The sequence below is a fragment of the Thunnus thynnus genome, chromosome 3 (assembly GCF_963924715.1).
Source record: "Thunnus thynnus chromosome 3, fThuThy2.1, whole genome shotgun sequence".
Classification (NCBI taxonomy): Eukaryota; Metazoa; Chordata; class Actinopteri; order Scombriformes; family Scombridae; genus Thunnus; species Thunnus thynnus.
The window spans coordinates 36,364,223-36,465,162 of record NC_089519.1 but is presented as its reverse complement, the minus strand read 5'-3'; the positions used below and the strand labels follow the sequence as shown (position 1 = coordinate 36,465,162).

General features: G+C 38.6%; 7 protein-coding genes across 10 annotated transcripts; 4 read left to right on the top strand and 3 right to left on the bottom strand.

The window, feature by feature from the left end:
* Positions 1-2,994: 2,994 nt before the first annotated feature.
* On the top strand, positions 2,995-18,296 carry prokr1a (prokineticin receptor 1a). Its single transcript, XM_067585646.1, has 3 exons — positions 2,995-3,419; positions 8,131-8,592; positions 13,023-18,296. The coding sequence occupies exons 2-3, from the start codon at positions 8,165-8,167 to the stop codon at positions 13,720-13,722; spliced, it is 1,128 nt and encodes a 375-aa protein (XP_067441747.1). The 5' UTR covers positions 2,995-3,419; positions 8,131-8,164; the 3' UTR covers positions 13,723-18,296.
* Positions 18,297-20,711: 2,415 nt separating this feature from the next.
* Positions 20,712-46,067, bottom strand: aplf (aprataxin and PNKP like factor). 3 transcript variants are annotated; one of them, XM_067585643.1, is made up of 11 exons: positions 45,909-46,067; positions 45,587-45,733; positions 42,425-42,496; positions 38,515-38,657; positions 37,773-37,953; positions 35,487-35,607; positions 32,267-32,454; positions 31,195-31,484; positions 28,039-28,167; positions 27,429-27,475; positions 20,712-22,148 (listed from the first exon to the last, which is right to left on the bottom strand). In XM_067585643.1, exons 2-11 carry the CDS (start codon positions 45,677-45,679, stop codon positions 21,949-21,951), a joined length of 1,464 nt encoding a protein of 487 aa, XP_067441744.1. In that variant the 5' UTR covers positions 45,680-45,733; positions 45,909-46,067; the 3' UTR covers positions 20,712-21,948. The 3 variants fall into 3 exon arrangements, with proteins under 3 accessions (XP_067441744.1, XP_067441745.1, XP_067441746.1); XM_067585644.1 differs by having other exon boundaries at positions 31,195-31,469; XM_067585645.1 differs by lacking the exons at positions 42,425-42,496; positions 45,587-45,733; positions 45,909-46,067 and adding an exon at positions 41,926-42,223.
* Positions 46,068-46,929: 862 nt separating this feature from the next.
* LOC137180322 (F-box only protein 48) lies at positions 46,930-49,524 on the top strand. Of its 2 annotated transcripts, XM_067585641.1 has the most exons (4): positions 46,945-47,031; positions 47,755-48,434; positions 48,553-48,877; positions 49,060-49,524. In XM_067585641.1, exons 3-4 carry the CDS (start codon positions 48,578-48,580, stop codon positions 49,219-49,221), a joined length of 462 nt encoding a protein of 153 aa, XP_067441742.1. In that variant the 5' UTR covers positions 46,945-47,031; positions 47,755-48,434; positions 48,553-48,577; the 3' UTR covers positions 49,222-49,524. The 2 variants fall into 2 exon arrangements, with proteins under 2 accessions (XP_067441741.1, XP_067441742.1); XM_067585640.1 differs by lacking the exon at positions 47,755-48,434 and having other exon boundaries at positions 46,930-47,031.
* A 1,888-nt stretch (positions 49,525-51,412) lies between these two features.
* On the top strand, positions 51,413-57,813 carry cnrip1a (cannabinoid receptor interacting protein 1a). Its single transcript, XM_067585639.1, has 3 exons — positions 51,413-51,701; positions 53,284-53,428; positions 54,291-57,813. Exons 1-3 carry the CDS (start codon positions 51,523-51,525, stop codon positions 54,453-54,455), a joined length of 489 nt encoding a protein of 162 aa, XP_067441740.1. The 5' UTR covers positions 51,413-51,522; the 3' UTR covers positions 54,456-57,813.
* A 2,841-nt stretch (positions 57,814-60,654) lies between these two features.
* ppp3r1b (protein phosphatase 3 (formerly 2B), regulatory s1ubunit B, alpha isoform, b) lies at positions 60,655-92,030 on the top strand. The gene is made up of 6 exons (XM_067585665.1): positions 60,655-60,854; positions 66,121-66,160; positions 83,105-83,281; positions 84,928-84,987; positions 86,384-86,568; positions 88,585-92,030. Exons 1-6 carry the CDS (start codon positions 60,852-60,854, stop codon positions 88,630-88,632), a joined length of 513 nt encoding a protein of 170 aa, XP_067441766.1. The 5' UTR covers positions 60,655-60,851; the 3' UTR covers positions 88,633-92,030.
* Positions 66,182-73,197, bottom strand: LOC137180333 (nuclear factor 7, ovary-like). Its single transcript, XM_067585662.1, has one exon. The coding sequence runs from the start codon at positions 72,481-72,483 to the stop codon at positions 71,107-71,109; it is 1,377 nt and encodes a 458-aa protein (XP_067441763.1). The 5' UTR covers positions 72,484-73,197; the 3' UTR covers positions 66,182-71,106.
* Positions 75,392-80,279, bottom strand: LOC137180332 (E3 ubiquitin-protein ligase TRIM39-like). The gene has a single exon (XM_067585661.1). It carries the CDS (start codon positions 78,252-78,254, stop codon positions 76,611-76,613), a length of 1,644 nt encoding a protein of 547 aa, XP_067441762.1. The 5' UTR covers positions 78,255-80,279; the 3' UTR covers positions 75,392-76,610.
* Positions 92,031-100,940: the final 8,910 nt, after the last annotated feature.

The window sequence follows — 100,940 nt, the reverse complement described above, 5'->3', positions numbered from 1 at the left end:
GAGGCGTATATTTTATTGTTTGTTTTCTTTCTTTACTGCTGTTTATGGTCTTTTTAAAAAAAATCATTTTACCCTTGTGAAGCATTTTGTGACTAATATATGTTCAGCAAAAACACTGCAAAGAGAGAAAACACAACCAAAAACAGAAAAAAGCTGCAAATACAGAAGCTTTTCTGTTTTTGCAGCGTTTTCTTCTAAATGTGCTGCACATATATGCTGCTTAGAGACTCACCTGTAGTGAAGCTAAATATAAAAAAAGGTTTATCCTGAGGGTGGCGTTGGAGGGAAGGTCATGGGGTCATTAAAATGAAAGAGGTTCATCCTCTTGGGAGCAGGAATATTCACAGCATGAACTCCTACTGAAAGTAATACGTGTTTTGGTTTTATACATCATAAAACAACTGACATATAACACACTTTCCCACATATTCATCAGGAAAACTAACAAACAAAAAGCACACAGATTAAAAACATAAAACATGGACAAACAAAAAATTGTAAACAGCACATAAAACAAAGTGTAATGCATAAAACTGAAGCATGACACATGTGTTGTGATGTATTTCCATAGTGACATACTCCAAACCAAAGCAATAAACAAATAAAAACATAAAAAGCTGAGGACGTTTCCTTGGATTTTTAAAGATTTATTTGTGCAGAAATCAGAAAAAACATTTGTGCAAATAGTGTTTATGTGGACTTTGACTTGACTTTGACTGTAATGGGACTTTGATCGGCGCCTCCTGTCAGTCTCCGGTTGCAGATAAAGCAGAAGTCGTCCCTGAGACCTCCGTCTATGAAAACACACCCAGCGGGAGCGTTATGTTAAACCACAGCAGGACCTGAGATCTGATCTGAGGTCAGTCTGGGTTTACTCAGCTGTGTCATCTCCCCAGCTGTAAATGACGGTTGTGGTCGGGAGTATTTTTGAACAGATGAATCCATCACAGCAGAGACCCTGGGAACAAATGATGGATGTTTTCCCGACAGTCGACATCTCTTATCAAGCAGGCGACCTGTGTATGAGTGTGAAAAGTGTGTATGTGAGTTATTTTGTGATCTCCTCTGGCTCAATACAAAATGTATTTCCGGGCTGCTGTTAGTGTCTCATCAAGGCTGCAGAGTTCATTACAGCCTCGATATGAAAGACCTGGGACAGAACAAACAGCATACTGATGATTGAGCTGTTCTTAGAGCAGTGGTAACCAGTGATTTTTGGCTTGTGACCCTTTAAAATGAACCAGTTGGTGAACATAGTGGAGCATTTAGCAGCTACATGTTTCTGCTGGAAACTAGTGGAGATAAAACAGACTAAAACTCTCTGTGACTGCTGGTGTTTCTGTTTATGTACGACAGCTGGAGACAGGTTGGAGAGGTTTGAAGTGACCCTGCACAAACTGAAACAATCAACTTTTTTCACAGCAGACATTTTGATTTGTCATAGGAGGAAAAATGCAGGTGTAACAATGACTCAGTTCTATTCAAGTGTCCCGGTGTGACAGTGAGCCAAATCCAGTTTTAATTGGACTTTACTGTCTTAGCCTTCATGACAGAAATACGGTGAGTCACTGAAACTCCTGCAAGGAAGACAAAAAGCAGATGTTCCAAAGTGTTTAGAGCAGTTATACAAGCCTCGAATCTCAGTACAGAAAGAAACACACATAGAGAAACACAAGTACTGATCCCTGATCTCGACAGCTGTCAAGTTGTCATATAAACTTCAGCATTTCATATTTTTTACTCCTGTTTAAACATAATAAAGATAATGATTGATTTTAAGCCTTTTCTATGTTCATTTATCTGTTAAGTTGTCCAGCAGCGTTCTGGCTGTTTAGATTCAGTCCTTGAAACCACATTCATTATTTTGCAGACAAATTAATCAACTATGATGATCAATATTTGTCTAATACATTTTGACATGGATCGATTTAGAAACTTAAGTTGCACTGAATGACATGTTCCTTCATTATGAAGAGTTTGGTCACGTTAGTTTGTTTAGAAACGGCTCCAAAGACTAATAACAGCGATCAGGTTTTCAGTCTGCAGAGAGAAGTTCTGTGTAAGACAGACGCTACTGAGCATGTGCAGAAACCATAGACTGAAAAAAAATATGGACGTGGTCACCGTGACATCACCCGTTGGTTTGTAAACTGCCATTTTGAAGCCTCGAGTGTAGCGATTTGACTGTCACCATCTTGAATTTGGCCGGTGCCAAATCTAGCTAGCTGCTAGCTTGGTTAGCATGGTGACTTTACAATCTATGGTTAAGAGTGATCATGCTAATGCTAATGCTAATTTTCGCTAGCAAAAAACAGGATTAAAACCGTTAAAACAAAATGTACTTACTGGAAAAACTGATCATCCGACACACTGATGGTTGTTTTATTACAACCAAACGTTGATCAAGACTTTTTAGGCGACCAAAATGTTACAAGTAACTTTATTGAACCTAAAACACAGTGTGAAACAGCAGCAGCTACACCTATACGCCATGGTTACATTACGTAAGCAACGTTGTCGCCATGGTATCGCATTGTCAGTCACAACGTAGCCCCGCCCTAAAGCATACGCTGCTTTATCGTCTATTTTACTCTAAATGGGACCATAATTTACTAAATGAACATCATGCTGTATTGAAGAAGACTTGAAACTATCGATTGAGACCATAAACTCATTAGGAAACAGTTTACTGAGGTAATAAATAAAGAGAGAAGTAGAGTCATTTTCTCATAAACTTCCATACAATCGTATGGAAGTTTATTCTGCTTCTTTTTGCAGCCAGTGGAGTCGCCCCCTGCTGGCCGTTAGAGAGAACGCAGGTTTTTGGCACTTCCGCATTGGCTTCATTTTTCAGCCCCGGAGGTTGCCGCTTGGCAGGAACACTGTTCTGTTTACAGCTTTGCTTTTTAGTGCCAAGGTCCCTCTTTTTGTTACTGTTCCTCCACTGCAGCTCAAAAGGAAAACAAAAAGAGGCACTTTGGCACTAAAAAGACTGTAACGTTGAAAGATATCTACTTGATTTGACTCATTTGGACGCTGAAGCTTCATATTAGCTTCAGATTAACTTTTAAATACATTTTTTTTGTACAGAAGGAGGACTGTGGATTTCCATTGTAAGGTCATTATGAAGGGATCTTCTAATGGTCAGTATGAACAGGAGGAATGATTACAGCAAGAAAAACAGCTTTAATGTTCATTTGAGCTCCTGACGTATTGTGAACGTGTCCTTTAAAGCGCGTGGACACCGTTTATTTACTAAATAATAAAGTCTCGTTGAGCTGGATGATCATCAACCTCCTCGTGCCGGTACAGGTGTGCGCGCGCGCGCGTGCGTGTTGGGTCTCTGTGTGTCGTGAACGCGCCTCGCGGTCTTCTTGTCATTCAGTGGAGCAGAGCGCGTGGAGGAGCAGCAGCATCAGGTCTGTACCCAAAAAAAATGATGTTTTACTTAAAATTTGACTTTTGTCTTCTTAATGTTTGCTGGATTTAAACACGAAATGTCATTTTATATGTGAAATTTCGTTATTAAGCGCAAACTTGCGGTTTAATGTCAGCTGGAGGATCCTGAATGTCGGATTTTAGATTTATGAAATTAAATGCAGATTTTTACCTTTAAATTTTAAGCTTATTCAAATTATTTGTTTTTAGGGTTATTTAACCCTCTCAGACCCACTGCACAGTTATATGTTAAAACCTTAAATAACTGGACATAACTACAGTATGTTCTGTCTGTCGGTCTCATATCTTCACTGCTGTCTGTGTTTGTCTTCATTTTACTGAAATAATATCTGATCTGCTGCTCCTGAGGACTTTCTAATCCAGTGGTGGTTCCCAAAGTGTGGTCTGAGGACCCTAGGAGGTCCCAGAGAGCATTTTAACGCGTTAAAAGTAATAAACATCGTTCATATTGCAGATTTATTTTATTATATTAGATGGACACAGTGATGCATCATCTCACCTTCTATATGAACAGTTACATTAAACTCAGTGAAGTCAAATTGATGATAAAAATCATGACAGAAAAAGATCATAAAACCGGCTTTTGGACAAATTTATAGCTCTACTGTCTAACTGATCAATACATCTGTGTAAATCAGGTTTTAATGTGTGTATTCTGTTGAATACCATGACTTTAATATCAAAGATGATGGAAACAAGACCGTGTTTGTATGACTGACACACTTTACATTTCAAACACTGTGAGGTGGCTGCTGGTTCATTCATGCCATGAAAATATATAATAAATAAAAGTTGGACAAGTTAAGAAAGATGAAAATAATAATTCTCACAAGTATCTCACATAGAAAATAAATCAATTTTTTAACTTAGTAAATTAAAACTCCCATAAGTCCATCTGTGGAAATTGTCTCTATAATAACTTTGACTTAAAAAGTCAAAGTTATTTTCTGACCTACTGATTCATAATCACAAGAGTCACATACGTTCTTTTCATTTTCAATTATTCATTGATTGGAAATTGATTCATTTCAAATTCCTCATTTAATGAGTTTAAGATGAGACTTTATTGATCCTCATGCAGAGAGGAAATCCACGTTTCAGCGGTACGAGAAGCAGGAAGATTTGTTTATTTGGATCTCTTTTAGCTGACGGATAATCTCAAGAGTCCATCTTAATATCACAATAATACAATGTTCAGAAATACTGTAGTATATTCACACATAGTAAAATACACAGTATGTGTACATACACACTTCATTTACACAAACACGTCTGTATATCTAAACTGATATCGGAAATCTGACAATAATAGAAATATTTTGACAGAAGATAAGTATGAAGATGAAGTAAATGACACTCAAAAGTAGAGCTGCAACTAATGATTACTTTCATGGTCTAAAAATGATCAGAAAACTGGGAAATGACCATCATAACATGCACACGGTGACATCATTAAATGTCTTGTTTGTTCCAACCAACAGCCCAAAATCACTGAAATAATACATTTACCATCATATAAACCACAAATCCTCACATTCAAGAACCTTTAACCTGTTGAAAGACAATTAATCAATCGATCTGACAGATGTTTTGGGGCGAATAACCTGATGTGAAGATTGATGACGTCTCTGTGATTGAGGAAGTATTTAACGACCGTATCCATCAGTGTGAATGATGATTCATTGACCTGTAATCTTAAATGTTATTTCAAACCATTTTCTGACTGAATTAAAGCTCCTGCTGTCTCTTAATTTTAGAGCTGCAACGATTAGTCAATTAATTGATTAGTCAATTGGCAGAAAATTAATCAGAAACTATTTTGATAAGCTAATAATTGTTTTAATCAGTTTTTAAGTAAAAAAGCCAAACATTTGCTGGTTGTAGCTTCTTATTTGTGATGATTTGAAACTTTTCTGTCATACATGACAGTAAACTGAATATCTTTGGATTTTGGGATCTTAGAAACAATAACAGGCATGTTATACTATTTTCTGACATTTATAGACATCTTTTTCATCTTTTTTTCTTTAAGTTTGTGTTTTATGGATTGTCCTCGTTTTTATTTCATTTTCCTTCACTGCACTGGTTTCACCTCTGTATCCACTTCTTACTAAATAAACTTCCTCTTTTGGAAAATAAAGTTACATTTGAATTTGCCATCAGTTCTTTTAATGATATGACAGTCTGATAAAACTCTTGTGTTGGAGCAGTAAACGTGTCACAGTCAGGGTTTTTAACGTCAGCGCTGAGACGCAACATTCCCCAACCTTTGGCCAAATCTAACAGGCAAGCTACAGTAACAGTGTCGCCTAGCGACTCCATCAGCAAAACTATGAAAATGAGGCACCTAAAAACTCAGATCCAACATTTCTGATGTTACACTGACCGGCCAAAGAGCTGTCTGTTTGTCAAACACTAAATCTAATGTCTGCATGTGTGTTAGGCCTGTAGACTGATGACCTGTCCATGGTGTAACACACCTCTCACCCAATGCATGCTGGGATCCAGAGGCTCCGCCACCCTGAACAGGATGTGTGGTAATAGAAAATAGATGGATGTTAAAGCATAATGTTGATAATCTACATTTTTCTTCTTGACATCAAACCGTATAAAGGTTTAAGGACTTCTCACCCATGTTGACTTAACCCTTTCATGCATGGTGTCCACTACAGTGGACAGATATTTGGAAGCCATCTTGAACCATTAAAGTTGTAGTACCATGTCCCAGCTACCAGGTGTTGAACCCCCAAAGTGTTGTCTACAATTCCATCTGAATATCATTTTTGACTCTCTCTGTGATTTTGTGATATTGAATCATAAATTCAGGGTGGAGGAAATGCACCGAGTAGCTCAGGAATATCTGTTAAATACTTTTATTCTCAGAGAAAAAAAACAGGTAAAAAGTATATTTTTCAACTAAATAAGATGTTTGAAATACTTTTATCAATAATATTTTTTTTGCACATTATTTTTTGTGACTGAAAATACATCTGTCCACTCCAGTGGACGTCATGCAAAAAAAGGGTACATTCTGTCTATTGGGCCTCGGTCTTGTTTTTCAAATATCTTCTCTATTGTTGTTGTTATCTAAAGTTCCTATGTGTTTTCATACCATTTGCTCTTAGTAATAAAATAATATATATATATATATATATATATATATATATATATATATATATTGCCTATATTGATTTCCATAAATCACTTTTTACTCCGTTGATGCATGGTGTCCACTACAGTTGACACATTTCAAAATTCAATATATTAAAAAAAAAGTTACTGACATGATTTTTCACTTGTTTAAGAGTAAAAATAAACAATAATTTTTTTTTAACTTTGTGATTTAATAATTCATGCATGAAAGGGTTAAAGTCCAACTAAAAGTAAATTGTATTTGTTTTGTCTACTACAAGAACATATCTGCTCTCTGAAAAGGGCACCGCTAACATCTGTTAGCAGACTTGATAGCAGCACATTAAACAGCATATAAACATACCTGCAAATGTCACTTCAGGCCCATTAGATGCTGGTTTGTTCTTACTCTATATTATCTCTGCTTACAACACGCTGTCTGTCTATAATTTGTAGCCACAGCAGCTTGTTTACTTTGTCTACATTCTGTACAGTGTAACACTGGTAGCCTGCCAGCTGCTGTCAATCAAACACAGACACTGACACGCCTCCCCAGCTGCTGTCAGTCAAATACAGACACTGACACGCCCCCCCAGCTGCTGTCAATCAAACACAGACACTGACACGCCTCCTCAGCTGCTGTCAATCAAACACAGACACTGACACGCCTCCCCAGCTGCTGTCAGTCAAATACAGACACTGACACGCCCCCCTAGCTGCTGTCAATCAAACACAGACACTGACACGCCTCCCCAGCTGCTGTCAGTCAAATACAGACACTGACACGCCCCCCTAGCTGCTGTCAATCAAACACAGACACTGACACGCCCCCCTAGCTGCTGTCAATCAAACACAGACACTGACACACACCCCTAGCTGCTGTCAATCAAACACAGACACTGACACACACCCCTAGCTGCTGTCAATCAAACACAGACACTGACACGCCTCCTCAGCTGCTGTCAATCAAACACAGACACTGACACACCTCCCCAGCTGCTGTCAATCAAAGACAGACACTGACAGGCCCCCGAGCTGCTGTCAATCAAATACAGACACTGACACGCCCCCCCGAGCTGCTGTCAATCAAATACAGAAACTGACACGCCTCCCCAGCTGCTGTCAATCAAACACAGACACCGAACTCACCCCCCACCCTCACTCTAATACATTACATACATGACATTACTTTCGACTGCAAAGAAGGAGGATTAAATGTGGTTTCATTTGGACTTTAAAAGTTGGGATTTAAAGTTAATTCTTGACCTTTAACAAAACTTGACCAAAAGCACCATTTAGTAGTTGCTCCGGGGCCTTTGATTTTATCAAATGATCTTTTCCAGCAAATGTCAACTTCCAAGCCAACGTGGACGAGACATCCTTACTAACCTTAGTTTGTATGCAGAAAAATGGAAATTTGTAAACTATAATACCATGACAACAAACTCCCGCTGCTGCTGAGGATCATGTGATATGATCAAAAGCTGATGAGCAGACAGTGTGTTGAGAATGTTAATTTATTTTCTTCTTTCCCTGCAGAGACTCTCATCTGAGCATGCTGACCTGATCCAAAATGGGTGACCCGACCAACAACAGCTTGGCTCTAGCAGACTACTTACTGGGCAGCGAAAACCTGGACTACGAGATTCCTCTGGATGAGATCCCGGACACCACGCAGGGCCGGGCCTTCTTCGTGGCCACCATCGTCATCGCGGTGGTGTTGGTGGGCATCATGCTGATCTGTGGAATTGGGAACTGTTTGTTCATCGCCAGCCTCGCCCGCTACAAGCAGCTCCGCAACCTGACCAACCTGCTGATCGCCAACTTGGCCGTATCGGACGTGCTGGTGGCGGCGGTGTGCTGCCCCTTCCTGCTGGACTACTATGTGGTGAAGCAGCTGTCGTGGGATCACGGCTTGTTGCTCTGCGCCTCCACAAACTACCTGCGCACCGTCTCGCTCTATGTGTCCACCAACGCTCTGTTGGCCATCGCTGTGGACAGGTGAGTCTCCCTGTAGTCCAGGTTTAGTCAACAGGATTATAATTAGTACATCCACCAAGGAGGTTATTGATTCTGTTTGGTTGTTTTTTGATTGGTTGGTTCACAGAATATCTCATAAATTGCTGGTTTACTGTAAATTAAATCTGGCAGAAAGTATTATATGCTGTTACGATGATAATGGTCAAAGTTTCAAAGACTTGAGGTTAACGTATATAAAACATATATAAAAATGCTTCCTGTAAGACAAAAGTCAACCTGCTCTAAACACTTCATTTGCAAAGTTACCTCTACTTCCTCCTTGTGACGATGTCAGATCTTCCACGCATGTATCTGCTCTGTAGCCTTGTTGCTAAGGTTGTTGCTAAGGTTTTTCCATGTGTTGTTTGCGTTGTCCACTCGCATATTTTGGATCAAATTCAGGCTCCAACATGTACGGATGGATTTGAGAAGTTGACATTTGGAGTAAAGAAGGAGAAAAAGAAGTGAAATCCTGCTACTATAGTTTGTTTACGTAGCCTCCGGAGGCGGAGGAAGCTTCCTGAAGCTGACCAATCAGAACAGAGTGGGCTCATCAGGAGGGCTGGCCTTAAAGAGACAGGAGCTAAAACGGCCTGTTTCAGACAGAGGCTGAACTGCTGCATAAAGGACCAGTAGAAGATAAATAAGGAGTTTTTGACTGGAAATCATGTAAAGATATTCCAGTAGAGCCCCAGAATATAAATATAGAGCTGGAAATGTGAAGTGTTTTTAAATCAAAAGGGTTCATCCTTTGAAAAGCAAGAATGTGATCAGGACAGTTCATGGAAATCTGCCTGTTTCATGTTGATATTTCATTAGGATTTATCTTCTGGGGATGATAAATATCCCAAGTAAACTAACTGATATCTGTTGAGTAGTTGTGCAGATGTTAAGTAGTGTCACAGGAAATTTTTATCTGTATGTTTCTTTTTACTTTTCTTTCCACATTTTCTTCTTTTCTCTCTTTCCCTTCCCCCACATTACTCTTTTCTTAGATAATAAAATTCTCATTACTTTCCTCCACTTTCATCTTTCCTCCTCCACCCTTGTTTCCCCACCTCCATTAACAGCACTCTGCTGTCTCCCTCTTAACCCTCTCTCTCTCTGTTTATGTGTGTTCCACTTAACACCTTCATGCTTATTCCTCCTGCATGTAGATGACTGTCAGCTGTGACCAGATCATGTTTACGGCATGTATATGTGTGTGTGGGAACAGACGAACGCCTCGTTCTGGTTTGTTTGTGATAACCATGGTTTGTGTAAAAGCTGTGCAAGATGTGAAACACGCCTCCTCTGCAGTGCTACAGTAACTGCAGCACTGAGGAACAAACTGTACATAGAAAACATTTCATGAGGGATTTTAGCCACGTAAGCTGTGCTGCTTTAAGGATGAAGATGTTGGTCCGACTGTCTGTTCAACTCTTTGGTCCAGAATGATTTTTTTTTAACATTTTTATTTCACAGTTTCAAGGAACACAGGAACACATAGAGGAATACAGAAAATAAGACAAAAATAAATAGATTAAAAATAAATAAAGATAAATACAGTAGTGGAAGAAGATCCTTTACTGCAGTAAAAGTACCAATAAAAAAATGTAAAAATACTCCATTACAAGTAAAAGTCCTGCATGAAAAATCCTACTTAGGTAAAAGTACATAAGTATTATGAGCTTGATGTAGTTAAAGTATTGCAGTAAAAGTAGTGGTTTGGTCCCTCTGACTGATATATTATTATATATGACATCATTAGATTATTAATAGTGAAGCATCAGTGTTAGAGCAGCATGTTACTGTTGTAGCTGCTGGAGGTGGAGCTAGTTTACACTACTTTATATACAGTTAGCTAGTTTAGTCCAGTGGTTCCCAACCTAGGGGTCGGGCCCCTCCAAAGGGTCAGCAGATAAATCTGAGGGGTGGTGAGATGATTAATGGGAGAGGAAAGAAGAAAAAACAAAGTTCTGATACACAAATCTGTTTTCAGTTTTTGGACTTTTTCTCTAATCTTTGATTTTTGCTGAAATATTGGATCATTTGAACATTTATTGAAATGAAAGCATGTGAGAAGTTTAGAGGGAAAAATCACTATTTGGTGGAGCTGTTAACAACTCATAGACATGTGAAATGTGACCCTGACTACACACTGCTTTTTGTAAGACGTCAAAAGCCAAAAAGGTTGGAAACCACTGGTTTCATCTTTAACAATGTGTTGTATTTTAAAAGCTTGTTATATTATCCATTGTGTCAAATGTATCATTCAGCCGAATGGGAAAAATGTTCACATCAGCCTTCTGGTTGTAGTTCCTCGTCAGAGATATTAGAAATTTCTTCTGCAATATCTCCCAGTTAATGAAAAGAACCACAGAAGTGTTGATAGTTGTGGCAAAACGGCTGCATCTGCTGGCAGTTACATCTAAATAATAACCAATATTGACTCTAATTTAATGAGCTACAGTTCAGCTTTTTAAATCTGGTTTCACTTGATAACAAGCTGCTAAGCTTTAGTGGAGCATCATATAGCTATCCAAATCCATGTTTACCTTCCTGTGTGTTTGTCAGTCACTTTTGAAGCATTTTGAATTGCATTCGACTTGTATGAAAGCTGCTGCTTGGGTTGATTGATTGATAGATCACTATTATTAGCATGCAGCAGGCAGACCTCTGTTCAGCTGAACTTTCTCATTCAGTGTTTAGAGCCTTGTCAGTCAGCTTTGATGACACATTTTTAAACCTCAAAACAAGTATTGAAGCAGGTGATATTGTGCAGGACGTCTGGGTTTCTCCACGTCAAACAGACCTCAGGACTCTGAGGACTGTCTGACCAGAGATGATTTATCTTCTGCTGTGATAAAAGCTGCTTCTGGGCTTCCCTTAAGCTTCTCAATTAAATCCATCGTTGGCTTTCACCAATGATTCATTTATCATTGCTGACATCCCTACCCTGTTTAAATAGCATCTGCAGAGCGGAAAGATGGATAATCTCTATGTATCTGTGTTGTAAGAGTTGTTCCGGTTTCCCAGAGAGTCTCTGAGTGTTCACAGCCAAACATCTGGCAGCGTGTCTGATTGTGTCCTTCTCAGATCTGGATCAAGGGTACGAGACTTCTGCAGCTGATAACAACAGAGAACATCAGATCTGACAATCATGAGCTCATTACAGTGTTCTGGTTTGCTTCCAAAAGGAGACACCAACAGTGTGCAACACTTACATCAAATACAGCTTTCAATGTTGATTATTACGCCTCCTTTAAAAGCGAAAAACAATTCTGAATCAAGTCAAACACCCACATGGTTGTCAGGCAGAAAAAACAACTTCAAACAAGTCGTGTCTGCATGTGATGATGTCTTTAAGAGGCAGAAAAAAGATAAAAGCTCAAACAATTACTCTAATAGTCTGATAGATAGAAAAAAATAATTGAAAAATGTGAATATTTGCTGGTTTTCTCCAGAAACAGTTAATGAATCTCTTTATGTTTTGGACATTAGATTGGATAAAACGCATAATTTAAATATGTCAACTTTTTTCATTATTTCTGACATTTTTTGACTCATTTCATCAGGAAAATCATCAGTAGTTTGTACAATAATGAAAATATTTATTAGTTGCAGCCCCTCAGTTCAGCCTCTGTCTGAAACAGGCCGTTTTAGCTCCTGTCTCTTTAAGGCTCGCCTCCTGATGAGCCCACTCTGTTCTGATTGGTCAGCAAATAAAAGAAAATCACTAAAAGCATTGTCGAATTTTCCCTTAAAGACAAAAAAACCATCTGTTTTGCTTTTATTTACACATACGCTGTATCTACTTGACAGAATATGGGTTTAGCAATCAAAGTTTTGAATGAGGAGAGATGAATTTTGTGATTAATGCAATGATATTTCATTTCTCTTGGAAGTGAAAATCAACATTTGTTGAGGAGAGAAACAGAGAAAGACTTTCGGCAATTATACCCCAATGTGTTTAATTTTCAGTTGGACTCAAGAAAAGCAGTTTTAATTATCTAAAACTTAAGTTTATTTGGAATAGGGCTGCAACCGAAGATTATTTTCATTATCCATTAATCTGCATATTATTTCCTGGATTGGTTGATCACATGTGAGGAACAAATGTTTCACACTTGTTTAAAAAATGATTAATTGATCATCAAAATAATTTCTAATTCAGAAAGCTTTAGCACTGCTTGCTTTGATAGATGTAGTTTTGCCGGAGTCAAGTTTGTCAAATCTCTACAACGGAGGTGGTGAGTGCAAAGTTAGTATGATCCATAGTCCATAGTCAGAATGGACACAATTATGAGAATAATTGGCAAAATTTGAAAAAAATGGAATTTTCCTTTGATGAAAATAAATCAAATGAACCACATCTGTTTGTCATAAAAGATGAGACCACACTCAGCCCACTGCTCTCTGTCTGTCTGCAGGTACATGGCGATCCTCTACCCTCTGAAGCCTCGTATGAAGCACCGGACGGCCTACTGCGTGATCCTGACGGTGTGGATCGTCCCCATCTTCATCTCTATCCCGTCTGCCTACATGGCCTCTGAGACGACCTACCCTCACGTGGAGGGTCAAACCCAGAAGACCTTCTGTGCCCAGATCTGGCCTGTGGACCAGCAGGTTTACTACCGCTCCTACTTCCTCCTCATCTTCGTTCTGGAGTTCATGGGCCCTGTGACCGTCATGTCCGTATGCTACATCCAGATCTCCAGGGACCTGTGGTTTAAGGATGTTCCGGGTTTCCAGACGGAGCAGATCCGGAAGCGGCTACAGAGGCGACGGAGGACGGTGGTGGTGTTGATTCTGGTGCTGGTCGCCTACGTCCTGTGCTGGGCGCCATATTACGGCTTTGCCCTGCTGCGGGACTTTTACCCCACCCTCATCTCCAGGGACAGGAACTCGCTGGTGGCTTTCTATATCATCGAGTGCATCGCCATGAGCAACGGGATCATCAACACGCTCTGCTTTGTGAGTGTCCAAAACAACACCAAGCGCCTGAAGACGGCGGGCAAGTTCCCGCTGAAACTGGTGACCTTTGTGGCTGCCAAGTCAGTGGATGAAGGGGAGGCACGCACCTCATCCCTCCGAGTGACGGAGGATGCGGAAGGAGGTCGGCTGAGGTAGACTTTGAACGTTCAAGCAGCAGCTTAAACATCAGGAATCACATCATAGTGGCGCACAAAAGGAATCATATTACCAGCTGGAGCGCCAGAACATGTGCGTTGAAGGTGGGAGATACCGGCTGAGCTTCACGAAATAACGAATCCAGAAATAAAAAGATGAGGCAGCTGCTCTGCATCCGGAGGTTCCAGCAGCTCCAGGTATCCGGAGAAGCTGTACTGTGTCCGCAGCGTCCAGAGTTCCCATGCTTTTCATGGAGTTATCTTTAAGGATTCATCCGATAAAGTTGCAGGGAATTAATGGACACAACACTTGGATAGACATGAAACTATTCTGAATCATCAGCACATGACAGTGAAACGCTGAGCTAAAAAGTCAAAAGGTACAAGACTGTGTACATAACAACTTTAGGAAAAAGTCAACTACAAATCACAGAGAGCACTGCTGCAAGAAACATCCAATCAGAGAGCTTCTCTGAGATCCTATTTCCAGTCAGCTGATTAATTCATATTTTGGATCAATGGTGACAGTCACAGTGACGAAATACTCTGGAAATGCCACAACTCTGATTTCACAGCACTGGCAGGTGTCTTCAGCTGCTGAGGCTCATGGGTACTGTAGTACTAACAGGAAAGAAGAGGATTTCTCATAAACAAACACAGATGTTTATAACTGACATTATAGAATGGTTCAATGATCCAGGAGACTCCTGAGTGTCTATGCTGAGGAACATTGAGATGCAAATTGAGTGCAAATTTCAGTCGGAAAAATATGCTCATATGTCAGAGTGAATTCCAGGGCGTCATTTTCTTGCACATTACTGGACCACTCATTGCTTTTCAGGATATTTTTGGTGTATTTTGGCATTTTCCAGGACTTTTTCCATTGACAAAAACCTTCAGTGCCATTCTTTACTCTTCTTTCAATGATGAAATACTCTCCAGTTCTGATATAACTGATGCTATAGCAGCATCTACACTGCCATTGTTGTTTTGAACGAACAGTCACTTCTCGCTGTTGTCACACCTAAACCACGCCTGCAGCTGCCAGAAACCTGACAAGATGGATTCTCGTATGATCTCGCAAATCCAGCTGCCTCACAAGGTAACAAGAATCCTGCCAGTTTGACGTCTTAAAGCACGGGGACAAAGGTGTGTTTCAATGACGATGATGCATTACATCACAGCATCAAAGCTTCAGTGGAGACACTGTGGACTGTTTTTGTGTTACATGTGGGAAAACCACCTGGGGGATTTTTGCATGTGTGAGAAAAATTCTTGGATTCTTGTTACTTGTTGTAAAAGTTTTTACTGTGTTTGTACATAAGAGAACTTGCAAATGTTTGCTGTTTAAAGGAAAAGTTTGGTGAAACTCCATATTTTTAGCAATGGTAATCAGTTTTAGCCAGTCATGTTCCCCAGATGATGGATTCTACTATGATGATGCCCTGAATGTTCCTCTAGTGCCACCTTGAGGTTGACACTTTTGTCTTTTACTGAAATATCTCAAGAACTATTGGATGTATTGCCATGAAGTTTGGCACACATTCAGACAAGTGACATATTAAAGGAAAAACCAACATAAAGTGTCCTAGTAAGGTGTTGGACCACCAGAACAGCTTCAGTGTGCCTTGGCATTGATTCTACAGTGTCTGAACTGTTCTGGAGGGATGAACACTGTTCATCCAGAAGATATTCCCTCATTTGGTGTTTTGATGATGGTGGTGGAGAGCGCTGTCTAACACGTCAGTTCAAAATCTCCCAATTGGGTTGAGATTTGGTGACTGTGAAGGTCATAGCATATGATTTACATCATTTTCATACTCATCAAACCATTCAGTGACCCTTTGTGCCCTGTGAATTGGGGCATTGTCATCCTGGAAGAGACCACTCCCATCAGGATAGAAATGTTTCATCACAGGATAAAGCTGATCACTCACAACAACTTTGTATTGATTAGCAGTGACCCTTCCCTCTAAGGGGACAAGTGGACCCAAACCATGCCAGCAAAACGCCTCCCATAGCATAACAGAGCCACTGGATCCCCTCATTGTAGGGGTCTAGAATTGAGACTTACCGGTTTTTCCTTTAATGTGTCACCCGTCTGTAGGTGCCTGGAGGATGAACTGTAGTGACTTTAGTGATCCCCTGAAATTTGGGGTCAAAGTTTTCACTTATCCTGTGAAATATCTCAAAATATACTCAATGGAATGGGACAAAATTTGATACAAACATTCATGTTCCTCAGAGGATGAAGCCTACTGACTTTGGTGAACCTCTGACTTTTCATCCAGCGCCACCATGAGGTTGACATTTGTGGTGTTGAGCGAAATATCTCAACATCTATTGGATGAACTGCCATAAACTTTGGTTCAAAACATTCATGTACCCCTCAGGATGAATTATAATAAATATGGTGATCTCCCGACAAATTACCTGAAAAACTAAAGACAATCTCATCATCTTGTAGCTTGATGCTAATAGACCCTTTTCACCGCACACATTTTCCAGTAAGCCCTGGCAGTGAGTGAGCATACACAATACCGGAGTGCTGGAACCATGCAGTCATCATTAACGATATTAAGTCCACCGGTGCTTCTCCAGATTTGACAAGCCAAAATTTCTGCCATGAAAAGAGTCTGTTAGCAAATGCAGCTCAGATGTGTTAGCATTTAGCTCAAAGCACCAAACAGCCTCACGGAGCTGCTAGCATGACTGTAAACCTTTAGTCGTCTTTTATTGTCAACAAATCCCACAAAAAGACTAAAACAAACAATGAACTGATCTCCTAACAACACACACACACTTTCCTCCTGCCAGAAACACCCACAAGAACACAAAATGTGGATTAATCCGCCACTTAAAATAGTCCCCAACAAATGGAGTATTTCCTCCTGTTTGTTTGTTAAAAACTAGTTTTCCTGATTTCTATTCCTGGTTTTTAGAAAATTAATGAGACTTTTTGAAAATATGAAACTATATATTTGTGAGCTGTTCTGTGAGCTTAAGATTTACATCTTCAGCAGGAACCAATGAGCTCGGAGCTGAGAGACGGAGGAACACATTGTTGATTTTGCTCTGTTTAACGGGATTTGTTGACAATTTGAAAAACATAGAAACATCAGCCTTTATTCTTCTTTAAGTTTTAGATTTCTGGATGCGTTTTCTCTGTTTTAGGCTGTTTATTTTCTATCAATCTCTGTGTGATATAAAAAATCAATTAACAGACTCATGAAACTTGTTTGAGCTGTGCAGTCGATCACAGTGAACAACAAAAGTTGCGTCAATCTTTGTCAATATTACATTATGATACAAAAATGGAATGGTAGAAAAACAACACCTGGATTTAAAAAATCACATGATCTATAAAAAGGTTATCTGTGGGTCACAGTACAAGCCATTTGAAGTAAATGGGTTATTGCCTTTAAGATGCAGTAATGGTCATTGATTTCTAGGCTAAATGATGTCCTGGAGTGTCTGAAATGACAATACAAATAAAAAGCATATTGATTGACTAATGAAGTGCGATTATACTCAGTAAGCAGTGACTGAAAGAGTTTGTCAGACAGCGTTGGACCTCGCTGACGCTCTTGTGGCTGATTGTGATCAAACCCCTGCAGACAAGTTACAACATCTGAAGGAAAACCTGACAAAAAGCAAAAAGACAAAGTTAGAGTCCAGCTGGTGAGGAAAGTGGAACATTTATTTACGTATTTTTCTCTTTGGCTTCAAACTAGTTGTGATGTTACAAATCCTGCTTGTAGGTTCACGTGTTAAACTGAGATTTAAGGTGAAACTTTCCTCCTTCAGCAGATGGATGTGAAAACAAACTGAACACATATCATTCTGCACAGAGAAGAAGAACAACATCCAACTGAAGGAACAAGAAGAAAAACAGGGTTTTTTTTAGGGGAGGGGAACTTTAATTACAACTATTTTATTTGAGTGTCTGAATTCTTTATGCAAGATTTAAAGGACAGGTTCACCATTTTTCAAATGTGTCTTAAAACAACAGTCAGGAGCCCAAATGAACAGTGAAACCATAGACTGTATAAAAATATGGACGTAGTTACCGTGACGTCACTCGTTGGTTTCTGAAGAGCGGTTTTGAAGCTCAAAGTGAGTCGCTCCGGCCATCGCCATCTTGGCAGTGCGTGACGTTGCCTAACTCCCAGCCAATCAAAAATGGGCAAAGAGGCGGGCCGAATGGCTGAAACAAGCCACCTAGCGGCTGGCGGACCTGTCACTCAAAGCAGCCATGTCCTTCATTATGCAGAACTTTATGGCTTAATAAAACTTAAACGGGTGAGTTATAAAAAAAATTCACCCCCCGTACAGTTGTCATGAAAGAGGAAATTAGCTACAGAGACCAAAACCGTTTTTTGTACCAGACTGTAAACATGTTTATTTCTGCTGTAAAGTTGGGCATTTTAACATGGGGGTCTATGGGGATTGACTCGCTTTTGGAGCCTCAAGTGGCCATTCAAGGAACTGCAGTTTTTGGCTTCATTTTACAGCCCCGGAGGTTGCCGTTTGAGTGAAACATGTTTTTCTTGCTGTAATCATTCCTCCTGTTCATACTGACCATTATTAAGATCCCTTCATAATGACCTTACAATGGAAGTGATGGAGGACAAAATCCACAGTCCTCCTTCTGTGCAAAAAATGTATTTAAAAGTTTATCTGAAGCTAATATGAAGCTTCAGCGTCCAACTGAGTCAAATCAAGTAGATATCTTTCAACGTTACAGTCTTTTTAGTGCCAAAGTTCCTCTTTTTGTTACTATACTTCCACCTGCAGCTCAACAGGGAAACACTGTCCGAGGAAACACAAAGAGGGAATTTGATGCTAAAAAGACTGTAAATGTGTCAGATATCCACTTGATATGACTAACTCAGACTGCTGAAGCTGAATATAAGCTTCTTAACCTTGAAAAATAACTTTCTACAGCAGAGTTGATGGATTCATGAATAAAACATCGAATGGAGCATGTTGTTGTGTTGTTGTGTCCAGCCCCTGGTCAGACTGCTGATCTGGAGTCGTGAGCAGAGACGCTTGCAGCTGTTTCCTGTTGAAATTCATGAGGCCGCCTGCCTGTTTATGATCATCAATGAATGCATAACATGGAGGTTGTGTCAGCTGCCAGACAGACTGGCAGTTAGACTTCAGATCTGCTCTCTGTGAGCCTGTTGTCACTGTTTAAACTCCTTCGTCTGTGCTGAATATACTGTCGAACGAAATGTTTATTTAACATTTGCAAACAGGTGGACAGTTGTTACAGCAGTAGATACTGCAGCTCTGACAACAGAAGGTACAATTTACATTGTGGATTTTTTTTTTAAAATGTAAGAAAACACGAGAGGAAAAATATAAAAATGATCATATTCATACTTGTTTGTTCTACTCTGGATGTAAAATTTTAAAGATGTTATTAAGATGCCAAAGCGTTTGTTGAAGACATGGTATTAATATTTATCATTATAATATTCAGTCAGCAGCTGCACTGTTTGTTTAGTGTTGTCAAAGAGGACGTGAGAGGAAGGAGATGGAAAAAATTAAACACATAAAAGAAGAAATCAGTTGCCTTGAAGCTAAATGTACAATCTGCTCTCAACAATCAGCTTTTTAATAAAACAACAGTCTGAAAGGTGAAGAATCAAACTGTGTTCATCCACAAACCAACAGAAATTATGTTCAAACGTTTCCAAGATGAGAAATCTCACTGACTTCAGTGATCCGCTAACAGGAAACAGTCAAATATACAGAAGATTACAATAAAAAACACAACTTCATGAGTCTTTATTTTCTGTATTTGAAAGGAAAAAGCTCAGAGAAAAGAATATACTTACAAAATAATTACAAAAGGAAGAATCAACTTTGACTTACTAGTAATATATTTTGTAAAATCAACTTATTGTTGCTTTGTATTTTGGCATGAAAACCATCATTTTGGATCAATAAAGTATTCTGTATTATTTACACGTAAATGTTTGGTATTTTATGTTTTGTATTATATTATCAGCTGTAGAAATTATTAAGTTATGAAAGCTGATATCATGACCACAGACTGTTAGTTTAGACTAATTTAACTAAAAGGTTTTAAGCAAAAAAATTTAAAAAAATATATTAATAATTCTCCATTAAATTCACAACATGCGAGCTGCAACTTGTAACATCAGATAATTTCCTCTCATATTAATTAATTCTGACAGATTTACTGTAACTAATCAACAGAAACAAACATACATGTGACATTTATTGGTAAACGAGTCTCTGAAAACATCTGAATAAATAAATATTAATAAAAATATTTTGGAATGACGAGCAAACCTTTCTATACAGGACAACGGGTCAAATGTTGACGCTTTATGGCAGTAATAAGTTAAATCAACGGGCAACAATCAGCTTTAGCTTTTTAAAATTAAACTAACTAAACTTAATTAAACTAGTTATCATTTTTGGCAAATTCAACATACATAAATTGACTGTTTCTAAATGACATTGAGCTCTATTACAACTCTAGTTAAGCTGTGTAATAAAAAAAACAATTTTTAATACCTATAAAATTATTGACTGATATTACTTGTTGTTCCTCCTCATATGTATTATTTTATTTTTATTGAACGTGAAAAGCTTCTTGCACAATCCTTTAACCAAATGTTTTTTATTATTATTACGTCATAATTAAATTCCCGACACTTTGTTTCCTCTTTTTACTCTCCATACTTGTTTATATGTTACTGGTTTTTTTTTAAATTTGGCTGTTTTCAGTAAAGTTTTTAGTAAAGGATTAGATATTTGGCACCAAATGTAGAGATTGTAGAGATTAAATATATAGAAACTATAACAGCAGTTGATCAATAAATGAATAAATACTGTGTGAAATTTGGTGTTTTTCTTGTAAAATACTTGTTTGTGGTGATGTGTTTCAGCCCTTTGACCTTTTAAAGTCCGCAGTTTTTGTCGCCACCATTAAATCAAGACAGGAAACAATTCATTTTGAACAAATGTATTTGAACAAAAGTAAAAAACAGTCCAACAAATAAAGTAAAAAATATAAAGATCTATACCTTAAACTACAACATTATACATATTTACAAGGCAAGAATGAATCCCAACAACAACAACAACAGGTGGAGCTTCAACCGAAGTAAAAAGATGTTATAAAAAGACTAATCCTTCTCCAGTCTGCTGTTGGGAGTATTTCCAGTGATTCCCAGTTTAGAAAGCACTCTAAATGATGCGTCCCAGTCCCCCAAAACACGAACCCATCAAAGCCTGTAAACAGTCTGGACTCGCAGCACGCAGGGAACATTTTTACTTCATTTAGATCACACGGAAAAAAAACACACATTTATTTAAAGTCAGTTGTTGTGTTTTTGCGGTTGCCATGGCGACACCAGCGAAGGGTTAACAGATATGAATTTAAGAAATGTTTTCAGGGGGATGTGAGTAAACAGCGGAGGGTCCACAGAGCTCGAACTGCTGCTTCTATGTGTCACGTCTGTCACTTCCTGTGTGGAAGAACAAGGTATCTGTGTTTGTGTATCATTGTGTTATATTGGCCGTTATGTGTATTTCCTGCAATGTGCGCTGTATGTATAAGCATGTATGTATATGACATGTACATATACTTGCTTTTTTATTTCCTGTGCTGTTTTTTTTGGAAGGTTAAAAATGACAAAAAGAAGAAGAAGAAGAAGAAGAAAATCGAGTGCTTTATCCTTGAACACAAACAAGAACTTTGCTGAAATAAAAAATGCATAAAAACGGTAAAAAATTCATGAGATTTTCAACTTTAACTACTTGACACACGCTGACAGGCACCAGGGCTGGGTATCATTAGACGTTTTTTAAATATATATATATATATATCTTACTTTTGATGTTATGGAACAAAAGAAACCAAAGTTCTAACATGTAAAAAGTGTGAACACAGACAGCTGTACAAAACTCTGGTGTCAAATTGGTCAATTTTGATTTAAATCAGGATCTGATCAAAGAATAAGTCAGTAAGATTACAAATCGTAGGTCAGACGTTACTGTTTTATTCAAATAACATCTTCTGTGAGTGTTTGGACTCATTCTCAGCTCAGCTGGTGAGATTTTTTGTGTTTCTCTGCTGCAGCTCCTCCAGGTGATTTAGTCTCATTAAACTGGTGCAGCTTCAAAACAAACAAACAAACAAACAAATAAAACAAGAGAGGAGGGGGAGGGGGGGGGGCTGAGTCTACTTCTTCCTCTTCAGAAAGGTCTTTGCTTCTCTCTGCAGTCTTTTGATGTCCTCCTTACCGCTGTCGTCTGAGTCAGGAGGGGCGTAGTCTGAGTCATCTCCCGCGTCCTCGCTGTCGTCGTTAATGAAGCCGTCGTCGTCGTCGTCGTCCTCGTCATCGGTGGGGGACGACTTGGGAACGGTACGTGTGGTTCGAGCTGCAGAGACATCAGAGGATTTATTAACATAGTGAGTCACAGAAGGAAACCATAAAAACAGGCTTTAACTTCCTGCATCGCAACCGCGGAAGGTTTGTTTCACCTAAAAAATACAGAACTGTTTGTACTTCAAAAGATCTGTGATGAAATGTTTTACTCATTTACTTTGAGTGAGGAGGAAAAGAGACAAAGAGACGACAGAAGATGTAGAAACTGCTGTCACAAAGCAGCTTTGGTCATGTATGTTTTTACCTGTCAACAGATGTCAATGAAACTTGGTGGAAAGTTTTTTAACAAGTGATAATCTGTTGTGGATTTACGGCTGGCGATCCAGAGCCGGACTGAAATATCTCAACAACTATTGGATGAATTCATTGCTGCTCCCTCACAGCTACCCAAGTCCAGTTTCTGACCTCTAGTAGCGCTATGGAGCAATAAAGGATTTAACGTTCCTGCCAATAGTTTCACATTATTCCACTGAACTACAAGCGACTGTAACTCAGCAAGAAACACATCGATGTGCCAACGAAGGCAGAGAAGGAAAAACAATGCAGGACTTTAAATACTTTACTACTATAATAATATGCCAAATGTTTTTATGAGGAAGGAAATGCATTCATCACTACACAGAACTACTCTCCAGAGACTGAAAACCTGATCGCTGTTATTAGTCTTTGGATCCGTTTCTAAACAAACTAACATGACCAAACTCTTCATGATGAAGGAACAAGTCACCCAGTTCATTGTTGGTTTGGATCCAAACATGAGATTTGTTGATGATATGAAAAATATAGAAAATCACCAGACTTATGCGTTAACATCTGGTCGGGACAGCTGTTGATTAATGATATAGTTGTATAATAGTTATACAATTATAGTTATCTGTGATATAACATTTATTTATTAAGTACAGGTTGTTAAAATAATTTCTTCTCAATGAACTTTAAATAATGGAGACTGGATCCGAAGTATCAAAGTTAAAGCTGAATTTATTTTCTTGTACAAGAAGGAGCGTTTCACCGTGCAACACACAAACAGGGTTACAGAGAAAAAGGCTCCTCAGTTGGTTTATACACCTTACAAATTGGCTCCCAATGTGGGGCCCCAATAGCTGTCCTCCTCCGGAAGCAACGGGACTGAAAAAGACCCTGCAGGAACACAACCAAAGACCTTGACCACGGAGTTCTTAAAACCCCGTTTTGGCAAAGAAGGCCAGGACCAGCTGAGAGAGGAGACAGTGACGGGGGGGTCGACCAAAGGAGGAGACGGACCCAGCAAAAAAAAAAGGGTAAATTCTTTTAACACAGGTGTAATGAGGGAACCGCACAAAATTTCAACTACTGGTTTAGTAACTGTCAAAAATGGTGAAATAAATCCTCATCACAACATCTCTGAGCCTGATGTGACGCCTTCAAATGTCTTGTTTTGACACAAAACTGTCCCAAACTCAAAAATATTTAATTTACATTGATATAAAACTGAGAAAAGATGAATATTTGTACACTGGAGAAGCTGGAAGCAGAGACTGTTTTGGCATTTTGGCTTGAAAAAATGACATGGTTTAATTAAAAATCTGTTTTAAAATGAAAAATACTGATTATTAATTTAATTTAAGTAATAACTGAAATACAGCTTGGAGCCGTCAGTGTTTCTACTTTTCATCCATGAATGAATGTACAAGCGGTGTTTTCAGGAGCAACAGCGTGACGCCTCATCGTGTTTGTGTTTTATTTCCTGTCAGTATAATTGCAGGTTGAAGTGAATCACCGTGTCTTTAAATCAACTGACAAACTGCCGAGAGAGCGTCGAGCCGCTGGGCGTAAATTAAATATCAACTAAATGTCAACTGAGACATCAAAATGCAAATGTTGCGACACATAAGCAAAGAGGAGGATCTCATAACCAGGTCACAAGGTCATTTCCACTACAGCAGCGGGGGTTTGATGCCCTGAAGGCTCTGAAATGACATTAAACAACCCAATAACAAAAAGATCAATATGTCCCCTCGATGGGTTTATAGATCCTGATCAGCATGGTGACAGGTGGAGTGTGTGTGTGTGTGTGTGTGAGAGATGCTTCTTCTTCTGGGGTCAAGGCAGATCTGTTGCTAAATGGTTTCAGATGGAAATTCATCTTGTAAATGTGTTTGTTGGCTTTAACCATCTCACTCGGCTTCAGACGCCGGATGTGTATAAACGATTTGTACACATAAAACACCACACATACGCCATTTCCTCACGCACACAAACTGGTATTTATAAAACCAGAATGACCACATGAACACCTCACGCAGACTTCAGACCAGTATACAGATGTTCTTCTGGAGCCAGCTAGTGATTTAAGATGGAGACTGAAAAATAAGGTGATAAAACATCGTCTGTTTATCGTGGCCGGTATTCAGTTAAAAGCTGGGTCTCCAATAATGGCCGGGGGTGTGGTCGACACGAATAAATAAAGGCCCCAAATACAGGCCGGGGAGGGAAAAAACAAGGATGGATTGAGGTCGTATTCAGACCAAATCAGGTGTTGCTGCACACCTCTGTAGGGTTGTGCAGCGGTGTGCGGGGGTGTGTGGGTGTGTTTATTTGTGCTCTAGAAAGTAACCACTGTGAAACAATTAGATATTGTTTTTATTGATCTGATTCACCGCTTTCTTACCGGCCCCAGCTCTTCATTCACTCTCTAGCTCCCTCTCTCTCTTTTTCTCTCATCTTTTTTTAAAATGAGTTGGGAAACCGACAGCAAAGCCTAACTTTACTTCTAATGTTATCAAATGAAAAGAGGTCCGCCCCCCCTCCTCTTGGTGCCTGTTACAATGTGACTGTGGTTTGTAGTAATGTACAAGTGCCACAAGATGACGGTAGCTATAGTTGAAGTAGCATATAGGACCTGTGAAAGTGTCAGTGACTAAATTCTCTACCAATGACACAACACTGTAGAGAGCGAACATGGCACCCACCAGACGGAAGTCAAATGTCAAATTCAAAGAGAGTTTTGCAATTTGCGGAGGAAAATTAGATTACTGCAGAGTGATTCAATGACCTGCAATCTGTGTATCTGCTGATTGGAAAGATATCGAGCTGCAACTACCAATTATTTCATTCATTGATTAATGTGCTGATTATTTTCCTGATTCATTGTTTTGTCTATAAAAAAATAATGAAAAATGCTCGTCATGTAATGTCTCAGAGCCCAACGTGATGTCTAAATATATTCAGTTATTATCATGTTTGACACATCAAAGCTTCATATCCTCACAGATCAGAGAACCTCGCTGCTGCAACACCGTCAATGAAACTGCATTTCTTCCTTCCTGTGTGTTTCATTGACAGGTGGAGCAGCCAGCAGCTGCTTCAGGACGTCTTCATCCATTTATGGCTGATTGTAGGGGTGAAAAGAGGCTCGTGCACGTGCGCCTGCCTCCACAACGACTGACATTTATAAAACAAAACCATGTGTACGAGGATGCGTCTGCATACTTCTATCCTCATGCGTACACACAGTTTTAGTCTGAATGAACCTACAGAGTTTAATGCATCTGGACTCTGGTGTTTAAATGTGGAAATATACAGTAATACTCAAACATTCTGGCCTGCATTTGGATTTTGTGTGGATTTTTAAATAAATATTGTAAAAATTGGAACATATTCCCATTAAATCAAATGGATTTATCCTTCATCTGCTGAAATCTGGACTACGTTCCCTTCGTCCTGAGCTTTGAACTTTTCCATTCTGACTCCTCCACCGTCGCATTCGTCAAAGAGTAAACACACCGGTTAACTTTAGGAAGCCTTCATCGGAACCAAAATACAACGTAACCTCTAATTCTGCAACATCTGCACGACAATATCAAATATGTGTCTGAGTTAGGGTAACTTATCACTCATCCCTATGAAATAACCACACAGAACTCACATTTATAGATATGTGTTTACGCCAGTTGGTTTGGAATAACATGCAAACGTCCAAACGGAGTGGGAGGGGAGGGTCATGTGACCTGGACAGAGATATTTCTGTGGATAGTAACGTCTAATTTTAATATCAGGCTGAATTTCTCCCAGATTTTTGACGTGCAGTTTGAGGTCACGATGTTTGATTAATTGCCTGAACAATCAACCGTCTGCCTGTCAGACGATCGGTTGGATTTGTGTTGAGGAATTTTGGTCGACGTGCCTTCAGCGTCAACAGGTTTTAACAAACTGGCCGCCAGTCCATTTTAGAATTTATTTTAAAATTTTACTAATCACTTTTACAGCTGTTTGTGGGCTGCTGACTCCTCAGATCCTCGTCAGAACGTCAGTAAACACTTTTAAATCTCTTCTAAAAATGTATTTTTATAGATGAGCTTTTATATGATGTTGTCTTTTATCTGTTAGTTATGGTTTAAACCTTCCTGTTGTGAGCATCACTGTATTTTGTTTTTAACACTAATTTAAAAGTGTATTGATTATTCATATATGTGCTTTTGTTTCTAAATGTGCAGATAATATAAAGAACGTTGCAGTTTCAGCAGCTTCACGCTCCGATGTCCCAACATGGCTGCTGTCAAAAGATCCGTTATGACTGTGATGAGCTTCTTTTATCATTACTGGAGTAGATTTGACATGTTTTGACTGAAACTGTTCTTGAATTAAACTGTTTTGATTTAAAACTGATCAAACTGTCTGTTTCAGTTTTCTTCTTACTTTCTATTCATAGCAGAATTGCACAAAGTAACGTTTCCTTTCTCTCTTTCTGTCATCTTCGTTGAGGATGTTTTTGTCTTGTTTGAATAAATTTAATTGAAATTGTTACTGGACAAACTCGACCAGGACTGAATTCAACGTTTTCTTTCTGAACACAAGCAGTTTGAGAAAAAGACGACAGGAAATTAAAGATTTAGTGACATGAAGTAAAATAAAAACCTTCATCACAGATGTGAGGCAGTTTCCTAATTTCATCTTCTTTCATTATAATAACAGAATGTGAATAAAAAAAGAGAATGAGCCTGTTGTTAAATCATGAGAAAATGATACGTTCAATAACTGATTCATTCTGAGACTTAATTAAATCTGGATGAAAGACCCTCGTTAATTACTTTCTCCTGATTTTCTATTAAAAATGTGTTTCTGTTCGTCAAATTCAGACTCATTTCTTTGAATAAATTCTCAACACAGTTTAAGGAACCAACCCTGAATGCTGATTATGTTTACTGTGATGCACTGATTGTTAATTAATTAGCACCAATACGAAAATATCATCAAGAGGGAAGGAGGAGTAAACAAAGTAAAGCAGCGTTACCTGGTCTCTTTGTGTGTTTGTATTCTTTCCTGTGAAGAGGATTCTTCCTGCCGGAGACACAAAGTCAAAGTCAAGATTTAGTTTGAGAGATGAAACCGGAAAAACCGGAGCTTCCTGGTTCTGATCCAGGAGGAAGAAACTACGCTAATAACTAAAGATACAGAACAGAACCTTGTTGTGTTGTTTACTCTGTATGTTTGCTGTATGTTTTCTTTCCTAACGGACACCATTTCTCATTAACCTCACACTGTTTCTACACAGGCGACGCAGCGGGAGCAGCAACAGAGGCTTCAGTCGTCCATCAGTGTCACACAGGATGCGTTCAGGTACTGTATTAAGTGTAGGATATCAGTGTTGTGCATGGGCATTCAGAACCCAACACACAACCAGTGTAGTTATGCAGAATCCACACGATATTTCATTTTAGAGCTTTTATCGGCCGATACCGATGACGTGCTGATAATATCGTGCATCCTTAATTGATCAATCGACCAATCGTTGCAGCTCTAGTTAAACGAATCAACCAATGAACATCTCTGCCGTTACTGTGACTCTTTTCAATCTCTTCCTTTCATCTGGCAGCGATAACGACTGTGCTGTGATGTCTGACCTGTAGCAGTCGGTGCCGTAGGGGCACTCGGGTCGGTCTGCCTCCTCCTCCTCTTCCTCCTTCTCTTCCTCCTCCTCGTAATCAGTGTCACCGGGGTGACTGCACTCTTGAAAATGGACCGGGTTCTTCCTGGAAAAACAAACAGCGGAGGAGATGAGAGGTCTTCAATCTGCTGAAGGAGGAACATGTCAGACACTCTACACACTTCCCTGCTCTCTCGTTATGTTCAGCATCTCAGAACGGACCTTTATTCTTCCACTCCACGACATTTCAGAGGGAAATATTGTACTTTCTACTCCACTACATTTATTTGACAGCTTTAGTTACTTTTCAGATGAAGATTTGACACAATGGATAATATAACAAGCTTTTAAAATACAACACATTGTTAAAGATGAAACCAGTGGTTTCCAACCTTTTTGTCTTTTGACGTCTTACAAAAAGCAGTGTGTAGTCAGGGTCACATTTCACATGTCTATGAGTTGTTAACAGCTCCACCAAATAGTGATTTTTCCCTCTAAACTTCTCACATGCTTTCATTTCAATAAATCTTCAAATGATCCAATATTTCAGCAAAAATCAAAGATTAGAGAAAAAGTCCAAAAACTGAAAACAGATTTGTGTATCAGAACTTTGTTTTTTCTTCTTTCCTCTCCCATTAATCATCTCACCACCCCTCAGATTTATCTGCTGACCCTTTGGAGGGGCCCGACCCCTAGGTTGGGAACCACTGGACTAAACCAGTGAATCTTGCTGTGTGCATCACCGAGGCTAAAACCTTCTAAACTGTCTCCTGCTTGCTGAACCTCAAACGTCTCGTTTTATATTTCTACATGTGTTTAATACTAAAGAGAGTGTGTGAGTTTTTGTGTGTGCGCACGCGCGTTTGTGCTTGTGTGTGTGTGTGCATGTATGTGTGATGTGTGTGTATGTGTGATGTGTGTGTGTGTGTGTGTGCATGTATGTGTGATGTGTGTGTGTGTGTGATGTGTGTGTGATGTGTGTGCATGTATGTGTGATGTGTGTGTGTGTGTGTGTGCATGTATGTGTGATGTGTGTGTGTGTGTGCATGTATGTGTGATGTGTGTGTGTGTGTGTGTGTGCATGTATGTGTGATGTGTGTGTGTGTGTGCATGTATGTGTGATGTGTGATGTGTGTGTGTGTGCATGTATGTGTGATGTGTGATGTGTGTGTGCATGTATGTGTGATGTGTGATGTGTGTGTGCATGTATGTGTGATGTGTGTGTATGTGTGATGTGTGTGTGTGCATGTATGTGTGATGTGTGATGTGTGTGTGTGCATGTATGTGTGATGTGTGTGTGCATGTATGTGTGATGTGTGATGTGTGTGTGCATGTATGTGTGATGTGTGATGTGTGTGTGCATGTATGTGTGATGTGTGTGTGTGTGTGATGTGTGTGTGTGTGCATGTATGTGTGATGTGTGTGTGTGTGTGTGTGTGTGCATGTATGTGTGATGTGTGATGTGTGTGTGCATGTATGTGTGATGTGTGATGTGTGTGTGCATGTATGTGTGATGTGTGTGTGTGTGTGATGTGTGTGTGTGTGCATGTATGTGTGATGTGTGTGTGTGTGTGTGTGTGTGCATGTATGTGTGATGTGTGTGTGTGTGTGCATGTATGTGTGATGTGTGTGTGATGTGTGTGTGTGTGCATGTATGTGTGATGTGTGTGTGTGTGCATGTATGTGTGATGTGTGTGTGTGTGTGATGTGTGTGTGTGTGCATGTATGTGTGATGTGTGTGTGTGTGTGTGTGTGTGCATGTATGTGTGATGTGTGTGTGTGTGTGTGTGTGTGCATGTATGTGTGATGTGTGATGTGTGTGTGCATGTATGTGTGATGTGTGATGTGTGTGTGATGTGTGTGTGTGCATGTATGTGTGATGTGTGATGTGTGTGCATGTATGTGTGATGTGTGTGTGCATGTATGTGTGATGTGTGTGCATGTATGTGTGATGTGTGTGCATGTATGTGTGATGTGTGTGTGCATGTATGTGTGATGTGTGTGCATGTATGTGTGATGTGTGTGTGCATGTATGTGTGATGTGTGATGTGTGTGTGCATGTATGTGTGATGTGTGATGTGTGTGTGTGTGCATGTATGTGTGATGTGTGATGTGTGTGTGTGCATGTATGTGTGATGTGTGTGCATGTATGTGTGATGTGTGTGTGCATGTATGTGTGATGTGTGATGTGTGTGTGTGTGCATGTATGTGTGATGTGTGATGTGTGTGTGTGTGCATGTATGTGTGATGTGTGATGTGTGTGTGCATGTATGTGTGATGTGTGTGCATGTATGTGTGATGTGTGTGTGCATGTATGTGTGATGTGTGATGTGTGTGTGTGTGCATGTATGTGTGATGTGTGATGTGTGTGTGCATGTATGTGTGATGTGTGTGCATGTATGTGTGATGTGTGTGTGCATGTATGTGTGATGTGTGATGTGTGTGTGCATGTATGTGTGATGTGTGATGTGTGTGTGTGTGCATGTATGTGTGATGTGTGATGTGTGTGTGTGCATGTATGTGTGATGTGTGTGTGCATGTATGTGTGATGTGTGATGTGTGTGTGTGTGCATGTATGTGTGATGTGTGTGTGTGTGTGATGTGTGTGTGTGTGCATGTATGTGTGATGTGTGTGTGTGTGTGTGATGTGTGTGTGTGTGCATGTATGTGTGATGTATGTGTGTGTGTGTGTCGGAGTTGACGGCTCAGTAATGAAAGTAAAGTAACGAGTAACTTTTGCTGCTGAGTGATGTAATGTACTTTTACAACCAGTAACATGTGATCAGTAACTGCGACGCTCCTTCAGAACTGATCAGTTTACTGCAGGAGGATTAAAATGAACTGAAACGGTTTCAGCACATTTTAAATGACATTCTACAGTTTTCAGATCGTTTCTCATCAGTGACGATATTAACAGCAGAATTAGAGGTTCATCAGTGAGGATGTGATGTGCAGTTGATGACACCGGGCAGCTGTTGGACCTGGTTCAGTGTTTGTCTCTCTTCATGTTCAGCAGCTCGAGTGTTCTTGTTCAGAGATCAAGGTTAAAGCTCTCTGGCAGGAGCTGAAATGAATTCCCTTCATCCTTTAACTCTCTCTCTTTCTAACCTCATCTGTCCAAAGGTGAGCGTACCTGTAGCAGTCCTTTCCGTACGGACACGCCGTTCTGAGTCCGAGTTTGGACGCAGAGCCGCCATTTTTTGCTTTTTTGCTCGTCGTTTGTCCGTTTTTTGTTTTGTTGTTCTTCGATCCGCTGGCGTCAGACGTCCGTGTCGTGGAGCTTCTGTCGGCGGCGGACGTCTCGCCTCCCCGTCCTTCCTCTTCCACCTCCATGGCGAAGTTATCGGACTCGTTGTCGCTCTCTTCCTGCGTTTTGTCGGATTCACTCTGCAGCCCGACTGCGGGCTCCTGCGAAGGAACGTCCTGAAAGTCAACAGAAACAGACTCAAAATGATGATGATGATGATGATGATTTAAGGAGGTTTCAGACTCTCCCCTCTGACATTTGAAGGAGAAACGCACAGACAAAAAAAGTCCGGTATAAAAGTTGAACCAAGCACAACTTTCTGGATTATTATAAACTTCTGTGCAGTGTTTTGGCGTCTGATCAGCCTTCATATTAACGGCTCCGCTGCTCAAACTGGACTCACGTCTCATCAGCACCTGAAGCAACATGCTCCCAACGCAGACTATTACTGCCTTGTTCTAACGGTTCAAGACTATTTTTGGTCTGAAAACCTGCTTCAGTGATCATTTTACAGCCCTGATCATCTACAGGTTCCACTGACAGGACGCTGAACCAGAAGACCTTATTTGGGCAAAGAAAATTTAGAGAGATAAACATATTCTGCACATTTCCAGCTCTATATTTATATTCTGGGGCTCTACTGGAAGATCTTTGCTTGATTTCCAGTTAAAAACTCCTTATTTATCTTCTACATATCTATCATAACATTCTGACAATTCTTAGTTCATCATCTTATGTAAATAGAGGGTAGTATCTGACTATAATAATAATAATATTAATAATAATAATAAGAAGAAGAAGAAGAAGAAGAAGAAGAAGAAGAAGAAGAAGAAGAAGAAGAAGAAGAAGAAGAAGAAGAAGAAGAAGAAGAAGAAGAAGAAGAATCTTTTTGTATAAAATGTGCTCTATAAATAAATATCTTTTTAAATTATTATTAGTTTTATAAACTGTACTCAACTGTTTTGGACTTAGCTTCTTCTTCATCGCTCATCTTCCTCCTCCTCCTCTTCTTCTTCGGCATCTCCTCCTCCTCCTCGCTGAGCTCCGCCCCCTCAGGTGAAGAGGTCGTGGTGGGCGTGGCCTGTTTGGCTGCTGCTCGCTTCGTGCTGGTTGACGCCGCTGCAGGTTCTTTTCTTCTCTTTACAGCTGGGAGGAGAATCATCATCATCATCATCATCATCATTATTTTACACAGTATTACACAGAAACTAATTATTCTTTTACAGAAATCCAGAAACATTAATATAGTGCAGTTTTATAGCTACAAAAAATATTATTTTTCACCACATTTGCATCATTTTTATTTTTAAGAAGCAGAAAATCGTTCATATTTCTCAGCAACTGTAAACCCTACATACTGTTTATGACCATAAAAATACTAGTTTATACCAAAATATCTCTTTAATATCTATATTTTTATGATTTTTCCATCGATGTGTTAAAGTATCTTCATTTCTTTCAGATATTTAATTTGCTGCATTTATAATATCGTGTATTTGTCTGATAAATGTTTATTATGACGGTGAAACTCTAAAATAACAACACGTCATCAGACTGTGATCATGAAGCTTTCTGTGCTTTGCATTAATCTTTTACATGTTTCAACATTTACATCCAGTAAAAAAACATGTGAAGGAGATTAGAAGGAAAAACATGGTTTTACAGACTGAAAATCTGACGTTATCAGAGACAGAACTGATAATAAAACATCTGGATGATGTTAATGACTGTAGACGGACGGAGAAAGGTCGTGATTAACAGTATTTAAATATGTTTAAGACATTATTGTAAGAAAGTGGCTGGAATGTGTATCAATGTCACATGATTTCAATTCTAAATGCCAAAAATTCTTCAATTTTTCAACATTTTTCTTTTTCATTTTATCATGAAAAAGCCTCTAATAATCAACAACAGCATGCATGTAATTATAATATTTAATGTTCTGTATTGTAATCCTTCAAACTTCATTTAATAAATTCTTGCCAACGCTGACATCACTCAGTCCTGCACAGAGCTGCAAAACTACTTTGGTAATTGAATAATAATCTTTTTTTTTCAGATGTGAGGATTTCATGCTTTTCTGTGTCACAGCTGCCAGTAAACTGAATATCTTTGTATTTTGAACTCTTGATCAGACAAAACGAGACATTAGAAGACGTCACCGTGAGACATTTTAACGAGCATTTTTTCAATGTTTTCTGCCATTTTAAAGACAAAACGATTAATCTGTAATGACAATAATGACGAGTTTCTGTGTGACTCAGTCTAACTCTGAACTGAAGAGCACAACATCACAAGTTTGTCTTCAGGAAACTGGAACGTTTCCATCCGTTCACTCAGCGCCCAGTTAAGCTCTTAAGTGCAGCAGACGGAGCATGATGGAGGCAGTAATAATAAGTCACTCAGGCTCCATCCAGCAGAGCAGAGCTGCTTTTATCCAGAGTAAATATTAGAGCAGCACACAATCAAACAGCAGCACTCAGGGAGACAGTAGCTGTTCAACACACACACACACACACTATTTACTGTACATATCAAAGAACATCCACAAGGAAAGGCAAACCAGGATGTTACAGTAACGTCAATCCATCAAATATCACTCCAGTTGACCGACGATGTGCCGCTTTACTATTAATATAAGCGACACGTTCAGGCTGCCTGGCGGTCACGCTCGGCTGTCAGCGGACGGTTTCAGGCAGCTCTCTGGATAACATCACCTGCTCACTAGAGGAAAACACACTCTGCCTCTTGACTTTCATTCCTTCCCCCCCCCCAAACACTGACTGACTGTTCTCTGGCTCTGTTATCAAGGTCGGGACGATGAGCAGACCGTTTAGTATTTTTCCTTCCTGACCTTCTGTTTTCTCTTTATCAACACACCATCTTTTACACCTCAGACAAGCAGAAGAAGTTGTTTTGGTTTTTTTTGTGCAATATTTCTTCAAATCTTCTGCGTTTCTTTATGTGCAAATTGAAAATGATGAATTGCGAATAAAAACCTGGAAAGACAACTAGTGTTCAACTTGTATAGGATGGTGGCCCAGTTTCAAACATCGACCACCATCTGAATGATTTTTTTTAAATATAATTATTCTTTATTTTAGACAGTCACGAGGACACGCAGCTGTCGTTTTTGGCACCTGAGCGGCTTTGATCACTTTCTTTCTTGCAGCAGATCTAAAGCTGCAGTTGTTCTTTAATCTGAACGAGTGTCAGGTTTTAAGACTTTATAAAAGCACACATTTCTGTCACTGTATGGGTAACTTTTTGGTTCATTAAAGGACTACTGGAATATCTTTGGATGATTTCCAGTTAAAAACTCCTTATTTATCTTCTACTGGTCCTTTATGCAGCCCCTCAGTTCAGCCTCTGTCTGAAACAGGCCGTTTTAGCTCCTGTCTCTTTAAGGCCCGCCTCCTGATGAGCCCACTCTGCTCTGATTGGTCAGCTTTCAGGAAGCTTCCTCCGGCTCCGGAGGCTACGTAAACAAACTATAGTAGCAGGATTTCACTTCTTTTTCTCCTTCTTTACTCCAAATGTCAACTTCTAAAATCCATCCGTACATGTTGGACAACGTGAACGACACATGGAAACACCTTAGCAACCACCTTAGCAACCAAAGCTACTGAACGGACAGCTGTTTATCTGTTAACGAGCTGACGTTAGCTCGTCAACAAGGTAGACAAAAAACACCCAGGTTGAAGCTCTGGGTGTTTAACATCCGACATTAAAACAGCATATAAATAACAGAAAACCACAAAAAGCCTCATATGTCCCTTTAAACCAACCACAGGAAGACTCACCTGTGACTGAAAAACACTGAAATACCAACTCATGGACTAAAAAGCCTCTCTGGCTGTCTGGCCAATGGAAACAATGACATTCACAATCAGAAAAACACAGAATTTACTGGAAATCTGAGGCCAGTTTATTTAATACCTATACAGTCAGTTAGCATTAAAATTCCTCCTTTCTGATGCAGGTTTAGTTCTTTCTCCATCTTTTACATCTTTGTTGTATTTCATATTTTCTGCTACTGGAAGCAGTCAGGATAGTTCACAAGTCAACTTCAGGAGTCCAAGAAACAAAAAAAATCAGCTCTTGCAGTTTGGCATTAATATCAGTTAATGCCGACCAGTTCTCTCAGTTAACAGAAACAGGAAGTGTGGATGTGGTACCTTTCGGGGGGGAGGAGGAAGAAGACGTGTGTGGCGCCGCAACAGCCGCCATCATCCACGCGGGTAAAACTCTCCTCTTGGGTGCAGGTGGAGCGACGTCACGCTGGTCATTCTCCGCTTCCTGTGTAAAACAACATGTGTGATTGGTTGTCCAAACATTCCTGCTCCCCCAATGTGAGGATTTACATATTTTTTCGTTGTTTCATATCATTCAGAATTTAATATTTGTGAGTTTTGAACTGCTGATCTGACAAAAATAGAAATTTTATAGATGTCACCTTGGAGTCTGGGAACGTTTGATGGATGTTTTTCACACACACACAAACAAAAAACAACCTTTCCAAACACAACTCAGTTAACATGAACATGATGTCAGTTTGATTATCAGGTCATTTTGTTCCATTTAATTATGTGAAGCTACAGTGTTTAAATAACTATCCTGTAGTGATGTGCTGTTATCACATGTTCACGCTATGATTATCATGTATATCAATATCAACGGTATTATCACGATAATCATCAACATTTCCTGAAATCCTGCTATTAAACTATAATTAAATTACTTCTGCATTTTATTGACTGAGCAGCGTCTGTATGTTGCAGCTTTGTTGGACTTCAGAGTTTAAGACGGTTGACTAGAAATGACATTAAACGCAGCTCAGTGTTTCTTAGATTACACATTCATAGTTTTAAAATTACTTAATTTTTCCTGATGACACTAATTAATTGATTTCTGGACTGATTACTGTTGTTGATATTGTTACCTGCTGGGTGTTGACAGCTAAATTCATGTTTAAAATGCAGAGAGAGACGCAGGAGAACGAGAGGTGTGTGAGTTTGTCAGTCAGGTAGACGTTTGTCGCACCTCAGTGGGTTGACAGCTGGTGGTAAAATATAGAAATTCATATCCAGCTGGAGCCTGGTTCTCTCTGCTCTGGTTATTCTGTCTGTGTGACCAGTAGAAAGTTTCATCCTTGTTGCTGAACAAAATCAAACTGTGGCCAAAACACTTCAAAGAGGATAACAGTAATGACTCCTTGTTGAGGGTTTAGAATCAGTAAAGATGTTCATCAGGGGATCGTTGACGCAGACTTTTACGCCTTTTCTACAAATGTAGAATATTATTCATGTATATGGTTACATAATTTAAGTAATTGATTTTTTTTTTTTTTTTTTAAGAAATGTATTAATTTGATGTATGCAGTCTTAATGTTGCTTTGGTCATTTATTTCTCATTTTTGTGCAGGATAGTTCTTGAGTACTTGAAGAGGCGTGCAAGCAGCAACCTCTGGGGCTGTAAAATGAAGCCAAAAACTGCAGTTCCTTGAACAACCACTTGAGGCTCCAAAAGCGAGTCAATCCCCATAGACCCCCATGTTAAAATGCCCAACTTTACAGCAGAAATAAACATGTTTACAGCCTGGTACAAACAACGGTTTTGGTCTCTGTAGCTAATTTCCTCTTTCATGACAACTGTACGGGGGGTGAATTTTTTTATAACTCACCCGTTTAAGTTTTATTAAGCCGTAAAGTTCTGCATAATGAAGGACATGGCTGCTTTGAGTGACAGGTCCGCCAGCCGCTAGGTGGCTTGTTTCAGCCATTCGGCCCCGCCTCTTTGCTCATTTTTGATTGGCTGGGAGTTAGGCAGCGTCACGTAATGCTAAGATGGCGACGGCCGGAGCGGCTCATTTTGAGCTTCAAAACTGCTCTTCAGAAACCAACGGGTGACGTCACGGTAACGACGTCCATATTTTTATACAGTCTGTGGAGGCGTACCATTTTAAATATGGCTTCTCATTGTGATTCATTTGCTGTCAAACACCTGCGTTCATTCAGTAATCAGGTTGTCTGTTCACCTCTGTACCCTGACGAAGACCTTTATGGTCAAAACCAGTCGGTTTTTTTAGTAGCTGTGTTGAATAAAGGCTTTTTAACTTAATCCCAGAGTTTTTCCATTCCTGCTCCACGCATGAGTGCCTGAAGTTTGTTTTTTTCCTTCTATGCGATGACTCTTATCTTCAAGAGTTCTATATGATCAAGACAGTCCTCCAGCACACTGTGTCCTATGAAAACTTCTTATAACGTCACTGTGTTATACAGTTAAAACTGTTTACTGGGACATCTCTTCTGTTCAGTAGTTATTACGTTTTCAAACCAGAATCTATTAAATCCATCAATGCTTTTAAAATGTCTAAATGATGGAACTTTTTCAGCGTGTTTGGTCTTTTCCTTTACAGACATCGACATCTTTTAGTTTCCTGCTCGGTGCAACGCTCAACAAACCTTTAACTTCTTGTTGGGACTGTCGGCTTCTTCTTCTTCTTCTTCTTCTTCATTGGACAGAGCCGCTAGCGTAGCTTCCTCACAGGGTGGAGTCTGTTCTCGGTTTTGTCTAATAGCTGGAGTCGGCTTGACATCTGGCTCGGGTGACACGGGAAGATCTTCCTCTTCTTCAAACGATTGACTGTTTCAACAAAAAGTAAATAAATGACATTCAGACTCAACAATTCAAAGGTTGAAATCCAACTTTTAGAATTTCTTGGGAGACGACGTTACATGAAATGCTGCAGAAACTAAAAACTCGTGAGACCTTAACGCTGCGTCTGCATGCATTTTACATGAGCTTCTGCTGGTTTGAACAGTGGTAACATTTGCTCAAGTGTCCTTTCAGTCCGTTTGATCTAAACTTCAAACACAGACGTGGCATCAGGACAAAGGAGGAGACGATAACTCATAGATAAAACATTATCACAGACCACATTAATCAATATTCTCCCTAATGTTGTCTTTTAATTGAGTCGATGGATAACACTTATAGAACGTTGCATTCAATCCCACGCAGACTGGTCTGCTGAGATAAAAGATAAAGACTTTAATTAAACAGTGGAGAGCAGCCTCCTCCATGTTGATTTAATTATTCACGGAGACGTCTGAGGAAACTGCAGCGAATGAGATTCATCTCTTGATCTTCACACTATTAATATGGAAAGGAGCATTTTTTTTTCTTCCCCTGACATGTAAGTACCTGGGAGCCACCACCTTGTAGACAAACTGGCCCGGCAGCAGAGAGAAGAGGTCTCCGTGATGAAGAGGGTGCCAGGTATCTTTCTGCAGAGGTCGAGGGTCGTCGGTGAGGGACGACCGGACGAAGCACGGGTTCAGGTGGGTCTGGAGGTCAAAACCACAAAAAGATATAAAAAAGACAACCTCCAAACTATGTTCAAATGTGACAAGATTAATTGTAAAAAAAAATCCCCTTGTTTCCCATCATCTCTCAACTTTCATTGTATAATAAAAGGCATAAAAGGCCCCCAAAAATATAAGTTTATTCCAGCAGGCAGCATTTTTAAAACACATCTCATTGCAGTTTGATAGTAAACTCAGCCAAATGAAAACTTACATGTTTTACATACTTAACTGCCTTAAAGCAGCTGTAATCTATATTTTATGACACCACTATATGATCTGTCAGTGTGTAATGTGTTGGTTCGTAGTGATGAACCTACAGAGGATTATCAGCGACTCTGCAGCTCAGAGTTTCCCTTTTAGGACCCAAACGTTCCCAGAAGCCATTGATAACATAGGACTAAGGTGCACATATCGGCTTCCCCGCTAGGTAGCTACAGCTTGGTGAAACCAACAAAGGGGTTGAAAGGAAGAAGAATCTCTACAGGAAGTGTTTCCAGGAATGAGAGAAGCGCTGCGACAAGTGTATTGCATCTCAAGGAAAGAGAACTAATGAAAGATTTATAATGACAGTCTTTTTCAACAGTTCTGAGAATTTTTGGTCCCATCTTGTATATTTCAGCTGACAAGTAACGAGCGACTGCAGACATGTGGAGTCGTGTTTCAGTCCACCTGGTGAATGTAAGTCCAATATTCACAATATTAACGAGCGACTGCAGAGAAGAAAGAAAAGATAAGTGTAATAAAACACTGATCAATCATAGAATGTGAAACTCATTAAGTATTTGATAAGTTTCCTCCACTCAGAGATGTTCTTCTTCTTGATCCTTCAACTGGATGTTGTTCTTCTTCTCTGTGCAGAATGATGTATGTTCAGAGTTTGTACGTGAACCTATGAGCAGGATTTGTGACCAATCGTGGTCCAGTTTTTGGTGCTTTTTTTTGATTTTCTGTTATTTTTATACTTTTATGACGTTGGATGTTAAAGTCAAAGTTCCAGAACTTGAGGTGAACATATGTAAGTCAGGACTTTAACCTGCTCTGAACACAAAGGTTACGTCTACTTCCTCCTCGTGATGACATCAGATTGTTCGGCTTCCAACAGGCTCCAACATGTATGGATGGATTTGAGAAGTTGACATTTGGAGTAAAGAAGGAGAAAAAGAAGTGAAATTCTGCTACTATAGTTTGTTTACGTAGCCTCCGGAGCCGGAGGAAGCTTCCTGAAGCTGACCAATCAGAACAGAGTGGGCTCATCAGGAGGCGGGGTCTTAAAGAGACAGGAGCTAAAACGGCCTGTTTCAGACAGAGGCTGAACTGAGGGGCTGCATAAAGGACCAGTAGAAGATAAATAAGCAGTTTTTAACTGGAAATCATGCAAAGATATTCCAGTCGAGCCCCAGAATATAAATATAGAGCTGGAAATGTGCAGAATACGTCCTCTTTAAGGATTCTAATGAGGTAATTGTATCTTTTTTGCAGGAAAAAAACATATTAGACACAAATAATTATTCAAAGCAGAGTCCTTTTCATATATCTTACAGGTCTGGAGGGGACCTTTAAGACACAGTTGCATTTCCTGTGCAAGGCATGTCCATCTGGCCTAATTAAAACACCTTGCAATTGGCTTAATTTATGTACAAAGTTTTTCCATCTAAAGAAATGTTCACACAGTAAAACACTGACAGCTGATTTAAAGCGTTACCTTGAATCTTTACGTTTCTATTTCCATCGTACAGTATCTCTGTAACTCACCACGCGGTCTGACAAGACTAAAAATTGATATCGTAAAGACCGACACAAAACGAGACCGAGATTTTATCGGACGCTTCTCTCACAGTGTGATAAACAACAAACCTGGAAGACCGCTGTTATCACCGTGTGTGTGTGTGTGTGTGTGTGTGTGTGTGTGTGTGTGTGTGTGTGTGTGTGTGTGTAGAGGCCTCAGTGTTTATCTGCAGCAGCTCCGAACCATCTCCGTTAAATGGGTCACAGTGACTGACCTGGTTTTTTTTTCCTCCTCAAACTCAATCTTCTATTTCCTTTACACTTGACCGGCCCTGCAGCCAAACACTGCCAGCAATCTGGCCTGTTGACAGAAAAATTCTCTCGTTTTATGACGCAGGTATGAAGATTAACGGCTGGTGACGCGTCAGAGCCTCAGGCTGAAGGATATCTGTGGTTGTGGACTTTTTTCCTGTGTATGATCAAGAGGCACGATTAAAACGGACTGACTGTGGTGGTAATTACTTCACTAAAACGGTGATTTGAGGCTTGCTGATGCATTAACAGCCCTTCAAGCCAATTAAACAGAAAGGATAATTAGCTGAGGTCAGTGTGATTTATGTCCATCTCATCTTATCCTTCGTATTCCTAAACTTACTAAAAGAGCTCCATCTGACATCTGCTGCTGGAATGAATCAATTCCCCCTAAAGGTTAATTAAGATCTATGTATTTTTATGTATCAGTTGGAAAAAGTCATTGATTCATATGTGATTACAGAAATCCACTCAAGACTCTTCAGGAATTAAAGAAACACATCAATCATGTTTAGAAGTTAAGTTCAAATTGTGCATTTAAAGTAATAAAGCAGAATTATTTCCACATCCAGCAGTTACGGAGCAACATTATCATTCATGTGGAGTCTTATTTCAGTCCATCTGGTGAATGTAAGTCCAATATTCACTCTCTTTTAGCTCTTGTTTTTACTCTCTACCAACTCCTGAGGGAAATATCTGGCTCTTTAGCTGCTAAATGCTCCACTATGTTCACCAGCTAGTCTACAGCTAACTGTGTCTGTTTGGTGCTGAGCAGGTAGTGTACAGTGGAACCAGAACTGTAAAGTTGCAGCCGGACAGATAAACAATGAGCTGAAACTCACTATAAAGCTCCGTAAAGCCGAGAGGAGCTGCAGAGTCTCTGATAATTCTCTGTAGGTTCATCACTACGAGCCAAACACATTACACACTGACACATCAGACATAATTATGAAAATATAAACTAAAGCTGCTTTAAAGTAGGGCTGTAGTCAACCAAAGAAAATCTTGGGGGGGGGGGGGGGGGGTGGTTTTGTGTCTTCAGGTTATGCTAACCCATTGTTGCTAACCCATTGTTGCTAACTTTGGAGCTAACCTCCTTTACTTTTCCGGCATTTGGGGAGACAACAGACGTGACTTTTTAGCATTTATTAACTGACACACTGTAGTCTGTACTGTTCATTTACTGTCAAACTGACAATTTACTACTAACCTTTTCCTCTGCTCCGCTCATATCCACCGTCATTTCTCTGTCCCTCGCTCTTTCCCGCTCGCTACGCAAACATACTCCTTAACGGAGCCGCGCGACCAGTGGTTTCCCAGGCAACGACAGAGGTTGACTCACGTACCGGAACAGCGCTGCACGGAGACTCCCAAACGCTGTCGATTTCAAATATTATTTCGGATAATATTATATAATATTATTTCAGATTTCGGATATCAAATATTAAAAAATATTTTTTTGGCCTGGCGGGAGTTCTTGTTGTGTTAAGATGGAGAAACACAGATTCAGTAAACGTTCAGTAAACGTTGAGAACAGTTAGACCCCTCCCAACACGGAGATTATTCGACCAATGAGAATTTAGTCGGACGAGAGCATATCGACCAACTAATCGACCAGTCGACCAGCAGACTACAGACCTAGTTTAAAGTATATGTGGATTATATCTAAAGGTCTAAAACATGCCTACAGAGCAGGAGGACAAACGTACTGGTTTGAGACGCAGCCGTCCGTCCAGGTTCTCCAGCAGCCCGTGATGTCTGGAGACTCTCTTATCATTGACCTGAGACAACATGAACACAGACCAACCAGGAGAAGAACGTCAGTACAGAATAAAGCAGATTTATGAGAATATTCATGGTCCTCCAGAGGATGAATCCTAATGATTTTGGGGATCCGAAAACATTTTGTCACCATGACGACAAAAGTTCAACTTGAAAGCAACAATTTTGTCCATCGCTAAATATTTTCAATAGAGAGAGAGAGAACTTTAACATAAATCACAATACAAAAACAATGATGTAGATAAAATAAATAAATACAATGAAGGTACAAATTATATACAATAACTAAATAGACAAACTCAAATATAAAAATAAATAGAATAGATAAAAATACAAAGACTAGACTTATATGACTATATTATAGTGTTTGCTGAGTATATACTGTTCATTGTTATTAATGTGCAATAATACACTGTACATTATATCGATATATTGCAGCCTTATGTAATTATTATGCAAAGTGGTCAAACTACATTGTTTTCATGCTGTAAATTATATATTTATAATCTGATTTTTATCTGGCTTCTTGTATTATTTATCAAATCAAAGTTTCACCCGGTTTTAAATACTATATTCCCCATTTTTTTTAACAGAACATTATGAACCTTATACATATTCTTCTTGCATGTGGTACCAAAACGAGTAAAATCTCTTTTTTCTGGAAGCAAAGATGCTTCACAAACTCAGATATGAAGAGAAAAATAACAACGTTTAGTCGATTAATCCATCAGTTGTCAACTATCAAATTAACTATTTTGATAAACAATTCATCGTTTTGAGTCATTTTTTAAGGAAAAAATGTCCAAATTCTCTGATTCCAGCTTCTTAAATGTGAGTATTTTCTGGTTTCTTTAGTCTCTATGACAGTGAACTGAATATCTTCTTAAAAAATACTGAACGACAGTTTTCACCATTTTATAAACCAAACAGTTAATCAATTAATCAAGAAAATAATCAAGAGATTAAATCGATAATGAGAACAATCATTAGTTGCAGCCGTAGAGAAAAGTAACAATAAACTACAGAACATTTGTAATTTTGGGGATTGTCAAAATAATTCAAGAACCACAAAGATAAACAGTGCAGCTGATCAGAGATTTGCCTCCATGTTGTCAGAGCGACGGCGCCCTCCAGTGGTTCATAAAGACACCTGCAGCTCAGAGGTGACACTCTATTCTTCAGGAAGTCTGTCTTCTATTGATCAGCTTCTCTCTACTGAACAAAAACTGTTTAAAAGTACAAGCACGGGAACAATTAGTTGATTAATCAATCGACAGAAAATTAATCGTCAGCTATTTTGATAATCTATTTTTTTTTTTTTTTTTAATAAAAAAGCCAAACATCTGCTGGTTCCAACTTCTCAAATGTGATTATTTAAAGCTTTTCTTTGTCATATGTGACAGTAAACTGAATATCTTTGAGTTTTTTACTGCTGGTCGGACAAAACAAGAACATGTGAAGACATCCTGTTTGACTCTGGGACATGATAACGGGCACTTTTCAATATTTTCTGACATTTTATTGACAAAACCAATCAAGAAAATAGACAGATTAATCAATAATGAAAATGATTGTTAATAGGAACCGATATTAAAGTTCCACCTCATATATACTGCTGGAATATACTGAGCACATCACTGATAATCTAGTTTGTTAAAATGTGACACGTTTTATTCCATTCGAGGCCTTTTTCTGCTGCTGTGAAAGAAACATTTTTATTCTTTAAGATATTTGATTCATACCTTGATGTCAGGACTGAAACATCACAACATTACAGCCTGATTCTCTCTGTGTATTTCTGCTTTCAGATGAACTTATTTGTTGCCTGATGTAGTCATCAGACTCACTAACTCTTTTATGTTATCTTTAATTTATCATTTTCACTTTAAATGCATCATCATCAGTGTTACTGTCTATTCTTGTATGACGTGTTGCTTTAACACAATACTGGACAACTGAACTGATAAACATCTTATTCTCTGTGTCACTTTGGTTATGAGTTTGCTGTAATTCCCTTTTTTTTTTTTTATAAACACGACATGGCCAGAAATATGTGGACACTGGACAACCAAACATAAGAGCTCTCTGTGATTCCTGAACATCTTCCTGATACTGGAGGATCTTTATCATTGTAAGAGTAGCAGCACTTCATATATAATTTATACTTCATCAATATGTCTTATTTGCTGCATGATATATATTTACGTAAGTGAAGAAAACAACATTAAACCACTATTAAAACATCTCAATACAGCAGCGTAACTTAGGCAACAGACCAGCATTCAGCTTAACAATAAGCAAGCTAGTCTGGTGTAAAATAGTAGCATCAGTGAAAACAGGTGAACTCAAGTAGGTGATTTAGTTCCTTTGTCAGGCAACTGAAACAAATAAATATGCATTATGTGGTTAATAGTCTATGTAATCATATTTGGATATCTGTCCTCTCCTTCTGTTAGCAGCAGCATTCAGGCTCTAATGCTAAATCTTCATGCTCTGCACTTAAATCACACTTTGCCAGCCATCTTTCAGGTGGTACGACTCCCTCTTCCTCCTCTTTCTATCTGTCTCCGTCTACAGTTTCCTCTCTGGTCCAGCTGAAGCAGAACGAGGTGATGATGATGGTTTTATTCTGAAGTGTTTCCACTCTGAGGAAGAGTCTGAATTTACTGAACAACAGCACTCAAAAGGTCATCTTGATAAACTTTTAGTTCCTGAGTGTAAAAGAGTAGATTTAGATCTAGTCCAGGTTGATTTCATTCTTAAAAAACTGCAGGATTTGTTCTGATGAGACGCAGTTTGACTCGTTTGATTGACTCCCCATTGATTGTAAAGTGTGTGTGTGTGCTCATACTGCAGCAGCATCGTCACTGCACTGAATGCTGATCAGGTAATCAACAAGTAACAAGGTCAACAAGGTTCACTCAGGTAAAGTACCTCAAAACTGTACTTGAAGTACAGTGCTTGAGTAAATGTACTTAGTTACTTTCCACCACTGCCCTTATTAATAATCACTGTTAAATAAACCAGTGAGTAAATAAGTGTAATGCTAGTATGAATATAAACTAACTTAAAGCCACAGGAGGACTCACTCTCAGTAAGGGACCCCTGCCCAGCACCGTCTCCCCGGGCGGCAGCGGGATCGGATCCCCGCCGTCCACCGGCAGGAGGCTGAAACCGGACATCTGCTCTGCGGGCGGCGGGAGGCTTCACCCCGGTTCAACAACCTGCTGGAGGCTCTGAGGAAAACACATGGATATATAAGCTTTCAATGTTCAATCTTACAAGCAAGAAAATGGTAAATTAGGAAGTAATTAAGTGGAATTAAGCTTCTGTAACTTAAGTTTAAATGAGTTTCTCTGTTGGTCGCTTTATCTCAGAGAAACAGGAACTAAAGCTCGCAGCTCTTCCTACCTGCTGGCTGGAAACTAGATAATTATTGTGTTTCTCAGCAGGACTCAAGAGTCCAGACGACTGAACCTCAGGTCAGTAAATAAGCCCCAGTCCTCTAAAAACATGAGTGGAGTATCTGATCTGACCCCGCGATGTTTGACTGGCAGACAGAAGTGACGTCAGCTTCCTAGAGGAGGGACTTCCGCCTGACGTAACGTTCTCACGTCACTCTACTGCTTTGTTTGTTTGTTTTTAATTGTATTCCATGTACAAACATACATCATGGCATCATAATCTTCGCATTAGATCAGGTGCATACAAAAAAGACAGACCAAAAAATGAATCAAAACAGACAAGAGATTAAAATAATATTAAAATGTAAAAAAGGAAATTGCATTTTTATTTTCCATGACTTTAAAGGACCAGTGTGTAAGATTTAGTGGCATCTAGTGGTGAGGTTGCAGATTGCAACCAACTGAATACACACATATATATAGACAGTATATATTTATATTTTCAACATTATTGAAAACAGCCCAAAAAATTCAAGAAACAGTAACATATAAATGAATATGAAGAACAAAGAGAGGAAACAAAGTGCCAGGGAGTTCAGTTATGATATAATGTAATTAATTAAAAAAAAAAAAAACATTCAGTGAGGGTATTTTGCAAGGACCTTTTTACATTCAATAAATACAACATAATACATTGGAGGAGGAATAAATAAATAAATGGGTGCAGATTAACAATCAAGTGGCATTAGTCAATAATTTTATGTTTTAAAAATTGTTTGGGGTCTTTGTTTTTTTTATTTTGCAGCTTGACTAAATAATTTTAATAGAACTCAGTATCAACTAGAAATAGGGTTAAAGTTTGGTTTCATATTGGTCCATTTCATTATATATATATAGAGAGAGAGAGAGAGAGAGCGAGAGAGAGAGAGAGAGAGAGAGAGAGAGAGAATTTGACATAAATGATAAATAGTTGGACTAAAAAGCTAAAACGTAAAAAATAATGCGAGACCCTTGTACGCATGCGCGCTCCATCAAAAACACAGTGACGTCATGCGTGTGTGTAAACAGCCGTTGAGACATTTAAACGCCCAGCTGTCAGACAGACCCGCAGCGACCGCAACGCACTGACGGTAAGAACACGTTTATTTACACCGCACATGGTCGTCCTGTACTGGAATAATCCGGCAGACGTTTAATATCATCGTTCTACTGTAAAAAATGGCTTTTTGAGTGTTTTTTCGGTCGCTGTTAGCTGTTTGCTAACCGTGCTTATGCTAGCCGGGGTGAGGTCACAGACTCGTGTAGCTAAACGTGACTCAGAGTCCGAGCTGCAAAAACATGTCCTTTTGTTTAAAATGATGATTATACACCGATGAAGACACGAAAGCTTTGATCCACCGAGAACACACATAATATGGATTTACACACTTAAAGAACCGCCGTTGTTTTGTGGTTCATGGAAATGTTTTTGTAGGCAGGTTTTATCTCAATGTGCTGATATAAACATAGTTTCCAGTTGTGTCGCTTTCCTCGATGTTCCAAAATTCATCTTGTCACACAACTAAATAATGTCTGTTAGTCTGGAAACAAGACTTATATATTTGGTAAAGACATGGGTTTTGTATTTGAAGGCACCACATGAATGTAACTGTTCAGGATAGCAGACATGTCTGTGTCTTACTGACGGAGGAAACACAGCAGACTGCTCCCTCTGCAGGAAGATCAGAGCACTGCAACAACACTTATATGTTTTATTTGTAAAGGACTGCAGATGAAAATTAGCTTTAAAGCTAACTCTGGTGCAGTACGTCAAATGTTAACATTAAAACTGTACATTGTCCCAATAAATACAGTACAACAACTACTCATCAACTGCAGCTGAAACACTGCAGAGACTCTCCAGTCGACCGCTTAGAGAAGCCAACAGAGGGATGAACCTTGTACATGAACATTAGTTTTGGTCCGTGTGGTCTCATCTGAGGAGGAGTATCAGGATCAGTCTGGCCTTCAGCAACATCTTTCAGAGGACCCAGCAGCTGAACTGGGAGCGTCTGACTCAAAGACACCTCATGATAGAGCAGGATAAGCAGCTCAGAACAGTGTTTTATAACTACATTACATGTGATTTTTGTCTTGAAGTCCAGAGACAAACTCAGTTTTCTGTTCCTAGTGATGTAAAGTCACTAAGTACATTTGCTTAAGTACTGTACTTCAGTACATTTCTGAGGTACTTGTGCTTTACTTGAGTATTAGAGAGAAATATTGTACTTTTTTTGTATTTTAGTTACATTTCAGATGAAGATTTGACACAATGGATAATATAACAAGCTTTTAAGATACAACACATTGTTAAAGATGAAACCAGTGGTTTCCAACCTTTTTTGGCTTTTGACTTTTCTTTTTTTTTCCATTTTATGGAAACACAGGAAAGTGCATATCGTTACACATATCAATAAATGGAAGATATATTAAGCATAAAGAGTTAAAGATGAGCACAAAAAAAAGATGTTGAGGAGGATAATAATAAGTGGAAGTAAGTGTTGTTTTTTTTTTTACAGGAGCATGTGTTTCGTGCCACAGTTAACAACTGCAAACTTCCTGTAATATGACTCATTTCTTTGACTTTGCTCTTTATTGTTCTGTGTTTCCAGGCTGTTTCAAACTGTTGAAGCTATTATGCAGCATGACCCCGCGAGGATGTCGTCTGTGTTTTTACTCTGTGATGGAACGCCTTTCCTGATATCCGCCGACGACGCTCACCCTCAAAACTTTGCCGAAACTCTGCCGGCGGAAATGAGCGTGAAGATCTTTGGCGAGCTGGACGCCGAGAGCCTGTGCAGCGCCTCGCGCACCTGCAAGCTGTGGCATCATATCATCGAAGAGAGCGACCAGCTGTGGAGGAGGCAGTGTCAGCTGGTCCGAGCCGTCTGTCAGAGAGAGGTGGACAGCGACAGGAGAGACGGCCTGTCCTGGAAGGTGAGAAAGAGCTCGTGAGATGTAGCTTAGACCATAAAACAGCCGCAGTTTTACGTCTGATGATCTCAGAGACCTTGAAAAGTCTTTACAGGTTAAAAGAACAAAGATATGTAAGACAGGATGTGGTTGAGGCTTCGCTGCCGCCGCCGTTGTCTTGACTACCGCCTGTATCCTCTCTGCAGGTCACTTTAGTGAAGAACTACACTCGCAGCTGTTTGAAGAGAGACTGGCTGAGAGGACGATTCAGCAACGTGACATCAGCGGAGGAGCTGAGCGGCAGGAAGATGGTTCCGCTGGACGCCGAGACCTGGGGCGAGATCCTGCAGGCCGAGCTGGACAGATGACCGACTGCAGCCTTCAGGAGTTTATTTATCACACCTTGAGCACTTCTGAGTGCCTAATTTTTAACTTTAATATATATATTTTATACTTTTTGTCTGTAATTAGAATAAACATATATAATTGTACATATTTTTTAACCTTTTTGTAAGAAAAATAAGATAATGGTAAAAAAAGAACAAATGAAACAGAATCATTACTGGCTGATTTTAGATCATTACAAATAGTGTAAGAAGTCAATGATAAAGCAAAACTGTTTCATTGCTGTGATGTAAATGTGGTGATGCAATAAATCACATTTTTAAGAAGCTTTGAATTTGTTGAAACCATTTCAGAGAGAGTTTCTTAACTCCATGGTTTTATTTCTCTTCATTTCACTTCATTACATTGTTCCTCTTATTGAGTCCAACATGCGGTTTCACAAGTTACAGCAAAGCTACTGAAATGTTGAAATTGAACCATGTTTGAATCTATTTATCAAGACATTTGAGACGTCACCTTATGCTCTGGGAAAACATAAAAGGCTGTTTACATTATATGAGCAAAAATCATTTGTCAATCACTAAAAAATAATCGCAGCTAATATCTGATATAATAAAACACTAAGTCCTGCTGTTTAGCCTTTATAAGCATTACATAAATATTTAGTAAATGGTTTATAAGCAGATATAAAGACATTTTTAAGCGTTTATTAATGTACAATATTTGTCATCAATTATTAATTCTCCTATTCTTTATTCAGCAGCCCTCACATACCAATGATGAGTTCTAGTTGATGACTAATACATTAATAAATACTGATATCTACTACATGACAATGTGTTATAAACCATTTATTATTTATTGACTACTTATAAATACTAATTTGGAGGGTTTTAAAGTCCACTACCACCCAAAAACCTGTTTCTTCTTGTTCCTTCAGTAGGATGTTGTTCTCTGTGCAGTTTGTTTTCACATTCATCTGCTGAAGGAGGAAAGTTTCCTGGTCCAATATTCAACTTACACAAGTGTGATGTGGAAACTTGAAGCCTCCAGAGCACAAACACCAAGACTTTACAGTGAAGGAGGAGACATCTGGTGTCCAGCAGGAAAACTTTTGAAATGTAAAACGTTTGCATATTCACAGATTCAGAACGTTTGGAGAGGATCTTTAAATAAAGTGTTTGGAATTGGTGGAAAGTAACTAAGTACATTTACTCAAGTACAGTTTTGAGGTATTTGTACTTTACTTGAGTATTTCCATGTGATGCTACTTTCTACATTTCAGAGGGAAATATTGTACTTTCTACTCCACTACATTTATTTGACAGCTTTAGTTACTTTTCAGATGAAGATTTGACACAATGGATAATATAACAAGCTTTTAAAATACAACACATTGTTAAAGATGAAACCAGTGGTTTCCAACCTTTTTGTCTTTTGACGTCTTACAAAAAGCAGTGTGTAGTCGGGGTCACATTTCACATGTCTATGAGTTGTTAACAGCTCCACCAAATAGTGATTTTTCCCTCTAAACTTCTCACATGCTTTCATTTCAATAAATGTTCAAATGATCCAATATTTCAGCAAAAATCAAAGATTAGAGAAAAAGTCCAAAAACTGAAAACAGATTTGTGTATCAGAACTTTGTTTTTTCTTCTTTCCTCTCCCATTAATCATCTCACCACCCCTCAGATTTATCTGCTGACCCTTTGGAGGGGCCCGACCCCTAGGTTGGGAACCACTGGACTAAACTAGCTAACTGTATATAAAGTAGTGTAAACTAGCTCCACCTCCAGCAGCTACAACAGTAACATGCTGCTCTAACACTGATGCTTCACTATTAATAATCTAATGATGTCATATATAATAATATATCAGTCAGAGGGACCAAACCACTACTTTTACTGCAATACTTTAACTACATCAAGCTCATAATACTTATGTACTTTTACTGCAATACTTTAACTACATCAAGCTCATAATACTTATGTACTTTTACTGCAATACTTTAACTACATCAAGCTCATAATACTCATGTACTTTTACTGTAGTAGGATTTATCATGCAGGACTTCTACTTGTAATGGAGTATTTTTACATTGCAGTATTAGTACTTTTACTGCATTAAAGGATCTGAATACTTCTTCCACCACTGATAGATAACATTGGCCCTTTAATTGTGACAGCTGTAACCGGTAGTTGTGGTGTTATACGCGGCCCAGCTTGACACTGGTCCTTCCTCAGCATCACCGCATCATCATCCGCTTCCCCCTCCCTCAACACGGGACCCACATTTGCCTCCATAAAGCGTAAAACATCGGGATAATGGACGACGTCCCTCCGATCATCAACATCTCCATCTCCCTGCGGATCCAGCCCAATGAGGGGCCCGTGTTCTTCAAGGTGGACGGGACCCGGTTCGGCCAGAGCAGGACCATCAAACTGCTCACAGGCTCCAAATACAAGATCGAGGTGGTGGTGAAGCCCGGAAAGGTGGAGGCCACGTAAGGAGAAATTGATTTAAAAAGCGTTATTTCCCCTGTTTTCATCGCTATATTGTTAGATATTTGGGTTTATGAGCAGCAGGACTGAACAGAGCATTAGGCCTGTTCTCTTATTTAACCATGAAATACAAAAGACAACGTCTATAGGGATAATATCTTCCTCCATAATTAGACGAAATGACCTTAAATAAATAGAAAACACAGCGATAATCGTGCATGTTGTTATTTGCTCCGTGGCCTCCGTCCTGCAGGCCTGCAGCGTCACATATCAGTCTGAATAAATCATGTGTGGATCATGTGTGATGGTTTTCTTTTTTTTTTTGCATCCCTGGTGGTGACAGGAGGCCTCGTTTGTCTGTCTGATCATCTGTATGCAAACACACAGAGATCATTTCTCTCTGTTGCTGTTGTTGGATTAAAGTGAAGTGTCAGGTGAAGCAGGGTGGGGTCCAGCTGGTCAAACACTGCCTCATTATGACTAATTTCAATCTGAATATAGGTTATATATTTTTATTTAATCCAAAATGTCGCTAAAATGGCATTACTAATAAAATGAATTATAAAAAATTCATTTCAATTAGATAGAAATCTAAAATGAAATGAGTGAAATGTATGATATGTGTGATCCTTGGAGTTCAGTTCTGATACCTATAACATATTTTTAGGGATCATAAAAATATAATATCATCATACTTTGTAATGACACTCCAGAGTACAGTTTTTGGTTACTCTATTCACCTGGTTTATAGAGATGTTGATTGTATGGAAGATTTTAAAATGTCTACATTAAAAACAAATCAAATAAATGGATAAAGTGAAAAACAATACATTGTAATATGTATTATCTTTATATGTATATGCATTTACTGTGTCAAAATTAAATGAAAAACATATGATGCATGCGTCTGCGTTGTGGTTGTCTGCCAGAAACTGTCATAAACTGGCTTTTATTCAGTTTTAAGCCACATTTTTACGATAAATGTTTTGGTTCTTTTTAAGTATATCATTTATCTGGATGAAGGATTTTAGTCATTGGACATCTGGATCTTAAGTTATCAGAGAAACAAGTCGAGCAAACGTTAGCAGCAGCTGGACTATCAGCCCTTCCCGGACGTCCTCTGTCCACAGAACAGCATCGGAGAAACACAGATTTTTTAAATGAAACTGCTTTATTCAGTGTTTTCACCAGTTTTAATCCCTGTGTATGATTGTTTTGGAGAGGATGAGACCTCAGCGGATAATTCAGCTCCCGGTAAAAGCCTCCTGAATAATGAACACTCACATATTGTGCGTTTAACTCAAGGTCAGAGGCTTTTTCAAGAAAATATAAAAATGGGGAACAAACAGTACTGTAGCTTTTCTGTTGAGGATAGTCTCAGGTTTGAAAGTGGCTGACTTTTATTAATACCAAATACCGTATGTTCAAATGAAGTGTGGTCATGAGTGCTTGTCCTTGTCAGCAGTACTGAATGTACCTTCAGTCAGTGCAGGAAGATGATGCTTTGGTGAATCCTCTGTAAGACATCACAGTAGTTGGGTGGTGGTCCACTAACTAAAGGACACATCTTTATCTTCATCACAGCACCATGAACATCGGAGGTATCATCTTCCCTCTGGAGCAGCAGTCCAAGGACGAGGAGTCGGTGGTTTATCACGCTCTGTATGACACCGAGGGCGTCCCGCACACCAAGAGTGGAGACCGGCAGCCAGTCCAGGTCAGCATAGAGGTAAGATGACAACAAGAGGTAAGACGAAGTCACAACAACAGCGAGTCACCTTTAATGAGACATCAGGTAACTGTTGATAAGACAAGTGGCTGCTCCAAGTTTCCACAGGTCTTCTTATACCAGGTTCACACTACATTTATCAGCCTGATAACAGACCAGCGTGTCAGATTTTTTGTTAACCTCTCACTGAGTACAACAACTTTGAAGACGTTAGTTACAAGTTACAAGTTATGATTGGCGGAGTACCAACATATAGTCTGTCATATCTCTCAGCCAAGTCGCAGCAAGAATTTCTGACTCTATAATCGCCTAATTAAACACATCAACATCTTATCAGACAAAAATATTGTGTAGTCTGCACCTGGCATTAGTTTTAACTTGTGCTCCACTGAATTAAATCCAATTTTGTTGTGAAAACCCAATGTGCTGACAAGTCAGCAGGAGGCAGGAAAAAGTTGAATGACGATTAATTTGAATATAACAAAATCATGATGATTGTCATCCACAGTTATATCTAATCAGTAGTACCGTGTTTCTCATTGACATGTTTTAATAGTTTTTGGACAACAACAGAGGTCTAACAGAGGAATAAGACATATCAGACTTTGGATACACACACAATACTTGTTAGTAGATCAGTTCATCGTTGGTTTGGATCCAAACATGAGATTTGTTGACTATAAGAAAAAAAATGCCAGCTATATCCTTCACTTAACCTTCACCCATCACATTAAAACTGCCTTAAGCAACGAGTTATTCTAGCACCAGGAAAACAATACCCAAATAAGCTAACACTATAACTTAACTGTTGTATGAATTTAAATAATATTAGGACATATATAACATGTGTTTCTATGTCTAGTTTAACAAGGCGGGGACCTTTGAGACGGTGTGGCAGGCAAAATACTACAACTACTACAAGAGGGAGCATTGCCAGTTCGGCAACAAATTCAGCAGCATCGAGTACGAATGCAAACCCAACGAGACGCGGACCCTCATGTGGATCAACAAGGAGGCGTTCAACTGAGTCAGCTCATCCTTTCACTAGTCCACACACACACCGAATACCAAGCAGAGGACATCAGTTACCAGGACTACCTTTGAACATCAGCATCAAAATAAAAGGACAGCCTTATCCTAAAGGCGTACGTCAAGTCAGCGAGGTCTGGTATTTGTGTTGTTTTATTAAAGAAGGGGAGAGAAAACGGCTGTTTGCTATGCTGGTCTTTAAGGGGTTTTTGTTTTAAAGCTGCACTCGATAACGTTGCTTTTTTGGCAGCTTCAAAGGCCAGCAAGAGGGAAAACTAAATAAAAAGGCATAAGTTTAAACAAGGATGCAAGTAGACTGCACACAGCATGCACGTATTCAAGAACTCAGTTGGTTTTATATGTTTTATATCAAAGGAAACCAACAGGACAGGAGAGGGAAAAGATCTAAGACCACGTATCTGAATTTTACTCTTGAGATTTAATATGTTGCTTCCTGTGTGTGTGGATTTCTTTGCAGTGATCCAACATCTCGATGTCAGTCACAGTTTATGATTTTGCTGGTACGAGCACCAAGTGGAGTGTAGCTTTAAAGCAGGAGTTTAAAGGGTTAAAGGAACAATCAGACATTTTGAGAAATCAGCTTGTCAGATCAGAAGATTGATATAAATTTTAAGTCTGTGTAACCATTACAGAGATAGATCCAGTATGTGTTTAGCTTAGTTTAGAGCAAAGACTGGACGCAGGGGAAAACTTAGCCCTTTTTCTGACCAGAACACTCAGGATGTTGAGTTGGCTCTGGCCTGCTTTAGCTAACGCAGCAGACTTGAAATACGGCCAGTAAAGACACAAAGCGGACATTTTCAATTTTCCCCTTAGGGTAGCTTAGCTGTGTACCCAAAACACAGAGTTACATATGTTATATACGTTATATAATGTTATAAATGGGGCTAGGTGAAATGGGGCTAACTGATATCAAAAATATACCCAGTAGTTGTTGGACCACAAATAGCTCCAATGCTAACAACAGCTAAAACTGCAATTTTTACATTTCTATTTCTACACCTGCTCAATAAATAAGACACAACATGTAAATCAGGCTGCTTTGGGGATGTTGGAAGGTAGATTTGTGCACTTTTGACTGAGCTAGGCTATCAATTTCCCTCTACTTCCAGTCTTTGTGCTAAGCTAGGCTAACCACAGCCCTTTTCTCTGTACTGGACACAGAGAAAACACACAGAAATCATCTCATGTTACTCTGTGGATTACAAAAAAACAAGCTTCAGCTGTTCCTTTAAGGTGCAGTCATAAGAAGCCTTCAGGTTTTGAGCAATACCCCTCGATAACTAAAGTTCATCGCAGCATATGGCGGGAGGGACTGAGCGCACCAGCTAGCATGGTGTTAGCTGAAGACCAGGATGGAAGACACCTGAGGACAGAGGAAGCATTTTACCTTATTTATTAACTGTGTGAGTGTATTTGTGAGAGAGAAGAATCAGTGTATGAAAGTGTGTTCATCATTGTTCAAGTTCTGGCTATTTTATGTGTTATGTGTTGTGCTATTAAATGGAAAAATCCACCTTAAATAATCAATGCTGTTTGAGAAAATCAGCTAGCAGTCTGGTCTATGCTTATTCTTCAGAGGATATGTTTTAGCAGTGGTGGAAGAAGTACTCAGATTCTTTACTTAAGTAAAAGTATTAATACCACAATGTAAAAATATTACAGTACAAGTAAAAGTCCTGCATTTAAGATCCTACTTAAGTAAAAGTAGAAGCTTTACCAGCTAAATTTACTTAAAGTACTAAAGTAAAAGTACCTGTTTTGCAGAAAATGTGGCTGACTGATATATTAAATAAATTGTACAAATTGTGTTAATACTGATGAGTCAGTGCATAAGCAGCATTTCATTGATGCTGCTTGAGGTGAAGCTTGTTTGAACTACTTTATAAGCGTGACAAGAATCTGAGGGGTCTTGAGATGATAGATCGGGTAGGAAAGAAGAAACAACAAATTTCTGCTACATAAACTTAGATTCATTTTTCAGAATTTTTCTTTAGTCTTTGCATTTTTGTGAAATATTGGAGAGTTTTACCTCTTTGTGCCTCAAACAGTTATTTATTTGAAACCATATGAGGGGAAATGTCTCTTTGTTGGAAGAACTCAGACATCTGAAACATGATAAAGAGACACAAATACGCACTGATTTTGGGCCCACAAACCAGAAAGTTTGGGAACCATTGGTTTAATCTGTAATAATGCATAGTAATTTATGATCTCATCATTATGTTATTTTATGTAACATTTGAATCTGTAAAGTAATTATAGCTGTCAAATAAATGTAGTGGAGTGGAAGTATCGAGTATCAAATATTCGTATACATATACGTACCTCAAAATTGTACTGCAGTACTTGAGTAAATGTACTTAGTTACTCTCCACCACTGGATAGCAGGAAATATTTCAACAATCCAAAATAAATGAGTGAACGTCAAGTTCTAGTGTCAGTCCTACAAAATCAGAGTGCAAGCTGACAGCTGAAGTACAGGCGGAAATACAGGGGGAATTAGCCTAGCTTAGCATAAAGACTGGAAGCAGGGGGAAACAGCTAGCCTGGCTCTGTCCGAAGGTAAAACATTTGACGTACCAACACCTCTACAGTTCACAAAATAACATGTCTCATTTGTTTAATCTGTGCACAAACACATGTTAAAATGACGCTGCACAGAAGTACTGGGTGGTTAAACTGAATAAACTGTTGATCATCAGGAAATATGTACACAATACAACTTCCTATAAAACCACAATTTGTCATTTTTACATTCTTGTTAGTGTATGTATTAAACAACCGAGCAACAACATGTTAATTAGTGATCTTTACAGGTATGTAATAAATGGGTTTTTTTTGTTTATTTTTAAAACTTTGGACAGAGCCAGGCTAGCGGTTTCCCCCTGTTTCCAGTCTTTATGCTAAGCTAGGCTAATCACCTCCGGGTTATAGCCCTGCACTTAACACACAGACATGAGATTGATAATGATCTCCTCATCTCACTCTTGGGAAAAAACAACGCATAAGTGTATTAAAAAAAAAACATTGAACTATTCCTTTAATGTCCTCTGCTGAAAATGGGATGATTTGTTCTGTTTTTTTATTGAGACTTGGTGCTTATCACAGGCTGCAAGTTCTTCACTTTGTGTTACCTTTTATGTCACGACTGCTCTTTATGTTCAGTTTTCACTTGAAGTGCACGACTGGATTCATTTTGCCAAATATGATCTATTTGTTTGTTCTTTTGTTTGTTTCATTACGATGTTAACTTGATGCATAACCCTTGCTGTTTTGTTATGTATTGAACTGAAGAGTATAAAGTGTCTTTTGGAATAAACCAGTATACTGAACCAGTACTTTTGTATCAGTTGCAGTCATTTATAAATGTGTAGTTTTGTGATTGTTCAAGTTTATAACACGACTAGTTACTTTGCTATATTTATCTGTAGCTAATAGTTACTTTCCATGTTAAGATTTTACATGCAAAGCATTAAGCAACCAAACTATAATGTAAGAAAAAGATCATCTGAAAATTTAAAATGCCAATCTTGACAGCACACTTGTTGTTTGTGTACATTGAGTCAATGATGTGAAAGGTTTTTCCCCTGACACCACTAACAGTTTAGGGTTAGGGTTAGGAGAATAATTTGTTTTTGTTTATTTGGTTGTCAGTTAGGGTGCTGAGGGTGGAGATGTGGTCTGTTGTACAAAAATTTGGTAAAAAGACAATTTGGGATCTCAGGACATTGTTTTGTGGAGTTGTAGGAGTCTGTGGTTTATGATTGTACAGAGGATTTTCCTGAGGTAGTTACTGAGGTCAACTTTGTCTCCACTTTTGTGGATCGGCGTTATCAGTCCTTGGTTCCAAATACTGAGGAAGATCCCGGAGATAAGGACGACGTTACAGTGTTTTAGTATAGCCAGTTGAAATTTGAGGTCTGTGAATTTTATCCTTTCATTTAAGATGCCGTCAACACTACAGGCCTTCTTGGTTTTGAGTGATTTCATTTGTCCTGTAGTTCTTTTAGTGTAGTTGGGGAGTCTATGAGGTTCTGATAATCTTTTATGGTTGACTCTAAATTTTGTATTTATCTTGTTTGTGTTTTTGCTGTTTATTCTTCTCTATTGGACCAAAGAAACTGGAGAACTGGTTTACCTACATGTCTATTTTGTCCTCAAGTTTATGTTTGTTGAGAGAGTTCCAGTGTTCCCAGAAGTGGTTTGTTTTTATGGATTCCTCAATAGTGTGTAGCTGGTTTCTAACATGTTGGTCCCTTTTCTCCTCATTGTATTTTCATACCATAGTGAAGACGTATGTTCTGGTTGTCTGGGTCTCTGTGTTTTTGGTTCGATAGGTTCCTTAATTGATTTCTGGGGTTTTTACATTCATTGTCAAACCATTTGTCATTGTTGTTAGTTTTTTAAGCGTTTCTATTTGAGGCCTTCAGGTCTGATAAAAAGGCTGAAAGGTTAAATATATCATTAAGGCTTTCTACTGCCCTGTTTACATCTTCACTGTTGCATTGAAAGGTTTTCTCTAGAAACTGGTCTAAGAGTGATTGGACTTCTTGTTGCCCAGTAGTGTTTTAGAAGTAGTTTTCACACTACCTTCCTTCCATTTGTAGCTTTTTTTGATAGTATGCAGTTTGGTTGGCTTTGATACTTCATGATTGCGTGTTGATCCGTTCAGGTAGACCGTGGTTTTACTGTGGTCTGACAGAGATGTTAGTGGGCTGAACGCTCTGAGAGACACCAGTCCGAGGTCAGTGATGAAGTACTTTACTGTACTGTTAGCCAGAGAAGAGCTGTAGGTGTACCTACCGTAGGAGTCCCCTCCAAGCCTACCGTTGACCAGCGAACGACAGAGCTGTAAGAGCTGTGACCCATGTTTGTTTGTTTGTTGCTTTGTCGTAGATGTGTCTGGGGTGGGGGAGGGGGCATATTGGAGAGGTGGTGTGTCAGGCTCTCGTCCTGTCCTGGCATTGAGATCCCCACAGACTACAAGGTGGCCATGAGACTGGAAATGGTTAATCTCCTCCACCAAGATGGAGACCATATTGTTCTTAAAATATGGGGATTCGATTGGGGGGGGTGTAAGTAGCACACAGGAGGATGTTTTTAGCATGTTAGGATGTTTTAGCATGTTATTTCAGATTTAAAAAGCTCCTGTTTTGATTAGCAAGTGGGTTAGTTCTGATTTGTACCATACTAGCATGCCTCCCCAGTCTCTTCCCTGTTAGCTTAGTGGATGGTGCTACCAGTAGTGATGTGTCGGTAATGAACGAGTTGGCTCCCGTCTGAGAGCAGATTTATTTTTTTCTTTTCTTTTTTTTTGGTAAATTAATACAAGACAGTGTAATAGGATGATCTTTTTGCCGCACAGCTCGGCCACGTGCACTCCATGTACTGACTGGATGTTGTGTTGATGTGTATGTGCGTGCGACCAGTCACGTGTGATGACAGACAGAGATCATACCAACAGGTTTAAAGCAGGCGAGGGGGGTGGTGTACACTTCTGAGGGACTGTAGCTGCCCTGTGTTTATTTATTCATTTCATTTGGCATTTTAAACACTGGCCTGACACTGTTTTGGATGGTTCAATATAAATGAAACGTTTAAATACACGTCTAATAGAGCTCTTATTCCAAACATAAGGTAAAATTATGGTATTCTGGAAATTATAAGGTTTAGTGTAATTACATTGAATAATTTAAGTGATAAATGAACACACATACCAATCATAGGTCAAAACATTGCTACATTTGGCTGAATAATAAAAGCCAGAAGTCGGCTTCTATTGATGAGCTGAGCCAAATGATCTGCCATCACTAACTAGCAGCTCTGTAGTTTACTGGGCAGCGAGTGGGACCATCTCCTCTGTACTGGGTGTCCTGGGTCTCCTGCAGGACAGTGATGTCTGTGTTTGTAATTTATTTGGTGAAGTCTGAGTTTCTGCTCTCAATGCCAAAGGCAGTCGACCTCAGACCTTGTATAGTCCAGGATGAAATAATGAAAGATCTGTATTCTGTGGTTTATGGTATTATTATTCCAGTGGTTATTCCAGTGCCTCCCACCCCCTCAGTACACCGCCTCTCTCTCCACCCCCCACCCCCACCCTCCTCTCCACCAGCTCTCTCTCTCTCTACCGCATCTCTCTCTCTCTCTCTCTCTCTCTCTCTCCACCGCCTCCCCCCTCCCCTCTCGCTCCCTCTCTCTCTCCCTCTCTGCGGGTCTCTCTGCTGCCGCTGCGGTGAATCTCTCCTCCGCTGTCAGAAACACGCAGCTCGGCTCTGTGTCCGTCCAACCGTTGAAAAGTGTAACATCGTCTCAGCGGACCGCAGCTTTTTTAAATCTCTCCCGCAGCAGCTGAAGATCCTCTGGCAGCAACATGGTAAGACACACCTAAGTGTTTAATTTTAAACTAAAAATCTAATTCTGTCAACACAGCTTCTTCTCCCGCGGCTACCCTGTTAGCTTCTTAACTAGCTTAGCGCTCGGCTATCCTGCTAGCTTAGCTACCGTTAGCACGGTGCTAAAATCAAAACATTAGTGTCCGTGATTTTATGACAGTACTGGTTTATCATTGTGTCTTTAATGTGTTTTCCACCCCACGCGTTATCAAACGTCCATGTATAGATTAACTTCGATATATCGCTTCGTAGACGTTAAGCCTCTAAGCTAGCGAATAGCCAAATACTGGTTAGCTGCTTAGCTAGCTGGAGGTGCGTCAAGTTAGCGGCTAAGTAACAGCGGAAGTGTAGTAACGTTGCCGTCGAAATTAGCTTCACATTTCCGTATCATAATATACAAAAATCCAAATTAAGATCTAAAAAAGTGTTGTTCTATTCGACCAAAAGTCCAAAAATATTCAGTTTATTTTCATACATTACAAATAAAAGCATCACATAGTCACATTTAACAGTGAAATTTTGGCATTTTTGCTGGAAAATTGACTAAAACGATCATTCGAATTTTCCGTTATCAAAATTGTTGTAGTTTATGTTAATTTTCCGACTATTGATTAATGGATTAATTGTTATCTCGGCTATCCTGATAGTTTATCTATCCGGTTATTTATATATGACCTGCAGTCAAATCATTATTGTCTGCTCGTTTAGTTATCTGTCAACACAATCAGTGTCAACCAATGTGAAAGGCAACAGCTAAGTGGTGAATGTGACTGTATTAAAACACTGTGGTGATCAGAGAAGAGATGTTTAACCAGCTGAAACCCAGGAGAGGAAACAGACCGTCAGTCCAACAGTTATATTGATTGTAGAGCTGCAACGATCAGTCGACGGCAGACAATTAATCGGCAGCTACTTAGATAATAGAATAATTGTTGTGAGTCACTTTTTAGACAAAAAAAGCTAAAAATTCTTAGATTCCAGCTTCTTAAATGTGAATATTTTCTGATTTCTTTCGTCCTCTATGATAATAAACTGAATATTTGGCTTTTGGACTGTTGGTCGGGCCCAAACAAGGCATTTTAGGTTGCGTTTTGGGCTTTGGGAAACAGTGACGGATATTTTCACTAATCGATTGATTAGTTGCAGCCCTAAATGATTGCTGATGGAGATCTTAAAATATCCTAAACAGCAGACTGGTCCCACATGTGTTTCCATGTGTTTTTGCAGCTTACTTCATATATATTGTAAAATACATAACATGTGATCACAATGTCCCCTGTTCATATTTGGCCTCCTGTTTCCTTTTGACTATAAAATGATTACCACAAAATATAATATTAAAAACCTACACGACAGTCGATGCATCTGCAGGTTCAGTTTTACAGACAGTAAGTCAGCGAGGCTGCTTTACTGACGTGTCCACTGTGAATACACTGTGTGATAATGTCACTCAGATTGATGTCAGAGATTCAAATAAAGTGGCGAGTAAACCGAGCTGATGAGGGCTTCCCCTCCACCGCCCTAAATATACAGGCACACATTTAATTGTAGATCAGATTCATAAATTATTTCTTCATGTTCGGCGTGTAAATGAAGCCGCAGCTGAGTGATCGGCCTGCTGGCTCGCCGGCTGATAGTTATATTTTAAATTCAGTGTATTTAATTGCAGTATATGTGAACAGGTTTCTTTCAACAGCAGCAGCAGTTTCACTGCCGTTACGCTCGCCGCATGATTGACAGGAGCAACTTTATCACAGAATAGAAAACCCCCAATATGTTTCTAACACTGATGAACATTAAAGGCCTTTCGGCGGCACCCTGCACTGTTGCCTGGTTCATATGATTGAGTGAGATTCTAACTTGTCATTAGAAACAGAGGAAATAGCGACAAATAGTAGCCGTTAATACAGATGTGTAATTTAGGGTTTTTTTGTTGTTATTCAAACATGAATTAAACACTGGCTGGTTTGTGATGAACGTTCAGACGGAGATGTGTTCACTGAGCGGGGAGGAGGAGTGTCTGAGTGGTTGGCACAACAATCAATCAGCTTCAATTAAACTCACAAACACAATAATTAAATCTGGAGTGAAACTGATTGGGGGAAACAAACCGCCTTCTTAGTGACTACAGTATGTTGTAGTTCACTGTAATTTTCAGAAAAAAACGCACATGTTTAATATCCAAACCCACCTGTCGCCTTCTGTAATTGAACCACTCCTCTGCATCCTGATGTTGCTCAGCTTTGTTGTATTCACCTGCTGATTTAGAGCTGCTTGATCAATTATTTAGTCTATAAAAAAATAATAATTGTGAAAAACGTCCACTGTAAATTTCCACAGCCCAATGTGACGTCTTCAAATGTCTTGTTTTGTCCGACCAACAGTCCAGAACCTTAAAATATTCAATTTACAGTTACATAAAAACACAGAAAAGCAGCAAATCTTTGCATTGGAACCAGCTCACGTTTGGCATTTTTGCTTAAAAAAATGGCAAATGTTTATTAAATGATGATAGGGCTGCAACTAATGATTATTTTTACTAACAATTAATCTGTTGATTGTTTTTCCGATTAGATGTTTGGTCCATAAAATATCAGAAAACGGTGAAAAATGTCAATCAGTGGTTCCCAAAGCTCGAGATTTCGTCCTCAAATATCTTGTTTTGTTCACAATCCAAAGATATTCAGTTTACTGTCGTAGAGACTAAAGACACCAGAAAATATTCACATTTTAGAAGCTGGAACCAGAGAAGTTTCGTCCTTTTTCTTTAAGAATCAATCAATCAATCTATTATTAAAATAGTTGTCAGTTGACTAATCGTTGCAGCTCTACAATCAATACAAGTGTCTGACTGACGGTCTGTTTCTCTGATACAGTCACATTCACCACTCAGCTGTTGTCTTTCACATTGGTTGACACTGATTATGTTGGCAGATAACTGAACAAGCAGACAATAATGTTATGACTGCAGGTCATCAATAAATAACTGAGCAAACATCATCTCCTGCACTTTTTATGAACATGAATACAAGTTAATGACGACAGCTGTGCCGTGTGTAGAGCTAATCAATAGTCGGGAAAATTGATCAGCAACAATTTTGATGATTGAATGACAATATTTCACTGTCAAATGTGACTTTTTGACGCTTTTGTTTGTAATATATGAAAATAAACAGATTGTTTTGTGTAGATTCTGGGATGTTATGATGGCATTTTATAGACTTATTTATCATCAGATGAATTAATAATGAAAATAATCCTTAATTGCAGCCCTTGCTGTGTGATCAGCTATATTTTATATGTATATTAATAAACTAACTATTACATTTCTAAATGGCGATACAGTTGAAATTCATTAATCGTAAAAAGACTATCCAATAAATAAATTGTGTGTATTTTCTGCTTTTTAAAAAAATCTTATGTGTTGGTAAACTTTGGGTTTTAAACTGTTGGTTGGATGATTGTTGTAGAGCAAACGATTGATTGATTACAAGAGAAAACATTTGGATCTATGAATTATGAACAAGAGATAATAAATTGCAGCTCTTATTGATGACTTAGTTTGTCGTTACTCTTGTTGAACGTCTTTACATCAGAGAAGAAAGCGAGCCAACGAGAGCAGAGATCCAACAGAAACATCTGATGAAGACACAATATATCTGCGTTAAATAATCTAATAACATTTTCAACAATAGATTTTTTTTTTTGCAAGTGGCTTGCGTGGTAGGAGTCGGAAAGTGAGCTTTATTACAGGCCAGAAACGTGTGACTTTGAGAGTCAGTGGTGATGAACAGCAACCTTCAGATTATATCACGGTTGTTATGTGTTGGAGGGCAGTGAAAAAAAAAAAAAAACCTCCTTGTCTCCAGTGGAGGAGAAGAGCTGCAGCCTGTTTCAGTTTCTGTAAATCCCAGAGAGATGAGACGAGGCAAATCAAGGAGGCACGTTGGCCTCATTTCCAGCTCTGGCACAGTCCAGATCATTCTGTCGCTCTCATGCATAATGAAGAACACCAACAATCAGCCAAGAACACAAAACACAAAGAGTTCAATTCATTTTTGTTTACATCTGAGTTGATTATACAGATTTTTTCATAAACATAAAGAGGCACAAGATTTCTACCAGTCAGAGATGTTTTATTTTGAAATATTTTACCGGCCATGAAGCTGCATCATGTAGCCTATTATTTGATTAAAATTAATTACCTCAAGTTTTAAGTATGAAAACTTAACTTAAGCATCACTTTAAAGAAACATTTATGAACAGATAACATTGGATTTACAGTTTTTATTCTGAGCTTTTTCAAGATTTCTGCTTTCCTCCATGTTTTCAAGTTTCATTATTATTTTGCCTTCGACAAATGAATCGTTTCTTTGTTTGTCTCTTGCTTGTTTTGGCAGCAAACGCTCTAAGACAGTGATTCTCAACCGGTGGGTCGCTGACAGCTGGTTAAAAATAAATAAATAATATTTAATGCGCATCTGATGTTGGACTTGTCTTTTATTTTGAAAAACAAAAAAATTTTGACAGGCATGCAGTCAGAGAGGTGCAGCAGTCTTGCACCGTAGCCATGGTAACCATCATTTTGATTGACGTTCACTTTAAGTTTGTGTTGATGTTCGAAAGCAAGATGTATTTAAAATGTGGATTTTTGTACATGATATGACATAAATAAAAAAGATGACACGTGTATTTTAGGATATTTTTGAAAAAATAAATTTGCTCAGTTTGAATGCTGTAAAAGTGGGTCGTGACTTAACGACGATGGGAGAATGTTTTCTTTCTGGTGGTTTAACACCGATAATGTGTCGCCACACAACGTTTAACGCAGATGTTTGTTACGGCAAACGCACAGACATCGTGTAGAAAACGCCAATTAATAGTAAGCTGCTCTGATTGGGCTCGCTTACATTATGTTAGGTACAGTGGACAGCGAGGGTCAGATTAGTCTCAGCCGGTCTAAACAGAGCGACGTGACCCTACGCTGAGATTATTTGTCGGCCGCTGACTTCAATTGATTTTTCCGCCAAACTGAAACTTGGTGCTTGATGGGCGTTAATTTAAGACCCTGCTTCAGTGTCATGTACCGATGGGCTACTGGCCAAAAACCCAGTTACTTGATTCAAACACATATATAATAATATGTATAAAGTATTTTGCCCCTTTTGGTATAAATGACAAAAAATTTTGTTTTTAATCAGATGTCTAAATGTTGAACGTTGGTCTTGATCTTCTCTCTTGTTTCAGGGAAATGAAGCCAGTTATGCCCTGGACATGTGCTCACACTGTAAGTATCAGTAAATATCATTTCACCATCACATGGAACACACACAACATTTGTGTCACTATTTTACATCCTTGTATATTATTACTTTCAGTTTTTATTAAAAGAAATGAAGGAAGGGGCTCCTCAATGTTTGTTCTGAGTATTAAGAAACTGGTGAAAATCAGAAGATTAGATTTCAGATGTTTACAATTTGGAGCCTTTTCTGAGCTGAGCTGCTCCTTTAGTTTGTAACTTTTGGATTCATGGGAGGGTACAATCAGTTTAATGTGGTCTGTGTTTTGGACATTTTTTTCAGAAAAAAGAAACAATGAGTTGACTTTTTTTTTTTTTTTTTGGCCTAAGCGTTGTTCATTAGTAGAGCTGGTTGTCGGTTTTTTAAACAGTACCTCAGTTTTGCTACTGATACAGTACCAGAAATATGCACATATTCTGCACATTTCCAGCTCTATATTTATATTCTGGGGCTCTGCTGGAATATCTTTGCATGATTTCCAGTTAAAAACTCCTTATTTATCTTCTACTGGTCCTTTATGCAGCCCCTCAGTTCAGCCTCTGTCTGAAACAGGCCGTTTTAGCTCCTGTCTCTTTAAGGCCCCGCCCTCCTGATGAGCCCACTCTGTTCTGATTGGTCAGTTTCAGGAAGCTATGTAAACAAACTATAGTAGCAGGATTTCACTTCTTTTTCTCCTTCTTTACTCCAAATGTCTGAAGCTGAATCAGATCTGAAATATGAGAGTGAAGAACGAGAACAAAGAACAAACGACTGGTTATGGATGAAGGATGAACTGAAGTTATCTCATTTGGAAAGTAAAAAAAAAAAAACATTGCAAACAAAGCGTTCAGAGGCTTGTCTTAACAGGGAGCTTTTTTTTTTTTTTTTTTTTTACATGCATTCACCACAAGTTTTGGAACTTTGTCCATGTTTAACATCCGACATTATAACAGAATATGAAGCAGAATATGTCAACTTCAAGTCTTTGCACACTTTCATTTCATACATTGTTTTGATATAAATTATAGCTGTTTTAAGTATAAACACATTTTTCCATTTAACAGAATAGGCTTGTCAAGCATCAAATGCACCAGTGTGTAATATTATTACAGCTATACAAACACTTTGTCAAAAGATTATGAATCTAATTAAGCATTTACTGCAAATTTACAGCACTGGATAGTTTTGGATACTTGTTGCGACACACAAAATACAACCAGAACTCAGAGAGTATTCAGGTTTGATTATGGTATAGTGATCCATCGGGTGAAAAGTCAGACATGTTCACACTGTCTGGGACGCCTAACAGAAGTGAACTGATATGATGGCGGCTGGTGATGAATGCGAACATCACCACATGTTGCGCCACCTCCTGCAGTCTGACCCAGACTCTCGACACTCGGAGGCTAAAAATGCCTCCTCGCTCTGTAAAGGTCAGTTTCAGGGCTGCTGGGAGAGCCTCGTTTATTTTTAGTCACAGCAATATCCCAGTTTTAATTAGTTTGTCGCCTTGCTGTGACCTCAGCTCCAGAGAGGAAAGCTGGCCGCTTAATTAGAAAATAATGACTGTAACGTCCGGACCTACTTTTTGAGTCATTTTTGTCTCAAAATTGCTTCAACCGATGCTGGTGCTGGATAAGTTTGCTGAGTGTGTGTGTGTGTGGGAGGTTTTTGGGTGTTTCTGCGTCCTAACGAGCTGTTAATAAAGGTGTCAAAGACCTGGGAAAGCTTTAGGTTTAGATTTACAAGCTCTGCTCTGCTTTCACACCGACTGTTTTGATTTCCAGAAAAACAGCTCAGCATTTTCATGAACTTTGCAGGTCTTGAAAGCTGATACCAAATCTTTTTGGTTTTCTAATCCCGACCCTGACGCGTGAACTTGGCAGAGGTTCCAACAGATGTCTCAGTTTACCGCAGTTGGCTTTGGGGTCTTAACTCGTTCAAGAAAGTCGCCACCGAACGTCCGCCTCTCATACCGTCGGCTCTCAGGTGTCTCAGCCCTCACCTGCACGGGTCAGTTGGCTGTAGTATGTTTCCCCACTGAACTAATGAACTTCCCCTGCGCAGGGATATTTATGGGAGTTAAAGCCGCTTCAGTCGGATGATGAGCAAAGCAGGACGCTGAGAGTGTTGCTGGTTGTTCAGCAGCTAAAAAGACATTACATTACACATCACAACATTACAGTAAATGATAGTTTATATCATCAATATTTTTGGGTTTTAGACCGTTGTTTAGATGTTGTTTCCTGATGTTTTATAGACCAAATGATTCATGGTTAAAATAATCTGTAGATTAATTGATTATAAAGATGTTTGTTAGTTGCAGCTCTAGTCTCAATAATGATGAGTAACTTGATCTCTGAAGCATGAAAGTGAAGGTACATAAATGCCTAAATTTATGGATAATTTTGATTTCAAACTAGTATTTACAGTCAAAAAAATGAAGATAGTTCATTTAAACACAGCTGTTCAGTCCCTCCAGAGTCACAAACACATCAATGGTGTATATAATCTGTCAGACATGAACCAGTCAGGTTTATTGTAGATTGTAGACCGGGTTGTTCCTCAGCGGGGGCTGCCTGCTCAGAGGGATCAGCACCGTGACTGAGCACCATGTCGTGGAGGTGTTGTGTTTCCCAGGCAGTAAATTAAAGGGAGAAGACACTCCTGTCGAGAGGGCCCTCACTGGATACTTTCACAAAAATGGTAGTGTAATGGACCGGCGTACTCGTAGGCTTGTCTTGATAATTTTGGCTAAAGCTCTGCTGCTTTCCACAGAAGCTTCACATGTTTTCGAACTATCTGTGTGATGGATGCGCAATGAAAAGAAATGAAAGATTGTATTGAGCTTGTCGGACTGGAGTTAAAATGGCAAACCAGAGGAAATATTACCTGAAATATTTTTGAACTTTAGGTTGCCAGCAAAGTTGTGACTCACTATTGAGGCTATTCAAGGTCAAACAGCATGTGGAGTGACTGACTAGCTTGTTTTGTGATGAACTATATTAGAGCTGCTTATTAGAACTTAGTAAATTAATGATTAGTTGCCAACTATTTCATTTGGAGTCCTTTTCTAAGAAGAAAATGTCATTATTCTCTGATTCCAGCTTCTGAAATGTGAATATTTTCAGGTTTCTTTAGTATTTGATGACAATAAACTGAATATCTTTGAGGTGTGGACTGTTAGTTGGGACAAAACAAGACATTTGACGTTGTATTTTGGGCTCGATCGCCAATTTTCTGGCATTTTATAGTCCAAACAAGTAATTGATTCATTGAGTAAATAATCAACAGAATAGCTGATAATCGACCTAAATATAAGACAATGATCTTTTGTGGATGTGTTATGTTTGAAAAGTGGGGGTTGTCGATATTATGTGTTTACAACATTAGATTCTTTTTGAATGCAGAGTATCAGTGCAACACCAGGTCCTACACAGGGTGTTGCATCATAGGTCCATTTATAGCGTGTTTTTAGTCAGTCGGTGCTAAAAGTGTTTGTGTCTCAGCTCAGTTTAACCTGCTGGAGTTTCTCAAGGCTCATGTAACTGTTTTTCCGCCGTGGGAGGGGAAATAAATTAGCAAGGAGTGAAAATACGACATTTTTTTTTACTGCGAAAACGATGAGGCCTAAATCATCAGTGAAGTTGTCCACTGATAGTTGTTTGTACATCCATGAGTATATTGCAAACAGGAACTGATAATGGCTAATTCAACATATGTTCAGTGGTACCAATTTGCCAAAATGTGAACAAATATAAGTTTGAAAAGCCCTGTGTTAAGGGCTGAGGCTGCTCTTGTCTGTCATGTGACCCTCATCGTATTTGTTTCAGTTGTCTCTCACTGTAATGGCAATTTTCATTTTTCAATGTCCTTTCTTTCCCTGTTTTTCCAGTTTGCCTTAATACACAGGTAGGTTAGGTTAGGAGTGATCTTATGCAGATTCAAAAACAGTTGGCTGCCGTTTAGTTTGTTGTTTTATTGAAGTCTTTGTACATGTCATGAACATACCGGGTTTCTGTCCTACCAGCTGTAGTGTGCATCTGTTCCCGATCTGGTAAGAACTGTATGTGCTCCACCTGCCTGTGCCCCCCGTTTCCTGTCACCTATGCCCCTACATATAAAACCTTGTGCATCTAATGACCGCCACCCAGTGTCCAAAATAATACTGCAAGTTATAACTAAACAAATGACATGCCAACAATCAACATAAATGGCTCCTACACTCACAAACACAGTATCTGACCCATGTTGGGCTGCCCAAGTGCATTATGGGAATGATTTAGACCTTGTGTTCATGTAGTGGAGAGCTTAAGAAGTGTAGGGTGACCAAATCAATTCATATCATGTTTTTAGGTGATACAGAACACAGTTGTATTTAATTTTAAATAGTCTACTGCTCTTTAGGTGTAAAGTTTATCAACCTTACTGAACATGTTGCAACAATAAGTAGTGCTATACAGTATAACAGTTGGATATCTTTCAGTGCAAACGAGTAAGAAAGACTTGGACAGCACACCTAGTTTACTTTTTTTAATTGTCACTGCCATTGCAATTTGGCAATTAAAGCCTTTCTTATTCATTTTCACTACTTACAGGATTCAGCACACTGCTTTATTATTGTGAGTCGAGCACGTTGTATCACATTCCTTCAGTGCAAAACAAAAGATCAATTATCAGTAAAAACAGTAATCAGTACAGAGAGGAGACAATGAAATATGATGATACGAAGCTGCATATGTAGACTAATGAGTGTTTGTTAAATAAATGCAGCAAAAACATTTGTGATTGTACATGAACTGTAACACATTTATTACATACATTACATACATTTAATTGAGTACATACTCTCAGAAAAGATGAAATTGTACAGTGCATAGTGTACAACACTGAATATGTATATTTGCTCTCTTCAAAGACAGTGAATAAATATGACATAAATCATGTGATTACTCTACTCAGTTTGATTGACAGGACAGATGATCAGAGGGGCGGAGTTTTTACCACCATAATTAATACAGGGACAGAAGTATGGGTAGAGTTTGTCAGTGAAGGAGCAGCCAGTAAAGGAGTAGATAAGAGCTGCAGCATCTACGTCATAAAAGGAGACCAGACCCTCCTCATAATCCACAAACACCCCCACCTTCTGAAGCTGAGACTGCAGAGAGAGAATGACTGGAGGACCAGCAAGAGCTTTGTACTCATTTCCATTTCTCAAACATATAGTCCAGTAACCATCCTGAGGTGTCAGTGTGATTTGTCCCTTCCTGTTGATCGACTCTCTGGCCACTCCTAAATCCCATTTAGTCTTCCCTTTAACCTGAACCTCAAAGTAAAATCTGCCTGAAGAGAAACTCTGCTTTCCTAAAACATTAACACAATCAGAAAATCTCTCTGGGTTGTCTGGGAGATTCTTCCACACGTCACCATGATTTACTTGTTTCCCATCATCAGACAGGATGAGTTCAGGATGTGCTGTATGAGGATCAAGAGTCACATCCACTGCATACTGCTGGACCCTCTTCAGCTCGACCTCAAAAAGCTTCTTCATCTCTTTACTGAGCGTCTCCTCCAGCTGAGTCACAGCTCTCACCACAGTCCCCTCATATGATGGTGGACGGACGCTGACCACTGTCCAATCTTTGGTGGGTGGAGCAGCTTTCAGGAACGGGAAGTTTTGGAGGAGGTGGAGGTGGTCTTCAGAGCGTGAGAGCTTTTCCACCTCAGAGCTTCTCTTCTTCAGCTCAGAGATTTCCTGTTCCAGCTCTTTGATGAAGTCTTCAGCCTGTTTCTCTGTCGTTCTTTGCTTCTCTTCAATCGTCTCAATGAGCTCATTCAGGCTTCTCTCAACAGACTCCTTCAGAGCGGTGAAGACCTGAACACCTTCTGCTTTCTCTCTGTCTGCAGCTTCCTTACTGAGGTCAACTGAGTGTTTGATCTCTTGAATCTTCAGTCGTCTCTTCTGGATCATCTGCTGAATTTCAGCCTCTGTCTTCCCCAGCTCTGCCTTCTTTCCTCCATATCCTTCTTTCAGAGGAACAAACTCATGTGTCTTGTGGTCAGAATAGGTGCTGCTGGCTTTCTGTTGAGCTTCCTGTCTGAACTGAGAAACCATCTCTGAGATGAAAGTGTTGACGTGAAGCTCAGGTCTTGTGTAGAAAACCTTTTTACACATGGGACACTTGCAAGGGACATTAATATTCCAGTATTTATTGATGCAGTTTTTGCAGAAGTTGTGTCCACATGGTGTGGTGACTGGATCAGTGAACACATCCAGACAGATGGAGCACAGAAACTGATCTTCAGATAGCAGACAGCTGGCAGCAGACATATCTACATATGTAGTGTGAAAGAAAAAAAAAACACATTCTTTATTTTGTTTCAAAAGAAAGATGTATGTTTACTGCTCCATCAAGTATCCCATGTGATATTTCGTAGTTATTTTTGAATTAAATATGCAGTGAGCAACCTTAAGCATTTAAGACGAGCTGGCAAGCCCAAATAATTTTCTCCAGTGTTGCACAGCCAGGTTAAAGGTCTTGTTAACCTTTAATGTCGTATGTGTGCTGGTTTACACAAACACAGTAAGAGACTGTCATCTGCAGCTCTTTATCTAACAGCTCATTGTGGCTGTTTCTTCTTGTACTATTCTTCCATACAATCTTTAAAATGAACCACTGACAACATAACACAGAATATGTCCATATCTTGTTGTGTAGACCAACTGTTATTGAAGAATAGCACTGCTAACAAAGCTCTGCTAACTTGGTGACAAACACCTTTTATTACCTGCAGCTGCTTCACAATAAAAGCTGCTGCTTGTTGGTAGAACGCTTTTAATGTGAAACAGCTACAGGAAATAGAATGCAGTGTGTCTGTAGGAAGTGATCAGTAAATAGTAATAAGACCAGGAAGGTTGGAGTGAAGCTGAACTCCAAACCACAGAGATTCAGTTACAAGTTACAAAAGTCCTGAGAACTGACACAGAGAGACTGTTTAAAAAACAATTAAAGTTGTTTCACTGAATCTGTGTAAAAACATCTTTAGTTATATCGTCACTAATTTCACAAGTGTCAGTATGAAATGAAAAGAGTGGAACTTCCTGTCTGCTGTGTTAAAGCTGGTTGTTGAAACATTAAATATGATCAGTTGTACTCACCAGTGTTTGGCAGAGACTCTGCTGTGTTGTTGAGAAAGACTTGATGAACTCAGTTTAATTTTTATTTGGACAGAAGTGGAGAGACTCGACTGCAGCTCTGCTGTCACTGACAAACCTAGTTTCATTTCCTGAGGGTGACGTTGGAGCTCTCTTTTCTTTCCACTGTTGCCCCTCCTCTCACCACAGCTCTGAGAGATTTTTTCCTCCCTTTGATTTACACGGTTATCGTGAAATACCATGGAACAGAGATGGTAGTGTATGTAACAGGTGGGAGGAGTGAGACATGTGAAATGATGTTGCTCGGCTTAATTATGTGCACTGAAAAATTGAGGTTTTTCTGCAAATCACAGCCACAGTTAGTTATTTCCAAACACACTTTTCACTTATATTTCTACAAACTTTTTCCAATTTCAAGAAGATGAAAAATGGTTGACGACAACTGAAAGATTATTTAATTTAACCTCATGCAGATAGAATTTTTATATTTTGCTTTATGTGCAACCTTATTTGTATCTTTGCTATAATCTACAAACTGTGTCTATAAGTTTGTGCCGTCTTTGTTCAGACTGTTTTGTGGTGAACCATCACAGTCCTGACAGGGATAAATGTAGAATCTATCATCTCTGTACTGAGTGATGCTTCACACTGCCAGCACTGTCCTTTGAGAGTTTGGGAGTTGTAGTGTGAACCCTGTTAGCCACAGAGCTAACGTCATGTCAGCAGCTCTGCTGTCAATCTGAGGTTTGGAACATTTAAAGAATTAAAAAGTGTTTGTTAGCAGGAGTTGGATGGTTTGAATCCTCAACCTGTTTTAGTAAATCTTGATGACTGTAATGATCTTTGACTTTATTGTCAATTAAAGTTACAGCAAGAAAATAGATGAAGTACTATTGTAATGAAATAAATAAGACTGAAATAAGAAATTAAAGAGATTACCTTAAAATGATCTACATATATAAATATACACAATACATATATATTATAATATAGGCTGCATAAGTGAAATTTGCAAACGTTTAAATGAAAAGATACTGTAGTATGTAGGTTTATAGGTATGAAAATGGATACAATATACATAATGATTTAAAGTATATGATGTTAAGTATATGTGCAGCACATGTTATATACACTACAGTAATGCTAATGCTAAATATATAGTGAAATGGAAGAAAATACCATGATATAGCATATTATATAAGACTATAATAACAATATAGTATTAATATACAATTATTATTAGAGCTGCAACAATGTATCATACTATTTGTACTGTTTAAGCAAAAACAGAAAATGTTGGCTGGTTCCAGGTTTTCAAATGTGAGAATTTGCTACTTTTTTTGGTCTCATATTATAGTAAATTGAATATTTTGGGGGTTTTGAACTGTTGGTCGGACAAAACAAGCAGTTTGTGCTCTAGAATATTGTTATCAGCCTTTTTCATTGTTTTTTGATGTTTAATAGACCAAACAACTACTCAAGAAAATAATAAACAGATTAATTGGTAATGAAAGTAATCATTAGTTGCAGCCCTAATTTTTATATAGTGATAAAGGTATTATAATGCAATGTGAAATAAAATACTTATATATATGTTGCTACCTCTTATACTACTGTCTCCACAATAATAATAATTCTATATTTAATTAAAGAGAAGTTGCAGGTGTGTTGCAGTGTTTTCACACTCAGGCTGTAATGATCTTCAACAAAATCCAGACGTGGTATAAATATACATGTTAACATCAGTTAATTTGGTCTAATATTTTACTCTCAACACTTATATTTCTCAAAAGAGGACCAAAAAATATGAGTTAATTCTACTTTTCACCTGAGAAGGCTATTTATTTCAGGGATTTTTAAGGAATCAGCTTCTGTCTAGAAACAAGTTTGCTGCTTGGCAACAGTACAGTAACTTTGGGCTCATTGTTCCTTTGTGTTGTGCTCCATCTAGTGGTCGTTCTGTGTCATAAACAGTCAGTTGCCCACAGAGAAGCTTCTTGTTGTTACTGCAGTGCAACAGGAAGTGATGTAAAGGTGGTCAGACATGCAGAAGGCTGTTAGGTCTCTATGACAGACAGCTTTTCACTCCATTGTACCCCAACTGAACATATAGTTTTCTGTTTTAAATAAGGAGATTGTTATGTTAAGGTATTAGAGATGTGACATGAAGACCTGGAGGGAGGAGCAGCCTGGCGTTTTAGATACTCTTGTCTGTCATGTGACCTTCATCATATTTATCTCACTTGTTTCTCCCAAACACAGTGCCTGACCCATGTTGGGCTGCCCAAGTGCATTATGGGAATGATTTAATCTTTGTGTTTATGGAGAAACATTTTCTGCAGAAGAGCTGAAGAAGTGTAGAGTGACCAAATCAAAATGATGCAAATTAACGATATAGTTTATTTTAACGGTAATTAAACAGGATAAAAATGCAAGAATCATGTTTTTAGTTGATTTAAAGCACTGATGCATGTTTTTAATTGAAATATTGACAACTGCACTGAAGGTGTAATGTTAAGTAACCTTATTGAACATGTAAGTAATGCAAAACCTGTTGAACATTGTAATTCAAAGCAAAACAAACCTTTATAGATTGTATGTCCATTAAGTAAAAACAGTAATCAATGCAGACAGGAATTGTTCAAATATGATGATACAAAGCTGCATATGTAGACTACTAAGTGTTTGTTAAATAAAAGCAACAAAAACATTTGTGATTGTTAATGAACTGTAACAGAAACACAAACACAGCTTCTCTGTAAACCAGGTTTTATTTTTTGTGCTTGGTGTTCAACAAGTCACTGCTTACTCAGGCCATGTTTTTAAAGCTTTACATTAAAACTACAGACAGAGTTTAGTTTACAGATTTTTTACCATCACACATTTACAGATTTCTTTAAATGATAATCAATCTGATCAATATTCAAACAAACAGTCCAACACCCAAAAATATTCAGTTTACTATTATATAGAGCAGAGAGTAGCAGCAAAACCTCACATTGACAAAGATGGAGCCTGAGACTGTTTGTTACACTTGAAACTGAAAATTTAGGGGTTTTTGTAAACTTTTATATTTTTTATAAACTACAATTGAGAATAAAGTTGTTTGGATTTGATCAGAAGTTTTAATAGTTTTAATTTTGAATAGAGATCCCACCTTTCATGTGATACACAAAATACTCTTGTAATAAAGTTCTTGTTTATTCTTAATAAAGAAAGTGTACAGTTTATGATACTGAATGTGTATATTTGCTCCTGTAAAAGACAATGAATCCTCTCATAAAATAGCACAGGTGATTACTCTACTCAGTTTGATTGACAGGACAGATGATCAGAGGGGCGGAGTTTTTACCACCATCATTATTACAGGGACTGAGGAATGTGTAGAGTTTCTTAGTGAAGGAGCAGCCAGTAAAGGAGTAGATAAGAGCTGCAGCATCTACGTCATAAAAGGAGACCAGACCCTCCTCATAATCCACAAACACCCCCACCTTCTGAGGCTGAGACTTCAGAGAGAGACGGACTGGAGAGTCATTACGAGCATTGTACTCATTTCCATTTCTCAACCGTATAGTCCAGTAACCATCCTGAGATCTCAGAGTGATTTGTCCCTTCCTGTTGATCGACTCTCTGGCCACTCCTAAATCCCAGTCAGTCTTCCCTTTGACCTGAACCTCAAAGTAAAATCTGCCTGAAGAGAAACTCTGCTTTCCTAAAACACAACTACAATGAGAAAATCTCTTTGGGTTGTCTGGGAGATTCTTCTTCACATCACCATGATTTACCTGTTTCCCATCATCAGACAGGATGAGTTTAGGATTTGCTGTATGAGGATCAAGAGTCACATCCACTGCATACTGCTGGACCCTCTTCAGCTCAGCCTCAAACAGCTTCTTCATCTCTTTACTGAGTGTTTCCTCCAGCTGAGTCACAGCTCTCACCACAGTCCCCTCATATGATGGTGGATAGACGCTGACCTCTGTCCAGTCTTTGGTGGCTGGAGCAGCTTTCAGGGACAGGAAGTTTTGGAGGAGGTGGAGGTGGTCTTCAGAGCGTGAGAGCTGCTTCACCTCAGACCTTCTCTTCATCAGCTCAGAGATTTCCTGTTCCAGCTCTTTGATGAGGTCTTCAGATTGTTTCTCTGTCATTCTTTGCTTCTCTTCAATCGTCTCAATGAGCTCATTCAGGCTTCTCTCAAGAGACTCATTCAGAGTGGTGAAGACCTGAACACCTTCTGCTTTCTCTCTGTCTGCATCTTTCTTACTGAAGTCAATGGAGTGTTTGATCTCTTGAATCTTCAGTCGTCTCTTCTGGATCATCTGCTGAATTTCAGCCTCTGTCTTCCCCAGCTCTGCTTTCTTTCCTTCATATTCTTCTTTCAGAGGAACAACATCATGTGTCTTGTGGTCCAAAACAGAGCACAGCATGCAGACACATGTCTGGTCGGTCTTACAGAACAGCTCCAGAGGTTTATCGTGCTTCATACACATCCTGTCTTCCAGGTTTGCCACAGGGTCCATCAGCTGATGTCTTTTCAGACCTGACACTGTCAGATGAGGCTCCAGGTGAGTCTCACAGTAGGAGGTCAGACACACCAGACAGGACTTCAGGGCCTTCAGTTTGGTTCCAGTACAGACGTCACAGGGAACTTCTCCTGGTTTGGCAGCTTGTTGCTTTGAGCTGCTGCTGCTGGCTTTCTGTTGAGCTTCCTGTCTGAACCGAGAAACCATCTCAGAGATGAAAGTGTTGATGTGCAGCTCAGGTCTTGTGTAGAAAACCTTTTTACACATCGGACACTTGCAAGGGATATTAACATTCCAGTGTTCAGTGATGCAGTTTTTGCAGAAATTGTGTCCACATGGTGTGGTGACTGGATCAGTGAACACATCCAGACAGATGGAGCACAGAAACTGATCTTCAGATCGCAGACAGCTGCCAGTAGACATATCTACATGTATAGTGTGAAAGAAAAGAAAAACATTTCTTATTTGATTTGTTTAAAAGAAACATGTATGTTTACTGTTCCATTAAGTACAGCATGTGTTGGCATGGGAGGATGAATGGGATTTTGTTGTCATGAGTATAACTGCATGGAAAATCATCAGCGATACCTAGAGATGCGTTGTACAAGAATATGCTGGGGTTTGCTGATAATGGTTTTGGATAATGGAATATGGTTTTGCTTTGCTATGTGAATATTATTGTCCAAATCTTGTGTGATTGCTTTCAGCAATCACACTTTGTTCTTCTCACTCTTTATTCTTATTCCGTCTTCCGTACGTTTTTTGATGCGTTTCAACTGTTGCATACTTTGTGCTGTAAAAACCATTCAATTGTCAATCTGTGCAGCTCATTCAGCAGATGTGTGCTAGTATTTTTCTGAAATGTAACATGTTTCAGCGATTATATGTAATTTTTTAAAACATTAAAATTTATAATGGCAGTCTATGGGATGAACCGTCCAACTGAGTTGGAACCTTGGTCACTTTGACACTCAACTGCTCGGAAGTCCCTTATCGCACAGACACCATTCAAACTGTAAAATGTTCACAAAACTTTGAACTTTCAAAGTTATCAGATTGTTTAGTGATATCTTTTATACTTTTTCAGCAATTTAAGCCCAAAGTCAGGGGTTTTGCAGACTTTTTCATGTCTTGCCAGTGTGTCATGTGATAAGGCACAGTGGAGAGCACAGATATTTTTAGACCAGAAATATTTTTCTAAACTGCTATCACTCCCACAATTTTAATCTCAAGCATATATCTTGCCTCAGTATGTTGCCACAAGCCTCCTCTCTCTCAAAATGTAAATACATTTCACATAGGACTTATATTTTTGAGATCTGAACCTTAATTGATAGAGAGTCCCTGTCATGTTCTCATTGACTGCAATACAATCTGCAGGATGTGTGTCTCCTCTCACTGCAGTTTCTTAAACTTACAGGTTCTCTCTTCCTACAAACACTTTTTGCACATATCATTCATTCTCATGTTAAACTAGTCTTGCTTTCACCAGTGATGTACAAATCTCTGGGCTTCAAGCTCTAGTTAGAGACAAATACATTTTCATCATCAAAATGGAGATTTTTTCCTCCCATTTTTGTGAATGTCTGTTGGCTCAGTGGTTTAGAACACTGTTCTCTGATCAGCTTCACCTTAGATGACAAGGTTGTGTGTTCAATACCTGCTCACTGCAGTGCTCCTCATAATATTTCTGTAATGTACAAAGTTGCTTCCCATCTCTATCATGTACCATAAGTCAATTCCTCTCCAGCTTACTTTAACATTATTACCATCTTGTTAAATACATCTTTTCCAAATATACAGTTCCAGTCTGAGTAGTCCAGTGGTTTAAGTTCTTGCCACCTCTTAACTCCTTTTAGATCCAAAGGTTGTGAGTTCGAGTCCCGCTTAGGGCAGAACTGCTTTTTTATCAATTTCATGCAATTGACAGACTAAACACCGAAATCTGGCCTTGCATTGCTGTGAGACATGTTAGCTCAATGCATAGCATGTCTGTCTTATAAACATGAGGGTGTAGGTTCAATTCCACCCATTGCTAATTTTAATCTTGCTAGATTTTTCAATAGTGTTCAGCTTCCAGTTATGCAATCTGAATCCGCTTTCAGCAATCACACGCAATTTCTAGAGAAATTGCATTTTCTAGTCTAGTTTATTATTATTCTTCCGTACGTTTTTTGCAAGCTTTCAACTTATGCTATTACTTTTTATTTTTCTAACATAATCCAGTGATTTTTTATAATTTTTTTAATATTAAAATTTATAATGGAAAGTCTATGGGAGGAATGTTTGAAAGCTAATATCTCAAAAACTAAAAGTGGTATAATGTAGATTTTCGATGTACAGGTGTCCCATCTGTAAATGTTTAACATATTAAAACATGGTATCAATAGCGCCACCATGTGGTCAGTTATTAAACGTTTTGCGTTTTGGCTAATAAGTCATGAACGATGAGACCCATCAAAAAAAAAAATTTTATTAACTACCAAATCTCTTAAATGTAACATGCCATGGTAATCAAATTGTATTTGTACAGATGGGGATCCTGAACAAGTATTTGGTATTTTCAGCAATGCTTCGTGATTCCTTTCAGTTTCAGCATTCACATGCATTTTCCGCAGGAAATGCATTTCTAGTTATTAAATGCTGTAGTGAAAGAACAAGAAAGTAATGATAGATGCACTGTATGTATTTCAACAAAGAAAAAAGAAACTTTCCCATTTTAAACAACAATTTAAGTAGTGATTTCTGAGTTTACGAGGTGCACTTGAATGCACCATGAAGTCTCACATGCTTTGTGATACAAAGTGTTGGAGATTTCAGAGTTTACGAGGTGCATCTGAATGCACCATGAAGTCCCTTGTTTTTAAAGTATACAGTCAGGTCTTTACAAAGCGATGTAGACGCACAATTGATCTTTAAGCGTTCATGTTTTTAAGTGGAGATGGCATAATGTGACTGCAGGGTAAAAGCTCAAGAGGGTGTTAGTGTGCAGTGGGGGGAGAACGAGTCACGTCTGTCAGTCAGTCAGTCTGTGTCTATTGTGGAGTGTATGAGAGACGGCGAGAGCGGGGTGCGCAGTTTCAACAGAAAATCAATTTGGGGCGGGCAAAGTTTTACTGTAAATAAATAAATAAATGAATGAATGGGAAACACTGAAGGACGTCAATGTGAAACTGAACTCCAAACCACAGAGATTCAGTTAAAAGTTAGAAAAGTGAGCAAAAGCAGCCGTAGTTCTGTTGTAACCAATTTCACAAGCAGCTGCATGAAATGAAAAGAGTTGAACCACCTGTCTGAGTAGAGCTAAAGTGTCATATTAAAGCTGGTTGTTGAAACATTAAATATGATCAGTTGTACTCACCAGTGTTTGGCAGAGACTCTGCTGTGTTGTTGAGAAAGACTTGATGAACTCGGTTTAATTTTTATTTGGACAGAAGCGGAGAGACTCGACTGCAGCTCTGCTGTCGCTCTGACAAACCTTTAGTATAATATCTATAGTATGTCACTGAACCTGTTGGTTATGTCTTTCCAGCGTTCCTCCTCCTCTTACTGTATGTTATTGAGTTTAGTTCCTCCTCCTGATTTACGGGAATTTTGTGAAATACTATGGAGTAAAGGTGGTACTGTACTAACAGGTAAGAGGAGATATGTGAAAAGATGTTCCTTAGCTTGTCCTAAAGCGTTGAATCAACAGCAACTTGACTTTGAGATATTTGAAGATATTTCGCTTCTCATCCAAAAGACTTTTTAACTTGAGTTCTTAACTGAACAGAACACAACAACAAGTCTAGTTGCTGAGATACACCATGACCTGGACGACTGAGAATCTGCACGAACACGTTTCTTACCTTAAAAGTTTAAGCAGCAGCAGGTTATTACCAAACACAATTTAAACTTCTACAAACCTTTTTCCGCTTACTTTAACCAAACACAAAACGAAGTGAAGAACCCAAAGATCATTTTATTCAACCTCTGTGAGTCTGAGGTAAACATCATCAAGCAACTCTGCTGCAAATTCAGACAGTTGGAAAAAGCTTTAAATATAGTTTGTTGAATCCTCAGCCTGTTTTATGACTGCAATGTTCTTCAATGTTTAAGAACCTTTTATTAAGAGATAAAACAGACTCTGATAAGAAAACAGGATAAAACTATTTGAATGAATAAGTAGGACTGAAATAAGAGGTTAAAGAAACTGGACAGATTACCTTAAAATAAATACAAGCTATACATTATAATCCCTTAGATTTAATAAGTGAATTGTGAAAATATTTGTGCCAAAAATCCTGTAGTGCAACTCCAGCAGCCATGATGCTTGAACTATATACTGTATATATACAGTATAACGCAAGTATAATGAATACAATACGCATAATAATGTAAAATATATGTGCAGCATATATAATATACACTACAGTAGTAATACAATACTAAATATATATATAATTGAGATGGAGGAATATTCCATGATATAGAATATAGAATATGCTAATTATTTTTTAGTAGAGCTGCAACGAATAATTGATCAGTTAATAGAAAGTAAATCACTTGTCAGAGATGTTAAAAGTGATTTAAAGTTATTGTTGAAGTAAAAATGTTTCCAAGTTTTAAAATATGAGAATTTGCTTCTTTTCTTTGTCTTTCATTGATATAATTTTGGGTTTTGGACTGTTGGTCGGACAAAACAAGACATAGTGATAAAACTATAATACAATCTAAAGTAAAAAAAGTCTTATATGTTGCTACCTCTTAGTCTACGACTCCAACAATAATAATAATAATACTGGAAACATAATATGGCCCCCCGCCTCCTCTCTGCAGTCGATTCATGGTTATCAGCAGAGTGATTAGTGTTGAAAGAGGTGTCACATGACTCGGTGTTAGGGCTTAGAGGCGAGGCACCGGGGGAGGTCCGGCACCACAAGATTCAGCCTAACTGGTGCAGCGAAGGACCAGCAGCTCTGAGCAGACATGGCCAGTACCAAGAAGAAACCAGGTACGTTTGGTCGAGCTGTAGCTGGAGATCAGGTACAGAGGCAGGAAGGTAGAATAAAGCTGGACAGCAGGTTGTTTTTTAACTACTGTGCAGCCTGAACTTCACAGGAACAAGCGTGGCTCAACGTCAGTGGTGGGCCAACATTTGTCCCGAGTAAACAGCTCTTCCTGATTCGCTGAAACTTGTTTGTTTATCTCTCTCTGACTGTAAATAACGCTCTGTCTCTCTCTCTCTCTCTCTCTATCTCTCTCTCTCTCTCTCTCTCTGTGTTTCATTCCAGTTGATGCTGATGAGATTAAGAGGCTAGGAAAGAGATTTAAGAAACTCGACCTAGATAACTCCGGGTCTCTGAGCGTGGAGGAGTTCATGTCCTTACCAGAGCTCCAGCAGAATCCCCTCGTGCAGCGAGTTATCGATATATTTGACACCGACGGAAATGGGGAAGTCGACTTTAAAGGTAAATACATCATTAAAAAAGCAAGTTTTCCCTCCTTAATCGATTTTTACTGGGATTGTTTTAACCACCAGAAGGTTTTTACTGTTGACGTCAGTCTTTAAAAATGACCTGTTAGTGTTACAAATACTGTATGAAAACATGCTTCTGTCCCTGTACTGTTTATTTATTCATTATTGCTGCTCTGATTGCACGAGGAGTGTAGTGCAGCGTGCAGGCAAATCCATAAACAAGCACACAGTCTGACATTTTATGCCAAGAAAATGGAAGCAGTGATTATAATGACATTTGAATAGCACGATCATCGTCATTTATACCAACTTCTGAGGGAAAACACTGTTGTCTTTGTCTTTTCTCAATGAACTCAACATATAATTTGTGCATGAAATGTTTTTGACACATTAATTTCAGTCATTTAATAAATGCTCCACAGTGTCAAACAAGTCTTTCAGCAAGAAATGATCAACATGCAACATACTAAAGACATTTTAGTTGAATCTCTGGAAACCAATAGCATCACTTTTTGCTGTCGAGATCTTTAAAGGACGGCTTAAAACAAGCCAGATGACCAAATGAACAGTGAAACATGTTTCTCTTTTGGGAAGATCCCCTCTATGAGAACATGTTTAAAAGTTTTCTTGAAGCTTAAACCGTCCAAACTATTCAAACCAAGTCAATATTTTACATATGTTTATATCAAAGTCACAGCTCAACATGGAAACACTGTACGAGGAAACACAGAGAGGGAATTTGATGCTAAAAAGACTGTAAATGTGTCAGATATCCACTTGATATGACTAACTCAGACTGATGAAGCTGAATAGAAGCTTCACAGAGACTTTTAAATGACTGTGTGGAAACACTGTGGATTTTGGCCTCCATCACTTCCATTGAAAACACATTTGAAGGATCTTTTAACATCCAGTATGAACAGGAGGAATGATTACAGCGAGGAAAACCTCTTTCACTGTTCATATGGACACCTGACTGTTGTTTTAAGACACACTTAAAAAAAAAACTGTGAACTTGTCCTTTAAGATGAACTTTGTTCTCTGAACATCAGTCACAGTTGCAGTTCTCTCAACTCAACTCATTAGTTTAATTCAAAAAACCTTTTCACAGCTTTCCATTATAATAAAATGCTGCAAAATAATGTTTGTAGAGTAATCTGTATTATGTCATCACATTGTTCGGTTTTTGGATGTTGTCCATATTGCAGTTTTTAGACTTATTGTGCTAATTTTTCTTTTAGCAAAATACAATCAATTAGTTTCATTGTTTAAGTTAGAAAGCACTTTTACCCATTTCCTAAAAAGTACATCTTTTTATTTCTAATGAAGTCATTTTAAGGACTTCAGTGGTCTTGGGAAGCTTTTATGATACTTTCAGTCTCTTTTTCCATCTGCACCAGTTGTTTTTCTCTCGATGTGCCCTGATCCAAGAAAAAATATCCTTCAAAGATGCAAAGTCATCCTTTGTTTGGATGGTTGATGGTCTTGTAATTACTTACATAACAATAATGTGTAATATATATATATATATATTATTTTCCATCTCTGTGATCTTTGGGAAAATTACATTTATATGTACCAACAGTTTAATTTTAACTGCAGTTTTAGTTAATGATGTTTTTTTTTGTTCTTTGACAGAGTTCATTGAAGGAGTCTCCCAGTTCAGCGTCAAAGGTGACAAGGAGCAGAAGTTACGCTGTAAGTGTCCATCATACTGGTCACCAGTTACCAACACTGGTGTTTCTGTTATGATGATTAAACTCAGAGATAAATATGTAGATGAATCACATCTCATGGTGCTCATGTAAACCTTTCAGAAATACAAACAAACATGGTTTTCTTCTGTTAATGTCTATAAATTCTGCGGTATACTATAATACATACCAACATCACAGTATGAGGCTGCACTGACTTCTGAGTTTAGAAAGAGTGACGTCAGTGTTTTATATATAATAGATCAGTGTTTCCTACAGTGGAGTCACCTGAGGATTAATCATATTGTTCCATCCGTTGTGTATTTTTAATAACCTTTCACCACATTGAAAAAGATCTACGACATTTACATTAATTACAGTTTATGTTTCAAACATATCAAAAAATGAATGAACAAGCGATAAATATCAAAACCACCATATTAAACTCCGTCTATATGCAGGTTGTCACAGCTGACATGACAACTCACTGTTGTCGGTTGTCATAGTAACACAACGCGCTTTCCAGCTCGGGGGGTTTTGCAGGATCTCAGCGGTCAGAAAAAAGTGAACATCAGAGCTGTAAGGTTTAAGGGTCGTAGGTTTGTTAGCGGCTGTTCAACCGTTTAGAAATCGACAGACTTCAGCAGGCGAAGATCTCTGATGGTCTTTGATCACGAGACGATCTGATATTTGATAAACATGAAAGTCAGTCAGACCTGCTGATGGTCTCTCGTCACATCAACACGTGTCCCAATAAAACACCCAAAACCTTTTTTATTTAATTTATTCAATTGTAATGATAGCTTATTTTTAGCAAAATTATGTATCTGTAAATCTGCTTCTGTTTGCTTTTATTCTGAGATTGAGACAATTTTATATAACTTAATATTGATATATAGCCCAATATAATACAATATAGGCATAATATAATATAACATGCAATTGCTATAAACTTCTGTGTACAAATTATTTTGGGGTCGGGTGGCTCGGGGTGCCATGACAAAGATTTCCTTTGAAGGTGCCACAGTTTAAAAAAGTTTGAACCGCTGTAATGAATTATTTAGGTTTGAAAGTTTAATTGCTGAGATTGAAACAAAATGAGGATTTTTCAGAAAACTCACACGTTCATCCTACCAAAAACATGATTAAAATGGACTCTGACATGTATTCATGAAATATGTTTCTACAGGCTGTAGTTTGATTTCTATCTGCTTTTAAATCCTGAGTTTTGTCAGGATTACAGGTGCAAATTAGCTGTAACAAGAAACGCAGTTGTATCACACGTTGCTGCATATTTTGCCAGATTAACATTCATTTTGTTGCCATTTGTAACTTTATTATTGGTGAAACCTGACGAACACTCACATCTTCCTCCTTGTTGCTCTCTTTTTGGACCTCAGTTGCCTTCAGGATCTACGACATGGACAAAGACGGCTACATATCCAACGGGGAACTCTTCCAGGTCCTGAAGATGATGGTGGGAAACAACCTGAAGGATACCCAGCTGCAGCAGATCGTCGACAAAACCATCATCAACGCCGACAAAGACGGCGACGGCAGGATATCCTTCGAGGAGTTCTGTGCGGTAAGCTTCAGCTCCTCCAGTGTCACCTGTTCATCACATCCTCACTGAAAAATGTGTCTCATAGAGGAGCGTCTGCTGAATATGTATGTAATATATGGAAAACACTCAGCAACAATGATGGAGACCAAATGAATAACAAGACGTTAAAGTCCAACCAGCAGCTTTGGGTTTGTTACACAACCAGAAGATGTTGATGCATCTTAGAAACATACTGATGATTGTGTTATTATTACTTCCTGTCTACACCTGCAGTAGGAAAAGCAACAGGTGCATAAAACACGAGCAGAGTGTGAGCAGCTGTTCTGATGACAAGACTCAGGCTCCGTTTAAACCAGGTGTTAACATGTGATCTTTATCTGGATAATGACGTCCGATCCGTGAGCCTTTTATATTTACAGCTGCTACTAATGAGCCCTTTTGTTATGTTGACTCACACACGTCGTGATCAGATCTCAATATCTAAATTAGCCAACTGGGAGCGACGGACTTGTCAACATAGATGGCGAGTTCCAGGTCAAGAGAAGCAACGTCATAAACAGACATCGTTATTCTCTGACGTCGTCACAATACTATAATTTTAAACTTTGATACAATACTAGTATTAATAGTAAAAATATACCCGATACCTCTGTCAATACCACGGAAGGAAAAAGTAGGGATGCACGATATTGGATTTTTTGCCGATATCCAATATGCCGATATTTCCAACTCATTGTGGCCGATTGCCGATACCAATATATGCACATATGTTTAGGGTTAGGGTGTTAGGGTTAGGGTGTTAGGGTTAGGGTGTTAGGGTTAGGGTGTTAGAGTTAGGTTGTTAGGGTTAGGGCGTCAGGGTTAGGGTGTTAGGGTTAGGGTGTTAGAGTTAGGTTGTTAGGGTTAGGTTGTTAGGGTTAGGGCGTCAGGGTTAGGGCGTTAGGGTTAGGGTGTTAGGGTTAGGGTGTTAGAGTTAGGGCGTCAGGGTTAGGGCGTCAGGGTTAGGGTGTCAGGGTTAGGGTGTTAGGGTTAGGGCGTCAGGGTTAGGGTGTTAGAGTTAGGGTGTTAGGGTTAGGGCGTTAGGGTTAGGGCGTCAGGGTTAGGGTGTCAGGGTTAGGGTGTTAGGGTTAGGGCGTCAGGGTTAGGGTGTTAGAGTTAGGGTGTTAGGGTTAGGGCGTTAGGGTTAGGGCGTCAGGGTTAGGGTGTCAGGGTTAGGGTGTCAGGGTTAGGGTGTTAGGGTTAGGGTGTTAGAGTTAGGGTGTTAGGGTTAGGGTGTTAGAGTTAGGGTGTTAGGGTTAGGGCGTCAGGGTTAGGGCGTCAGGGTTAGGGTGTTAGGGTTAGGGCGTCAAGGTTAGGGGGTTAGGGTGTTAGAGTTAGGGTGTTAGGGTTAGGGCGTCAGGGTTAGGGTGTTAGGGTTAGGGCGTCAGGGTTAGGGTGTTAGGGTTAGGGTGTTAGAGTTAGGGTGTTAGGGTTAGGGCGTCAGGGTTAGGGTGTTAGGGTTAGGGTGTTAGAGTTAGGGTGTTAGGGTTAGGGCGTCAGGGTTAGGGTGTTAGGGTTAGGGCGTCAGGGTTAGGGCGTCAGGGTTAGGGCGTCAGGGTTAGGGCGTTAGGGTGTTCCCACATATGTCTGGTGGCACTAGATTAAAAGTCAAATAACAGAGAGATGAATAAAGATAAAAAGCTGTAACGTTGAAAGATATCTACTTGATTTGACTCATTTGGACGCTGAAGCTTCATATTAGCTTCAGATAAACTTTTAAATACGTTTTTGCACAGAAGGAGGACTGTGGATTTTGTCCTCCATCACTTCCATTGTAAGGTCATTATGAAGGGATCTTCTGATGGTCAGTATGAACAGGAGGAATGATTACAGCAAGAAAAACAGCTTTAATGTTCATTTGGGCTCCTGATTGTTGTTTTAAGACATTTAGAAAACATTGATTAGTAGCTTTTAATCTTGTCGTCACTCTCATTAAGATTTAAATGACAGAAATGTGAATAAACGATGTGTGACCTCATTTCCTGTCGTCTCCTGCAGGTCGTCGGTGGATTAGACATTCACAAAAAGATGGTGGTGGACGTGTGACACCCTCGCACTATTTTTTTTTTTTCCCTCCTCCGCCATTTTACTGAAGATCTGCTTGAAGACGTCGTCCAGCAAAACAGCTCAGTGAGAAAAAAAACAAAAAAAAAAACAAAAAAAAAGAAGAAGAAAAAAAAACAAAAAAATCACGCCTCCTCACCCGCCTCCCCGCCTGAAGCCAAACTTTTAACCAAGTATTATTGAACTCTCAGTGACTTGGCGTCGCACTTTAAAAGCTGACGGACGGCTTTTTAACGCAGAGCGAGCGTTTCAGTTTGGTGGAGGAAAGGTGGAGCGTGTGTGTGTGTGTGTTTGTTTGTGCGTGTGTGTGTGTGTGTGTGTGTGTGTGTGCGTGCGCGTGTGTGTACTGTATGTTTTACTGGTTTTTCAAGGTATGTGGGTTTTTTATATTTATTTTTGGTGTTTTTGAGAATCAAAGAATCTTAAAAAGAACGTAAACTTTTAGCGGACGAGTGTAGTTTGATGTGATGTTACAGAGCATGTGCCAACAAGAATATGTTGTCGAATTACAGGTCAAATCTGCGTGAAAAAGCCTCTTTATTTTCAGAGGCGCTTTTGCTGTATTTATAATTGCATTTATTTTACCGGAGTATTGCATCATGTAAACTTAATTAACAGCTTGATTTTTAAAGTAAATTTTAAACAAAAAGGGGGAAGATTGTGCACTACGTGTTTTTACTGCTGCGTTCACGTCATGTGAGGAGAAAGATTTTATGACTTTATGAGAGTTGACAAGTTGTTTTATTGCAATTATGCGTTAAATTTGAATTGAATTACCTTGAATATCATGACTCTGGCTGACGTGAAACATCTGTTTGTTTGCTTCTTAATGCACGGTCGTCTTATTAAGAATACTTGGTGTAAAAAAAGCGATTAAAAGTCAGACGTTGACACTTTTTAAAAGTCGTAAAAAATGTAAATCATCATGACGTGAACGTTGTGTACTGACATACCAACAGTGACGAGCTGCTGCTGCTTGTAAGAGAGAAATTTATTAAATCTGCTTCAGACAAACGTTTGTAGATTAACTCGCAGAGGAAAGTTGTTTTGTTTTGTTTCTTGTGAAAAAGTTTTCTCATATCTCAGCTTTATGGAATTATTTAGATCTGACCTGCCGGCTTTGTAATTCAGCCAAGAAAAACACGCCGGCGGTTTTTACGTTTTTGTTTTTTTTTCTGTATATTTGAAGAAAATTTTAAAGTAGTTAAAACGTCCAGGAATGAGTATTTTACAGGTTTGCTTGAGCCACTGATCTGTCGCGACTGGACTTCTGAACGCAGCTGCAGGCAAACGCGCAAGAGAGACTTTGGTTTAAACGCTTTAGGTTTTGATAGATCTGTAAAAATAAAAATTAAAAAAAAAAAAAAAAAGTACATAATTGCTGTTGTTTTAAGATTTTGTAGAGGTACGTACAGCAGAATTTGCAGAGGCTGACTGTAAACCATTTTTAAACCACACACAGTTTATGTTCTGTAGTGAAGATGCTCTTTTTCTCCTGTTTTCGGACATCTTTTTTTTTGTTTTTGCTCCAGCTTTGCTTTGAGAAGCAGCAGTTTAAACACAGACGAGGAGGTGAAGAAACTTTTAAAATGTTTGTCAGACTTTGCAGGACGACTGCTGGAACCCAACAGTTGTTTTTTCTTTTTTTTTGTTGTTTTTCTTGAACTGGCGCGCTGCAAAAAGACAAAAAGACTTTTTTCCTTGAAGTCTCGTGATGTGTTTGCATGACGTGGAGGCGTCTCTCTCTCTCTCCTCTCTTCCTCTCTCTCTCCTCTCTTTCTTCTGCCTGCTCCTCTTTGCATGTAGATCAGGTTTTCAATCTTAAAGCTGTTCGGGTTTACAAGGCCAGGGCCAGATTTATAAATCTCATGTGTGGTTCTGTTTTATAAATCTCACTCTTTTTTTTTTTTTTTTTTTTTTGGGAAACTGAGTGCATTTAACAGGAGCCTGATTTCCACTGTTAGCTATAAATGCAGATGCAGACACACCTTTTTAATCACCTGTTGGCCAATAAACACCTTCGCTCCTGTGGGTGCAATTCAGCTGCAGCAGCCAGTTACAGCACATATATAGTGTCAATAATTCTTTTAATTCATCACACATGCAGCTGTAAACTCATCCGTCCATCGACTAATATCAGAAAAAAGTGATCGGTAATCGTTCACAGATTATAGCACTCGTAACATAAAAATAAGAAGCACATGAATGGAAAATTATTGAAAAAACCAAAAGTAGAATATTTAACAGGATAAAAAAAATCTTTTGAGTTAAGGTTTCTTTGGGATTTACAGAACTTGAATTTCTTTTAAAAAAAAACAACAAAAAAACGCACTCAGTGAAGAAAATATGCTTAATAAAACTTTTAAAAAAAACCAAAAAAACCAAAACGCATGTTTATGTCTGACGTATATCTGAGGTGCAAAACGTTTCTGTAAATTAAAAAAAAACTTCTGTATGTGTGGGACGTGATTTTTTTTGCATGAATTTTGTATGTACGTAGTGTTTATACATCTGGCCCCTGGTCTCACAAAATTTTATGAAATGAGCAAATGTCTTTTAAATGCAAAAAAAAAAAAAAAAAAAAATTTTGCTCTGCATGAAACATGACGGGAATAATTTCTCCAAGAGTTTGTGATGGTTTCACTGGTTAAGTTTGCACACTGAATATATATTATTCTGTATTCTTAAATATACAACAAGATAAAATGTTTAGTCTACAGTATATAGTGCATGTTTAATAGTTATATTATGGGAAAGTAGCTAATTGCAATAGATTTTATTTAGATATTAGTTGAAATGGTTTCACATTAATACATTATGAACGTGTAAAATGTTGTGTTATTGTCAGATAATGTAGCTCATGATGATAAAAAAAAAAAAAGAATGTACATTGAACATAATTCGTCCTGTATTTAATTTTCATTTTGCATTTCAGAGTTTTTGGCTCATTTCATGAAATTCAGTGAGACCGTGTTGTGTTTACATATGAATAATAATAATAATAATAATGATAATAATAATAATAGTGGTGATAAATATGACACGAACATTTCAAACACATGGATGTTGCCAATAAAAGGATCATGTATAAACTATAATCTATTGGGGTTTTTTTGTTTTTTTTCCAACCACCACATGCTCTGTTTTGGTATAAATTCTTGATTTGTTTTTCCGTCACTCTGTTTGTACAGATATTTGTTTTAATCAGTTGGTGTCGAAGCTTCCTGCTCATTTAATATCAGATCAGAGCTGAAATCTTCTCTGTTGGTTTTAAAGGGACGTCGGTGGATTCAGTCTTAGATATTTTTACTCCTGTTTTCCATCTTTGCTGCATCACTGAAACCTCATACATGAAAAATAAACTGAAAGTTGTTAAAGAAGCAGCGAGTGTTGTTTCTAAATGTTGCAGGATTTGAACTTAAATGTGGTTGATTTTCACCGTTTTTGCAAGTTTACACAAATACAAATACTTTAACGTTACAGCTGAAGATTAAATGAGCTTTAAACATTGAAGGATTTGTATCTTGGCAGCAGTTTATAGATTTTCATGTTTTATGTACTGATTCTTACATGATTGTGATATTATTTCTGCAAACAAATGATTGAGGGGAAAGAAAAACGTTGATGGCTGAAAATTCTTAGTGTTTCCATTTTTGGCTCCAATACAACAAACACCAGCATTACATACAGAGAAGGAAGAAATACTCAGATCCTTTACTGCAGTAAAAGTACTAATACAGCGATGTAGAATTACTCCATTACAAGTAAAAGTCCTGCATGAAAAATCCCACTTAAGTAAAAGTACATAAGTATTATGAGCTTGATGTCGTTAAAGTATTGCAGTAAAAGTACATAAGTATTATGAGCTTGATGTAGTTAAAGTATTGCAGTAAAAGTACATAAGTATTATGAGCTTGATGTAGTTAAAGTATTGCAGTAAAAGTAGTGGTTTGGTCCCTCTGACTGATATATTATTATATATGACATCATTAGATTATTAATAGTGAAGCATCAGTGTTAGAGCAGCATGTTACTGTTGTAGCTGCTGGAGGTGGAGCTAGTTTACACTACTTTATATACAGTTAGCTAGTTTAGTCCAGTGGTTCCCAACCTAGGGGTCGGGCCCCTCCAAAGGGTCAGCAGATAAATCTGAGGGGTGGTGAGATGATTAATGGGAGAGGAAAGAAGAAAAAACAAAGTTCTGATACACAAATCTGTTTTCAGTTTTTGGACTTTTTCTCTAATCTTTGATTTTTGCTGAAATATTGGATCATTTGAACATTTATTGAAATGAAAGCATGTGAGAAGTTTAGAGGGAAAAATCACTATTTGGTGGAGCTGTTAACAACTCATAGACATGTGAAATGTGACCCCGACTACACACTGCTTTTTGTAAGACGTCAAAAGACAAAAAGGTTGGAAACCACTGGTTTCATCTTTAACAATGTGTTGTATTTTAAAAGCTTGTTATATTATCCATTGTGTCAAATCTTCATCTGAAAAGTAACTAAAGCTGTCAAATAAATGTAGTGGAGTAGAAAGTACAATATTTCCCTCTGAAATGTAGAAAGTAGCATCACATGGAAATACTCAAGTAAAGTACAAGTACCTCAAAACTGTACTTAAATACGGTACTTGAGTAAATGTTCCTGCCGCCGATATAATAATCACTCTGCAGTTCTGTTTCCGTCCAGCAGGCGTCAGTGTGACATCATGTTTTAACTCACCAGTTGTTTTCTGTGGTTCCTCGTGTAAAACAGTTCAAAATTTACAAACCTTCGGTGAAAGCCACCAGTATTACACCTCCTAATCCGTACAGTTGAGTGAATCCAGTGGCATTGCATTGTGGGTAATGCAGGTGTAGAAAAATGTGTGGAATAAGAAAGGTGATATCTGCATCAATTTTGATACTGTTTTTAAAAAAAAGTCCATCATGAGTCCACAAATGTTACAAGCGTTCATTGATCAGTCAGTGCAGGATTCTGTTAAATGCTTATTTTGTGTAACCAACTCCCCCAAACACAATCATAATCAGTTTACTTCCACATGTAGGCAGGTAGTTTTTCAATCAATCGTTCTGTCTAAAAAAAAAACGCCAGAAAATAGTGAAAATTGACCAACAGTCAGTTTAACATCACTCAAGACAAAGAAAACCAAAAAAATCAAAATTTGAGAAGCAGATACCGTAAGATTTTTAGTGTATTTATTTAAAAAATGACAGGCGGATACAAAAAAATTACGATTATTTCTGTGGATCAATTAATCGACTAATTGATGCAACATGTGACAAACCCTCACACTTCAGAAACTGTTAGGCATTTATTTTAAAATGATTATCATAACAGACAAATCGATTAATTGACCGATTATTTCATGTGTAGTTGATTAAGATCCATTTCTCAGCTCCGTGATGCATATTGTGACATTTTAACTGTTCTATTCTGGATCTAGTGTTGACGCAGCAGCAGATCACCTGATTTACAGGTCAGGATGTGTCCCCGGTTCCTCCCTCAGATAAAGTGTCAAGTGTTGCCTGAATGCTCCTAATTGAGCTGCAGGAGAACGAGGCCAGTTGTTGCCGTCACTGCCAATTAAAAGTCTCATTCATACTCCCTCGGCTGCACACAGCAAAACCCCCCGAACCCGCTGCTCCTCGCAGAACCCGCTCATCTGTTTGTGATTTGGACTCCAGCGACTCTCCAGATTTATTTTCACACGGGGCCAACATGAAAGCCTGCAGAGCCAACTCCTAAAATGTCTCTCTGGCTCTAAATAACCCAACGCCGTAATGACTAAAACTACATTTAAAAAAAAACACACACACAGTTCCTAGAAATATGGATTTTCACACAGCATCCTGAGCACAAACAGAGAAACTTCATTCTTTGGCCGAGCTGCAGCGTGAAGGAACAAAGAGCGGCTCGTGTATCAGGTTTATAGAAGAGCGACACAGTTTTTTCTTACAAGGTTACAGCTGACTGAACAAAACAAGAAGACACAGATGGAGGAAAAAGAACCGTGAAGACAAAGAGTTTACATCAGTTCTTACAGGAATAATATCATTTCTACTTTTTGTATCAAACAAACTGCGTCTGAAGCACCGAGAATCCAAAACCGTTCAGTATTGAAAGCTGGAATCAAATTTTACGTGTTTTTCACCTGTTTTATGATCAGAAAGTCTGTGATTTAAATCTTTTTTTTTCATTTTAAGACTGTAATTTATTTAGCAAACTTCTTGTACGTCTGCTTTTGGTTAGACATTTAAGGACTTTGGCTTCTTGCTTTATTGTGTCCTTATAGTGCAGTCAAATACAACATATTTGAGCAAACCTTTGGCAAAGAATTCAAAACATATTTCACTGCAAGCAAAACAAAAAAAAAAACAGCTTGAAGAAACTATTTGAGACTAAAACTGTTAACAGAATTTGTTTTGCCAGCAAAAGTTTTAAAGGTCAAATATAAATGGACTGAAATTAGACAAATTTTCTATTTCAATCCAAAAAAAACCTCATGAAACATTTTTTTTCTTTTGCTTGCAGCTGATGATGCGTTCATGACAAATCAGAGTTATGGAAATTATGAGTTTCTGCTTTGTAAATAACGTTCATGCCAACATCCTAAGTTTATCTGACTTGGCACTTTAAAAAGTTATAATATGTAGGATTGTAGGAGTTTTTTCTTCCCCAAATACTCTGACCCTAACCCTAACCCTAACCCTGACCCTAACCCTGACCCTAACCCTAACCCTAACCCTGACCCTGACCCTAACCCTGACCCTAACCCTGACCCTAACCCTGACCATAACCCTAACCCTAACCCTGACCCTGACCCTAACCCTGACCCTAACCCTAACCCTAACCCTGACCCTAACCCTAACCCTGACCCTAACCCTGACCCTAACCCTGACCCTAACCCTGACCATAACCCTGACCATAACCCTAACCCTAACCCTGACCCTGACCCTAACCCTGACCCTAACCCTGACCATAACCCTAACCCTAACCCTGACCCTGACCCTAACCCTGACCCTAACCCTAACCCTAACCCTGACCCTAACCCTAACCCTGACCCTAACCCTGACCCTAACCCTAACCCTAACCCTGACCCTAACCCTGACCCTAAAGTCAAAAAATATTATTTTTATACTATTTTCTGTTTAAAATCTTTTAATTTCTCTCACCCTCATGGTCATAATGTGAAATTAATTAATAACTTCATAAGCAGATGTGTTGACAAGGTTTAATATGTCATTTCTGTATAATAAATGGAATCAATTTGAAATAAAACACACAACAACTTCTCTGAAGTTACAAAATCACAAGGAAAAAAAGAGTTTAAAATCCTGTTTTCAATACACTTAAAAACATATAGAAGTATTTAAATATTGTTCCTCATTGTCCAGTTCTATACTTTTTTAAATTGTTCTTGTTGTGCTTTGAACGGGTCTTAAAGTGAAACCTGTCCTTATCAGACTGGATGTCGTCTGTAAAAGCTTCCACCCAGCCGTCACTACGCTCTCTGATTGGCTGAGGAATAATTAATGGAGCAGGGTGAGGCGGTGGGGTGGGGGGGGGGAGGAGGAGGAGGGAGGAGGGAGGAGGGGGTCATTCAGAGTTCAGAGTAATTCTCAGGTAACTTCATTTCGCCTGCAGGTAAGTGTCGGCTGCAGCGGTGGAAGAGGATCCGCCGTAAACACTTTCAGCCATGTTGTCGAAGGTGTCAGGTGGAGCCACGAAGCTGCTCATGAATACAAAAACCCTGCAGAGAGAAAGAGAGAGACATAGACATAGACAGAGAGAGAGAGAGAGAGAGACATAGACATAGAGAGAGAGAGAGACATAGACATAGAGAGAGAGAGAGAGAGAGAGGGGTATCTGCTGGATCAGTTTGGTTTCTTTTCAGTAACACTTTGAGAGCAGCACTGAATTGATTTTTGGACACTCAGGAGCAGAAGAACTCGCCTTTATACAGTTATTATCACCTCCAAAGGTTGTTTTATTGAACACGTTACCATAAAGTTTCCTACAGAGAGACACTGACTGAACATCTGAGATGTCTTTTTTGGAAATTGATACTAGGGTCTCTCCAACTAAAAGACGATCTAGATTATTTCCAGAAATATTTTCTTTCTTCTAATGTGTCGCCTTGCTTTGGTTGAACTTATCAATAAATTAGAGGGGTGTAAAAAACACAAAGTCATATTGATAATTGGTATGGATTATTTTGTGATACAGTGCTCAATGAAATGAACACAAAAACTGATGTTTCACGTAGGAAAGGGGTATATCAGCAAATGAGTAGGACTAAGCCATACTGGAATGATAAAAGACAAGCAGAGAGAGAATTTCTAAACTATAAAGGACTCACTGGCCAAAAGACAACTTAGGGAACGATACAGGCAAACCCAGTTTATTTTTGATAAGAGTTTACAGAACCATAAAAGGCAATTTAGACGAGGACAAGCATTAGAGTTGGACCACTTACAAAGTAACAACCCACAACAATTTTGGAAATAAATAAATAAACTGGGCCCTAAGAAATTAACAAAAATCCCAATGGAAATTATTCTAGATGATGATGATATTGAAAATAAAAAAGAGGCAGTAAACAGAAAATGGGAGAGAGGTTTTGCCGATTTATTTTCAGGCAACCATATTCCACCTGGTTTTGATGACACATTCTTCAATGATATTTGTGCTACAAAATGTGAGATGGAGATGGCTATGAATACACCAGGATATAGCCCAAATACATTTTTAAATCACCATATTACAATAGAAGAAGCTAAAAGGGCTGTAGATAAAGCAAAATTGAAGAAGGCATCCGGAATTGAAGGTATCCCAAATGAAGCTTTGAAATGTCCACATCTCTTAGAGGTCCTCTTTTATCTTTTGAAGACATGTTTTGAACATGGTATAATCCCGACAGTATGGTACAAGTCCATATTAAGCCTGTTTCAAAGTCATCAAAAAATGACCCCAGGATTATTAATTATAGGGGCATCAGCCTTCTTAGTACGGTTTATGAATTGTATGCCAATATACTGAACAACAGGCTCACTCAACATTTAGAAATGTGACGGTATCTTGTCAATGAGCAGAATGGATCTAGAAAGAAACAAGCCTGTATTGATCATATACATTCAGTATCGACTGTTATTAGAACTAGAATTGCCAAAGGTAAACCTACTTCTGCATGTTTTGTTGACTTCCAAAAGGCGTTTGACTGGATCAACAGAGATCTGCTTGCTTTTAAACTTATGGAAGCAGGCGTGGACGGTAGATTTTATAGAGCAATACAGACCTTGTATAGTTGCCCTGTTGGCTGTGTTGAGATCAATGATATGTTTACTGACTGGTTTGAAACACCTTTTAGTGTAACACAAGGTGATATACTTTCCCCAACTCTTTTTGCATTATTTGTGAATGACTTAGCTCTACAGATTAAGGAATCTAATTTAGGTGTATGTATAGGTGACATTAAATTGGGTATTTTATTATACGCGGATGATATAATTTTATTGGCTGAGTCTGAATCTGATTTACAGAATATGTTAAACATGGTTAGTTTGTGGTGTCCTAAATGGAGATTAGCGATGAACAAGAGTAAAACACAAATAATACATTTCAGAAAGAAAGGTATGGAAAGAAATACACAAATAATTAGTTTTGGTTCAGTGGTCTTAGAGTATGTTAGTGTTTATAAATACTTGGGTTTCTTTTCTGATGAATTTATGACTTATGAGGCTGGAATTTGGTCCCTTGCTGACTCAGCTGGGAGAGCTCTGGGATCAGTTATTAACAAATTGAAAGTATGTAATGATCTTGGTTATTGTACATATACTAAACTCTATGATGCATGTGTCCCCCCCATATTGAATTATACTGCAGAGGTGTGGGGTTTAAAAGAATCTAAATCTATAGACTCTATACAGAATAGAGCTATACAATGTTTTTTGGGGGTTCAGAGATTTGCTCTGATCCCAGCAGTTCAAGGATAAATGGGCCGGGTACCAGGGTCTGTACAACGAAAATGTGAAATGATCCGATTGTGGAACCGTCTAATCAAAATGGCAGAGGACAGAATAAATAAGAAAGTATTTATGTGGAGTAAATTATATAGTTAGAGGAGGTGGATATGCTGTATATCTATAGGAACAACCTGTGCTGTAATGTTAACTTTATTAAAAACAAGCTTCTATTGAAATTTGAAGAAAAATGGTTTGAAAATGTTGTTAAAGCCAAAATTAAGAACATATATGCATATCAAACAGAATTATAACCTGTAAACCTGAATTATATGTAACATCTCATTTATCTAGAACCCAAAGATCTTTGATTGCACAGCTGAGAGCTGGTGTTCTTCCTCTGGCCGTTGAGATCGGTCGATTCAAAAATACTCCGGAAAATAGGTTGTGTGAGAATTGTGATTTGGGTGAAGTGGAAAGTGAGTCTCATTTTCTATTGTACTGTGCAAATTATGATGACTTAGAAGAGTTAATGTTTCATGCTCGACTAAACCCTGAAATATTTTGGTGTTCAGATGAGCAAAACTGGAATGGCTGTTTAATTTTGATGTATTTAAGTTTGCTAACTTTATCTCAAAAGCCTGGAAAAGAAGGCGAGATAGATTGTTTAATTAGTGTTTACTTAGACTCTTCAGTAATATATGGAAAGCTCCCAACTGTAGACTGTACCTTCAGAATGTCTGAACTATTTAATGATGGTCTCTAGATCTGAAGATGAAAGATTGCCTTTTTACAATATACTGTATATATTGTACTCTGGTCCTGGCTTATTGGAATTCATGGTGTCCATGCGGGCTGGGCATACAGTTGTATGCATGACACAATAATAAAAATTTCATTCATTCTGACCTCTCAGACCGCTCAGCTCCACGACAGCGTCTCTGTCAGACATTTAAACTTTTGTTATTTTAATAGTTAAACGATATATTCTTTGTGTACACAGATTAAAAACTACAGCTCCCATTAAAGGAACTACAAGCGCAGCAGCACGAGTACGTTACGTTATTGTAACTTGGTTTCATCCATATCTATAAAACTCCCCGACGCTTCCTCCTAACGTCATTGTTGCTGTTTGTATTGTTTTTTTGTGTGATTTTGTGATCGTAATAATTTATGCAAATTCAAGAAATCTCTCTGCGATATTTGTGAGAATTTTTGCTAAATTACTGCAACTTTTCCACGTGAAATGGTCAAATCAACAGAGCGCTTGTGATTTGGATCAATTCTTGCATTTTGTGTCGTGGTAACTTTCATCATCACAGCACACAGGAAGTGATTACATATGACTCATCATTGGTAGTAGTTTTTTTTTTTTAATGGATTATTTTCCTTTGCTTGCAATTTTTCCCAATTCCTGCAATTTCAGCATAAAAAGAGACATAAACCATCACAAATTGTATCACAATTTTATGAAAAGATGCTGCAAAATCAAACATTTCTGACTCAAACATCTGATCTGCGGTGTAATACAGTGCACAACATGTGTAGGAATACGGAAACTCTAAGGTTGAGAAAATGTAGTGCCAAAGGTAAAGCGATGAAGATATTCTAAATATAGCAACACTTAAACTGATACTAATTTGTTTAGGTGTCTAAAATACAGCAGTACATTGTTTATCTTCCATGTTGATACTCCAAATCTACTGCAGGTAATAAATACACTGACTATGAACACGAACCTCATACAACCCCACTTCACAAAATGTGAACTGTCCCTTTAACCTCGTGGTTATTATTGTAGCCATGGCGATGAAGGTGGCTGTAACTTTAAGGATGTAGTAACTTTAACCCGAACCTTCATCTTTCCTTAAACCTAACCAGACGTTAACCACGTTGCTGTCACATCATAAAACATCATTATTGTTTTATAATGAAGCTCCTGACAGGAGTGTGTGTGTGTGTGTGTGTGTGTGTGTGTGTGTGTGTGTGTGTGTGTGTGTGTGTGTGTGTGCGTGTGTGACTGACAGACAAGATACACAAATGTGGGCTTTATGTTCCACTTTTTATTGGAGGAATTTCATGTTTGTCTTATAATCAGGATGGTCTGATATACGTCTGTCTATGTGATTATTGGATCTGGAACTATGAGCAACACTTTCACATTAATATGGTTATTTGATCCATTGTTAATATAAAAACTATTGATTAATGGAGCTTTAAGTGCTCTGTAAATGACTACTGTTGATAGTGGCACAGTGTTGGAAACACTAATACTAATGAGAGGCTCCTTCATCTCCAGTCTAACAGAACTACACTCAGAAAT

Excerpts from the sequence above, each read along its gene's own strand:
- LOC137180332 (XM_067585661.1), bottom strand. The coding sequence starts at position 78,254 with ATGTCTACTGGCAGCTGTCTGCGATCTGAAGATCAGTTTCTGTGCTCC.
- cnrip1a (XM_067585639.1), top strand. The coding sequence starts at position 51,523 with ATGGACGACGTCCCTCCGATCATCAACATCTCCATCTCCCTGCGGATC. Across the intron at positions 51,702-53,283 it reads CCCGGAAAGGTGGAGGCCAC|CACCATGAACATCGGAGGTA; the intron begins GTAAGGAGAAAT and ends TCTTCATCACAG. Across the intron at positions 53,429-54,290 it reads CAGTCCAGGTCAGCATAGAG|TTTAACAAGGCGGGGACCTT; the intron begins GTAAGATGACAA and ends TTCTATGTCTAG.
- LOC137180333 (XM_067585662.1), bottom strand. The coding sequence starts at position 72,483 with ATGTCTGCTGCCAGCTGTCTGCTATCTGAAGATCAGTTTCTGTGCTCC.
- ppp3r1b (XM_067585665.1), top strand. Across the intron at positions 66,161-83,104 it reads CCTGGACATGTGCTCACACT|TTGATGCTGATGAGATTAAG; the intron begins GTAAGTATCAGT and ends GTTTCATTCCAG. Across the intron at positions 83,282-84,927 it reads TGGGGAAGTCGACTTTAAAG|AGTTCATTGAAGGAGTCTCC; the intron begins GTAAATACATCA and ends GTTCTTTGACAG.
- prokr1a (XM_067585646.1), top strand. The coding sequence starts at position 8,165 with ATGGGTGACCCGACCAACAACAGCTTGGCTCTAGCAGACTACTTACTG. Across the intron at positions 8,593-13,022 it reads TTGGCCATCGCTGTGGACAG|GTACATGGCGATCCTCTACC; the intron begins GTGAGTCTCCCT and ends GTCTGTCTGCAG.
- LOC137180322 (XM_067585640.1), top strand. The coding sequence starts at position 48,578 with ATGCAGCATGACCCCGCGAGGATGTCGTCTGTGTTTTTACTCTGTGAT. Across the intron at positions 48,878-49,059 it reads GAGACGGCCTGTCCTGGAAG|GTCACTTTAGTGAAGAACTA; the intron begins GTGAGAAAGAGC and ends TCCTCTCTGCAG.
- aplf (XM_067585643.1), bottom strand. The coding sequence starts at position 45,679 with ATGTCCGGTTTCAGCCTCCTGCCGGTGGACGGCGGGGATCCGATCCCG. Across the intron at positions 37,954-38,514 it reads TACAAGGTGGTGGCTCCCAG|TCAATCGTTTGAAGAAGAGG; the intron begins GTACTTACATGT and ends TTGTTGAAACAG. Across the intron at positions 22,149-27,428 it reads CAAACACACAAAGAGACCAG|CTCGAACCACACGTACCGTT; the intron begins GTAACGCTGCTT and ends ATGTCTCTGCAG.